Source organism: Eupeodes corollae, chromosome 1 (genome assembly GCF_945859685.1).
Source record: "Eupeodes corollae chromosome 1, idEupCoro1.1, whole genome shotgun sequence".
Classification (NCBI taxonomy): domain Eukaryota; kingdom Metazoa; phylum Arthropoda; class Insecta; order Diptera; family Syrphidae; genus Eupeodes; species Eupeodes corollae.
Genome location: NC_079147.1, coordinates 265,239,759 through 265,383,937, shown reverse-complemented (window position 1 = coordinate 265,383,937; position 144,179 = coordinate 265,239,759). Strand labels below are relative to the sequence as shown.

At 32.0% G+C, this 144,179-nt stretch overlaps 1 non-coding gene across 1 annotated transcript; it reads right to left on the bottom strand.

The window, feature by feature from the left end:
• Positions 1-80,359: 80,359 nt before the first annotated feature.
• Trnae-cuc (transfer RNA glutamic acid (anticodon CUC)) lies at positions 80,360-80,431 on the bottom strand. The gene has a single exon. It is a non-coding gene; the product is annotated as a tRNA-Glu (tRNA).
• Between the last annotated feature and the right edge of the window lie 63,748 nt (positions 80,432-144,179).

Sequence of the window (144,179 nt, the reverse complement as noted above, 5' to 3'; positions counted from 1 at the left end):
CTTAGTCGTTGGACCTTTACCCTTTTAGCTAAGTCTACGTCGCTGTACAGCCCGTACAGCTCGTCGTTCCATCTTCTCCTCCACTCTCCTTCGATGCATACGGGACCGTAGTTCACAAGAAGAACTTTTCTCTCGAAGCGACCCAAGGTGCTTTCATCCGCTTTTGTCATGGTCCATGCTTCTGCACCGTATAGCAGGACGGCGATGATAAGGGTCTTATATAGCAACACTTTGGTCCCTCGAGAGAGGACTTTACCACTCACTTGCTTTCTTAGTCAAAAGAAACACCGGTTAGCAAGAGTTATTCTGCGTTTGATCTCAGCGCTGGTGCTGTTTTCTGCGTTTACAGCGGAGCCTAGGTAGACGAAATCCTTGACTACCTCAAAGTTACGTCTGTCGATGCTGACGTTCTGACCACGACGTCGGTGTTGTATGTAATTTCTTGACGACAGCATGTAATTTTTTTTGCCCTCATTAACCGTTAAACTCATTTTTGCCGCCTCTGCCTCAATACTCACAAAAACCCCATTGATATCACGCTGAGTTCTTCCGATTATGTCAATGTCATCAGCATATGCCAGTAATTGGACAGACTTTTGAAAGATAGTGCCTCTAGTGTTGACGTGTGAGCTCTGCACTATTCTTTCAAGCACGATGTTAAAAAAATCACATGACAGCGCATCACCTTGTCTAAAACCTTTTTTGACATCGAAAGGTTCTGTTAAGTTGTTTCCAACCTTTATGGAGCACCATGAATTCTCCATGGTCATCCTGCACAAACCGACGGGTTTGGCAGGGATGCCAAAAGTAGACATGGCTCTATACAGCTCGTCCCTGTTGATGCTGTCATATACGGCCTAGAAATCGATGAAAAGATGGTAGGTGTCGATTTTGTGTTTTTGATTTTTTTCCAGGATCTGCCGTAATGTGAATATTTGATCAGCTTTTACTTTTACTTGTCTAAAACCACACTAATAAGGACCTATGAGGTTGTTGACGATGGGCTTTAGACGTTCAGATATTACGGCAGAGAAGATTTTGTAGGCGATGTTAAGTTGACTGATTCCTCTATAGTTGGTGCAGTTTAGAGGGTCTCCTTTATTCAGGATCGGACAAACAATACTGAGGTTCCATTCATCGGGCAATTTTTCTTCCGACCATATCTTACAGATAAGTTGGTGCATGCTCCTAACCAACCTATCTCCAGCTGCTTTAATGCCTATGGGAAATTAATAAATACATTATTTTATAATTGAACTCTACAATGGTGGCCAAAATAATAAGAGTGAAATTATGTATCTACAATTTTATCATAAAAGCCTTTAATTTTTTTGAGAAAAAAAAAATTATTAAAATGAAACACAAAAAATCCAATTTAACAACCCAAAATATAGATAAAACTATTTTAAATCATCTTTTTCTTGACCTAAAAAATAAAAGTGAATCAGAGTTTTGATAAGGATAAGGTAAGATTGAATTTTTTGTTTAAATTAAGTAATTTGTTATCCTCAAGACGTCAGTACTTGGTTAGTTGGCCTTTGTTCTAAAAGAGCCCGCTTCATAGTATCATTGTTCTTAGATTTCCTCCATTAAAAAAAAACACAAACAGAAGAACAAATCAATACTTTCACAGAAATATTTCAAACGCACAGTGCACTCTTATTTTTTTGTCTGTTAAAAACATAATTTTCTGAATTAAAATAACGGTGCTTTGGTAAATACTTACAGGCTTTTTTCAGTGACTGTTGACACTTCTGACAATAATTGTACATGTTTTAAAAATTTCAAGGTATATACGATATAATTTATAAAGTGAAGAAAATTGATTGATTATTTTATACCTACATACAATTCTATGCTTAATTTTAAAAAAAGCTTTATTGAAATTTCACAAAGTGAATTCATAGAAGTTTGTTTAAACTTTTTTTTCGTTTCATCTTAATTGCTTTTCTATATATGCAATATCCAGACCCACCGTCATTATAGAATTCTTTTATCTATGACTAAAATTTTTGAAAAAGGACTTAAGTCAACTAATTTCCATATTCAAAAAAAGCATAAGTAGAATTTTGTTAATTGTATAACTTGACTTTTGCTATAGTTAATGCCAATTTAACATTTTCCAAAACCTATAATAAATTCTTTTGAAAACAAAACCTGAATTCTGTTTCTTTCCAATCTAAAACGACTTTACTGTGTATTAATAATTAAACTTATTACCAACATATTTTAAAATTTTTCAAAATCAATAACTTTATTATTTCTGCATCATTATTTTTTTAATAAAATAGTTGATTTTTAAATACTCTTGTTGAAAACTAAATAAAGTGGTTTTGTTTTTAAGCCATAATAATTGTCTTCTTTATTGGTAGAATCTTGAGAGAAAGCGAATCTCTTTGATAGGCAGTTCGACGCCAATTCAATGAAGTACAGCTTTCAAAGTAATAGGTCTACTAGTAATCTCATGGTTAATTTCACCGAACAACGGAGCGAATCTTTACATCGTTTAAGAAAAAGTAAAATTATTGAACTTGATATTTTAAAAGCATTTAATAGTCAGCCTCTCTTATCTTTCGTTCAATAAATGAAGTATCGCTTGGGTTCAAGTTTGAATTTACAAAATAAATACCGATGGTCCCCAAGGCTCTGTCCTTTTTCCACCATTCTTCTTATTTTTAGTAATGACCTCCGGCAAGCAACTTCTTCTGCAATACATTGTTTTCCTAATGATAGTTCTCTAAGCTTTTCATATTCGCTTTTAGACTCACATCCCGCTTTTTAAGATGTGAAACTGTGAAACGACAAAATATGATAAGCTCACTTAATTCAACTTACCCAATACTGTCTTGTATCGTTAAATTGAAATATACCCCAATTACCATAACTCATGGGTGGCACTTGCATCAATGAGACTAAACATTTCAATATTCTCAGTATGTGCATCACCAACCACCTCTTGTGGAACGATCACTTACGCGATGTCTACAAAAATACCGCAACATGTTTAGGTTTTCTAAGTAGATGTAAACAATGTGTCTTCCCTTCTGATCTGGATGTTGTTTACAAGGCATAAATACTTCCAAAGCTTGACTTTAACTCCCATCGCACTAAACAGTTCTAGCACAATACTAGCGCTTCTAAAAATACTCATCAATATTTCCTCGAGCACAACTTCGGTCGTACTGTCAAATACAGAGATTCGTTATTTAGCCTAACAACGCGATTGTGGAGTGTCTTACCACACTTTCCCTTTCCCAGTTATTACAATATTCTGGAATTCAAAACCAATGTACACCGACACCTCCAACCCTTTCCTAATGCTAACATTGTGTGCCTGGAAAATAAAGGTATCCAATTGAGTGTGCTCTTATTACAATTAAAAAACGATCAAGTCTTAAGTCCGATTTATAAGTGGAGCAGAACCATAGAGGTTATGATAAACAACGTTTTTTTTTAATTATAACTTTAAACAATACTATAAAATTGCAACATTCACAAAAACCAAAACTTGCCCTAAAAATTTAAAAATGTCGCAACCAATGCCAAAAGAAAACTATAATGTTTAAGAAGAATTAGATAAAGCCGGAAGAAGCTATACACACTTTTCTAATTCCAATCTATAGGTACAGTTATAATTTTACAATAACATAAATCACCGAAATCCAAGAAGAGTTATTGTGTCTTCAAGAAATTCTAACGGCTATAAAATGCGTGTAAATCACCAATATTTTGAATAATTTAAGATGTTCGTAACGGATGTGTCACGATAAATCACTTTCCGTACAGAAAAATTGATTAAAAATAAAATCACTCATATCGCCCACATTTTTCTTTTAATGACAGATTTCTCAAAAAACAAAATCATCGATCAATGGAAAACAATGATAATGACCATTACAGAGTTTTGAAACAGCGAGAAAGCTAAAGAATGCCATTTAAGTAGATATTCTAGTGCAAAGTTTAATAGTTTCTTAATTTGTTTGCTGTAAACTGCATCTTACAAATATGCGCATGCACACAAACATCTGTAGATACTTTTAGCCTTTTAAGAAATCTTCAATGTTCTAAAGTCCATATAAAGTTCAAATAATGTTAAACCTAAACCAGATGTTTTAGTTATTTATGCTATATCTGATCTTCACTCTGAATATCATCAAAATTTAAAGGAGTGGTAACTAGATTTGTGTCACATTAAAGTTGAACCGCTTTGTTTAAAATAAAATTATATGAATAAATTATAAAAACAAAACAAAAATATCTAAATCAGATCGACTGCGACCAGCAGCAGCGGCCCTACCTTAAAAACACCATAATTTATAAATAAATTGAGGGCATTTATTCTCACTACATATGAATATGAATATATGTACATAAATTATCTAATATTATTGTTGTTTTGATGAGTCACCCGCACCGCACCGTACCGCACTAAAAAACAAGATCAACAAATTTAAATAAATTAATTAAATATACATAAAAATTCCTAGAAATATAAAATGTTGAGACTATTATAAAGCAAAGTTAAAACACCAATAATAACAATGTTATCATCATCATAAGACCCGAATTTGATAAATACACACATAAATATAGAATTATATCAAAATACAAAAATAACTGCAAGCAACTTTAAAATTAAGTCAGATTTGTATCTTTTTATTATACCAATAAATAATAAACTTGATATTTAACGAGCTATAATTACTGTTCGATGAAGGTAACTTAAATATTTTATTAAAGCTTCTTTTTTATTTTATTTTTAAATTATTATAACATCGAAGATAAACAAATTTAGGGTAGGTTTTGTTTTAAACCAGTGTTGTGTGTAGTTTATTTTTTGAATTTTTTGATATGATTTTTAAGAAGTATTTTTTAAAAATTCATAGAGATATAAATCGGAAGCTGGAAAGTTTTTAGCTGCAAAAAAGCCAAGGAAATAAATAAAAGTTAGTTTGTTTACTAAACTAGTCTGATGAGATAATTTAAAGTAAAACATATGATTCTAATGAATAACAGTAAATCTACTAAAAATTAATATAAATATCATTAGAGATGTGTTTTTTGAAACAAGTTTGGCAACTCAATTATAGTTCGAGAATTGTATCGCATTTAACCACATAACTCCATAACTCAGTTGGAATGCTCTAAAAATTTTAATAAAGATATCTTACTCTATTTTGAATTAACATTCAAATTGGTCCATTTATAACTTAAAAACATATTTTTTTTCCTAAAGAAAGCTTGCTTTTGAAGTCATCAGGGAATTTTTCAATATATTCTAAACTTGTCAGGGACAATTGACATTAGCGTGTTTAGTAAGTTGGTTGTCTCAACTTAATTCTTATTTTGTTTACTTTCGTTAACTTTTGATCTTATTTTTAAATTTTGTTCCAAAATTAATTAAATTAAATTGTACACAATACTCATTAAATTTATTTAAAAAAAAATGTTGGTTGATCGTGTAAAAACGTTTTGACAAGACCTACTCTAAATAGGGAGATTTCCAACAGGGTTGGGTTGATGTTGACTTTCTGTCTAAATATCTTCCCTTAATGAGTCACTAAAGACAAATCGGCATGGCAAGTTACAGCGCCGAGTAACACGTTCGAATGATAAAACTTTATTACCAAAATATTTGTACTCTAGTAGCAACGATGTTAGTTTGATTCCAATGACTGGTTAAACAATACAAGTCGACAAGGTTTTCTTACTGGCATTAAGATTAAACTCCAAATCCATAATAATTTTGATTCAATGTTCAGTTAAAATATTTATATTATTTCATATAATATTAAAAAAAACTTTAAAAGTTCCTGACTTCCAAAAATCTAAAAGATAAGATAAACCATTTTAGCTAAAATGTTTTTAAACAGAAAAAGCCACCAATTTTTGAAACAAGTTTTGTTCTTCTAGCGAATTTTTGTGTCTAATGAAGTTTTTGAAATATTTTAAAAAATGTAAACATTATTTTGAAAACGAGTTTTTTTAAGACTTGAGCAAATAGTTAAAATTAAAAATTAAGTCCAAAACATATTTTGCAAAACCATTAAAGTATTTCAATTTGTACTAATTTATTTCAAAAATCTCTTACAAGTTAGGACATGAGTCTTATAAAGTGTTGCAAGCCTTTACATTAATTTCAGAATTCGAATAGAAATTATATAGCTAAGACTTCTATTAACATATTTATATAAGGAAAAGGAAATTTAACATCAATTATTTGCGAAGTAGTTGAAAATTAAAAATTTAAATCTACTTATGCTCCATATTCTTCTTATAGCGATGGGCAGAGATTGTATCGAGGTAATATTAAAGCAAAGGACCTTGTTGAATGACGGAATTTCAGCTTACCGTGTAGATAATCAGGTTGTTGAGTTTGGATGATTTCTTGCGGGTAACTCAGAAAGTGAAAGTTTATCAAGCTGCCTAGGCTACAACCAGAAATATGTACCGCAATCATAACGACGTAGATCATTAAAATAGCGGGCAATATTGTTATAAGCAACATTCAATATGCGGCTAGTCACACAGTTTAGTTTGTAAAAGATTTCACACCCGGCAGCACAATTGGTAGTATAAGGGCCTTAGCAAGTAGCAGTTTAGTTTTATCGTGATGAAATTTCGAGTGACTTGAAGAAGGTGGAGACTTAAATAGACTTTACCAATGGCACTATTGAGGAGGTCATCCCAAGTGAGAGTGCGATTGAATGCTAGCCCTAGGTTTCTACAAGTTTCAACTAGTTTAAGCCCGATAGATCCTTTTTTTGCGATAAGGCCGGAATCGTAATTTTTTGACCACTGTAAAATGCGGAGCAGATCCTCGTTCATTAAAGCTACGGCATCATTTTTAGACCCAAACGGTCCATTTTCAGGAGCTGAACATTATCATCAGTAGTACCCGTAGCATGATGGTTAGTGCGTTGGACTTGGGACCGCAAGATCCGGTCAGTTAATTCGAGTGACCCTTGTATGTTCCCTAAAATCAACAAGATATTCAGGAAAAAGAACGACAATGACCTTCCGAGTCAGAAACTCCAAAGAACCGAAGAAAACAGAGACGTACTCATGACAGCGCAAATAGATCCAGAAGGAGCCATCTTTGACGATGACTTTTACATAATTGAAGATCAGAAGGAAAAAGTGGAGGCGGTGGGAGCTGCCTTCCAGCAAGTGTACAAGGTGAATGTAAGCATTCGCCCCAACCACGACCTGGAAAACAGAGCCCTACTCAATCACTTTTATCTTCGAAATGATATGACACAATGGCGATCTGAGAACCGCGGTTTCATGCGGTTCAATGACGATTTCTTGGCAAATGCCATAATCGCCGAGCAAACGGGACCAAGTCCCTTGTTTGTGACGAAGGTTGAGCTTCAGCTCATCTTCAATTCAATAAAAAATAAAAAGTCAGCAGGTGTCGATGGTATATCCAACGTTGTACTAAGACATTTACCGATGGAAGCAATTGACATTTACACCACGCTCTTCAATAATGCACTGAATAATTCATATTATCCAGTGCATTGGAAGACTGCTATGGTTCATCCTCTCCCGAAAAAGGGAAAGGACAACGCCAACCCGTCAAATCTTCGGTCGATAAGTCTTCTTCCGAGCATCAGCAAAGTTTTCGAAAAGATCATTAATAGGGTTCTGACTAAGTGGGCTGCGGACAACAAAATAATTCCGGATAAACAGTTCGGGTTCAAGGCGGGTCATGACACAATTCATGCTGCGTCTAAACTCGTTTCTGATATCCAATGGAATAAATCAAAACAACAACGCACAGGTGCTGTTCTGGTTGATTTGGAAAAGGCCTTTGACACCGTATGGTTAGAGGGTCTTTACCTAAAACTGAGCAGGCTTGGCATCAGCAAGCCATTGTTGTATATACTTTATGATATGCTTAACGGTAGAAAGTTTGTTGTCAAAAGTGGCAATGTAACTTCTACCACAACATTCTCAATTAAAAATGGTCTTCAACAGGGAGCGGTGAATTCGCCGATTCTCTTCAGCATTTACACCAGCGATCTGATAGGTAGTCTTACAAAGGCAATTGCGTACGCGGACGATCTAATTGCGTACAGAACGGCCCGAAAGGTTGAGGTTATTAGAATTCTCTTGCAGCGTGATTTCGACAAGATTCAGCGATATTGCGACGACTGGAAACTGAAAATAAATGTCCAGAAGTCAGAGACAATTCTGTTCCGAACTCCGTTGGCTAGGGCCACGAGGGATACGTGTAAGAATTGGCGCAAGATGGTCATCGTTGATCTTCACTTGCAGCCATTAGCGAGCAAAAGTGTAGTGAAGTACCTCGGTATCTGGTTAGATCAGTATTTATATTTCGACAGACATATAAATGCTGCTCTGACCAGGGCCAGAGGTGCCTTCGCTCTGACGAAACGGCTGTTTTTTAGCAGTCGGCTTGACCCCAGAGTGAAGGTTATTTGCTACATGGCCCTCATACGGCCAATGATCATGTATGGTTGTTCTGTGTGGTTCAACTTTGCCCCTTCCCAGATGGAGAAGTTTCGGGTGTTCGAGCGGCAGTGTTTACGACGATGTACCGGCTTATATCGAACAGCCGAATCTTCTTATGTGCATTCTTATTCCAACGAGGTCCTGTACAACGGGGCTCGAATCAACAGAATTGACAATTTCGTGATAAAACTCGTTCGAGGTCACATTGCAAGAGCTATGTCTTCGACCAACAATTTAATTTTCGGGGCGTTCTATCCGAACGACGAGTATTTTGAAAGTGCACGCTTGAGCGGCTTCATTCCACCAGAGGCATTCCTCTTTTTAGACAAATGCGGTCTGATACAGGATAGATTGGCAGTTCCGTTAATCTACCACGTCAGACGAAGAACCGTGGATAGGCGACTCCTGTACAATCGGGACGTCATGGCACAAGGCGGAGCAGAGCTCCTTCGGTTCAGTAGGGCTGTGTCCGAACGGGATCGAACTGATAGGGTGAAGCAGGAGAACCAGTTTTGGTGGCTTCAATCGGCACTTGATATTGGGTAGTCTGGATGGGGTTTTAAGCCTTGGCCGGCTTACATACTTGTTTTATAGTTTTAGGGTTTAGTTTTAAGTAGAATAGGCATGGTGCCACGAAAAAAAAAAAAATTAAAAAAAAAAACAAAAACAAAAAACAAAAAATAAAAAAAAAAAAAAAAAAAAACATTAAAAAAAAATAAATAAAAATAAAAATAAAAAAAAATAAAAAATAAAAAAAGACAACGAAATGTGAAAAACAAAAATGTTAGATAGTTAGATTTGCTGCTGTGGTAGTTCTAGTTTTAAGTAGTTTATAGGTAGAATAGGTAGTTTAAGTTAGTTTTTAAGTTTTATTTAAGGACCTTACTTAAACTACTTAGTTTGTAAGTAAAAATAAATAAAAAAAAAGGTTATTGATATTAGTTTTTTCAAAATTTTTAATAAAAACAAAACAAATAAAATTTAAATGAAGTAAAATAGATCTTAAGGCCGAAAGGCATTAGTAATTAGTGTTATAGTTTATCTTAGAGTGTCCGTATGGGACCATTAAGTTAGTTGTAAGTTATGGATAATTAGGCTAGTTTTATGAATTTTTGTCTAGCTTTAAGATAGGTTTAAGATTGAATAAATAAAAATGAATTTGAAAAAAAAAAGGGCGTTGGACTGTCATGCGAGGGGTCTTGGGTTCAATCCTTGCCTGTGCCACCTTAATTTAAAAAAAAAAAATAATTTTCGCGGGTACTGCCTCTTGCGAGGAATTGGAAATTCCTTCAAGAGTAATTCTTGTCATGACAAAGTGCTTTCTCAAATTAGCCGTTCGGATTCGGCCCAAAATTGTAGGTCCCTTCCATTCCTGACAACAGTACTCGTACACAGGAATGGTTGAGAGTTGTAAGTCACTAGGCCCTGGTTCACAACTGACTGTTGCGCCACCCCATTTGATTTTTTTGAACATTATCAGCATAAAGATAAATTAAACAATGTTTAGCAACTTGTGGTAACTCATTTATGCAAAGATTAGTCCAAGGATAGATCCTTGTGGCACTCCACTCAAAACATTAACAAATGTTAACGAGTATCCATTGGCCACTACGTATTGTTGCCTTCCGCTGAGATACGAAAGAAAAAGCTTACAGGACTTTAAAGAAACCCCAAAGTTAACTCGTAGCTTTCCACAAGGAATTAATTTGGTTTACAGTATCAAAAGCCTTTGAATAATCTAACAGTGTTAGCAATGTAACATGATCTCTGTCCATGCCATTCTTATTTCATCTGTTACAAAAAATAAGGCAGATTTGCAGCATGCGCTTAAGTCAAAAACCAGACTGACAGGTACTTAACAGGTTGTTGATTGTAAGATATTTTTGGATATGCCCCAGAATAGCTTTTTCATACACCTTCGAAAGAAACGGAAGAATGGCAATCAGCCGAAATTCTGCGGCGGTACCTGTTTGCTTTTTCGGTTTATATAGCGCAGTATAAACTTAGGGTCCATTTGGTCCAGGCTAGTAGCATTAGATTTAATCGATACCTATTATTGCCTCTAAAACTCAGAGAGGAATTGATAGCAGTTGGTTCCCCCTCAGTAAGGGAATGAACGGGTAAAGCAACGTTTAAGGGCATGGAAGTAAACTTTTTGTTGAGAGCATCACAATCGAAGTCACCAACATTAATTTTAGATATAAATAAAGTTGACTGTAAAGGATAATCTTACCATCATCACTGGCAAGATACTGATCTAGTAGCTAACTATACTCTTTGATGCAGTGGGTAGCAGTGGAACAGTTACAGGACTCAGATTCAGCGCCTTAAATACATTGGAAATTTTCAGCTAAACGCTTATCCAAAAGACTACAGTTGATAATATCAAATTCAAATTTTGTTCGAAACTTCATATACATAGTGTGAAATAAAGACCCATTACTAATGAGAACTCCCAGAAACAAAGTAAGATACTAAAATGCTTTAAATTGTATCTAAAAGAGAAAAATTTTTATTTTTTAAAATCATCAAATAATATTTATTGTTAAGAGATATTTTGAGTTTTAAATTAGGTTTAAAAAGTATGTTTTTGGTTGTTTCTAGCATTTTTTAAAACCTGATTTGATAAAAATTTAATGGCAAGATTCGAATTCAGCAGAAATTAATCCATTTATGTATGTATAATCAAAATTGCCGGATTTGGGATGACAACAATTCACGCGAGATTTACGAAATGCCAATGTATAAAAAAAAAGTTACTGTTTGTTGTACATTTTTGGCTGGAGGCGTCATTGGTCCGTAATTCTTTGAAAATGAAGCTGGCCAGAACATCACCGACAACGGCGATTGCTATAGTTCAATGATCACCAACATCTTGTGCCCTGAATTGGATGATATGGGCACTGAGGACATATTTGACCCCTTTAGTTTTTTTGTAATAGATCCCATCGGTCATTTTTTTAGTTCATGAAACAATCAAACTTCAAAAGCCGTAAGACCTTAGTTTTTATGCAAGGTACAGTTTAATGTCGTTTGTCGTCTATGAAATGCTTGAGTCCAAATTCGTCAACAAAAAGCTGAACATATGGTTTATTATTATCATTTTGTCGTAACAGTTCAAATTCCTGAACCAGTTTCACTTTTGATCGTCAAGATAGTGCTTCACGGCAACCCAAAAATGCTTTTTAACAATTTTAAGGCGTTTGTGTATCGTATCCTTCTTAATAGTAACGTATAGTTTTTACTAATCAAATGCAAAAATTTAGAGTTTCAAAGTTGATAGCTACCCAAATGGAGAATTTGTTAGAAAACCCTTGTATTTTTTTTATAATTTACTCGCACTCAAACGATTTTAATACCCTTTTAATGTTTAAAGTTTAAAAAACAGTTCGAGTTTTAGGAAAATTAGGGAAGTTTTTAAAGTTAGATCCAGATGCAAATTGGTCTTAAAGTTTTGAATATTAAAATTTGAGAGAAACACGGAGTAGGGTAGACCATTTCATATTCTCGATGGACGGCAAAAAAGGAATTTCTCTGCTAGACAGAAGGTTTGCCCAAAATTGAGCTCAAGTTTAAATTGATGAGCATTCCTGTAAGTGTAAAGGTTTTAAGAAATCCTGAGAACCTTGCAGCATTTTTAACAATATCGAATATGTGATCATTCTAAGAGGTAATCTATGATATACATACCAAGTACTAAAAGTTCATGGAAAGAGGCATCAGGGAGGTGGAAAAGCATATCATACGAAGCCATTAAAGTTTCACACCCGAAAGACAAGGATGTAAATCTAGAAACGAATATGAAAAACCGAGGGTAATGTCGTCAGTGAAACAGTAAAATTGATTAGAAATGGCAAATAAGAGAACCTTTATGAATTTAATCAAAAGGTTCAGAGACAATACATAGCCCTAATGAACACCAGCATTCATGTTATGGCTTGCTAACAGTGATTTGGATTTGTTTTTGTTTTTTCCATAAAAGTACATTTTGGAATTTAAGTAAGTTATTAATTTGGACTTAATAATTTTGGGCATTTGTTGGCGACCAGCTGAACTGGAAATCTTTTTGCCGTATGGTCGACAAAAGTTTTATTGCGAATTCAGCCGATCAAATATTCGCATTACGGCAGATCCTGGAAAACACCCACCATCTTTTCAACGATCTTAAAGCCACATATGACAACATTAAACGAGCTGTATAGAGCCATGTCTAGTTTTGGCATCCCCGCCAAACTCGACCCTTTGTGCAGGATGACCTGAGAGAATTCGCGCTGCTTCATAACGGTTGAAAACAACTTAACAGATCCTTTCGGTGTCAAAAAAAACCTTAGCCAAGGTGATGCGCTGGCATGCGTTTTTTTTAAAGTCGTGTTTGAAAGAATAGAACAGAATTCCCACGTTGACGCTAGAGGCACTAGCTTTCAAATATCTGTCCAATTACTAGCATAATGTGGACGACATTGAAATAATCGGAAGATTTCAGCGTGATGTCAATGGGGCTTTTGTGAGTACTGAGGCAGATGAGTCAACTATGGGTTCTTGTGAGTACTGAGGCAGATGAGTCAACAATGGGCTTAAAGGTTAATGAGGGCACTGACGTCTCGATAAAAACGTCACCATAGGCAGACCAAACTTTGAGGTAATTAAGGTCCAGGCTCCTAGGCTGAGATAAAACGAAGAATAACTTTTGTTAGCCGATGTTTCTTTGAGCTAAGAAAGCGATTGAGAAGAAAAGCCCTCTCTTTAGCGAACGAAGTGTCGCTACTCATTATATAGGACCTTCATCATCTCCGTCCTGCTATACGGTGCAAGAACATGGATGAAAACAACATGGGTTGTTTCGAGAGGAAAGTTCATAGCGTAAGCTATGGAACCGTATGCATGGAAGGGGGTGAAGGAGAAGATCGAACGACGAGTTTTAAGGGTTTTCAAACGAGGTAGATAGGTTAAAGTCCAACGACTAAGATGGTTGTATCACGAAAAGCTCATGTTAAGTGAGGCCCTTGTTCACTCAGGACTGGAGCGGCACCTTAAGTAAGCACCCAAAACCAATACAATAATTGAAGTCAGACGGAACAGCCAAACCCCTCGGTTTGATTATTGAACCCTAGAAGTTATGATCGAAGATCTATATTCTGATTAAAACTCTATCTTTTCTTTTTGACACAAATGGTTTCATTTTCCAATTTACATTCTTTCTAAAATACAATTTTTTCTTACAACCACTATTTTCAAATCTAAACCACTTTTCCTTAAGTTCTTTGATTCAAAACGAAGAAATCTACTTTAAGAACGTAATCGCAAAACCTAGAAATTAAGTTTTACAAGACTCGTCATACTACAAAATCTATTAATATGAATCAATTTGAAATGCAGGTTACGAAACATTTTAAAATTACCTTAAACAAATTTTATACTTTGGTGCTTCGTTTTGACCGCCACTTATAAAACCAAATTCTCAAAAATGCTAAAAGGCATAAGAGGTCTTTAGAAGTGTTCACACCCTCATCTACAACAAAGCTACGCGCATTAACAGACAAATAATCCCTTAATCGGATTTATAAAAACAAAAAAGTTGGTACCTTAGACCATCAAAGTAATGTTTTCCTTTTTTTATTCAATCATAATCAACTGTCAGATTGTAAGTGACCACAAAGGTATTAGGCCATTGTGGACTAATTCAAATAGCCATTCGATTACGAATCAATCAATAAAACCCTCTTAGTCTCTCAGGTCTCTTTTTGACCCGCAAGCAAGTCTATAATCTGCTCAATATGGCCATATTGGTCATGTCAAACCGCACTCGCTCTGTTGTTATAACCCAATCATTGCTCCACTTCTAAGAGCTGACATGACCAAAACTTCATCATCATAAGCTAGAGAAGATATCAAGTTATTGAGTCAATAAAGTTGTGTATAATTCTTGAGTCTTGACCAATTCCTAGCTTGGAAGTCTCATAACTCATTTTCAATCTTACAGGCATCTTATAGCTTTGTACATATGGAACCGAATAAATATGAACATAGAACGTACACCTCACTCCAGTCATAAATACCACCAACGATTGTTCATCCATATTCACCATAGCTTTAGACACAAAAATAGACCTATAAGCGACTTTTGACGGGGAAGGTAAACAAGCATAAGAAAAATAGGCTTATAGTAGCTAAATCGAATTCAATCGAGAGAGAGAGAGAGAGAGAGGAAGAGCTTTGTATCCCAATCGAATGGAATAGCCTGCCAGTGGCATCTCAGCTCGCCATCAATCTATCTATTTTTCCAGCCGTTGAGTCTCGACATTCGACGTTTGTCGTCGTCATCAGCTTCAATTTCAGCTTCAGCATCAGAATCATCTATCTATTGAATTCACAAGCCAGGTATGGTCCAGATCGAATGCCTTTATAAGGTGGGGGATCCATTATGTTTCGAAACTGTCATTCATTGTCGTCGATTGTTGTTCAAAACACAGTATTGCGTCTTCTTTCGAGATAAAACGGGTGGACTATCTGGAGCCACCGCTTATACTGTACATTGTCGATCAGCCGACCGTACCGCCTTCTCTCAAGATGATTGACATTTCGGAAGATAGCTATTGGTAATTCTTCATTCCGGACTCAGGCGACCGGTTGGACCGAACCGACTTCGACGTCGACGATGTCATTCGGTCAGCATTGTATTTTCCCGGGTATACTTAAATATGACAAATGGTAATTTATTTGTTATAGACGAATGTGTCTTGAGGTTTTTTTTGTGTTTTTTAATATGACTTTTTGATGTTTACTAATGCGTAAGTCTGAAAAGCATGACATTTTTTTGTCTGTTGGATTGTTTGATTTGTCGGAAAAGGCAACCAACAACTACTTGTCTTGAGCGATGAACAATGAACTTAAGTTTTCCTTTTGTGATATGATTATGATTGAAGAAGCTGTTAGAAGGAATAAAATATAGGAAATGAAAGTTGAAATGAAAATAAAGAAGAATATATTAACGGAAGGTTCTTCAACTTGAAGCACGACATTATTTCTATTTGTCAATCTGAGGTTTGTGTGATGAGTTTCACTGCGCTTTAAGTTAATTGTTCATTGGATATCAACCAATATTTTTTAAACGTTCTGTTTCCGAAACAAATTAAAGTTAAAGATCTTTTGTATGAAAAAAGTTGTAAAGTAATTTATTTAGCATAGAAATTGTTGTTTACTTAAAGCTTTGTTCAATAAAAGTTAAAGGAAAGTCTTCAACAGTAACTGAAGAAAAAACTAAAGTGAATCTAATAAAAGGATCTTTTCATCCACTTCCTTTGCAATTTTGTCAGCTGGTGTAAATTTAATGTCGATTTATTTTTAGAAATATTTTTGTTTAAAGTGAATATTTAATGGTTGTCATCAACTCAAAGCCTATAATTTAATGGACCACACTAAAAGCTTCCCATTGGTGCCCTTTAAAATAATATTTTTGTAGAAAGGATCATTGCCATTTAAGAATTTCGAAAAAATGCTGTTTATATTTTAAACTTAGGCTTATTATTATCTATAGAAACAGACCATTAAACTAATTAAGTATAGTTTTTTTACTCACGGTATTTAAGTCGAAGCCAATTTGTACCAATTTTTAGTCTTTTTTTTAATGTTTGTATTTTTGTAAGATCTTTGAATTAAATGTTTGTACATTTTTTTTATTAGATTTGATATAAACTATTTTTTTAGTTATACAATTTATTAGTCTTAAAATATTACAGGCGACAAATATGTTTTTTTGTTGCAGTGATCCTGGCCATATTATGCCTGGGTCTGCATAAAAGTTCGATAGAAAGGTTTTTGTTGTAGGTAGGCCATATACATTCCTGGATACGATATAGTTCTTTGAATGTTCCACTAGTGGTTGGATTCTGTCATACAAATTGGGAACATTTAGCCTTTCATAGCTCCAAGAGGAATATTTACTGTTTCCGCAAATGAGCTATGAAGGGACGATCCTTGCCGGTCAAACTTATTTTCATCAATGCCACTATGACCCGGAACCCAAATAAAAGTGACACGGAGGTTGATGTTGAGGTTGGATAGTTCCTAACATTGTTGGCCCAATACAGACAATGTTGTGCTAGAATTTAAGGCTATTACAGCCGCCTGACTGCCAGTGCAGATATCCGTGTTTCTATTTTGGTTTGAGTATTTAGTTTGCTTCTCTGATTGGTAGCAGTTCCGCTTGGAAAACACTGGCACTATCAGGTTGCCGAAAATACTAAGAGACATTTAAGGACTCAGAGAAGATTCTTAACCTAACACGACGCTCCATCTTTAAACCGACTTTACTGAGTTCCAAGGAGGAGCTGCAGTAATCGGTGTCTGTTGAAAAACAACAGTTTGATTCTTAAAGACTTAGCGCGCTGCACGATACTAAATATTTAACGTGTTAGTCTACCGGTAGGAAGTGCAGAATAGCATTTAAGCATTGGGCAGGATCAAAGGGCTTTTGGCATTTAAATTATTGGAGGTTTTGGCAAGTTAACACATCTTAACACATTTTAACAATTGAGATTTTATTTCTTCCAATATTTTCAAGGTTTTGACAGAGCTTTCGTAAAATATGTGTTTCTTGAGGGTCATTGTCTGTATCACTTAATGTTAAGGTATTGTCATTTAGATTTAAACTACTCGTACAAATTTCAAATAATTCATCATATAAGCTTAGTTTACAAGTTAGAAAATAAAAAATTCCAATACTACGTTACTACTTTTTATCGGTTGTTTTTTAATTGTGGCTTTCTTTTTTTTTTATAATAAACACGTACTCAAGGGGATATTACTACCCTTATTATGCAGAGGCACTAGGAACAGGAGATAGGGTTTCAAAGGAGCTGTCGGTGCACATTGGTTTTGAATTCCTCAATATTGCAATGACTAGGAAAGACAGAGTGTGGTAAGGCATTCCACATTCGCGTAGTACGGCTAAAGAACGAATCTCTGTATTTGACACTACGACCGAAGTTGGGCTCGAGGGTATACTGATGAGCATTCCTAGGAGCGCGAGTATTACGGTTGAACTGTTTAAGGGGAGGAATGCAACTGGTTATTTCACTAGAGCATAAGCCGTTAAATAACGGTAAAATAGGGTCAGACAAGAGACCTTACGGCGATGTTCAAGCGAAATAATTGAACTTATGATGATATTATCATCTATCAATTTAAATGCTCTACGTTCAATACTGTCCAAGAGGCTTAAGTAAGTTGCAGGAGCACCAGCTCAGAGATGGAATTTATACTCAAGCTTTGTACGTATGTAAGTCTTGTAGATAACAGCCAGATCAGAAGGGGTGAAATACTTCTTGCATCGCCTAAGAAAACCCAAACACCTTGCGGCATTTTTGGCGACATCGCGTATGTGATCATTCCATAAGAGGTGGTTGGTGACACACATAACGAGAATATCGAGGTGTTCAGTCTCATTGATGCAAGTGCCATCCATAGATAATGGCAATGGGGGTATATCTCGCTTTAACGATACAAGACAGCATTGCGTTTTCGAAGCATTAAATTCCACGCGGTTTTTTAATCCCTATTGAACAATGCTGTTTATGTCGGAATTTAATGAGCTTTTCATATTTTTTCGTTGCAGTTTCACATCCGAAGAAGAGGGATGTGAGTCTGAAAACGAAGATGAAAAGCTAAGAGTACTATCGTCAGCGAAACAATGTATTGGATTAGATGTTGCAGACAAGAGATCATTAATAAAAATGAGAAAGAGTGTTGGAGATAGTTTTTATGGTTTTCAGACTTGAATCCATCCAATACAACTTGTATTGAACGATCCGAAAGGTAATTACTAATCCAATGAAGCAGGGATTCATGAAAACCCAAAGCCATTTTCGATAAGAGAGCCTGATACTAAACCCTATCAAATGCTTTTGAAATATCAAGTGCAATAATCTTACTTTCTCCAAAACGATGTAAAGATTTGCTCCACTGTTCGGTGAGATGAACCATGAGATCACCAGTGGCCCTATTGCTACGAAAGCCGTATTGCCGGTCATTAAGAAGCTTTCGATCTTCAAGATATTTCTTGAGCTAATAATTAATCAGCGTTTCCATGACGTTGGAAAGAAGGGACGTAAGTGCAATCGGTTAGTAGTTAGAGGGTGAGGAAGATTCGCCTTTTTTGGGAATAGGCTGGACAAATGCCTTTTTCCATACGCTCGGAACGAGACCTGAGGAGTAGGATAGATAAAAAAGCTTACGTAGTGGTTTTGCCAGCATTGAAGAACACCTCTTCAGAACAATAGCGGGGATACCATCCGGACCAGCGGATTTATGTGTGTTTAGATCCCTTAGGACTCTTGCCACAGTTCGATTGCAAAAAAAGATTGGTCTTATAGAATCACTAACTCGCTCAAGTACAGACACTCACTGGCAGCGTAGAATTGGCGTCGAACTGCCTAGCAAAGAGATTAGCTTTCTCTAAAGAGCTAAAAAAAGGAGTGTCATTGACAACGAGCGTAGGAACCGAAGAAGAGGAAGAATTCCTCATATTTTTTACAAATGACCAAAAATTTGTACTGCCTTTGGGACATTGCAGTATTTTTTGCCGTACTTTTTTGGTCATGTACAAATTTGGTCCGTCGAATATGGGCGTTGCAGGCCTTCCTGGCTTGTTTGAACTTTTTTCGGCTTTCCTCAGTACGGTTGGCTTTATAGCAACGGAAACTAACCTCTTTGGCCCTAATAACCTCTTAACAGCTCGCATCAAACCAAGCGTTTTCCTTGGTACTTTTAACCCTGTTTGGTATAAAAGTTCTCATTCCCAGGAGAATTAAACTTGTGATCATATCAGCGCTGGCGTCAACGTCACTATCGAGGAAGCATAGTGACCAGTTAAAGATCCTGAAGTAATTATTGAGGCCGTCCCAGTTGGCTTTCTCGTATTGCCAAATGTTAGGAGCTCTTTCTTTAACTAAACAGTTTTGACACGAGAAATTTGCTGATATAAAACAATGGTCAGATGTGCCTAGAGGAGATAGAACACTAACAGTGTACTTATCAGGGTCAGAGGTAAGAAACAAGTCAAGAGTGTTTTCTGCTCGACCTTCAACGTCCGATATTCGGGTGGGCTCGTTGACAAGCTGAGTTAGGTTGTTCAACTCAGCGAAAATTTCTGCACACACTCCATCGGGTGTTGTCTGGCCCGAATGTTCTAAGTCAATATTTTTTTTGTTGTAAGATTTCTATAGTTTTTGTTCCTTTTTGTTTATCTTTTACGTTTTTATCCATAATTCGTCCGTTATTGCGAAAGTTTTTTTTGGAAGATTGTTACTCTGCCGTTTTGGAGTAATTTCCAATTTATGTGATTGTCAATAGTACCAATATTGATAAGACTTTTTGGCATTAGTTCGTTATTCTGAATTTAATTTAAAACCATCGTCGGCGGCTCCTCAGAAACCTTCTTTTTACAACCATTTTAAGTGGTTTAATTACCGAAACATCTGCTGGCTTTAAAATTCGTGTGACATAGGGACTCAGAGTTTTCTGACCGTTATAATGTAAGGTGTGTGGCATGGTTATCAAAGAAAAATGTAACGGAAAAAAGATTCCAACCTGACAATTTGTGGGTGAAATACTTTGATATGAATTCATTAAAGCCTTCTTTGGTCATACATCCATTGTCACTTATACCAAGGTTCTTCTATACGGAAGGACCGTTCAGTTGGATTGTGTAAGTCCCTGGTCCACTTTGTATTGTTACGTGCACCCTCAGCTGCCGATACGGTTTTGGGCACAAATAAAGATTGTTTTCATCCCCATTATAAATTCTGTGTAGCATATCTCTTAAAATGGTCAAGGTGTTTTGCTCGTCAAGATATTTGTCTATTACAATAAACCACGATTTGATATGTGATGATCCAATTGTTGCGCTGGTCGTTGTTACCATATCTAAGCCTCATTAAAGGGTGTTGACTCAAAACGCCATAAGCCAGTCATTTCCTGGAATTTTGTCTGGCCCACAGAATGCTCAATTTTATCTTCTTTACTTGGCAGCATCAAGCACATCCTCAATTCTGGGATGTGGTTATTCATTGTTCCGAACACTCTTCTTAAGAAGCGGACAGAATTGATTGTGGACATGGTCATGCTTTATGGAACTTAGAACTCATAAGAAATATAAGTACAGTTCGAGGAATATACTAAAAATTTGGATGCATCTTGTTTGGACACATTTTGTGTCCTCACAGCTTCAACACCATTTTGAGATTCTTTTTTGTATATTTTAAAGTACATTTATTCATTTATTTTTCTGAAGGATTACAAATGTGACATCTCAGTTTCTTGAGGAATAATTTTTTAAAATTGAACATGAAAATAAATGAAGTAGTTTTTTTTTAGTAAAATCAAACAACAATTGATGCAATCGTAACTTAATCAAATACTATGTTCAAAAACAAACATGTTCATGTAGTGATTCATTCGATTTTGGGAAGGAGATTTTTGACCCCAAGCTTTTCTCTTTGAAAATTTCGATTTGGAAAATGGGGATTAGGAACCAGAAAAAGGGTAAACTAAATTTTCTGCACACCTCGAGGTTAGTGTCTAACAAACAAAAGAAGTTTGAAGTCGAAAATGCCCAAAGAAATTCTTAAATTAGAAATTATTAACGTACAAGCACAAGCACACACACAAACATTTCTCTGATAATATAATAATGATTAAGATTTTACGGACGTTTAACTTCAAAGTTAATTAAGAACATTTTAAACTTCATGTATAAAATTTGAGGAGCGGAGCTTATTTTAGCAGTTAGATTATTTATCAATATTAATAATTAATGTTATTTATCTTTGTGTACTCTACAAAAAAATTATATAGTGTTATTACGATTTTTCTTGTCATTAATTCGTTCTTGTTTTCCATCACATTACTTTCTATGAATGAAGAAAGTAGAATTTATAATATAAATAACTTAAATATTTTTCCATAAAACGCTTCTGTAAAATATGGTATTTGAAAAGTATAAACATTCATGTAATTGGTTTCTCACAATATGAAAACTTATTCAAAGGTCATATGGTTCCGTGTTGTATAAACCAACATTAAGTCTACAGAGGGCAGAATTACGTTTTGTGTTTGTTTGTTTTGTTAATAGAAAATAAGAATGCTTATTGTTTGCAAACTAAGCTTACATAGATATACTAAGTTATTCAAAGACAATTCTTCTTGTTGTCATCATCAAAACGACCCGAATGGAAGGTAGATGCGTCTTCTTCTCCCAAAAGCCAATTCATCTATTTCGACGGGATGACTCGCGTTGCAACTGGACGTTCTAATGCCACTGCTTCTTCGACTTCTCTGATGCTATATACGAGCACGTATATACCATGCATCTTATTTCATCCACAATAAATGTATGAATATCTCTTTGATGGTGGCTTTGGCTGAATCCTCTATCTCTAGCTCTTATAGCTTCCAGCTCTAACTTCAACTCCAACTTCAATCACCAATTGAATGGAATGGGCGCTTTCGTGTAAGTTTTTCCATTTGCCGATTATTTATATGCACAAAGTTGAAAAATGACAAGCAATAGGAAAACAGTAAAGAACAGAGGCGCCGCCGTTTTCATTCGATTAAACTGAAACACGCTCAACACCGCTTCGCCGCCACCACCGTGCCGCTCAGCTACAACACAGCCTCACATATTATTATTATGACTCCACGAACAAATGTCGGACAAGTGAAGAATCTGCATTGATAAATGGTGTTGCAATTCATATGAAATCTATCTGTGAGATACACGCTAACAGAATTTCTGTCCGATGCTGTATATATCCTAGTAGATATCTGTAGGTTTTAATGTACCTATGTATTTCTATTGAATAGAATGGGAATATTGGTCTAAAGTCCATAGGTAAGTAGAGAGGTAGTGGTAAGCGGTCTTGACTTCAACAAACCACAACCAAGCTGATTTGTTGTACCTACTTATGTATCTTTTGTTTTTCTTTATCTCTTTTCATTTCTTTTTGCTGATGGTTAATGCATTATTTATTAGGAAGGGGAACTAGGGGCACTTGGGTTCGGGCTTGTTTTTATTACAAAAACACGCCCCTTGGGACTCGATTGCAAAGTGTGAGATACGTGTTCTGATAAAAACAAATGGAATCATTTAATGTTTACACTCGTGCCTCTCTCAATCTATAACTAAATATCTCTTTGATATCTTAAGAACTTATATCTCATATATGTTTATGTGTATATCTTACTAAGATTTATTTACTAAATGCACAAATGTAAGAATATGGCTTCAACTTGATAGAGGGGCATATACAATACACAGCTTATTAGATATTATTAATTTTCTGTGTAATTGTTCTTTATGTTTATATAAAAGGAGATATTATGTTTTATGTTTAAATTTTGTATTTCCTTGTTTTAGTTTGATTTAATGTTATCTTTGAGTCATTGATAAATGCACCATGTTTTTCGCAGGGTGTGTTGAAATGCTAATTTTTCAAATTCCTGTTTGCAGAAACTAAGCTATTGGAAAGGTCAAAAATGCACATGACAGATAGTTTTTACGACTGAAGAATTATTGTTCTGTAAATATATGAATTTGTAAGAAAAAGAATGCTGTGTAAAGAAAAATATAGTTACGATATTAAAGTCTAAAAAATATGTTTTAAACTAGAAACCCTTAAATGATGAATACTTTTTTTTTCTCAAACAAGTTCGGGAGGAACTGATGCCTTAACTTGTGTTTCCAAAAAAGGGGTTAGATTGGAAAACAGAACACACATAGTTTCGAGTGTTGGATTTAACAGTAGCAACAATCTTCATTTTTCAAAAAAAAAACTTCAAAAATATTAAAAATTGAAAAAAAAAAATTGATTTTTATTTTATGTCGAACTTGTCTTGACGAATGCCTTCTTTTAGAGAACTTTTTAACCTATTGTATATTTACCTTAAAATGTTATTCTATGCAGCGCGAGGAAAAAACAGACTACAGAAGTTCATATCATATTCATATTCATATTTACTAAGAGTTATTCCAAGCGATTTGAGATACCTCGTTCATATCTCAAGAAACCGCAGAGACATTGAATTAAAATGATATTTGTTATATTTCAAAACCTCGTAAGTCATTTTTGCAAAGTTTTTTCGAAGACAAAAAAATTCCTCAAACAATTATGTAAAATTAAAGAAACACAACATTTGTTGATTTGAATTATTAAACATTTACGACGATATATTTTATTGTATCCATATATTTAGGACACTTACGAGGTATTGCATTCAAATTTACAATATACAGTATTTTATTAATATTGGTGAAGAAGTCGTAGTTTATAATTTTATTTATCTTACATAAAGCAAGCTTCAGTAAAACCTAATAACTAAAAGGCTAACAAGATATTGCTTAGATGTTGATTTTTCTCATTCCTGACAACAATTTAAAAATATTTTTGTTAGCTGAAAATACCAAAAGATGGCTCTGAATTTGTTGATATTTTTGCATTAATAATATTTCATATTTAATGTATGTTAACAATCAAAAATGTACCTGCAAACAATTTGTTTTCAAAAACTTAAACGCCATTTGATTTGTTTTTTTTTTTTTTTAATTTGGTATAATTATATAACATTTTTAAATTTTATATTATTGGTATGTATATTAATTTTTATGTTTTGGATGAAGGGTATACCATTGAGAAATCGGGGTATTTTCCAGAAGCTCCAGAGAGTATTTGCTTTGTTTCCCCTTGCACGTGATTTTGAAGCCTTTTTGAAGTTCTTGGTTCATGCTTTTTGCAAGGTTAGAGTTTGTTGCTCGTAGCAGTTGTAGATATTATATATAAAAGATTTTTTCCTTGTAGCTTCGCATTTTCTACCAAAACATCTTTCCATTTCTGATTTTGAGCAAATTGGAATGGCTAAACTGCCTGGTTTATGCACGAAACCAAGATCTCTGTGTACCGGATTGAGTTAATCTTGTTGTTAAAGACGAAGGCCACCAAACTGTCTAGCTTATTTTTGTATCGATCCAAATGCGAATTTTTCCACTTAAGTTTTGGCAACAATTTCATGTCTCCATTATTGCTGGATGATTCGTCTGTACGCCATATACAAGTAACAAGAAGCGGTAAGTGTTCTAAATAAACTAGCTCATCTATTTTTAAATCTTCTACGACCTTAAGCCATTTTCCACGTACGAGGCAGTAATCTATTACGGAACAAGCCGTTCCCTTATGTATGTTAAATTTTCATCCGGATCATTACTTGTTCGCACATTCAACAATGTGAGCCCAATCGTTTCACACATTTCTGTGAACCTTCTTCCGTTGTCGTCATTTTTCGGATCTCTTGATGCCCTTGTATATCTAATCTTCTCGGGGATGAACTCAGCTTCCAGTTGTAAAAGCTAAGATTCCTACCCTTGCGTTGCAGACTGCAATAACCATAATGTTTTCTTGTTGTATTTTGAGTTGAAAGTTATGCAAGTTAGAGAAATCCTCCAACCATCTATTGTAATTTATATAAACTGGAACTACAGTACCGAGCAAAAAAAATGCAACCGAAAAAGTATGGTACAATCTTTAGCAAGAACTAAGTTATTTTAAATTATAATACTTTGAAATTTAGCATAAAATGTTCAAATTAATTTTTTTCTTTAAACAGATTTGAATTTTACCCAATCTTACTTCATGAAAATAGTTATTGTAAAAAATGTTCCTAAACTTGGATCTTAGGCCAAGCAAAATAAATGCAAATTCGTGGAAAATTTTAAAAATAACGTATTTATTCATCTTATTTGAAGAAATTTTGTACTTAAATATTTTAATATTTTGTTGCGAAACCTTTATTGGCAATAACGACGCGTAACCTTTTAGGCATTGAGTCAATCAACGACACCAAATAGCTCGCAGGTATTTGTTCCCATTCAGTCCTTATTTGTTCCATCAACTCGGTACAATTTGAATGATTTCGCTTTCTTATCTCCCGATCTACATGATCCCATAAATTCTCTATGGGATTGAGGTCGGGAAATTGTGCTGGCCAGTTCAAAACATGAACCCTCTTCTCTTCTAAGAAGTTTCTTACCAAACGGCTGGTGTGTTTTGGGTCGTTGTCGTGTTGAAATAAGCTGTTTTCAGGCATATTCGTCCGCAAATGTGGAAGCATATGGTCTTCAAAAATGCCCTTATACATTTGGGCATTCATCCGGCCGCTTACTTGACAAATCGGGCCCACGCCTTGACGAGAAAATGAGCCTTTGAAAAAGCCCAACTACAAATTTGATTTCATAAATATTTAAAATTGCTCACCCCACACCATTACTGACCCTCCCCCATGTTTAAGTGTCGGAACTTGATATCTAGGGCTGTACCTTTGTCCTGGGAGCCTTCGCACGTACCTAATGCCATCTGACGAGAACAAGTTGAACTTGCTCTCATCACTCCATAAAACTCTTGTCCATTGCTCACTTGGCCAATGCATATGGCGCTTTGCAAAATCTAGCCGTTTCTTCCTATTGATGGAACTGATGTATGGTTTTCTAGCTGGTCGTCTTGCATACAGTTTTGACTCCACTAATCGTCGCCTAACTGTGTGTACCCCTACGTTAACATTAAAATGTTCATTCATGTCCTGAGTAACTTCCACTGCAGTTTTAAAGGGATAAACTTTAACCTGCCTTATGATCTCACGATCTAATCTGGAAGTTGTTTTGCGTGGACGGCCACTTCCCACTTTGCGATTGATGTCCCCTTGTTCCCGATATCGGGATATAATACGCGATATTGTTGATGTTGCCACACAAAACTCCAAAGCGATATCCTGCATCAATCTTCCGTTGTTAGCAGCGTTAATTATTGCTTTTTTGCATTCAATCGATAGTTGCTTCTATTAATTGCATATTCTAATTAATTGAAACCAAAGAATACATTTTATGTACCTACCTTCCTAGTCATATTTGCCATTTGCATTTTGTTTGCTCTCAGTAAAATTATGTTTTTCTAACTAAATGTAAATTTGCAAACACTAGAGAGAGACCAATTACATATTACTATTATAAACAGAATGCCTACACAATGAGTACACATATCCGAAACGGAAAAACTAAATTTTACCGTTACGAAAGATAAAGCAATAATAATTGATTTTGGTGTGACTGTTTGCATTTTTTTTGCTCGCTACTGTATATATAATTTCTCCTTCATAAACGTCACTTTAATCACAGTTCTGTTAATTTCATTTATAAATCATTTTGTTGTTTAACTCAACAATTTTTTTTTAAACCAAATAAGCATCCTCCGCTTGCTCTCCCGTGTGTATGTGTTCTTGTTGCTGGTATCCATTTCATTTCAAATCTTGAAAGTATGTGTCATAATATGTCGTGTTTTCCTCAATAAAAGTTTCGAACAATACAAAAATATCATTATCTATAATGGTTTCAAAAAAATTTCTAAATATCAACTTGTTTCCTAGGCCTGTAATATTATATGAAAAAATTTTTAAAGATATATTATTATACAACTTAGCATTAGAAGAATGTCTAGTGTAAACGTGGCTGACGGCATTTTTATTAAAATAAGTTGGCATCACTGCCCTGCTAGAGGTTTGAGAACGTTTGTTGAAGCTGTGATCTGCTGTCACTTCGTTGCTGTCATCGATCAGTTGCTTTGCTGCAGAAATGATATTCCTCCTTCATCATTACATGTCTGGAGTTATAATAAAATATTTTTTCTTCAATTTTGAGTGTATCTCCTCGAATGAATGTTTTAATGTTTCTTTTTTTGCATTAATTTCAGCTTTAATTTCCATAAGCTTTCTTCTTCTTTTTCTTGCCACAGTAGGGTAGTCTCTGTGTATTGATATCCCAGTGCCTTTAAACTTCGATGTGTTTTGGAGGATTCGTCCTACGTCTTCTTTATTTTGAAGTTCCACGATTACTCGATGTTTGTGTTCAATTAATATGATAAATAAAATCACATTTTTACTACTACTACTCCTATTATTGGTATGCAGTTATTTAGAACCTATTAATATACGTTTTATATTTTAATTTTGTAAAAAATTATGAACTATTTTCAAGATATTGAAGCTCGAAATACAAATGATATTGCTTTTAAATCAAAAATAAAAACAATAACAAAAATATTATTGAAAGAGTATCAGATCTTGTGCATTAAAAAAAATATTGGAATCGGATAATTAGTTCTTGAGAAATATTGAAAACAAAATAAGGGATCTAGGAAGTAACCCTTTTGGAGCAATACAAATTTTTGTTATATTGAAAGAAGCCAAATTAAGATGAAATGCTTGCGAATTTCAAAAAAATACTTATCGGTTTGTTTTCAAAAAAACAAAAGAAAACCTTAAATTCCAATTTTGAAGTTAATAGGACCAATGTTTTGAGATGTAGGGGCCAGGACAGAACATGGACCACTTTTTTCGACTTGTCATGTTTGATTAAGATCTCGATTTCGAAATTTTTAACGATTGCAAAACTTGTCATTTAATTCTTAGATATGTACTCGTATATGTTGAAGGAAAAATAGGCTGGGAGACCTATACTGATAACTTCCGATCCGTGCCCGTCTGTCGTTTTTTCTAAAACTCCAACAAAATATTATTAACAATGTTAACAATATTTTGTGAACGGATAAATTTGAGGCCAAAATCTTTTATTGTTCACAAAATACTTGAGTCGAAAACCATTTCTTATCAGGTTTTCGCGTTTTGCATAAAAAAAAACGTTGAAAATTGAATTTTTCAAAAAAAAGTTAACTTAGAGTTCACAACAATTGATAAAGAATTCGAAAGATTGATTAAATCGTTATAAAGTTAAAATTTATTTGTATATGAAAATTCGTAATAATGTTTAAGTGTTAATTCTATAATAGAAAAATGGTATAAAGTTTATGTTTTAATTGCATAATGAAAAAAATGTTACTAATAAGGGCTTGCTTGGAAGATGTGTTCAATGAAATTAATTAATGATTTAAGTTTAAATTGATCTTTGATTAATCCTGAACATTAATAATATGTCATATGGTAAAATAAGTTTAATTCCAATGTCTGTTTTTTTGGTGACATTTGTATTCCAACCTGTTTTTATCAATTTTGACTGCATCTTTAAAATCTTTTATTCGTATTTTTTAATGAAAACATTCCTTAAACCATTATCTTTGGTTAACAAGATAGTTTTGCTAAGAATGAAATAACTTTGAATTCAATATCATCATCTATTCCTAAATATTCGAATCAAACATCAGATTTTACGAATTTTGCTTAGTATTTTGTATAGACTCTTGTATTTTTATAAAAAGAAAAAACTATCAACTCGATTTTTCTAAAAAATTTACCCAATAACAATACCTTTCTATAATATACAATTAGTTTGAAGACAATTTTTTTTATTTTTTACAAAAATACAAACGACCAATTAGAATAACTTCGTATGGAAAGTTAAAAATCTAGAAACTTGTTTTTTTACCAAACAAAAATAAATCAAAAAACACAAATTAGCTTAGGTTCAGAAATAAATTTGCCTAGAATCAAATTATGCACATAAAAATGGATCCCTCGATTCCGTCCGTCTGTCTGTCCGTACACGCCCCTACAGCTGAAACCATTAGGTGAATAAACTTCAAACTTGAGAGTTAAGTTTTTTTAGCAGATTTGCGTTACGCCTTTTTTAAGATAAAAATAACAGTAGTGAATTTAGTCAAAAATTCCAATTTTCTCAAAATATAAATATTTTTCTAAACATGAATTCTTTGAAGGGTAACGTCATACATAAAACCGTTATTTTGTTTTTAATTTTCTCAGGCACTCATAAGAGTCATTTTCAATCACATTTGCACCTGCTCTTATACTGTCTTAATAATATTTATGATTTTCAGACTGGTTTTAGATAAAATCATTCAAAAATTGTGCAATTGGCGTTTCAGGATCAACATAGGAAACTATATACTTTTTATGTAGACTCCAAACCCGCTTTTTATTCTATTAATAGAAGGCCACTATTATACAAACTTCCATTGCTGGGAGTGTCAGCGAAAATACTTAATGGTTTAAAGCTATTATTCTTCGACACAAATCAGCGGTATGGAATGACAAGCATGTGTCAGAATGGTTTGCAATAACAATGGGTGTGTGCTAAGTACTGTCTTGTTAAGCCTGTTTCTTGATGACGTATAAATGAAATGCTTTAAGGAGGGATTTTGTGGGCCGGAAGGAGGATTGAAGTACCCATGTTGGCTGACTTTATAGTCTTTTTATCGGATAGCCAAAAATGATGTGATTTGGAATCTCACAGAGAATTTTAGTAAGTCCAAAAAAATGATATTTCGAAAGGCTGGTGGAAGTTATGCCAGAAACGTTTCAAAAATTATATGCTGTTATTGGAAACGTGAATGTCTCCACTATTTATTTTAACTTTGAAGCTTCACTTCGATTATTTGATTAGGGCTGCATCTCATCCAGAGCAACAAAAAACTTATTGTAACACATACAATCTTTTCCAAACCTTTGTTCTATACAAAGTGGGACCTCATAGCAAGGAGATACAATTTACAACTTAATGTTTCGGTCGACTATATGGAGGATTGGAACAATAATTTGTATATCTTCATAAGGAAACTGGACAAAAACTAAAAGACGAGTTATAAACAAAGCACAATCATCACTCTGCAGACAATGAAAACTGTATTTTTGACATATCAACAATATTTAAAGCTGGAGGAGAGTTGCTGAATTTGAATTTTAAATCTTCCTTTGATCTTCCTTTATTTTGCACTTTATGCAATTTTAAAAATCGGTAGGACGTTTTCCATTTCGTAGCACTATGCCCTATCCTTATGGAGATCAGAAGGTCTTCTTTGACTGCACGACAATGATCTTAAATTAAAAGAAAAAAATAAGGCTGGGATGAACCCATACTGATAACTTTCCATGCCGTCTGTCAAATTTTCTTGCTTAAAAGTTTGTCTGTATGTACTCGTATCAATTTTTACCAAATTTGCGTACTATTTTTTGTAGATTTTATTTTTTATGAAAAAAACGGACTGTTGGATTTTTTTTTATAAAAATTACTGAATATCGAAAACAATATTTTTTGAGAAATAAAATAAATTTGAAGCCAATATTTTCAATTTTTGAAAATCTATTTGAGTCGAAAGTAAATTTTTACCAAGTTTTAGTATTGTTTTTTTTTAGAGTTTTAGTTTGTGTATATAAACTGTCAATTCAATTTTGCTCAAAATTTAATCGAATGTTGAAAACAATATTTCTTATAAGATAAAATTAGTTTCAAGCCAATATTTCAAATTTTTTAAGAGATATTTGAGTCGAAAATCAAGTTTTACCAAATTTTGTTATTTTTTTTTTTAGGTTTTAATTTTTTTGTACAAAAACTGTCAATTCGATTTTTTCCAAAATTTTACTAAATGTTAACAACAATATTTTTTGAAAATAAAAGTAGTTTAAAGTCAATATCTTCAATTTTTGAAAATATATTTGAGTTGAAAATTAATTTTTACCAACTTTTATTAATTTTTATTAATTTTTTTTAGGTTTTATTTTTTGTAAAAAAGCTGTCAATTAGATTTTTCTCAAAATTTGTCAGAATGTTGAAAACATTATTTCTTATAAGTAAAAATTAGTAAGAAGCTATTATCTCAAAGTTTTGAAAAGATATATGAGTCGAAAATCAATTGTTACCAACTTTTGTTAATCTTTTTTCGGTTTTTAATTTTTTGTACAAAAACTATCAATTCGATTTGTTTCAACATTTTTCAGAATGTTGAAAACAATATTTCTTATAAGATAAAATAATTTTGAAGCCTAAATTTAAAGTTTTTGAAAAGATATTTGAATCGATATTTAATTTTTACCAACTTTGAGTAGGTAATTTTTTTTAGATTTTTATTTTTTATAAAAAAAACTGTCAATTCGATTTTTTCAAAATTTTATCAGATATCAAAAACATTATTCTTCGTTGCGGAGAAGAAATCATATTTTATCCGTAAAATTTTGGAGGTGACAAATTTTTTTTCAGTTTTTTCGATTTATAAAAAAAAACGTTTATTGGATTTTTTTCAAAAAATATATTTCTTTGATATCACGTTGCAATATATTATATAAAATTTAATTCAAATTTCTAGCGCTTTTGGTAAGATATTTAGGCTTAACGAAAATGTTCACCTTTTTTATAAACTGGTATGGTTAAAAAGCACCCACCCAATTTTCTTGAGAGCCCTTTCTGCATCTTACTATCTGTATAACAACATTTATTTGAAATCGATATCTCTTGGTTGGTACGGACGTACGAACGTACGTACACACGCACGCACAGACATCTTTCTAAAACTCTTTTATTTCGACTCTTGGGACCTTGAAACGTCGAGAAATGTCAAAATTTTCAATTTGACAAATCGGACCGATTGCAATAACTTCCTATGGGAAGTTAATAAGTATTTTAAACGGTATGGAAGAATTTAAGATTTTGACCGCTTTTTGCAAGGAAGCTTCTAGCTGCAGAGCTAAAATAATAGCTGATAATACTAGTTCAAGTTATTCTGTTTTATTTTTTTGCACACTAAACCTAATCCATGATCTTTATTTTTATTGTCATCATTATTATTTATTGATATTATTGATAAATTAGTTTTCTTTTCTTTGAAATTTGTAAATTTAAATAAAGTTTTAAAATAGGTAATTATTTATTTGCCATCTGAGGTAACGGCCTAGGCCATGACTTAATAAGATTGAGTTGAGCAATATTGTAAACGCTGTAATTATTATTACTTTAAAATCGAATAAAGCAATCTATATAATCTTAACAATATAAAATATAGTCTTGATCAGTATGTCAGTTTTTTTTTGTTGAAAAAAATCAAAATTCTATATCTCAAAAACGTGAAAACGGTTCAGTATTTGTTTAAGAAAATCAAATATAAAATGTTTATTAAAGCGTTATACATAAATACCTGTAAACCAAAATTGAAAAAAAGTACATAATGTAAAAAAAATTATTTTAAAAAGGTTTAAGGTTATTTTGGAAAATAAAATGGATTTTTGGATCGATATCTCTTGGTTGGTACGGACGTACGGACGTACGTACACACGCACGCACAGACATCTTTCTTAAACTCTTTTATTTCGACTCTTGGAACCTTGAAACGTCGAGAAATGTCAAAATTTTCAGTTTGACAAATCAGACCGATTGCAATAACTTCCTATGGGAAGTTAATAAGTATTTTAAACGGTATGGAAGAATTTAAGATTTTGACCGCTTTTTGCAAGGAAGCTTCTAGCTGCAGAGCCAAAATAATAGCTGATAATACTAGTTCAAGTTATTCTGTTTTATTTTTTTGCACACTAAACCTAATCCATGATCTTTATTTTTATTGTCATCATTATTATTTATTGATATTATTGATAAATTAGTTTTCTTTTCTTTGAAATTTGTAAATTTAAATAAAGTTTTAAAATAGGTAATTATTTATTTGCCATCTGAGGTAACGGCCTAGGCCATGTCTTAATAAGATTGAGTTGAGCAATATTGTAAACGCTGTAATTATTATTACTTTAAAATCGAATAAAGCAATCTATATAATCTTAACAATATAAAATATAGTCTTGATCAGTATGTCAGTTTTTTTTTGTTGAAAAAAATCAAAATTCTATATCTCAAAAACGTGAAAACGGTTCAGTATTTGTTTAAGAAAATCAAATATAAAATGTTTATTAAAGTGTTATACATAAATACCTGTAAACCAAAATTGAAAAAAAGTACATAATGTAAAAAAAATTATTTTAAAAAGGTTTAAGGTTATTTTGGAAAATAAAATGGATTTTTAATTTGTCAATACAAATTTATTTCACCGTTTTATTTTTAATCTGAAATGTAAGTATTAATTTTCAACCGACTTTAGAAACAATAGCAAGTTCGTGCGAGCCAGTGCCTTTTTTTCTCATTACTATGAAATGTGTAGCACCTGTGGAGAAATGGAAAGGGCGTAGGACTATCATGCCAGAGGTCTTTGGTTCAAAATCTGCCCGTGCCATCTAAACTGTCTCTTTCGAGGAATTGAAAAATCATCCAAGAGTCATTCTTGACATGAAAAGTGCTTTCTCAAATTAACCGTTTGGATTTGGCGTAAGACTGGAGGTCTTTTCCATTCCTGTAAATATTACTTGCACACAGAAATAGTTGAGACTTGTAAGTCACCAGGCCCTAGTTCTCATAGGACTGTTGAGTCACGTAATTTATGTCAAAACTCTAGAGGGCATTTTTTGGTTTCTAGAGCTTTTAGTTCGAAATAAGTCCCTGGTAAGTGTTTCACTAAAACATACAAACATTTAAACGGGCAGTGGGTACCATCCGATGTTGTAAAAGTAACAAATTTTCCGTTTTATTTTCAAAAAAGTCACATAATACCAGAAACATCAAATCTAAACGAAAGCATTTTTGGCAGAAGTTATGCAATTATCTACACGTACAGTACGTAATAAAAGTTCAACTTTGCACTCTTTAAGCTTTATAAAATATGCAATGTACCTAAGTCTATACCAGCATCCAATATTGAATTACAAATTGTCAAATATGGTCAACAACACGAAATCCCGTTTGTATATTCGTACATCTAAGACAGAATGAAGAATGAAAAAAAAGAAATACAAATTCGCATCGCAATTTACAGTGTCACAAGAAATCAACATGCTTATATTTGCTACCACTTAGTCGATCGATCGTCCCAATGTCCCAATCCCAATACCAACTTTACAAACCGATGCAGTGCATCTTTTTACAATATAAAGATATATACTGAAGATATGCGATTTACAATTCGACCAACAATAAAAATGTCCAACTCTAAATACATGTTTGAGAAATTGTCCACATATTGAATGCAACTCAATAGGCCAATAGATGGCAGCTAGACAGATTGAATTTTAAGTCATACTATAGGAACTGCAAACCGCCACAACTGCCACAAGATGCAGAAATAACAACAACAACAAATAAAATATAAAAAAGCCGTCCTCTCACTTGTTTTATGGTAATGCGAACAAATTGCATGTCTGCATTGGTCCGCTCCACTCTTTTGCCGGAGAGTCACTTAAAATTCATGACGTTCAATTGGACGCGTTTTTGTTCGCAAGTTTAGTGCGTGCATTGATTTTTTTTCGAACTTAACTTAAACATTATTTAGCTAGACCAACAAGTACCAAGCTATAGGTTTTGAGATATACTCGTACTTATACTAAACATAACACAGAAGAAGAAGAAGTTAAAAAAATTGTTTTGAATTCAATTCTGTTTTGTTTTTTGATTAGTTTTGTGTTAAGAGTTTACTTTTTTCAACTTGGATGATGATGGCGGTTGGTCTTGAGTTGTTCTTACGGTTGCAGAAAAAGTTTTACAAACTAATTTTCTTTGGAATATGTTTACTTTGTATTCACTTTTTTATTTTAACGGAAACAATATTGAAGTCACTGCTGTTGTTGCCATATCAACTATCTGTCATCAGTGAGCGCCTTTACCTACTTTACTTATTTTGACGCTTCCATTCTGAAGTTCCAAGTCAATTTTCAAGAGCAGCCATCGAATTATTCATGAGAATGTTTCGATTCAAGTTTTTATTTTGTATGTTTCATCATGAAGATCGAGTAATCGGTTTGAAAATAACTGACTTCGTCTTTCAGTTTATCGCTACAATTAATAAGGAAGAAGGTTTACTCATTAACTGGAGAATTTTAAGACTTTTTTTTTAATATAGAGAGGGTTTATTCATAAGTACTCAGGAACTAGATTATAGGGGAAGATAATGCTCTAACTTTTATGCTGGAACTATTATATTAATGTTAATGGATGTAAAAAGATGGAGACAGTAAACTTTCATAAACAACCCCTAGAATAGACAAATAATTTTAAGTCAAGATCCTCGTATGTCATCGGAAACATGTAATTTTTTTTAACTTTGGGGCCTAGATCAGATATTAGATCAGGCTTAATTTGAGAAACTTCATAGTTTTTGTTGGCTATGCTTTTTGTAACTAGAGCTTAGAGACTTATAACTCTTGACCATTCCTGTGTGCGTAATGCTTTCAAAGATGAAGGGGATCTACAGTTTTAAACCGCATCCAAAAGGCTTATTTGAGGAAACCCTTTTCATGAAAAGAATTGCTCTTGTCGATAATTGTGAACATACATTTTAGATGGCCAAGCAAAGATTGTACCCAAGACCTCTGGCATGACAGTCCTACGCACTAAAAGCGATTGCACACACTTGTTAAAAATAAACGTTGTTAAAAGAAAATGAAGGAATAAGATGGACTCTGGACAGCACATCTGAAACATCAAGATTACTCAAGCTTGCTATATCTGATAGGAAAATGGATCTCCATCAAATAACAACAAAATTGGAGAGAAGCAGAAACAATGTTTCTGAAAATCAAGACGGTACAAAACTATGGTATTCAGCTCCACTCGCACTCATCCTCACTGATGACTTGACAATCAGTAGAAAAAGTAAAGAGTGTTTAGCGTCTTGATAGTATTGTCTCTTATGAAGACAGAACCGAACAAGATATCGCTAGCCGTATCGGGAAATTCAAAGCTTTATTTTCTCAAATTCAAGACAAATATACAACTTTTCCGCTCAAACGTTGTAGGTATAAGTACTGTCATACGGAGGCAGCACCTGGGCAATATCAGCAATTATTACCAAGAAACTGCAGACATGCATTAACATTTGTTAACGAAAGATATTACAAGTTTTCTGGCCCAATTGTATATAAAGACCTTCATAAGATAACGAGTCAGGAACAAATTGGCACTATTATAAGAAGGTGCAATTGTCAGTGAATTCGATAAACGCTTCCTGCAGGACAAGAAGGCAGAATGGTTGGTGGACCAAGAAGAATAGTCGAAGAAGAATTGTCCAAATCGGAAAAAAGCTAGAGAGAACTGCTTTAAATTACACACGATGGCGGGTAAAGGACTAATTGAACCCAATCTTCCCAAATGTCATATGTCTTAGGATATAAGTAAGGAAAGTAGCATCAATATCTTCCAAACTCAGCTATAAGAAATCATTGATCATACCTTGTTAGCTTTCTTCTTAACAGTTGCACCAACCGAAAAAGTAAAGTCCAATCAGAACATTGATTTTCTAAACCTAGCCTCACCACTTAAAAGGATTTCCATATGTTTATCCGAATAATTTGTATGAATTTGTAGAATCAAACATTTTTGGCGGACGGCCAGCTTGAGCTCTTGGTTTAAAGAAACAAGACCTAAGTGCTTATGAGAAATACGGTAGAATTTCGATTGTAAAAAACCTCAATAGTTCCGGCTACAGCAGCAATATTCTCAGTCATCGTTCATTTCTGCAGTGACCATTTGCAATGGATTGTTGAATCGTGACGTAGCTGTTTCTTAGCAAATGTCATCAGAAAGTTTAAAAGTCTAAAAACCTATAGCTGCCCTTTAAATGTTTCACTCCTCCTGAACTGTTTTGGCAAATTATTGCTTTATATACCTTTGCTTTGCCATGGCTCAAATTCTTTGCAATTTCTTTTCCAATAAATTTACTTCGGAAGACAAAGCCACCAAAATGTAAGTTGAACGGCAATAAATAAGAAATTCAATTTTAACAAAAAAGATCATATAATAATTATAAGTTACCTCCTTTTGTATGATTTTCCAATGACGAATGAGGTGTAGCAATAAAATCATAAGACCGACCAATTTACAAAATGGAAATCAAAGAAAACAAAAACCTCAATTCTCATGAATCACTCACTAAACATGGCCCTCTTGGCTCAGAGAATACGTATAGAAGAATCGACCTAGATCTTCATCCTTAAACAATCTGTAATTATTTCACCTCCCTGTGATTACCTGAAATTCACTTACGAACTCGGTCGCGTACACTCTTTTAAAATTTATTGTGTTGTCCAAAATATAGGTGATCGCTTTTCATTTAAAATTAACGACTTTCTTTGTCTTTTTTTTAAAGCTCGTGAAGACAAAACAGGCCTGGGAGAAGGAGCCTACAAAAATACACAACAACAATATGGGAACAACCTCTCTGCTATAAAATTAATCTCGGATATTAATCGATTTGGTTCATCATCATGATATTATTTGATATCAAATGAGTGGTGTGTGGCCATCAGAGGTAGGCTGACGGTCATCAACGTCATAAAAGACTTCGTCGTCGTTTTGTCCAAAGCTCCCCCCATGGGACCTCATATACGAGTCGAGTACGCACGTACAACTACTCTGCCACGGAATTCTCACCTCCTAAGGTCGTCATTATTGTTTGCACCGCGTTGTTTTCAAGAGGCATGAGGCAGCACCAAAAATCTCTCTGATACCATTTTTGATTTTCAAGTCCAAAGCGACGCGACGAAGCGACGAGATGCGCTCAGAGCCTCAAAGATGCGAGATGCCAAAGAGTGATGCAATGCAATCAATTTTACACCGATTTGAGGTCTATAATTACTTTGACAGATTCACATTATATTAAATGCACCTGGGTTCGATATCTTCGATGGTTATTCGTCTTGTTCCTTCTGGCCGGCTGATGCCTTGATGGTGGCTGGAGATGGGGAGACTCGAGAACTGGACGGGTTGATTGAATTAATTTTCCGTTTTGGGGAATTGGGTCAGTGAGTTTGTGTCTTTTTTTGTTTTTATATTTTTGTTGTTTTAATTTTGTTTAGTATCTCCTTGCAGAACTTTTATCTGCGCGCAGATATTTGTTGCAATAATAATCCAAAGACCGTGCGGTAGTTAATGCCTTTTTCAGAAAGTGTGAACAATCCTTATTGAGTGATGCGTATAGATGTTCCACGGATGCCAGTGCTAATTGCGCGCAATGGTCAGTAGGTATAAGGAAAAAAAATAATCAAAGAATCAAGTAGATGAAGTGCCTGAAGTATGCTTGACCCCTAAGACCATAAATAGCAGCACAGTGATAAGTTTCGTATGGACGGATGGGGGATAGTTGGAATAACTACAACACATCGGTACATAGTGCAAACACTTCGAGTAACACATTGCTTTCGCCTTTTCTAAAATCTGCGCAACAAAAATATAAAAATGTCTAAGTTTTTCAAACGACCGACCGATGACGACGGCCGTCTATATACTGCTTAAAAAGATAACATAGGTACACCTTAAGTTAATATAACAATGTATATCTAATAGACTTGTTGGCACTTGGAACCTTTAACTTTAAATGGCTTGGAAACTGTAACATTTTTTTATTGTCACGTTTCTAAACTCTATTAAGGTAAACAATGTGTTAAAAATGAGAGCAGACACAATTCTGATGCGAAACTAAAAAAGAAGTAACACTTTTACTGAATATTCAAGGACTTATTTGGAAAGACTTAGACGCACGTAATATGGGTTACAGGTAAGGGAGTTTTTCCTGAAAGTATATGTACACTTCTTTTTTTCAGCAAAGAAGGACTTAAAGGAGACACTATTTGAAAATTATATGCTTAAATTAAAAAATTAACCTAGATTTGACAACAGATTTGGCTAAGTCTACGTGGCTTTAGGTACATCCTTTGTGTATGGTTCTCATATAAAAAGGTATATCTCGGCGTTCCATCTTCTCCTCCACTCATCTTCTATCCATACGAGACCGTAGATCACGCGAAGAACTTTTCTATCGAAACGTATTGCAGAACTGGGACGATAAGGGTCTTATATAAAGACACTTTAATTACTCGAGTGAGGGCTTTACCACTCAATTGCTTTCATGGACCAAAGAAACAGCGGTTAGCAAGAGTTATTCTTCGTTTGATCCAAGCGCTGGTGTTGTTTTCTTCGTTTACAGCGGAGCCTAGGTAGACGAAGTCCTTGAATACCTCAAAGTCACGTCTGTCAATCGTGACGTTTTGTTCAATACGTCGGCGCTGTAGGTCCTTTTTTGACGACAGCATATACTTTGTTTTGCATTCATTAACCGTTAAACCCGTTTTCGCCGCATTTGTCTCTCTCACAAAAGCCGCATTGACATCACGCTGAGTTATTCCGATTATGTCAATGTCATCAGCATATGCTAGTAATTGGACGGACTTTTGAAAGATAGTGCCTCTAGTATTAACGTATGAGCTCTGCACCATTCTTTCAATTACGATGTTAAAAAAATCGCATGACAGCGCATCACCTTTTCTAAAACCTTTTTTGACATTGAAAGGTTCTGATAAGTTGTATCCAGCCTTTATGGAGCAGCTTGAATTCTCCATGGTCATCCTGCATAAACGGACGAGTTTGACAGGGATGCCAAAACAAAACATGGCTCTATACAGCTCGTCCCTGTAGATGGTGTCAATCGATGAAAAGATCCAGGATCTGCCATAATGTAATGACTATTTGATTAACTGTGGACTTTCTTGGTCTAAAACCACACTATCAGGACCTACCAGGTTGTAAGCGATTTTAAGTAGGCTGATTCCTCTATAAATGGAGCGCTTTAGAGGCTCTCCTTCTTGAAGTAATGGGCAAACAGTAGCTCCAGCTGCTCTAAGGAGCTCGCCATTCGAGCAATCTGCTCCAGCGGCTTTATTAGTCTTCAGCTAAAATATGGCAATCTTTAATACGTCTAAGTCGGGAAGACAGTATTTTTCGCTGTTGTCGTCCATATTGAATGGATTATCCTACCTGACAGAGGAATTCGGGTTGTCCTCGCCTTTATTCATTTCTGCTTTAAACCTCTCAATATCTCCGACCGCACGGTTCTCATGCCCTCTCTTTTTTCTTCTGAGAATTAAATTAGCTATAGATTTTAATTTACTATTTTTTTAAAATTAATTTTTACTTTTTAATAGAATTTTAATTTTATTTATGTCAAAAAATTTTCTCTTTTCTTTTTTTAAATAAAAGTGCAACTACCCTAAAGTTATAAAATGGAGGATTACGACACTTTTTTATATCGAAAATGGTATAGTTTGATTTTTGTTAATTTTCAAACCGAACATGTTTTTTTTATTTGATTAATTTGGTTAAAGCTTTTGAAAAGATTCTTACACAATCGTAATTAATATCTTATTCTAGTTTTAAAAATTGTATGGAGATATTATAATTCATTATCACAAATAACATCTGTTATCATATACAAACAAAAACTATCAGATTTTATGTTTTCAAGAACTGAATTTATCTGAAAGCTGTTGTTATTGTAAATATTTATTGACATGCAAATTGGACTACAATTAATTTGTTCGAATTAAAACTCTATTTCTTGAATTAATACGACCGTCAGTAAAATTAAAGCAATTTAAGTCTGATGAAGATTATATCTCATATCAATAACATAGGAAAACTAGCAAATACTCTCTATAATTGGGCAATAGAGAGAGACCAATAAGTTTGAGTTTATTAGAGTAAAGTGGCGGCATTTCTACATTGGACCATGGAAATAAACGTAAGAAAAACCTTAGATATCCTTGTTTGGGCAAAATCAATATGTATCCAGTAAAATGAGAGACCCTAATAATGCAACCATATTAAAGTAGGCTTTAATAACATAAGCATCTTTAAATTTTGGATAAGTACTGACTGCTATGCTATAGAACGATAAGTATACATTAATTGCTTCAGACCCTTTTTGAGGGTTGCCTTGAGGGAAGCAATTTTCCATTAGATTGGAAATCGACAGCATTTAAAAGATTTCTTAAACAAAACAAACAACGGGTATAATCATGTTTTGTCACACTTTTTTATATTTCCTATTATTAAAGCATATACATACATACATTATTCATTCAGCATTATATGGCTCTTCAAATGTTTTTACAAGATTAAGCCATCATTTTTACATGGAATATTTGTACGCTTCGTGTATTATTGTGTATAATAAACTTACTTATTCCGATTATTCTTACTATCTTGTCTGTCTGTATTTAATATTAATTTATTAAAAAAAATTTCTTCATAAAATAATAGAAAGCCATCTTCAGGTATTATAAGAAAACTAAAAAATAACGACATATAAGCTAATGCACAAACCACTTCACTACATTATCGACTGGTGTTTGTATTTACTGATCAGGGACATGGTGCATGAATAGCTGTTTCTAACTTTGATACAAAGAGGTCCCTATAATCGATATCAATTTAAATACAACGAACTGTTAATCTTTCAAGGAAACGTTCATTTCGTTCATTGAATTTTTTCTCGCTTTGCGTGGTTTCTTATTCTTCTGCACTGTGTGGGTCTATGTGTGCATTATGATTTGATTTCAATGTGATTTATCTGACCGTTAAATTTGTACAATAAATCTTTTAACAATAAGTAATGTTTTTTTTTATAAGTTTTAGACATTTTTTAAAAGAAATGCACGAGAAAACAAATGAAATAATATTCAGTTCAAGTTTTTTTTTAAATGTGAGTATTCTAAGAAGATAGATAGTTGGATAGATATACATACATATAATTTTATTTTCAAAAATATTTTACAAAAAATGAGTATTGCTGGTTTAATATTAGTTTTGACAATAACTTAAAGTTGCCTGTCAGGTTAAAAAGGAAATTTAAAAAATATATAAGCTTAGTTAATTAAGATTGAGTTACATACATATGTTATGAAAATTCATTTATAATAAGATTGACGCTTTTAAAAAGTAATATAAGTTTGAGTAGCAGTAGCCATTAAGAATGTTGAAAAGTTGAGAATGAGAAATCATGCCGTTGCCAAGAAATTTTCTTCTGTACGATTTGAATACTGAGCAGGTTCCAATAAAGTGCATGGTATTTTCCGATTTCTCCATATTCCATCTGGATGTCCTTGGAAGGCTCTTCCATTGATATTAAGAAGCCCGGAGCAGGGTTTAAATTATTATGGAAATCATAAAGTAGTTCGGTATGTCAGAGTACATCAAGTTGCAATATACATCGGTGAAATTGAGACTGTGTCGCACTAACTGTAAATTCAGTCCAGTGTTTCTCTTCTTGCAGTAAGAGAATTTTATGTGAGCTTGGCCATTCAAGTAGATTCATGTCAAAAGAAAAATCCAACGAACATCCATCGAAAAGATCCAACCATTCCTAAGGCTTTCGATAAAATGTTGGAAAATCTATTATTAGGAAAATTTATATTTCGTCTTTTGAAAGAAAAATATAGCTGGAGGACGTTAGAAAACCATTCGGTAAACCTGTTATAATGTTAGCCGAATTATGGGGCAAAAAAAGCAATTTTTCGACTTGGTTGTATTCGTTGTAACCCCAAACTTGACCACATTACAAAATAATAGCTTTGACGGCATTGTATATTTTGAACTTTTTTGAGTGTTGGAGTGTTGTTGCTGTTGCAAATTTGAAGGATTGTCTGACAAAAGTACAATACGTCCGCATATATAAGAGTGCGTGAATTTGAAGATCGTCTAAAACAATACTCACTGAAAGTTCCGTATGAAGATAATTCTAAGTATAATAATTTGAATATTTTCGAACTTGTGTCGAAAGCACCCATACACACCATACCAATATTGAGCCATTTTTTCTTTCTCTATTGTTTGAGTTTTTATACAAATCAAAATATACACATTTGTATGTTTCCACAATTTAGAATATGTACTTTAGATAAGGGAAGTAAGCCCTTCTAGAGTGTAGTTAAAATCATAATGAAGAAAAACGCCCACATTCCTGCTTTTAAAGTAGGTAAAAATATTCTTATCACGAACAATGAAAAATCAGATCTTTTAGCAGAAACATTTTCTGCAGCCCATGTGGCCAATAACAACATGAACAATAACATTATTGAATCAATTGTCAACAACTCAATTGAGTCAGTTAACTAATCACCTATAAATGACCTCCAAAACGAGATTTCGCTGGATGATATGAAATTTATACTTCGAAATCTTAAAGCAAGGAAATCAGCTGGTTTTGATAACATTAAAAATATATATTTACAAAACTTACCAACATTATGTTTAAAATACTTGCGAGTGTTATTTAATAAATGTTTTAAAATTGGCTATTTTCCAAACAATTGCAAAACTGAAAAGATAATACCGATTTTTTTTTATATTTATATTCTATACATTGACCTTAAGCATGGTTTGAATATTTTTTTTTCACCCCCCACCTTTCTTCCTTTCCATTTTCTTATTGTTTTATATGAAGGTTTTTATGTAGCTTTTCCTCCAATATTATATATTTTTGTATTCTTGGTTGATTGATGTAATAATTATAATGGTGACAGTAGTATGCCTTATACAATGTTTATGTAAATTGTGCAATTTAGTTTTAGAAAAAATATTATAACATTGATGCTACAATAAAGATACTGTACATGTTTTCATGTATAGAAGAACAGCAAAAAAAAAAACTTTATATGAATGCGATTTTTTCAAGCCACCATTTACAGACGTTGCCAATGATATCTCAAAAACTAATCGACTGATCTTAAAAAAGTTAATATCTTGCTAAACATATAATTTAATTTCTAAGAAATATAATATATTAAAATGTGTTGTTTGTCATGACTAGAAAAACCAGAGTTTTAAAACTAAATTGTTTTTGCAAATTATTGACTATAAAAAAATAGAACAATAAATTTTGTTTTCGAAATTTGTCACTGAAATTTAAATATTTGTCAGTTTTTAAAAATTGATAGTAAATTTTCTAGCTTACCGAATTCTGTTCACGATACATAGAAACTAAACGGTGATTTTTTAAGAGCTTGAGAACTTTAAAAAAAAAAACGCATAAAATTTGCAAAATCTCATCGATTCCTTATTTGAAACGTTAGATTGGTCCATGACATTTACTTTTTGAAGATAATTTCATTTAAATGTTGACCGCGGCTGCGTCTTAGGTGGTCCATTCGGAAAGTCCAATTTTGGGTAACTTTTTCGAGCATTTCGGCCGGAATAGCCCGAATTTCTTCGGAAATGTTGTCTTCCAAAGCTGGAATAGTTGCTGGCTTATTTGTGTAGACTTTAGACTTGACGTAGCCCCACAAAAAATAGTCTAAAAGCGTCAAATCGCATGATCTTGGTGGCCAACTTACCGGTCCATTCCTTCAGATGAATTGTTCTCCGAAGTTTTCCCTCAAAATGGCCATAGAATCGCGAGCTGTGTGGCATGTAGCGCCATCTTGTTGAAACCACATGTCAACCAAGTTCAGTTCTTCCATTTTTGGCAACAAAAAGTTTGTTAGCATTTCACCGTAACGTTGCGTCCAACAGCATCTTTTAAAAAATACGGTCCAATGATTCCACCAGCGTACAAACCACACCAAACAGTGCATTTTTCGGGATGCATGGGCAGTTCTTGAACGGCTTCTGGTTGCTCTTCACTCCAAATGCGGCAATTTTGCTTATTTACGTAGCCATTCAACCAGAAATGAGGCTCATCGCTGAACAAAATTTGTCGATAAAAAAGCGGATTTTCTGCCAACTTTCTAGGGCCCATTCACTAAAAACTCGACGTTGTGGCAGATCGTTCGGCTTCAGTTCTTGCACGTGCTGTATTTTATACGGTTTTACACCAAGATCTTTGCATAAAATCTTCCATGTGGTCGAATAACACAAACCCAATTGCTGCGAACGGCGACGAATCGACATTTCACGGTCTTCAGCAACACTCTCAGAAACAGACGCAATATTCTCTTCTGTACGCACTGTACGCATTCGTGTGGTTGGTTTAATGTCCAATAAAGTGAACTGAGTGCGAAACTTGGTCACAATCGCATTAATTGTTTGCTCAGTTGGTCGATTATGTAGACCATAAATCGGACGTAAAGCGCGAAACACATTTCGAACCGAACACTGATTTTGGTAATAAAATTCAATGATTTGCAAGCGTTGCTCGTTAGTAAGCCTATTCATGATGAAATGTCAAAGCATACTGAGCATCTTTCTCTTTGACACCATGTCTGAAATCCCGCGTGATCTGTCAAATACTAATGCATGAAAATCCTAACCTCAAAAAAATCACCCTTTATGTACTATATGGAAAGTATGTATTGCACTCGTAAGAAATTTCAAACTCGAGACTTTAATCAAACATGACATAACGATGGTAGAGAAGTCGAAAAAGGTGTGTCCTCGGTGATCCGTCGGTCTGTCTGTCTGTCTCCGCCCATACATCCCAAAACATTGGGTCGGTTGAGTTCAAACTTGGAAATAAAGAATGTAAGCCAATTCGCGTTAGGTATTTTTTCATAATTTTTCTAAGACGAAAAATAACAATTGTCCCAATTTTTTGGCCAAGAAATTTCTCAAAATTGAACCGCTAGATTTTTGTTAAATTGTTTCTAACATTTTATTTTTTGACTTGGATTCTTTTAGTCTATATTATATTAAAGTGAAATCAAACAAAAGAGGAAATCTTTGTAACGGTTTGGCTTTGAAACTTCTTATCCAATTTTCATGCAGTTTTTTTAATGAAAGAGGATATCACGGAGCAGGTTTAAGGCATAAATAAAGTCCTATAATGTTAGTCAATAATTTGTTATCTATACATATAAAATCCAAATGTCTCTGACTCACTGATCTGAAGTTTCGATAGAAAATATGAATACCAAGTGCAATTTCTGTCGTGCATTCAAATACCCTAAAGAACCACCAGGTCTCTGATGTTCAGGAAGAAAAGTTTTATTGGCAGTAATTGCTGATACACCGGAACCATTAATAAGTCTTTTAAATCATTCCCATCAAGATTCTAAACATTTTCTTGATATGATTCGTGATATACACCGGTCTTACGATGCACTGCAGTACCCTTTGATATTTAGTCATGGTGAAGACGGTTATTCAATTAAGGTACTACAAGTTCATCCAATAACAAGAGTTCCCAGAAAAAAACTGACAATTCAAATAATATTTTATTTCGTTGCGGGAAATTATTCAGTCTGTATATTGTCGATATTTACGCTAAAATTGAATCTGAACGGCTTCAGTTTTTAAGAGCAAGTCAAACTTAATTACGAGTAGAAAATTACAATATTCTTCACGATGCAACTCAAGCTGACGCTGATCCTACAGAAATAGGAAAAAAGAGTAATTTTAGCAGCTTCATTCACCGGTGGCCCTCTGCAAAGCCAAGAGTGTCTTTTTTGTAGCATCTCGAAACAAAGCTTAACTGCTAAAGTGCTTTAAGAAACGTTTATTGTGTGGGACGAATCGAATGGTAAATAAAAGTGGGCCTGAAGCTCTGCATCGTACACTTAGAGATTTTAGAGCTGATGAACGTCCGATGGAAGAAAATGAAAATATTTTAAATAATGATGATGAAGTACTAATAGAATCAACATTTGCAAGTAGCGTCACTGGACAAGAGGAATTAATAGCTAATTTTTACCCTCAAGTCGCCCAAATTTCAGAAAATTTTAAAAATAATTCTGTTACAAGCATAAATAATAAAATTCTTTCAATACTTCAGGCCCATCAACAAACTTATCCTTCTTTTGATAATCTGACTGATTAAAAAAATGCTATTGATATTCCAATTAAATTTTTGAATTCTTTGAATACATCAGAACTTCCTCCGCATAAACTGGACTTGAAAATTATGGCTCCAATATTACTTACGATGAATTTAAATGCACCGAAACTATGCAATGGTACTAAACTATGGATAATAACTACGCAGAGGAACGTGATTGAAGCTAAAATTCTTTCCGGCTCAGCCCAAGGTCAAGTCGATTTCATTCCCAAGGTACCGAAGATTACTAACGAATATCCGTTCGAGTTAAAACGATAAACAATTTCCTATAAAGCTTTGTTTTGCTATGTCTATCAATAAGGCACAAGGACAGACACTAAGGGCTGCAGGCCTTGACATCACAAATCCCCGTATCAACTCGGCAAAAAATCTATATGTGTATACTCCTCACCAAAAAACAAAAAATATTGTATACAAAGAAGTATTATAACCATAATAAAATATTTACAGAGATAATTACCCCTATCACAGAGTCCCTCGTAGCGAGTCCCCGAAAATTGTGTTACGCTACGAATACGAATACATTTACATCATAAGCCCCGAACGAATTCAAGAAAGCATAGCCACACAGAAATACTAATACTAATTTCAAAACGGCGCACTACAGCGCTAATTGGATCGCAGGCTATGTTGCCTTGAGATCGCCATTTCTACCTATCTTATCGTTGCAATCTTTGCAATAAATGAAGAAAATACACGAAGACTGGATGAATCATATGATTGACGCGAAGTGGTTGGAAGACGCCGTGGAACATTTCCCGCATCAACTACGTCTGATAACATGGAAACATCGGCAAATTGGTTCTTTTCACAAGGTTCATTTGATTCTAAAGGCTCGGAAGAATTTTCGAATATATAAGATTGTGGATCTTTTATTCCGCTGGTCAAAGTTCATTCATTCTTATGACACCTTCTTCGAGGCTGCTAAAAAAATGCATTCTATTTGCTCCGCCACCTGTAGCTTTGCATTCTTTTTTGTTCTCAACCATGTTCCTCTTGATTTATGCCTTCCAATCTAACTACACTTAAGAATTCAATTAAATTATAAAAAAGTTTGGACTAATTTATTCAATTTACTTTTTTCCAGCTAGAGGTGTCCTTAGAAGGTGGGCCTTTAACTATTTAACTCTATTTTTACTGCGTCCCAAAACGAATTCACTTACTCCTTAGGGATTTTTGAAAATCCTTGGGCAATTTCAAGTTTTTCTTGAAGACTTTTCATAAAGCTTTTCGAATTGAATTTTATTTGCGATAACTTTATTTGTCCTTCAAAAAAAAAAAAAAAAAAACATAGGTAAACACTTTCACATTAAAACAATAGTAAAACTTACATTATTCTTTTCATATATTTTATTTTTATTTAATTTATCTTCGCAAGCTTAATTTTTTGTTAGTTTGAAAAACTCCGATCAAAATAATTGTTCGTAGAAAAAACTGCCAAACTTCCTATTCATTCGGGGCTAGTGATACCAATTTTCACGAACTCCGAATTTCGTAGCAAATTTTTTTAGTACAATGGGACCAATGATACAATTATTCGGGGTTCGTACTACGAATCTATTACGACGGGGCCTGTGATAAGGCTGAATATATAAATCAATAACTAAAAAAGGTACAATATAAGAAAATATTAGTTTTTTCATCCCCAATTTTTGTCAAACAAAATAGTTGAACACCTCCCAAGTGAAGCCGGGTAAACCAGCTATTAAGTTATAAAACAACAAAAAACAAAAAAAAAAAATGAAAACATTTTGGGTTACAAATAGACCCATGACACAATTGTACCTATTTTTGACGTGATGTTAAGGAGGGTTAAAATATAGAAAAAAAAATTAAACAGGAACTTTGCATGCATATTATTTAATGCGAGAATTTAATAAAACAAAAATTTTAAATTAATATTATTTTGATGTATAATAATTATTACTTTGTTTTTATGTAAAAAGTTGTGTCCAAAAAAACATCACGTTATCGTAATTTTGACCATTGCACTTTCGCACTTTGTCTGCATTTTGTAGTATTGAAAACCAATAAAGTCAAATATATTTCAAACTCATTTGCAATTGAACTTGTTTTAAAAATGTTTGAATTAATCGACTGAAGTTTAAGAGTAAATGATAAATAAACTAATATCTGAAAAGTTGCAAAATTATTAAAAACACATTTGAAAATTTTTGTTTCGTTTTTTTTTATTTACAAATTTTATAATACAAAATTTTATAATCTTAAAATTAGAAGCAAAACAAACAAACCGGAAGACAATGATCCTTAAACCCTAAAATCCTTACCCAATAAATTTTCCTTAAATCACTAAATTTATATAATGGAAGACAATGATACTTAAATCTAAAAATTATACTATGAACATTTTCTCTATTATATGATTTTTTCTCTTTTGTTGCTATCACAGTTAAATTAACACAAATAAATTATTATTTTTTTGTTTTTAAAGCTTTTGATCCGTTGACATAGCAAAAAACGTTGGGTCGAACGCTGCTATTCATCGCTGGATTGGTTTTACAACGAAGTCACTTGTTAGTTCCTCCGGTCCGAAGATGTGCTCCGGTGATGGTCTTGTTGGTCATCATTGTGCTATAGGTGATTGAACAGCATCTTCTTCGATCGGAGACGTCAGTAGCTTCTTCCGTTGTGGCTGAACTGAGGTTGGTGGTAGACAGGAACAGTACAGCCGGTTGAAAGACAAGTCTTGGGCTCTTCAGTCTTTGAGTTTCGTATGGGCATTGTTATATTAGTCACTGAATAACAAGCCATCTCGATGAAAGATCCTTTTTAATCAAGCAGCAAGTTGACAAACGATGGCAGAGAGGAAGGGTCGTTCCATATATCGGCCAAAGCGGTCTATGCTGGATTTGTATATAGGTATTCTCTCCGAGAGTGGTTAGATATCTTTTCAGCTTCTAAGTCACTAGGATGGTGTCTCAATGCTCCTTTCCGATTGCGTATGCTTGGATATCTCCGCCAACAGAATTGAACGTAGGAGTAATATCGGCTTACTGTTGAGCAACCTGGTCCTGGGACCAGGATGTTCCTCGGATGAACGATGCACTTTGAGTGTACAATTTTCCAAAATATTCCCGAGTATTTATACTCAACGACGCGACGAGAACATCCCCACCACTCTGTGCAAGGTCCTTTTTCCAAAACTCACATTTTTTGTGTTCCTTTATTCTTCACAGCAAGATCCTTATCGGTTAGTTTTCCATTCTTCACCCTCTATTTCACTTTGCGTGAGCCGATCATAGGAATGTCAATAGGAAAACAGGAGAAAAAGGGACTGGGATGCTGGTTGCGTGAGCGCTTGGAATACTAATAGGGATGGAAAAAGGTCTTAGAGACAAACTGTTGCGCGATAGGTGGTAGCTATGTGGCATTGAAGGCAGGTATAGACATGAGTAAGGTACCTGTTTTCTAACTTAAATGGGAATTTTAAACAGTTTTTATTAGCATGCCACACCAAGCCAAGCCAAAGACGGTTGAGTAATAGATTATAGTATAATTTTATTGAAGGTGAGCTATAGTTTTTCTTCTTTCGGAATCTTGAATTTTATGGAACGTGCTCTGATGGTGGCTTCATTCGATACAAATCTTTATCACATACCTAAACATTGATGGCACTTGACACTATACGAGGCTCGTGTTAAGAATTTTTTTACAATCCTTCATTATTAATTTATGAGACGAGGAATTCATTTAAAAGAAGAAAATTGAAAATGTCCTCCTTTCATTGAATTGAATTTACCTTAGGTATCGACTTATAGGTTATGTTAATTTGTAAGGTTGAAATTTAAATAGAAAATTTTGTTTCTTATGTTAATATCGAAAAAATGAGGCATAGATATACATATACTCGTAATAGTTCGAAAAATAACAAACTCACACTTAAAGTGTCACCCATGCAACAGCTGATACCATTTAACTTTCAAAATTATAAGTTGACCATTGTACTATATTGTAAAATCTAAAACTCAATTTTGAATTATTATAGCCAATCGAGAAACAAACAATGTTTTGTAAATTTGATTGCTTTGATTGTTTAAAAGTATTTTTTAAATTAGAATTCCTTACGTTTACAGCTACATAAATTATAATCTCTTTTTATAAACTAGTCTTCACTTCATTTAGACTAAATCAATAGTGCCATGTAAAAGACCAATTCGGCGAATTTTTTTTTGAATTCTACCGTTTATTGGATAATAGCTTATTTTTGAACTCCATTATTATTGATGAGATGGTGTTTCGTTTTCATAAAATTTTGTAACGTTGTTTTTAAGAAACCATTCCGTTAAGTAAAATTAGACATTTAAATTAAACTCCACCGTTTTTTGATCAGCATATTATAAATAAATAAAACAAGGCTTAGGTGACGTTGAATTGATCCCGAAGTAGTGAAGATCAAATTAAATTGAATTTATTAACAGCTCTAATTTTCTTTATTCGAATTTTAAATCTAATACTCATACATGTAATTTCTGTAAATATGTTAACTGTACGAAATAATCTGATAGATACCCAACTAATATGAGTTACCAGAATTAAGAGAACATAGCAAATATGTTTGTAGAGTACTTACAGTATGCCTACAAAATACGGGTCTTAACGACAGACTTGAGTTTTGGATATCTTTATATCTTAAGGACAGGTTATATATATAAATGTTATTGTAAGGAGTGCAAATTTTAAATGTTTCACTGTCAACTCTGGTGTACCTCAGGGTAGTCAGCTTGGCCCGTTACTATTTTAACTATTTATTAACGACCTTACGTCTGTTCTAGTAAATTCTATGTTTCTTATTTATTACGATGATTTGAAAATGTTCTAACAATTAACTCTGTTGAAGTTTTTTCTCTTTTACTATACGACCTTTAAAGTTTCTGGAAATAGTGGTTTAGTTTTAAATATTGAAAAGTGTTAAACAATGTGTCTAACACGCAAGGATAATGCTCTAACTATTTGGTTAATTTATTATAACCACTATGTAATTTGTCAAGGTTAACTTGTAGTGTTGGAATCAAAACTATCCTGGGGTGGAATCGGCTAAGGTGATTTTTGATTGTCACCTTTGTGATTATAAAAAGTGATCAAAATAATTTTTGCGTCTGTGTAAGGTGATCACCAAATTTTGTTTAGAGTTTGGTATCACTTTAAAAGAAATTCACTGACGTTTGTTACAATTTCAGTGGTTGTATTCAAAAACCGATCTGAAGCTATCCGAATAAGTTTGTGTTGTTGTAATACTATGTAAAAATACAGCCTGGAACAACCCAAGCACCTGGGCCAACACAGGTGCCTGAAACAAGGCTCATAATAAACGCACCAAACAACTAAAGGCCCAACTATAATAGGCATAAGCAAACATAAGCTTATGTCATAAACTCAACGATAATTCACTTAAGTTAACGAAATTACTGCATAGCCATAATGCAATTTTGCTCACGTATCTAAATGTCAGATTTTACTTATGCGGCGAGCGACTGGGATCGCTCTTGCTTAAGTGTGCTTAAGTTAACGAAACTGAGAAAAATTGAACGAAACGGAGCTAGACTCCATTATGTTCACTCGTATTGAGATTCTTTGTATTCGCACGTTTACTTATGCGCGCATATGCTAGCTTATGCCTATTATAGTTGGGCCTTTAGAAACAAAGTCGATGAAAAAAGCCTTTTGCACAGCAACAAGTCGAACTGCAAGAGAAGTTTGTTGATTAGCAAACAAAAAAACTTGAAGATATCGATAGGACCTTGCAGGCAGTTAACAATTTATTATTGAATTAAAAGACTGTGTAAAACTCCTGTGCCAGGAAAAGGAAAAAGAGCACCAGAGTTCAAATGCTGTAAAAAAGAAGAGCTGCAATTTAAAGGATGGAGTTGGAACTGTCCAAAACAGTTAATGAGCTCAGAATAATAAAACTTAATAGGAAGTGACTATGAACATTTTATAACCATGTACAAAACAAAACTATATGCTGTGAATTTTTTAAGTTAATTTATTTTTTAATGAAGTTATTTTTTTGGTGAGTTTGTTTAGTTTAAGTTCATTTTATGTATTTAAAAAAATAATATTAATTGAATTTTGTTTTTATTAAATACTTGAGTTTGAACATAGGTCATCTCTTATTCTGTTTCTGATTCTAACGCCTTCATTGCTTGTATTTTCTACATACTGTATATTTTGATTTTCAGATGGAGGAACTCTGACCATTTCTTCTGGTAGTAGGGGGAATGTGTGTTGACCGCATTCCAGCTGACAAATCCTGAAGAAAAAAAAAACAAGTTATAATAAATAGGTATTTATGTGTGAACAAATACATAGCACATATGCGTTAATCCTCAAGAGCCGGACATTTCTATTATGATCAATATTTTCATTTTCAGCATTTTCAGAAGGTACAATCAAAGGCACAAACACGTTCATATTGTCTTAAAATTTCAGCAACTAAAAATAAACATCAATTTCCAGTGAACGTGACAACTAAAGAGCTGTCACCAGAAAAAGTCACCAAATCGTGATTGTCACCGGTGACTATCACCTTACACAGACCGAATTTGTTGATTGTGACTGTCACCTATCACAAATCACCTTACCCGATTCCACCCCTGTATTGACCACTTTTTCTATATTATTTAAAAGACGGCTTATATAAATAGATTGGAGTCCGTTTAAAGAAGATCTACGAGATTTTGCTTAGGATTTCTACCATGATCCAATAAAATTACCTTGCCAATTTATACTCAACGTATTCAATATCAGAGCATATTTATAATTTTGTTTTATTGTATAGGGATAATTAATAGGTCCATTTCGTCTCCACTGATCCTCTGTTCATTGAATTTTATTGCTTGTCCGTATGTAAATAAATGAGTAGTATTACTTCTGTAAGTTCTTAAGAGATTTTTAGTTTGATGTTTTCGCAAAAAAAAAACATTATCAACAAAAATTTCATTCAATTAATATCAATCTTAAACCTTTAAATCAAAAGAGGAAGACTTTTTTAGAAGGAAGAATATATTTATTTTATATTTAAATTAAAAATATGTTATATATTAGGAGTACATTATGTACATACGGATTTCTTTATTACTTATTATTTCAAAAAGTTCTTTCTGCGATTTGTTGAACGATGTACCCACAATTGTTTGCTTCAGAAACCAACAGAATTTATAATTCATACTCAATAATTGTCAACATAGAACTATGAGGTCAATATAAAAGTGTTAAGAGTGATTTCTAACTTAAGAAAATCTGTATTTCTAAGTATAAGTATGTATGTATATGCATTTTTTAATGATTTTTTTTTCTGATATCATACCTAAAGTAATGTGTCTGAACATGACTTAGTAATAAAAATCTGATGTAGAAAAACGACATGTGTCATTAAAATTTTATTTTTCTCTGGATGTGTTTATTTAAATACTTCTGACAGTATTTTCTTTTTTACCCGACCGTACGTGATGTTTCCAGTAAAGTTATAAATTTAATTTTCAATTTTTATCTTTAATTAAAGTAGATAAAACACAATAAGACTAAATTTATAATAACACAAAATTCTTAATGCGCTTTATTCGTACATACGTGACAGTGAAATGCACACAAATACTAGTTTTAAGACTAAAGACAATATTATGACTTTATAGGTATTATATGAATTTTATTTCTTTTTTGAAAAAAGCCAACTCAGGAGTGACTAAACATGTACTTCTCAAAACTTTCTATTACAGTTGTGAACAAAAATATCAGTAGATACAAATATTACAAATATTGAAATCTTCAAAACTTTTCTACAGAAAGATAATGTATGTACGTGGTGTGGCAATTAAGTTCCGGGAATTTGTCAATAAAAAAACAAGGAAACGAAGTCTTGGGAAAAAATGTACAATCGACCTTCACAATAATCTCTCTTTAACTCGACAACTTTTCTCCCATAATTGGAAGCACCCTTGGTAGTACACCGAAGTTAGCCCGTTTAGCACCACGATTAGAGCTTCGTGGACCTAGTGTACGCCGCTATGATGAGTTCCCTTGAGGTGCGACTTCATCTTGGGGAACAGAAAAAAGTCGCAGGGAGCAATATCGGGGCTATAGGGTGGTTGAGGAAACGTTGGGATGCGAGATAACAGATCCTCGAAAATCGATGTTCGCATTTGTTTTTATTCATGGGTGAGAACTTTAGGCACCATCTTTGCGCAGATCTTTCGCATGTTCAAATTCTCGTGTAACATCTTGCAAACCGTTTCTATGATGATGTTTAACTCGTAAGACAATGCACGAATGCTTAGGCGAAGGTCAGACGTGAACAACATGCGCAAACGATCAACATTCGCGTCGGTACGAGAGGTGACGGGAGCTCCATCACGTGGATCGTCTTTCACCGATTCACGCCCTTCCTTGAAAGGCTTCGCCCGTTCAAACACCCGAATTTTAGACAACCTGCAGTTTTCGAAATATTTCCGAGGGTTTTCCGCAAGATTTCACTAAAAATTAAATCACAGCACGTTGCTTGTAATGTACGTCACACATTTTCACTACGCCACTAAAAAAGTTACTTGCAATAAATACGCATAAAACGCAAACCAAACGTGCTATATACTTCAACTTTGAACTCTAACTAAAAGGTAGATCCCCCTTCTTAGACAGATGATAACAAATGGAAAAGTGTTGTCACTTTTTAAATTATAACTAAATTCCCGGATCTTAATTGCCACACCTCGTATGTATTTAATTAGGAAAAGTTATAAGGAACCTGATAATATATTTTTAAAACTTTGACTACAAAAAGATTTCCTGCGAACTATTAACTTAATTGACAGCATTTAAATTTTATATTATTTATTGTCACTTGATACCAAACTGATATAAATTCGAAAAACAAAACAAATTGATTTTCTTATAAATCAATAAATGGTGGAAATAAATAATTGTTCCATGAATATTTTGGAATAAGAATATTATTTAATCCAAAATATTCATGCTTAAAAATTAACGTTTTTTACATCCGGTAAAATTTTAAGAAAGAACAAATTGCCAATTTTTAATTCTTGTATAAGAAAGTCATACAAAAAACTGCTAAAACATCGTTCGACTTGAATGTCAAAAATTAAAGATTAGCTTCATACAATTTTGAGAAAAACTCAATTGTCAATTTAAAATAAAAATCTACAAACAAAAATCAAGAAATTGGTGAAAGCTGCTACATTATGTCGAGATTAAATGATAATATAATAATGTATTTAATGCATAAAGTATTGTTGTAAAAATAACTTTATTTTATTAGGAAAAAATACAAAAGACTTTTTTTATACGAAACAAAAACTATTTAAAATTGATAAAAAAATTTTTTCGAGTAAAATATTTCGGGAAGAAAAAGAGTTATTGGAATCAAACTTATTTAATCATATGCAACATATTTTAGTTAGTTTTTAAGACAAAAATGACAAAAAAAAACGGAAACAAAAACAATTAAAAACTGTTAGAAATAGTATACTTTTTGTTCTTAATAAAACGTTGATACGCATATTATCTTTTAAGACTTTAAGAAATGTAGGAATACGAGTGCGAATGAGTAGTTATCAATATTGTTCGCATCCCAGCCTATTTTTTAATTATTTTGATATCTCAAATAAAATTTCCTTTAACATTCTTTTAATATTATACTTTTCAACTTTTCAATAGGATTCTAGTCAAAGAGTTTAAAAAAAAACTGTAACTGACATTTTCCGTGAACTTTCCCATTTTCAAAAGATTAGCTTTGTAGAGTATAGAAAGAATTTTTGTTTTATAACTGAAAATGTCATGAGTAAAAATAAAGCATGTCATAAGTATAATACAAATCATTTAAATCAAGCAACTAAATCATTACTTCCTGCTAGCTTGATGTTATCTTTAGCTTAATATGTTATAAAATTAGGTAAATAATATGCGATCAATTCAATCAATTTTTGGTTACGAATAATTTAGAAATACCTTATTTCTTAAATGGCAAATTATTTCGGCTTTCAAAATGTGTGTTTCTTAACTGTAACTTGTTTTTATAAATCAAATCTTTTTACATTATATTTCTATTTTATTTTAACAACTTTTTTTAAAACTAAAGACATTATAAAAATGATTTGTTTTGGTAACAATTCTTCTCGGGAATTTAATATTCTAAATTTAGGAAACAAATCTGCAGCCTCAACAAAAATATAAGCTTCACATTATTTGTTTAATGACATTTTTAAGCTTTATGACATAAATAATTGTTTTTGAAGTTAATAATAAAAATCTTAAAAAAAATGCATTGAAAAATATAGAGGCAGATTGAATTTTGTTCAAATATCTAAGAGGTGGAATCGGCTAAGGTGATTGTTGATAAATGACAGTCAAAACAATCAAATTTCATGGATATAAGGTGAAAGTAAAATTGGTATCTCAAAAGCTGTCACAACAAAATTCCCATCAAGATCAAGCTCTATGAAATAAAATATATCCGAAGTTATTACAGCTATTCGTTCCTAAGATGGTTTAGATCTAGAGGTTTAGAAATCACAAATTAAAATGTACTGATTAAAGTCTCGACACAACCAAAGATTAGGTTTAGGTATGTTTTACTAATGGAGCACTTGCACTTGTTATCATAATGATTTGAAAATACATAGAGATTTGTTGAAACTCACCGAATGACTCAACTAAAGAGGAGAGAATACAAATTTCTTAAGCCATTTAACTTTAAAAGGTAAATTTAAATTTTAAAGATAATTTTACCTAACCAAGTAGCATAATTGTCCTTAGACCCAAGATACAAGGACCTCAAAACTGATAGTAGTGGAGTACCAGACAAAGTTCGAGCTTATGATAAGGACAAAATTCTGGGAATCTGCTCTGACAAAGTAACGGAAGAAAAACCTAGATGACCAAGATTTGGATTTCCTTCTTGTAACTGAAGGTTTATTACTAGACAACATTACTCTGATTGAACAGCAAACAATGTTGTTACTGCCAAAAGATCATGTCTTGCCCCAAAATATGTTTCTTTGTTGTATTCTTACACAAAATTCAAGACCTATTAATTTAATAACCTAGCACATTTTTTATTTCAAGAAGTTATGAAAGTTTAAAATTATGTTACTTATTATGTATTATTAGGTAAATAATAAAGATTTTAAACCATTGTTATTATTTGTGGACTACCTATACTGAATAAATGGTTTTGTTTTCTTTGAAATGTTGTCGCTTTACCATACATAACTTTTTCAAAGATATCTAAATGTTTTTGAAAAAGCGAAAAGATTGCACTTTTATTTTTGATGCCTGGTTAACCTAGTAATATCCACTATATCCGAATACACGGGCAGTTTACTACCTGGTTACAATAAACCCGGTTAACCGGGTACTGGGGTTTAATCATCAGCCCTAATTAAAACACAGAAAATTGGATACTTTAACTTAGATTTTTCATAGGAATAATTTAAAAATTCCAACAATGAATTGTGACAATTATTCTAATCCGAATTTGTTCAATCGAAATGAATTGAGTTCAATCATCTTAGACAATCGGAAACTTCGGTGATAGTCAATTTGACTATACAAAATCTGATAGTCACTTATCACCTTAGCTGATTCCACCACTAGGATTAAATTTACACATTTCAAACTTTAGAAGAAACATCTTTCAAAATAAATTGTATACAAAAATAGAATACGGCCGAATCGGTATAAACATATGCCCAAAAATTCTGAAGCAGCTAACAGTTGTTTTTTATTCAGTTTTCTGATATCTATTTGGGGATTAAAAAATGGTTTATGATGGACAATCCTATTGAACCATAAAGTATTCAGATTTCAAAAAAAAATCAAACATTCAAACACACATGAAAACACCCCCACATCATTTCGATTCGATATGCACGTCGTAAAAATCCACTAACGATCGATCCATTGTGTCCATTTAACTTAAGAGAAAAAAGAAGAAGATCGAAATGCATAAATGCATTCACCCATTCAACCGATAATAACTGGATGTTCCTTTTTATTTCGAATCCTCGAACCTTTATATCGTGATCCTGAATTGCAGTCAATTTGCTACGCTTTTCACTCCATGCAACATGGTTTCCAGTCGTTCCGTCGATTTATTATTTTGTTTGTTGTCGGGTATATAAAATTCAACTGCACCAGCACGTCGTCGTCGTCCTTTTTCTTTTGGATTTTCCTATTCAAAATGTTATTCTATAAGAAGAATCATCCGGTGACACGCTTTTGGATTTCTTATAGGATCTTCTTTTCAAGAAATTGATTCGTTCCAATTGGTTGCGATTCAATAATTTTGTTAGTTTTCCAGGTGTTAAGGCAAGAAATTTTGATTTGAACGCTGAATTTTGTTCGGCTGATTATTGAATTGAATTTAAAATATTTTTGTTAACATTATACTCGAACTCGTACAAATATTGTTTATATTTTTAGTGTTTAATAGAATTTAGCGATTAGTGTTGGTATAAGTATGAAATTTGGAAATTGTATAAGGCGAAAAGAAGTCTAGAAACATCAACAAATAAATATCATAATAATTGGATTTAATTTGGCGTAGAATGGAAGTTTTGTTTATTTAGGTAACGTGATTCTCTAAAATTATCGTGCTGGCGATGTCTCTTCATATGGTGACAGGTTTTGCCCTGTTGCTGTGACAGTGGCTGTCTATCTTTTTTCTAAAACCTCAAAAAATACTGTCAATGACGTTTCAGGTAATATTGGCACACAAAAATTAATTTGGATACAATTGTAAAATATTTGGCCTTACTAAGAAAATAATAAGATTTGACAATCTTCGGTGCTTACGTTCAGTACTACTACTACTTATAAGCATCTAACATATTTTGATCATTTTTTTTATATTTTTCGATTACTGATGTAAGATTTTCTAAAAATATTTTTGGGCAAAATCAATTTTTTTGATTGCCAAAAAGAAGTTTTAGCTTTTTTTCAAAAACGGCTTGTAAAAAAATAAGTAAAAAGAAAATAGTTTTTATTCCAAGCATTTAAAAAAGTCCTAAATAACTGCCTTGTAGTAAACACAAAAGTTGAAAAAATGCCTGTTGGAACTTTCAAATAACTATTTTAAAAGTTTTGTAAATTAGCCTAATCATTGTTTCCTACTAGTGTTGCACATAAATCGTTTTATAAGTTTAAATAAGCTATTTTTGAGAAAAAAAACTAGACAAATTAAAGCTGTTTTTCACATTTTTTAAATTTTAAAAAGATTTGTTTTCAATTCAACAATACATTTTTAAAAATTTTATTAATATTCTATAAAAACGAAACAATCGTTAGATCCAATATCTTTGGATTTTGGTCGAAATCCATTTTCAGCTTAAACTTTATATATATATATATAAATATTTCCTGTAATTTAAAATTTTACAATATACCAGAAAAAATTAAGTCAAAAAATTCAAACGCCATTTTCAACGCATTTCGACAGCAAAAATTTCAATATTAATATATAACATTATTGAATTCGTTTGAACGCTTGGTATTACTTAAAAACCAAATAGCAGTGATATTTTGTACACTTCCGAAGCAATACAAACATTTTCAACACGAAAATTCGGGCCGTTATTTCTAGTGTTTCCATGAATTAATAAGATCTTTAAAAGGAATTATTAGAACGACCTTCCTTTTCTTAAGCTTCAGAGGACGAAAGAAGACAGTGACGTACTTCTGACAGCAGGAATAGATCCAGGAAACGCCGATTTATTTGTTGTCAAAGATCCGCAGGAGTAAGCAGAAGCGGTGGGGGCTGCTTTTTAACATATGTCTAAGGTGAGTTCTAGCATTCGCCCTAATCACGACATAGAGAATAGAGCCCTGCAGCACCAGTTCTATCTGTGTAACGATATAACGCAGTGGCGACCCGAGAAGCTCGGTTTTACCATGTTCAATGACGAACACTTGGGAATGCCATCATCGCTGAACAAAACTGGGCAAATACCCTATTAGCCACAAAGATAGAGCTCCAGCTTATCTGCGATTTATTAAAGAAAATGAAGTCAGCAGGTGTCGATGGTAGATCCAACATTGTACTACGACATTTACCTCAGGAAGCTGTGGACATTTATATCACTCTGTTTAACAACGCTTTTAATAATACATATTATCCGATCCGTTGGAAGACAGCTGTGGTACATCCTCTCCCGAAAAAGGGAAAGGACAACTCTAACCCGCCGAATCTGCAGTCGATAAGTCTTCTGCTGAGTATCAGTAAGGTAGTTGAGAAGGTTATGAATAAAGCTCTGCCCAAGTGTGCAGATAATTAGTTTAATAATCGGCTTAAGGGCGAGACATGACCTTATTCATGCTGTATCCAAGCTTGTTTCTGATATCCATTGGAACAGAAACAAACATTGGTTGACTTGGAGAAGGCCTTCGACACCGTACGGTTAGAGGATCTGTATTTAAATTTAGCCAGACTTGGCTTAAGTAAACCACTGTTGTATATGCTTTATCTTAATGGTAGGCGGTTTATTGTCAAAATGGGAAATGTAACCTCTACCAAAATCTTTAATATTGAAAATGGTCTTCAACAGGGAGCGGTTAACTCGCCGATCTTGTTCAGCATTTACACCAGTGATCTGATAGCAAGTCTGAATCAGGCAATAGCGTACGCCGACGACCTAATTGCGTACAGAACGGCCCCAAAACCAAACCAAATCAAAAATAGAGGATATTAATACACTTTTTTAGGGTCACTTCGACAAGATTCAGCAATATTGCGATGACTGGAAGTTAAAAATCAACCTTAAAAATGCGGAACTATTCTTTTAAGGACTCCGCAGTATGGAGCCTTAAGCGATACAAGAAATAACTGGAAAAATCTAGTGATCGTTGGACCAAATCGACAGCCACAAGCTAATAAAAGTGTAGTAAAGTACCTTGGCATCTGGTTGGATCAGTACTTGTATTTCGACAGACATATGAGTGCTGCTCTGGCCAGGGCTAGGGGAGCCTTTGCCCTGACAAAACGGTTTTTTTAGCAACCGTTGGACAGCAGCGTGATTTGCTGTACATGGCCCTTTTCCGGCCGATGATTGCCTATGGGCGCCCGGTATGGTTCAACGTTGCCCCATCTCAAATGGAAAAGATTCGGGTGTTTGAGAGACAATGTCTGCGACGTTGCCTTAAACACAAGAGTCGGAGTACAAACATTTGCAACATAAACAGAATACATAATTTCTTGTTGAAGCTTGGTAGGAATCACATTGCGAGAGCGATGTCGTCGACTATCAGCTTAATTTTTGGGGGGTTACTACCCCAAAAATGAGTAGAGAATAGAGATATCAAGAACCAAACATTTTTACTAATTTTGCGTACTGTTTTTAGTAACGTTTTTTGTTAGGTTATTATTTTTTTTGAAAAAAAACTATCAATTCAACTGTCAATACTATAATATTAATAAGATAAAGCCTTAATTTCCAAGAAGATATTTAAGTCGAAAACCAATTTTTGCGAACTTTAAGTAGTTGTTTTTTAAGTTTTTATAAATTGTAAAAAACAGTTATTCGATTTTTGTCAAAACTTTACCTTTAAAAACGTTATTCTTCGTTCTATGAAATTATTTCGGATATAAAATCATTTTTCGTTCGTAAAATTTTCGAGGTGACAATTATTTTTTTCAGTGATTTATTAAGAAAAGCCGTTAATGATTTTTTTAAATTATGTTAGTTTGGTATCACGTCGCATTATATAATATGAAATTAAATTCAAGTCGGTAGCGTGATGGGTTTGTGACATATTTTGGGTTAACCAACTTTTTTTTAAGAGTAATTTCTCCACCTTTCTACATTATTATCTGTATGAACAAATTTATTTGAAGTCCATATCTCTACTGGTTCTTGAGATTTAGACGACAAAAAAAACTTTCTCTAAGAATATTTCATTTAGATTCTAGGGGCCTTGAAACGTCGAGAAATATCAACATTTTAAATTAGACAAATCGGACCGATTATAATAACTTCCGATATGAAGTTAATAATGTTCAATGAATGTAATGATTTCTATTACATTTTTGGGAACTCATCTAACTTGTCAAATAAGATTTGTATATATAATTTTCTATAAATAAGTTCCTTTTGAAATTCCAAAAATTGTACTAAATGTTCGTACACCATCATTCATATTTCTTATTTGAAACTTAATGCAAGACGCAACACGCAATCCTAAAACAAATTCGCTACGCCAGATTAAATTTCTTCTTTTTCCTAAAGTCCACGTAAACTGATCACAAAGCAACTGATCTTTAAAATATAAATCCTACTGACCGTTGAAAATTGCTAAACACTCCACAAAAATGTTTTCTTCTGAAAGAAACAAAAATCCAAGTCAATTCGTAACGCTCCGAGATGATGTGTCCTTTTTGTTAATTTTTCATTTAGGTACATTTCCTGCCAAAAATGAATATGACTTTGTTCAACTCGTATTTCAGCAGATAGACGTTACTTTTTGTATGTCCTTTTTTCTGTGATTTCAATTTTAAATCTTCCTCAAAGAAATGACAGATTGTTTCTTCTTCTTTAACTAGGTTTCGGTTTTGTTTGAATTCATTTTTATTTCAGGATAAATCAACTTTAGTAGTAAATCGATTGGTTCCAAGTCATTGATATTCAATTGGTAGCAATTTTTCCAGGTGTTAGAAGCAAGAAATTTCGATTTGAACGCTAGATTCGGCGCGCTTTTTTAACCAAAAAGCCACCAATTCTATGGAATAAAAGTATTTGCTTCAATGTTTCTTTAGTCGGTCTTAAGTTTGTTTGCCTTTGGCAAGATTGGGTGTGAAAATTGCAAATTTAAAGAGTGTTGGTACATAATTTTTGTCATTTAGGGAGATGATTTCATGGATATTCAAGATGTAATTATTGCATTTTTATTAATTTTGAACTAATTTTACAATTATAACTGGTCCCGTCTGCAAAAAGGACGGAGTTATTTAAGAAGGAGTAGGAATGAAATCAAAGCAAAACCTAGGATTGTTTCTTCAAATTGTACGATTTAAATTGAAAACTTTGAGAAGTAAGATAAATGAGTATTTAATACTGAAAATGCATCTTTTGATAACTAATACTTTTAATTTGAATAATCTAACTAAGTTGTGTGGACTTTCCAGCTGTTGCTGAGAAAATCCAAACAAACATTTATATTTGCACAGAAATTAAAAATGCTGAACCGTTTACGCCTTGCAGATGCTATTTTTCACCAAATTTAAACACATCTGATGCATTAAAGTGCATCTAAAGTGTCATTTCATATGGAAGTTAATAATGGAAAACCAAATAATCTTCAAAAACAATTCAATGTTGATATTGTGTTTATATTTGTCAAAATGTATTTAACTACGCATGTTATTATTTGCATTCGACATCAGTTTGCCTTTGCCCATTCTTTGTTGTCATTATGTTTTTTTAATTTTCTACAAAATAGTTTTATGTTTCCTGAGGGCAATACCAGCTTCCATATACAAACTTCAGGTTTCTATCATTTACTAAATAAACACAAGAAAGAAAAGGCTAATGTGTTCGATGTTTTTGACTTCGTTTGCACAAATCTTCAAAATCTTCAATTTAAATTCTTTGTCGGAAAATATTAATGTTTGATGTATGACCGCTTTTCAATTTTTAATCCTTTAAATAAGCATCCCTAAATGATGAAAATTTTAAAGTGTATCTGTAAATAAAAAAATCTTTTTTTTTTTAAATAGAAAATAAACAAACTATAAAGGATTTTAATTTTCTAAAAGGCAACTCAGAAATCTTAAAAGAAAACAAAGTTGTTTAAACAAACAATTTGCAATTTGCAATGGCCGATACTTTTTTAAAACGAGTTTTGAAATTAAGTATTTATTACAGTTTTAAATTCGTAAAATGTTCGAAAAGTAAATTAATTTTTTTGTTTCTGAACAGTTTTTATTTGATATTTGCCACATTTTGGTAAGAATAAGTTTATATAACTTCGCAATAGCAATTTTTAATAATGGTTTAGTTTGTGTAATTGAACATGTTAACGTTTCCAGCAGAGATATAAATTTTAAATAAATTTAGTTTTACAAAATAATACCACTTAGGTTTTCAAAAAAGAATTAAAATAAATTCAATGGGTGTTTGATCTTGAAAATCTTATGTTATCATCTTAAAATGTTATCATCTTAAAATGTATAACTGGTATGAATTACAAATTTTTTTTTACGAATGCAATATTTGAAATATACATAGTTCCTATAAGCTGCGAGTATAAAATTGGTGAGTGGGAGTGATTCTATAACATAAAGAAAGACGTTTTTGATATTTGATAATATTCTTGAAAAGATTCAATAAGCAGTCCTACTATCAAAAATCCTAATAATCCGATAAACGAAATATTGAAAAAACAAGGCGAGTTTTAATTCAGAAACAACTGCTTAAGAAAAAAATGTAGTACCCGTGGCATGATGGTTAGTGCGTTGGACTTTCAAGGTCAACTAACAGGACTGCAAAGTCAGATAAAGGAGCAAGGCGAAAGGGTAGATCCTCTCTACTCTTTGTTGTCTGGCCTGGCGCAATTTAGACAATAATGGACGCGCTGCCGGAGACGCGCCTAAAAGTCCTATAGCTGTGAATGTAAATTCACTGATTAGGATTGAACGAAGAGCCAATATGTTCAAATTGTTGACAGACTACAGTCCCGATGTGTTTATGGCTAGTGAAACTAAACTAAACCACAAACACAAATTGACTTATAAAAATTACAATATCGTAAGAAGAGACCGGCCTGACTCCACTCAAGGGGGCGGTGTCTCTCTCTTTATACGAAAAGGCATTTATTATAAAGTCATATATAACAATGAATTGCGAAAGTTCAAGACGCTAGAAGTTTGCGTTGGATGCATCTCTCTCACTCAAGGGAAGCGGATGTATATGATTGCGGCTTATGCGGCTGGAGCTCCGCAGGTCACTTACTTTGCATCAAAACTCGAGATTGTTTTTAGGGAACTTAAACTGAGCTTGAAAGAAAACTATTTCATCTTGGCAGGTGATTTGAACGCAAAACATGAAGATTGGGGAAATCAACATAATAATTCTAGAGGTAACCATCAATCTATACAGCGTTGAATATGGCTTCGACCTGCTAGCTACTGAAAAGCCATCGTATCCAAGAAGCGGCTCCTTTCTGGATCTTTTGCTCTACGACAGACTGACAGTAACAGACAAAGTGGGTAATAACCCTCAAAACTGCTTACAGATAGTCGAGTACTACAGTGATCACTGCGGACTGGCTGCTGTAATGCAGATTCCGAACGAACGCGTGGAATTGGAAGAATACGTTGCAACGCACTCTTACAATTACAGTAAGATGCGTTGGCCTCGTTTCACCAACGCCTTAGCGAGAGAACTTCGTTCGAGTGACATAACCCCACCAAACAGCAGAAACTTGACAAATACAGAATTTGACCAACATATTCAACAGATGGACGAAACAATAAAACGAACGATGGAACGGACAATTCCAAAGTACAAAGAACGGGACCAAATGGACGCTTACAGAAACGCACTACGTAGGCACAAGAGTGGCTTACTGACAAGAATTAAAAAAATTGTACAGACGACTTACAGACCCACACGACTTGGAGGTTAGGACACTGAAGTCGTCAATAAAAAATGTCAATCTGTTGATTAAGAAGAACTACAGGCTATCAATTAACAAGTACTGGGACCGCAAGATCCGGTCAGTTAATTCGAGTGACCCTAGTATATTCCCAAAAATCAACAAGATATTCAGGAAAAAGAACGACAATGACCTTCCGAGTCTGAAACTCCAAAGAACTGAAGAGAACAGAGACGTACTCATGACAAAGCAAATAGATCCAGAGGAAGCCATCTTTGACGATGATTTTTATATAATTGAAGATCCGAAGGAAAAAGTGGAGGCGGTGGGAGCTGCTTTTCAGCAATTGTACAAAGTGAATGTTAGCATTCGCCCCAACCACGACCTGGAAAATAGAGCCCTACTTAATCACTTTTACCTTCGAAATGATATCACACAATGGCGATCTGAGAACCGTGGTTTCATGCGGTTCAATGACGATTGCTTGGCAAATGCCATAATCGCCTAGCAAGCGAGACCAAGTCCCTTGTTAGTGACGAAGGTTGAGCTTCAACTCATCTTCAATTCAATAAAAAATAAAAGGTCAGCAGGTGTCGATGGTATATCCAACGTTGTACTAAGACATTTACCGACGGAAGCAATTGACATTTACACCACGCTCTTCAATAATGCACTGAATAATGCATATTATCCAGTGCATTGGAAGACTGCTGTGGTTCATCCTCTCCCGAAAAAGGGAAAGGACAACTCCAACCCGGCAAATCTTCGGTCGATAAGTCTTCTTCCAAGCATCAGCAAAGTTTTCGAAAAGATCATTAATAGGGCTCTGACTAAGTGGGCTGCGGACAACAAAATAATTCCGGATACACAGTTCGGGTTCAAGGCGGGTCATGACACAATTCATGCTGCGTCTAAACTCGTTTCTGATATCCAATGGAATAAATCAAAACAACAATGCACAGGTGCTGTTCTGGTTGATTTGGAAAAGGCCTTTGACACCGTATGGTTAGAGGGTCTTTACCTAAAACTGAGCAGGCTTGGCATAAGCAAGCCATTGTTGTATATACTTTATGATATGCTTAACGGTAGAAAGTTTGTTGTCAAAAGTGGCAATGTAACTTCTACCACAACATTCTCAATTAAAAATGGTCTTCAACAGGGGACGGTGAATTCGCCGATTCTCTTCAGCATTTACACCAGCGATCTGATAGGTAGTCTTACAAAGGCAATTGCGTACGCCGACGATCTAATTGCGTACAGAACGGCCTGAAAGGTTGAGGTTATTAGAATTCTCTTGCAGCGTGATTTCGACAAGATTCAGCGATATTGCGACGACTGGAAACTGAAAATAAATGTCCAGAAGTCGGAGACAATTCTGTTCCGGACTCAGTTGGCTAGGGCCACGAGGGATACTTGCAAGAATTGGCCCAAGATGGTCATCGTTGATCTTCACGGGCAGCCATTAGCGAGCAAAAGTGTAGTGAAGTACCTTGGTATCTTGTTAGATCAGTATTTATATTTCGACAGACATATAAATGCTGCTCTGACCAGGGCCAGAAGAGCCTTTGCTCTGACGAAACGGCTGTTTTTTAGCAGTCGACTTGACCCCAGAGTAAAGGTAATTTGCTACATGGCCCTCATACGGCCGATAATTGTTTATGGTTGTCCTGTGTGGTTCAACGTTGCCCCTTCCCAGATGGAAAAGTTTCGGGTGTTCGAGTGGCAGGTTTACGACGCTTTACCGGCTTATATCGAACAGCCGAGTCTTCTAATGTGCATTACTATTCTAACGAAATCCTATACAACAATTGACAACAACAACAATTGACAATTTCGCAATAAAACTCGTTCGAGGTCACATTGCAAGAGCTATGTCTTCGACCAACAATTTAATTTTCGGGGCGTTCTATCCGAACGACGAGTATTTTGAAAGTGCACACTTGAGCGGCTTCATTCCACCAGAACCATTCCTCTTTTTAGACAAATGCGTTCTGATACAGGATAGATTGGCAGTTCCGTTAATCTACCACGTCAGACGAAGAACCGTGGATAGGCGACTCCTGTACAATCGGGACGTCATGGCACAAGGCGGAGCAGAGCTCCTTCGGTTCAGTAGGGCTGTGTCCGAACGGGACCGAACTGATAGGGTGAAGCAGGAGAACCAGTTTTGGTGGCTTCAATCGGCACTTGATATTGGGTAGTCGGGATGGGGTTCTAAGCCTTGGCCGGCTTACATACTTGTTTATAGTTTTAGGGTTTAGTTTTAAGTAGAATAGGCATGGTGGCACGAAAAAAAAAATATATGAAAAACAAAAATGTTAGATAGTTAGATTTGCTGCTGTTGTTGTTCCAGTTTTAAGTAGTTTATGGGTAGTATAGGTAGTTTAAGTTAGTTTTAAGTTTTATTTTAGGACCTAATTTTAAGTAGTTTGTAAGTAAAAATAAATAAAAAAGGATATTGATATTAGTTTTTTGTTCAAATTTTCTAATAAATACAAAAATAAATAAAATTTAAATGAAGTAAAATAGATCTTAGGGCCGAAAAGCATTAGTTTTAAGAGTTATAGTGTAACTTACATTATTCGTATGGGACCATTAAGTTAGTTGTAAGTTATTGATAATTAGGCTAGTTTTATGAATTTTTGTCTAGCTTTAAGATAGGTTTAAGATTGAATAAATAAAATTGAATTTGAAAAAAAGGGCGTTGGACTGTTATGCAAGGGGTATTGGGTTCAATCCCTGCCTGTCCATCCTTAATTTAAAAAATTAATTTGTGCCGGTACTTCCTCTTGCGAGGATTTGACAAATCCTTCAAGAGTAAATCTTGTCATGCAAAAGTGCTTTCTCAAATTAGACGTTCGCATTCGGCCTAAAATTGTAGGTCCCTTCCATTCCTGACACCAGTAATCGCACACAGGAATGGTTGAGAGTTGTAAGTCACTATTCCCTGGTTCACGACGGACTGTTGCGCCACCCAATTTAATTTAATTTAATTTAATTGCTTTAGAAATAAGGTTCTTCATTAAAAACTAATAAAATTGACTTATTGTCTAACAAATCATTTTAAACACATCTCAAATAATCTACTAAAGAAGATTCAGTTACTTATAATTTAAAACTCAATTAAAATATTGTTTACTCTGAAATTTCATTTTTTAAATTAAATTGTTACATCTCTTATTTCAAGTATGCATTTTCCATTTACGGCCAACATTTTTAGTATTTTTATTTTACTTTTCACGTTATACTGACTAATTACTTGAAATTCATACCTAGTACAAAAATGTAGGTTGATTTTTTTCCGAACTTTATTCAGAACAGAATAATCAATAATTTTTGATTCAAAAGAACATCATTTAAAATAAAATGCACGATTCCGTCGCACGACTTGCTGCTGTAAAGATCCTGTTTAAAAACAGGACCATTTTTTTTTTAATTTTTTAAGATATTTTATATCTTGAGAGAGAGATGAGAGCTCTTGATTTCACTCGAGTACTACCTAAATAAACCGGGTACCCGGGTAGTCGGATTTGTAAAAGTATAACACAGGAAAATTAACATATTTTTTTAAATTAAATTACTGAATATAAGAAAAGTTATTGCCGACAAGAGAATGTCAAAAGAATAACGGTTAAAAGCCCAACGCAAACTGCCAAAATGATCTTCAGTTTATATTCGACAAAAAAAGAGTAAAAATGTTTTTACTCTTCTAAAAGAGTTTTCGCCCATTACAGAAATAACAATTCTGACACAAAATAGTTTATGCCATGAATGAAGTCCCGATAAAGATCTTAATATAGCTTAAAAAAGATACATTAGCAAAGCAGTTAAACAAATTATACTTTTATTTGAACAATTTTGTTCTTCTTGATTCTCATTAAAATCTCATATGTATTATTTGGTTAATCGTGTGTAAATCTCCTTTTCGCGCAAAAAAAAAATAATTTTCGGTAGACTATCCAATTTGTATTTGTTTAGTATTTATTTTTTAATTTAATGAAATACATAAATTTTCTTTATAATGAAAATATGAAATACTTAAAGAAATATTTTGTTTATTCTAATGATTACTATTTTATTATTTATTTAATACGTTAATTTTACGATATCCATTTCTATAAGAATCAACAAGAAAGAATAAAAGTAAATTGATTTACCTACAAACTATAAGCAGTGAAGGTAATTCTGTCGATAACCCGCATCCAGCGACTGTGAGGGTCTTCTTTTCCCCGATGACTCGCTTACATACACTTCATCGAAGTCCACCATTATTGCAGCCAGGAAGATAGAGTCCCATCTTAGCAGACTGTTGCATTTCTACAAGAAATCAAGAAATGGGGAATAAGAATCAACACCACGAAATTGGAACTAGTCAGTTTCCGAAGGTCCAGCAACGGTAGAAGTCGATCCGCGACAAGGTGCAAAAGAATTTCTATCTCACTCCCAGATAGATCAGTGATACCAGCAAAAAGAAACTCCAAATATCTGGGTATTCACTTCAACGAGTTGTTAAAACTCAACCCCCACTTGGCACTGCACGGCCTTAACCCGCTCCTCAAAAGAAGAACGGGACTCAGCCAGCTAACCAAATTGCTTATTTCCAAGCAGCCTGCAGCTTCCCGGTATGGTTCACAATCACAAAGACAGCCATGAAGGAACTTCTCGTCTTTGAAAGGAAAATCATACGGAGATGCACTGGAATCTGCTTCAACTACCAGAAGCAGAGAGACTTCAGCACCAAAAGAGTCTACGACGAAGCCAAAATACGGAAGGATTGAACAACCACCAAAACGACCTTATCAGAAGGATGAACTCCCAGCAACACCACCCTGAACCTAGATATCTGTGTGCTATGGATATACTGAATGAGGAACTTGACCCCACCATCGAAGAAGAAGATCATCAATTTTACGCTGACACGGAGGCAGCTTACCACCGCGGCTAACAACCCAACAAACAGACAACCGGGCCTGAACACCCCGAGGATTTAATAATTTTTCATTGATCTTTTAGTTTATTCTTTAATTTCTAAGAACACTCAATGTAAAGAGTTTGGCCCCCTAAGTGCCAACAAAATATTTTATCAGTATCATTTAATACGTAATTATAACTTTAATTTAAGACAATTGTAATATATGAAAAGTTCAATAAAGATAAATGTAAAAAAAAGTAATTCTGTCAATTATTTTTCGTTACATTCATTTTTGGAAGTATGTCCACTTCGTTTAAGTCACTAAAACTTAAAATTAAAAAGGGAAGGTTCCGAAAAGTGGATTAAAATATTTAAGGTGCTCTGCGTCTTTTATATATATTATTATATATAAAAGAGTTTGTCTATAATAAGTTTATCTATATTATTATTATTAAGAGTTTGTCTATAATAAGTTTTAATTCAAATAAAATGTCCAAATGTAACGCTTAAATCTTATGGACGTTCTTCTTTTTGTTTCATAATTATTCTTCAAACATTGAAATATTTTTTTTTCCGTTTTATATGGAAATGAGTGATTTATTTATACCATACTTATACAAATCAGGGTACATACCCAAAATTTGGGTACCCGGGTACGTATCAGGTACCCGGGTGTCGAGAGCTCTATTGAAAATAAACCTTCAAAATAAGTTTATCTTCAACAGTTGCAATGCCATTTAATTTCAAAAAATAAACCTTAATTTAATTTTTTTTTTCAAAACGCGATTTTTCCTCAAAATAATTTTGTATGTACAAAAAATTATCAAAATACATATTTCTGGTATGAAGTTATTAATTGCTTATAATTAACCCTTTAACTTTTGAATGTTGTTGAAAATGTTGACCCGTTCTTGCGATATCGAATTTTAATTAAAAGAATAAAGCATTTTTTTTAAATCTAAAAACAGATTAGAAGTACTTGAGCATCGATTGTTATTTTGACAATATAAGAACTTATTTATACAGATAAATATTTAAATTGGTTCTTTAGTTCATGAAAACCGTCAGAAACGGTACAGTACAGCCCATGCTACCACGTTTGGCAAGTACTGGCATACCAATCGCTACTTGTAAACTGCTACTAATGCAAGACGCTGTGAGGAGGGCAGGCACCAGGTGGAACAGCATCACAACGTGTCAAGTCACACAAAACATCTGGCCAACATTGGACTTAAAACGTTCAAGGTGCTTGCTCTCTCTAAGCAGATCGCATATAAGCTCGATAATAGGTGTCATAACCCACCACTGTCTAATAGGAAAGCACGCCACGAGTCTCGTATTCTCAAATGACTTTTGCAGAAGCTGTATACAAGGAAGAGGAAGAAACGGTTCTTCATCTTCTCTGCACATGTCCTGCTCTAGCTCGAAAACGCAAGAATCGATCTAAATCATATCGGTATAATCATCCTCTCACGTTTTGTAAGGGACTTAAGCTTGAGCTAAGGAGGAAGCCTCAAGATTCATGTGGTATCACAATGGGAAATTAAACTGGCCTAAGTGTGTCCGTTTCCATCTTGGACAGCCACTATAACCTTAGATAACCTCATGAGAACCGTTCTGGAGTTGTACAAAAATTTATTTTTTTTTTAAATAAAAAGAAGCCAGGTTAATACAAACAATTATTGACAAAATATCATAAACAATTTTCCAGGTGTTTTTGATTTTTTACCAACAAAATATGTATTATCGTTTTAAGCAAACCTGATTATAATCTTAAATATTAATTTCCAAGTTTGAACTCAATCTACGCAATCGCCTGGCCCACTGTTTTTGACATTTCGTTGATTTTTGCAAATACAAAACTTGTCATATACTTCATATAAGTTGAAAGTAAAATTTTGAGATTTATGTTTTCAGCAAGTAATGGATTTATCAAAACATTTTTTTAATTATTTTTATTTTCTTATATTTATTTTTAATTCGTAAGTTAAGTACTAAAATACAAGAACTGAAGAATTGGCATACAATAAATGTATTTATAGAAAAACATCTTCAAATTATTTAATAAACATATTATTATTATATTAAAATTAATATACAAATTTTCTGCTCGTATTTAAAAACTTCTATAAAACCTCATACTTGTATTCTACCTTTATTTTGAAAAACACTTTATGCTTATGCTTATTTAAATAGTTTTTTTTAAGATCGAAATAAAATATGTGCAGTTTTACAAGTATTAAAATTTTGTTTTTATGTTTATTTTTTTGGCTCTAATTGTCGCCTTCTGTACAATTAATTTTTAGTTTTGAAACCATATAAAATATTACATTAAAATTCTTACACGTCTTCATATAATTGTATGTTTTACAAATCTGAGAGTAGCCAATATCAACAACTGTAAGCGTCAATAAAAGTATTATTAAAATTAAAATGATTTTAAAAATTCAAGTGATTTTTAATGTGACTTATTATAATTTTAATAATAAGTCTTATCTTAATATCATTGGACCTAAAGAGACGGAGAAAATTGCGAAAAAAGTTGTTCATCTCCTCGACCTTTGAAATTCCGAAATTGTTATTCACAAACGACGTTTTTGATTCATTTCAAACCATTTTAAAACACCAATAGGTAAATGTATGTACAGGATATTACAACCTTCTATATTCAATACCTGGTTAAGCCCATTTATAGCCTTGTTTTACTGAGTTATATAGGCTACAAATTATACAAAGGTTGTGTAAGGCAAGTGTTCTCATTAAACGAAACTTTTATTTGGGTGGTCCTGTTTTCAAAGTCGGCTTCTATGTGAAATATTCATCAAATAGCGGATGTTCTCAAACAATATCCAAACCATCATTTTTCATACTTTGCAATAAAATTATTGTAGAAACGTGCTGAGAACAATTTCTCGTCGAACGTAATTGGAGGTCCAACATTCTACTCAACTTGGGTTCAGTATTTCTTCTTTGAAACAATACGTCCTGCAAAATTTATTGTCATCGCACACATTTTAACAAAACATCAAAGTATGAAATTGTACACCTCCGTATCTGTCGACAAAGGATCATTGGTGTCAAATCCCAAAGAGGTCCTTTTTCACCTGGTGTGTTTAACTGCATTTCTACTGTTCTGTCTGTATAGTGAAAGAAAATTTGCAGAACAGCGAAAGATCAAATGGGACAAAAGAGGCGCTCGTTACGGCAGCATCAAAGCGGAAAATGTTCTCTTTGCGGTGGTCCGTTCCACCTATTGACTGAGTTGTGAGGACTGCTGCACAGTGCACACACAATCATTTTAACTAACAGTGTTAGTTTTCGTCCCTTTTATCGCATCGTATCGTCCTGTGAGATCTAACATGCTATCATTTATTGTGTATGTAATAGCACACAATTCGGGTGTTTGATCTTTAGCCGTCTGCCGCACCGCCTTAGTTTGACGATCGTTGTGAGAATAAACTCAGAAATTCCCAAAATAAGGTGTATTTAAGATTTATTCCTGCATAGCGTCCCGTCCATCTATACCATGTGGTGTAGATTGAAACTCATTAGCACGTGTGGTGTCAGAATCCTAGTTCAAAGTCTGATACAAAAAACACACCACACCGATATCAAAAATAATTATTAGTAATGTCGGCAATGATCTGATGATGGCAGGAAATATGTGTCGAAGGAATCCGACTATACACAAGAAATGAATCCTTGGAATCATGTGGCTATTTAATAAATTAGTGGCGTTATTAGCGCTTGTTCTTTTGAAGGGATAAAAATCCTTTTGATGGACGCATCAAGTTCAATCATTTTCACGCGAAGGCGTTTCTAGAATTTCTTTGAAACAACACAGCTGACGCTTATGGAAGGGTATTGTGTACCTAATTATTATAAGGAGTCACTAAGTAAAATCTATGAAGTTGATCTTATACGACACACGGATGGTAATCAATTCAGGGTGTTTTGTGTCTTAATGAAGTTAAAATAACACGTTTTACTTTTAAAATGTACCTAAGCTTAAACATCTGCTTATTGCTTATTAAAAAATAAAATGTTTAGCTTTATCAAAATAATTTCTTTTTTTCAATACTACAAATGTTATTATAATTTTCTGATAACTAATCTAAAAAAATTATTGTCGTCAGAAAAAATTGTATTTAATGTAAAAAAGCTATTGTATACACATGTTGAAGTTCTTCAAAAACTCATAAGGATGATAGTCAAAAAGCCTTAAGTAAATTTTATTCTTTTATGGGTTCGTACATGCATAAATGTGTTAAGTTTAAGTTCATAAAGCTCAGAATATTCTTGTGGACTATTGTGCTAACGTCTTTGGATTTTTTAAAAAGACGTATGGTGACTTAAAAGTTCATAGTTTATTTTGTTTACTTAAATTAAAAACAGTATAAATATTTCGTGCATTCTTTTCATTACATTACTGAGTATAAAATAAAACTTTAAACATATGTAATATGTAAACATTTAAATAATTTTTATTTTATCAGGTAATTTTAAACATTTAAAATAAATATTTATGCACTTATTACCTAAACAAATGTGGTTGCGACAGAAAAAATTTAATTATAATTATAATTTTTTTTGTTCAAATATTCAATGCACATTTTTGTTTAAGATTATTTAACTTAAGGATTTAACATGCCTTTAACTGTTCTCTCAAAGCACACATATCAAAATGCTCAAACATTTTTTAACAGTTTTAAATATTTTTGATAGGTTTCTTACATTATTTCAAGATTCTTAAAAATTTGAGCTAATATTTAATTCATATCTTACCAAATATTCTTTTTAATGGGGGTAATGAAAATTTAAATTTCTTAATTTGTTTACAATTCAAAACGGTTTCAATTAATCAAGGCAAACTGTCAAACTAGCTGGCATACTAATAAAATAATTCTATCAATAGTATAGTAAGTTTACACAAATAACAAAAACAATAATATGTTTGGCGAGCTTCAAGCTCGCATCATCACTTGTTAATGTTGTTAATGTAGTAGTCTACAAACAATCCCCTACCCCCTTGAAGCAATTGTTAAATTAATTTTTTTTATAAAATCTCATAGAAAATTGTCCATTTTGTTAGTTTCAGCTAGTTTTTTTTTGATGAGTTAATTTTGTGTGTTTTTTTGTATTATTGTTCTTACAGATCTTCTTTCAGCTGTACCAGTTTTTAAACACAAAGATCTGGCTACTGCCGATGAAATTTCTACTATACTATTTATAGAATACAAAAAACCACGGATAATATTGTTTAATTTTGTTGTGTTTTGTGTAAAAAAAAGTTCAATACCCTTAAAAACTAACTCTAATTGAAAAAGTCAAGTTAACACGTTTTTTGTATCTCAGGTAATTTAAGTTTTATTTAAACCGATTTATTTAAATTATTGCTCACTTCAGTATTAAGACATTTAAAGGCAGTCAAATAAAAATTGAATTTAAAAATTTTGTATTATAAAGAAAATATTATGGCTAACAAATTAAATAACTAATTTCTTTTGAATTAACTTTAAACATTTCATAATCACTGAAATCTTTTATCAGAAATTTAAAAATTGTATCCACTATTTAAAATAGTTTTTGTTTAAATTTAAAGATCGAACGAACTAAACATTAGAAAGTATCATTATTAAGAAATAAAAATAAATTGATTTCATTTTTTCAGCATACGTATATAAAGTTTGATTAAAATTATAGTTTTAAATTTCGTTACAGGTCCAAATCTTACCCTTTACTCATAAACTAAAAAAATATAGGTAGATGTCCCGAGTTAAATAAATCATTAAGTGTTTAAATGTACTCAATAAGTCAATATATAAGCATTTTAAAACACCAAATTTCTGAATTCGAAAATATATTTAATTTATTTGCTTCTTTATTCGAAACAGTTATGTAGGTCAATACGATCTATAAAAATATTAACAATCTATAACATGACATAATCACTTTTACAGAAACATGGCTAAATAATTCCTTCATAGATACCGAACTCTTTGACTCAACTTACCAAGTTTTTAGACGAGATAGGCACCAATCAAGCGACTCGGAGACAGTCGGTGGTGGAATACTATTCGCGGTAAAAAACTACCTTATATGCACTTTGGTTGATTCTTTTGATCTTTCTGACGTCGAAATGCTATGTATTAAAATCAAATTGGAAACAGGTTATCTCTTTATCATCTCAGTATACATACCTCCAAGATCTACCAGTTTTGTCTATGAAAATTGCATCCATTTAACTGAGAAGATCCACGACCAAATGGAACCTAATGATGAACTGCTCATCGTAGGTGATTTCAATCTTCCGAACCTCAACTGGACAAAATCATCAGATTTCAACTATTTTACACCTATCAGTCCAACGAGCACCAATTAATTCACAATTATTGATGGTTTAGCTTCTTGTGGACTTGTTCAATTTAATGGAGTTGCCAATCAATATAACAAATATTTGGACCTAATATTTTTCTCCGACACGATAAATACTGACGTAGCTGTATCTCCAGCCGATGTTAAACTAGTAGAAGAAGACCGTCACCATCCAGCTTTAAATATATCACTGAATATAAATGTGTGCAATATCCCTAATACATCAAATGAAAAACTTGAATTCAATTTTAAAAAATGTAACTTTAATGAACTAACTAACTTATTGTGTAATGTTGACTGGAATCAACTGCTCCTAAATCGTAATATTGATGACATGTGTCTAAATTTTTATAGTATTATTTTTAACTGTTTTTATGAAACTACGCCATTACGGAAATCTCGCTATAAATCTAAAACTCCACCATGGTTTGACACTCAATTAAAAAACTTAAAAAATAAAAGAAATAAGGCATGGCTAAAATTTAGTAAAACTAGAGCAGAAGAAGACTTCAGGATTTACTCCGAACTTAAAAATATTTTCATTGACTACTCCAATATTCTATACTCTGACTATATTATAAAAATTGAAAATGAATTGAAACAGACCCCAAAAAACTTCTGGGATTTCGTGAAAAGTAAAAGAAAAACTGACGGTTACCCAATCTCTATGTCTTTCAATAACACAACAAGTCATGACTCCCAAATAATTTCAAATATGTTTGCTAATTTCTTCAAAGATGCTTTCGACGTACCTTCTTCTTTTCAGATTTCCGATTCGTTCTTTCCAGCCCAAAATTATCCTCACCTTAACTCACTTGACTTGACAATATGTGAGGATTCAATTGTTCGTTGTGTCTCAGAACTTGATGACTGTTTTCACCCTGGTCCTGATGGAGTACCATCATGTGTTTTAAAAAAATGTGTGTCTCATTTATCGTACCCTCTGTTTGTTTTGTTCAATGAATCTCTTAGAAGCTCAGTTTTCCCACTATTATGGAAAAGTGCATTTATAACTCCGATTCATAAAAAAGGGTCTAAGAATGAAATAACGAATTACCGGCCGATTGCCAAACTTTCCGTTATTCCCAAACTATTCGAGTCCATTATCTGTAAGATGTTATCCTTTAATTGTAATTCAATTGTATGTGAAAATCAACATGGTTTCGTCCAGAATAAATCAACAATTACAAACCTACTTCACTTCACTTCTTTCTGCCTTGACTCTTTCGAAGATCGTAAACAAGTAGATTGCGTATTCACAGATTTCAGCAAAGCCTTTGACAAATTGTGTCACAAGACTTTAGTCCATAAACTTAAGGCCTTAGGGTTTAACGACAAATTCTTGACGTGGATCGCGTCTTATCTCAAGAACCGAAGTTATAGCGTTATATTCAGAAATGAATTCTCCGACCAATTTTACGTCAACTCTGGTGTTCCACAGGGTAGCCATTTAAGTCCTCTATTATTTATCTTATATATAAATGACATAACATCCGTTATAAAAAACTCCTCCGTTTTAATATACGCTGATGACATTAAAATTTTCAAATCTATTAGTTCAATTAATGACTGCTCACAGCTTCAAGAAGATCTTCATAGTTTTAGGGAATGGTGCAATACAAACCGACTTTTATTGAATATTGACAAATGTAAAACTATGTGTTTTACACGCAAAAAAACAATTATAGATTATAACTATTTATTAGATTCTTCCTCCCTTTGTAAGCTTTCCGTTTTCTCTGATTTAGGTGTTATTCTTGACAGTAAATTAACGTTCTGTGACCATTATAACTTTATAGTTAAAAAAGCTAACAAAATTCTAGGTTTTATTAAACGTTTTTCTCGTGACTTTCGTGACCCATACGTCTTAAAACTTCTTTATGTATCATTTGTAAGACCAATACTTGAATACGGCTGTGTTATATGGGCACCATACTATTCAGTCCATATTGACAGACTTGAAAGTATCCAAAAAAGATTTATGCGTTTTTGTCTTCGTTTTCTTCCGTTTTCCCAAATATTTACACCACCTCCTTATTCTCAGAGACTTTTGCTAATAAAGCTCCCTACACTTTCACAACATAGACAATATCTCCAATTTTGTTTTATTTTAAAATTAATTAATGGTTCTATTATATCCGCAACAGCTCTGAATCGTCTAAATTTTAGCTATAGCCAAACTAGCATAAGAAGACAGATACCTTTATGTCCGATCTTTAGCAGAACTAACTATGGTATGAATAGCCCTTTAAATCAATTGATTTCAGTCTTCAATAAATTTTATAATTTAATTTCATCTGTTAATGACAATGTTAAAAGTAAACAATTTAAAGAAAGCTTTTTTAATTCGTTATAGTATTTATTTATTTCTATAATAATAAAAATTTTAAATTAAAAATTAAAAATTATGTAAATAGCTATAAGTTTATATTAACGTTAGATAATTAACGGATTAAATAAATAAATAGGTATTTGCATAAAAATGCACGATCATACTGGAAAAAAGACTTTCCCATACCGGGAATCGAACCCGGGCCTCCCGGGTGAGAGCCGGGTATCCTAACCACTAGACAATATGGGATAAAATTTCAAGATTTCTAACTTATTTTTGTCGTGTAAGATTTCTTTAAATAGACCACTTTAAATAACATTACTGACCTGACTTGAATAAATCATTCTCATGAATCTATTATTTACGCATTAAAACGACCCTCGATAAAATAAAATATCACATCAAATTTTAAAATAAACTATTTTTATTATTTTTTAGTTTAGTTTATTCATCAAACAAAGTGACAATAGGTACTTTAGTGATTGCTATATAATATATTACATACAATTTATAATTTTAAACATTACCACCAGCAAAGTTATTTAGAATTAACAATAAATTTGATTTAAATAAATATCTACTAACAATGAAATCAATCATGTTGCAAACAGTATTTAATTCACTTAAATACCTGGATATTGGTTCATTGGAAGCACACACAGTTCTATGACACGGAACATTAAAAAATGGTTGGTTTCGAAGCAATCTCGCAGGAACATTAATCCCAATTAGATATAAGTTTGTGAACAATCAATATGATTTGCACTATGTCACGAATAAACATAACCTCTGTATACTTTCTACGAATGTTAAGAGGCAAAATACCGAGTAGTTTAAACCTCGTTTCATAGGTAGGAAAATCTATGTCCCATTGAAGTCTTTTTACTACAACTCTCGTAAATCGTTTTTGGATCTTTTCTATTCTAAATGAATGAAGAAAATTTGAAGGATTCCAGATTACACTGCAGTATTCAAGATTAGACTTCACAAACGCGAAATATAAACACTTTGAGGTGTGAAAATGGTTCTATATGAAATATACCAATAAACCAGTTTTTTTAAATGTATGTGAAATAGGTTATCGTAGTCAACAATATACTTGTTTCGTATACAAATGGTAAAAACTTCTAACACTCAAAAATGAATGTTGTAAGAAAATTAAATAAATAAATTAGTTTAATTAGTTTGATTTCTTGATTTTTGATTTTTGCGCTTGAACTTTGTATATGAAAGCAATAAGCTACAAATATGTTTTTTTGGGAAATATAACTCAATGTAAAAGTGTATTAAATATAATGTTAAGACAAATGTAACCATGAGGGAACTCCCGTAGTCAAATCTTGTTTCCAAGAGTAGTTATTCAAAATTAATTTCATGCCTCAACCTATCTGTAGTTAATCCCAGTTTAAATTGCACTTCAAATGTTAGTAGATCATTTTTAAGTATTAGCTAAAATAATTTGCTTTTTATCCTGGTTCCTCTAAAATAAAAGTTTCCCATAAACGAATTCTAAAGGGAAAATTAAAAGAAACATGTTTCAAAATCATTTATCCACGTTGTCAAGACATTTAAAAATCATTAAAATCAACCTCAAACCCAAACTGGAATATGTATCCAATATACAAACCTTTTAAACATACAATTCTATCAATTTAATACTGGCCCAATTTATCATTATTGTCCTAATAGTTGAAGTGTATTGGAATTTGTAGAATAGGCTGCAATGCGACACACACTGATAACTTCCCATCCCGTTTGTCGATTTGTCTTGCTTAAAACTTTAACAAATTATTCATAACAATATTTTCGTGTGATAAATTATTTCAACACCTTTCTTTGTTCTCTTAATACTTGAGTCGAAAACCATTTCTTATTAATTTTTTGTTGTTTTTGTAGGTGTTCGTTTCTTGTTAAGAAAGTTGTCAGTAGAATTTTTCAAAAATAATTGACTTAAAACTAATAATTTTGATTTCAAAATCAAATTTTGTTAACCAGATTTTTAGCAAAAAAAAACAATTCTTATCAATTTTAATTAGTTTGAACGTTTTGGTTTCTTATAAAAAAATACGAATTTGATTTTGCTAAGAAAATTTATGAAACATTTTAAAGTCAATATCTCCATTTAATCACGAAGTATTGAGAATTGAAAATCAATTTTTAATAATTTAACTTTACTGAATGTTAAAAACCATATTTTCTATAAATTTTGCAATTATTTTGAAGCCAATATATACAATTTTTAGAAATATATTTTAGTCGAAAATAAAACTTTATCAGGTTTAAGTAATTTTTATTTTTCAATATTGTGTAAAAAGCTTATAACTCGATTTTATTCAAAATTTTACTAAATGTTGGAAGCAAATTGTTAGTTAAAATTGATTTGAACTCAATATTTTTAACTTCCCATAGGAAGTTATTGTAATGGGTCCAATTTGTCAAATTGAAAATTTTGACATTTCTCGACATTTTTCAAGGTCCCTAGAGTCGAAATAAAAGATTTTTAAAAAGGTGTCAGTGCGTGCGTGTGTACGTACGTTCGCGACGTTTTTTCGTCCTCCATAGCTCAAGAACCAGAAGAGATATCAACTTCAAATAAATTTTGTTATACAAATAATAAGGCAGAAAGATGCAGAAAGGGTTTTTAAGACAATTGCTTGGGTGTTTTTTTTTTACCATAGCAGTTTGAAAAAAAGTGAAAATTTAAGTTAACCCTAAATATCTTACGAACCAAAAACGCTAGAGACTTGAATTAAATTTTATATATGATTAAACGAAATGTTTTTTTTTACAAAAAATAAAAACCTAAAAAAAAATTAATAAAAGTTGGTAAAAATTTACTTTCGACTCAAATAGCTTTTCAAAAATAAAAAATATTGGCTTCAAACTTACTTTATTTCACAGAAAATATTGTTTTCGATATTCAGTAATTTTTTTATAAAAACTCCAACAGTCCGTTTTTTCATAAAAAATAAAATCTACAAAAAAAGTACGAAAATTTGGTAAAAATTGATACGAGTACATATAGACAAACATTTAAGCAAGACAAATCGACAGACGGGATGGGAAGTTATCAGTATACATCTTTTATGGACCTTGAAAAGTCTTGAAATGTCAAAATTTTCAATTCGAAAAATCAGAACCATTAAAATAACTTTTTGTATGAAGTTAAAAAACACGTATACGCACAGGTGAGCTCATTTGTTATCGCTCTTTTAAAAATACATTAACCATAAATTGACGGAATATTTTTGCAAAGCACCAGAATTAATTTTGACTTGCCATTGGAATTCGGTCCTATTGGTCTAATTGAAAGTAAGGTCCCTAGAACTTTTTGGATACTTCTTTTCGTTGGTCATATCTCAAGAACCCACATCCACTCAAAACAAATTAAGTTTTACTAATAATAATGCCAAGATATGCAGAAAGGACTCTGTGTATTTTTTACTATTACAATTAAAACAAATTAAAGTTTAGTTGATGCCAAAAAACGCACAAACCAATGTCGTGACTGAATTTAACTACATTTTATATAGCTCATTTTGTTTTAACGTCAAATAGGTATCAGCTTTATACTCGTTAAGGTGAAAAAGTTCATTAACCATCCAAAAAACGTAGATACGTACCTTTCTGCGAATTTGACGTTAATATCTATGATCTAAACACAATTCATGGACATTCAAAATCATCTTTAAAAACATCTTTAAAAGAATTCAAGGTTGCTTGTTCTCCAAGTAATTTTTCGTTTTATTATCAAAATTTAGGATGTATTAGAACAATCTTTATTATCTTTTGCATTTTGTTCATACAATATTATATTATTAACTGAAACTTGGTTAACAGAAAATCAAGTAACATCCTAATTATTTAACTCAGATTATACTGTAATCAGAAAAGACAGATCATATTTAATTACTGAGAAGGACAGAGGGGGTGGTGTTCTTATTGCCATTCGTTCGTCATTGTTATGTAAGGAGGTACAGCTGAATTCAAATATAATCAATTGATTGCTACTTTAAATTTATATGGAAATGGTGACTTTAATTTAAGAAATATTAAGTGGTTATTGGACTCAGATGATAATTTGTTAGTTCCATTCGAAGTTCCTTCTGAAATTGAGATTAATTTAGCAGTCTTTTTTAGTCAGTTTGACTTGATACAAATAATTTATATTTCTAATAGTGTAGGTCGGATACTTGATCTTATCTTTGTAGATAAAGAATTTAATATATATGTTGAAAAATCTCATACTCCAATTGTGAATAATTCTGTCCATCACATTGCACTTAAAGGTACCTTGTGTTTTTATACTTTTATGAAAAACGTTTTGATGCAATTAATGAGTATTATTTATCTATTCCTTGGGAATCACTTTTATCTAAAAGTGAATTAAATAACGCTAATGATACTCTAGTTTCTATTGTCAATGAATTTGTACGTAGATTTGTTCCAAATAAAAAAAAACAAATCTAGGAATAATCCTGCATGGTTTAACAAGAGACTTATAAATCTTAAAAATAGAAAAAAAATCTTTTTAGTTACTTAAAACTAATCGAAATGATACAAATTTGAGGTATAAGCATATGTCTATTCAAAAAGAATCGATACGCTTAGTAAATTTTTATATCGGGCTTATTTGTTCTCTTTGAGTCAAATATTAAATATAAAAGTGAACATTTTTGGAAGTACATTAACGCTATATCAACGAGTGATGTTGAAGAAATTTGTGAATTATTTGCTGTTTATTTTCAGTATGTTTACTCCACAAGAACTCCAACAAATGTTTGTATACCAAGAGTTTCTTCCATTCTGTAACATAAGGTCTATAGTTTTGACAGTTTCTGAAATAGAATCAGCCTTACAACTTTTAGATACCAACATAAATGCAGGCTCTGATGGGATCCCACAAATTGTATTGCTTAAATGTCCCTCATTTTTAGCTATTCCATTGACAGCCATTTTCAACCTATGGCTCACAAATGGTAAATTTTTAGAATGTTGGAAACTGTTTTATACTACGCCAATTTTTAAATCTGGATCTAAACAAGAAATTACAAATTATAAAGCAATCAGCAAAATATCTGCTCTTCCTAAGTTATTTGAGAAATTAGTCTGTGACAAGCTCACTTTTCAATTAAAAGATTTTTTACCGATTTCCATCTTTATATCTGGAAGATCTACAACAACTAATCTTACATTAATGACTACCTATATTTAAATAATAATTTTTAATCTTATAGTCATCAGCATATTCTATTACACAAACTTTTGAAAATTTCCTTCTAAGTTTCTGGATTTTTTGAAATCTTATTTAACATCGGAAGTTCAAGTCGTTAAGATTGACGAATATCACTCTAATTAAATATTGGTTCCATCTGGTGTCCCTCAGGGAAGCCACTTAGGCCCTTTAATGTTCCTCCTTTTTGTATCGATATTCCCAACATTTTTAAAAATTCTCAATTTCGTTTTTTTGCGGACGACCTTAGACTATATCGTTGTATTAAATGTTGTGATAATTTTTGCGGACGACCTTAGACTATATCGTTGTATTAAATGTTGTGATAATTATGTTTTATCAAATGATGACTTACATAAATTGGCAGATTGGTGTAATATAAACTCCTTACATCTTAATATTTCAAAATGCCAAGTTATGTCTTGCTTTCGTACGATTTCCCCAATTTTGTACGAGTATCAAATTGATAGTTCTATATAGGATCGTGTACCACAAAAGAAAGATTCAGGTGTTATCATTGATACTAAGCTTTCTTTTCTTCCTCATGTTGACTATATCATAAATAAATCTAACCAAATGTCAGGGTTCATGAAAAGAAATAGTAAAGAATTCACAGATCCGTATACCATAAAAACTCTTTATATTTCTCTCGTTCATTTTTTGCTTGAGTACTGCAACACAGTTTGGAACCCTTGCTATAATATCTCAATTGTAGGAATTGAGAAAATCCAAAGAAAAATATTTCAAGGTTTTTGTTTTATAAACTTCATTGGGGTATTGTTATTCCATCGTATGAAACTAGATGTCTCTTATTTGGTTTTCAGGGTTTGGCAAATCGGCGTGTATACTTACTATAATAATCATTTAAAATGTGCTTAACTTCTTGCACTTAATGGTTTTAATTCCAGAGATAATGTTCTTTTTTACGAGCAATTTCATAGATCTAACTATGGTCGTAATAAACCGATTACCGAGATACCTTTAAAATGGATGTTTTAAATGTACTTAGATCTACTTGACGTTTGTATATATTTATATCTTATTGTTATTTTTATTTTGTATACATTATTGCAGTTATATTGAAATATTGCTATCTATTAGTCTAAAAGAGAACTTTGTTCTTTGATTTATGAATAAATAAATAAATATATTAAGCTTTAAGAAAAGCACCTGACATATGTTTTTTATAAATACATACATATGTGTACATATATATGAGTATAAAGTCAAAACTAAATGTTTGTCATTTTGCATATTTTGAAAACAAAAATGATATTACTGTAAAATAATTGTATGCAACGAAGAATAACATTTTTCAAATCTAAAAAATTAAATTGTAAATTCTTATACAGAAAATTAAACCTGAAAAAGCACTACGATAATTGGTAGAAACATATTTTTTACTCGAATATCTTGAGGACAAATACATTTGTTCTGTTTCATTATTTTGTAAAAAAGTGATTCAGTATTATCGTTGCCTTTCAAAATTCTTTCCACGAAAAAGAACTGCCCCTTTGAACGCACAACCTAAAGCACGGGTCAGAGAATCAGCTTCGAGTCAATAAATCTAAAAGAAAGGTAGCAATCATTTAACATCTGATTCTGGGCAATTCTTTTTAATGATCTGGAAAACTGCTCTAATACATCGTCTTTTGTCACCTTTTTATTGCCTCTAAAAAACTCCATTGAAATCAATTGCATGACAATTCGCAAGCGTCCTTATTAACAAAAGTGGTATTGTTCGGAAAACTCATCAATAATTTGGAATTAGTGGCAGATGTTTTTATTTTTTGTTTGTCCAATCACTGTGATCTATCAAATGCCGTAACTTTTTTTTTCGCTGTGAAAATGTTCGTCGTTTTCCTAAGAAGAAAAAGAAGAATGCATTTTAGTGCTAAGGTTAATTTTTAATCCGGGCTACACCATTGTATCCACTTTATTAACAAAACGGTCAGTTCACTTCATTTCATAATGATTCCCATAGAAATCCTTCAACAGACACTCGTTTAAAAAGAAAACACAACAGCCGTCTTAAAAAGTGGGTGTTTAACCATTTCAAATGACACTAACAACAGAAAATAATATTCACTTCCAATTGCAATCACAAGGATCAATATCGATAACAATAACAAAAATAAATTATTTAATTTTAAAAGGGCTTCAATTTCAAAAAAATAAGAAAAATATAATGCGACAACTGAACAATAATCAAAAATCAATTTCAAACTCAATAGACTACCATTCTTCGGCTATTAAGTGAAGTCCTTTGTGACACATAATACACCCGCACGGCATCGACATATCATCCCAGTGTATATGGCAATGACAAGTCCTTATGGCTGAGTGCATTTCTAAAAGTCAATGGCGAGAGAATTCCATTCACCATGGCTTTGCCCACCGAAGGAACACAAGGCTGACATTAAATTGCTCTTTATGGCCACTTTTAAAGGTGATTTGCTGTTAAATGATTTTCGAGTTCGATTTCAAAAGGACATTGTTATTATTTCTTTAACAAAATTAAAAACGTGTAGGTAATTTTGTGAAAGGATCAGCAGGACAAATTTAACTATCTTCTTTATTTTCAATTACCTCTCGTATGTTCTCATAAAGAAGAATGTGTGGTATCCTCAATGCTCTAGGTTCACTTAAACGCTTGAATGGATTCGATGTGCTGTTGGCTTTGATATCCTTGACACTTTTCGAAATCGATTTGTTTCTATAACAAAACGCGTAAATTTTATTCTTTTTTTTCTAAAAATGTTTCTATGAGTTTTTTATTTGAATGGAAAAATATAAGAATTGAAAAAGACAAATCTAATTTCTCTTTAAGTGGTATTGAAATTACACTTCTTTGTCATTAACCAATTTGAAGAGTAAATTGTTCACACCAATTGGATATTATTTTGAATAATTGAACAAAGAAAGGACATCTGTTAGATGTTTAGTTCATAAAATAGAATTGATTTTAATTGTATCGAAAGTGTCAGTTTAAGTCTTATTTGAAGAACCTTTGTGACCTATATAGTTAATCCACATTTGTAATGGTTTAAAATTATTCTTAATGAACTTCTTATAAACCAAATGGAATCATTTTCAGAAGGTTTTAGTTATTTAGTTAGCAGAATGTTTTGTAAATTAAGTTTACGAAATGCATGGCTTAATAGCACCTAGCTAGCAAGATAAGCTAAATTTACTGGACGGCTAAAAGATTCTCTTTTGCAAAATATAAATGACTACTATATTTCATTGAAAATTATTATATTCGGTCTTTCTTGTCCAATTGAATATTTTGATATCTCTCAAAGTTTTTAGAAACCAAAAATCTGAATCCATGGATTTTAAAGATGTCTATGTGTTAAGCGTACGTAGAAGAGATATCGATATTAAATATTTCAAAATATGTATAAAGTGCTTTAAAAATATAATTGATGTTTATTTTACCCACACTGATAACTTCCCAATCGTGTCCATCTGCCTAGTTTTCTAAAACTTTAACAAAATACTTTAAGTCAATATTTTTCTTCATTTTTATAAAACTTGAGTCGCAAAACATTTTTATCAATTTTTTGTAGGTTTTGAAGATTAAGTATATTGCAAAAAATAAGTTGTCAGTTGAAATAAAATAACTAAAAGTAAGCAACTTTGTTTTATTTCAATATCTGTTTCTGTTCTCGACAATTTAGCAGAATTTTTGAAAATTTGATTTTATTTTTTATGAAAAAACGGAATGTTGGATTTTCATAAAAAAATTACTGAATATCGAAAACAATATTTTCTGTGAAAAAAAATAAGTTTGAAGCCAATATTCTTACTTTTTGAAAAGCCATTTGAGTCGAAAGTAAATTTTTAACTGTTTTAGTATTATTTTTTTAGAGTTTTAATTTTTGTTAAAAAAGCTGTCAATTCGATTTTTTTCAAAATTTTATCGAGTGTTGAAAACAATATAATAATATATAATATAATATAATATAATATAATATAATATAATATATAAGACAATATTAGTTTGAAGCCAATATTTCAAATTTTTGAAAAGATATTTGAGTCGAAAATCAATTTTTATCAACTTTTGTTAATTTTTTTTAGGTTTTTATTTTTTTTGTAAAAAAGCCGTCAATTCGATTTTTTTCCAAAATTTTACTGAATGTTGACAACAATGTTTTTCAAAAGATAAAAGTAAATTAAAGCCAATATCTCAAAGCTTTGAAAAGATATTTCAGTCGAAAATCAATTTTTACTAACTTTTATTAATTTTTGTTTAGGTTTTTATTTTTTGTAAAAAACCGTTTTTTCGATTTTCTCAAAACTTTACCAAATGTCAAAAACGTTATAATTCATCGGACACAATTATTCTGGAGTCAATATAGTTTTTTTGTTAGTAAAACATTTAATGTGAAAAATATTTTGTTTCCAATTCTTTTGAGTTATAAAAAAATATACAAGTCATTTAAAATCACGTTATTGGTTCGTGTAATATTTGAGGTCAACCAAAATTTTCACTTTTTTAACTTTCTAGAGGAAGTTTTTGTAGTCGGTGATATTTGTCGAATTGAAAATTTTGACGTTTCTTGACGTTTCTCGACCTAATAAAAGATTTTAAAAGAGATATCTATATATATAGATATGCGTCCGTACCTTCGGGAACATTTGTTTGTCGTCCATATCTCAAGAACTAGTAGAAATATAGACGTCAAATAAATATTGCTACAGTTTTTCCCGCTTAATTCCATTCGCCATTTTGTCAGATTTGTCTGTCAATTATGTAGGTGGTTCAACAATCGGAATCCTGTTTAGTTGACCAACCTTTTCAATTAAAAAAGTTAAAAAAAAAATGAAATTGTGCAAATTCCAGATAAGAAATAACAGAACAGGGCTGTTGATTTCAGTACTTCTAAGTTACAAAAATTTGTTTCGATTATTAATATATTTATTGATTTTGGCTTGCTTCAGTTTTATAGTTGCATTTTCTTTTTAAGATGAAATGTTTGACAGTCGAAATGTTTTTTCCTGAACACCGTTTAATTTTATAAAAATATGATTTAAAATCATGAAAATGAATATAAAAATAAACCAGTATGCGGTGTTCATATATGCGTTTCGCCCCGATGTAATGGTTGGGCTCATCAGAAGATGACCATCACACCTTGTCTTGACGCATATTTTCTCGAATAAATCGAGAATCCATATAACATGAGCTACATAGAGCTACTGTGGTTGCTACAAGTCTTCAGAGAAGATAAATTGTAGCAATTTTTATTTCCTTGCTATGGGACATTTGAAGATGAAATGTTTGACTGTTAACACTGTTTAAATCAACTAAGGGGACAATTTAAATAACCGGGTTTAAAAAACCAAAAAAAGCTGTTTTATGTATGTGTATAAGAAATTTTCGAATTCGATTTTTTCGGTAAATTAAGTGGGAAAATCAATTAAACGATAATAATGCAGAGAGAACTCTGAACAAAATACTGGTCCACCCAAAATATTTTACGAACCAATAACGCTAGCAACTTGAATTAAATTTAATGTTGTGACATTATACTACATAACTTTGAAAAAAAAAAATCCAAATATTTCCGTCTTTATTAATTAAAAAAAGAATTAAACCATTGTTTCACCTCGAATATTTCACCTAGAAAAAATTATTTTATCCCCATATATATTATAATGGCCCATTGTGATACCACACGAATCTTGAGGCTCCCTCCTAAGCTCAATGGAACCAGCTTGAGTCCCTTACGAAACGTGAGAGGCTGATTATACCGATATGGTTTAGATCGTTTAGATCGTTAAAGAAGAACTCTCCTAGGTAATTCTTGCGTTTTCGTGCTAGAGCAGGGCATGTGCAGAGAAGATGAAGAACCGTTTCTTCCTCTTCCTCGTCCATACAGTTTTTGCAAAAGTCATTTGAGAATACGCCTAGTCTCGTGGCGTGCTTTTCTATTAGTGTCCGGTTATGACACCTATTATCGAGCTTATATGCGATCTGCTTAGAGCGAGCAAGCACTTTGAACGTTTTAAATCCAGTGTTGGCCAGATGTTTTTTGTGGCTTGACACGTGTTGATGTTTTTTCAACTTGTGGCTGCCCTCCTCACAGCGCGCGTCTTGCATTAGCAGCAGTTTACAAGTAGCGATTGGTATGCCAGTACTTGCCAAACGTGGTAGGATCGGCTGTACTGTACCGTTCCTGGCGAGTTCATCTGCCTTACAGTTACCTGGAATGTCTCTATGGCCCGGTACCCAGCAAAGGTGAATATTAAACTCCATTAGAGATGATCGACAGTTATGGACTGTTATAGAGTTTGTAGAGACAGAGTCCAGAGATTTGATAGCGTCTTGACTATCAGAGAAAATACGGATATTAGATGTTGATATCACGTTTTCTTTGAACCAAGACAAGACTTCTTTAATCGCCAAAAGTTCCGCCTGGAACTCGCTACAATGATTGGGAAGGCGGAATGAGAGACTTAATTTCAGTCGTTCAGAGTACACACCTCCACCAACCCCTTCTTTGGTTTTTGACCCATCTGTGTAAAAATGGATTGACTCATCCTCCAAGAATGTCCTATTCTCCCAAAAAGATCTGGTAGGTATAGAAATCTGGAAGTTTCTGTCGAATTGTAGTTGGGGGATGGTGTAGTCTGTGTGCTTTGGAATTGATTCTAAGTACCTTAGAATGACGTAGTGGCCAATAATGTTGTTGTTAGTCCACTGGGACGAAGCATTGAGGTGAATAGCAGAGCTTGCAGCTATTTGTTGGCTAAATATGTCAAGAGGTGTAAGGTAGAGCAAGGTGTCCAGTGCCGCAGACGGGGTCGTGCGAAGTGATCCGCTTATACATAGGCAGCCTGAACGTTGGACTTTATTTAACTTATCCCTGTTTATACCTTTCTCTAAAGCAGTCCACCATACTGCCACACCGTACGTTAAAATCGGTGTATCGATGTGTATAGCCAATGTGTGATTCTGGGTTGTAAACCCCTGACATCTGGTACAATTTTGAGAAAAATCAAAATGACAGTGTTTCTACAAAAAATAAAAACCAGCAAAAGAATAATTACTAAAAGTTGGTAAAAATTGATTTTTGACTTCAATATCTTTTCAAAATTTTAAAATATTGGCTTTAAATGAATTTTTTCTAAAAGAAAAAATTGTTTTCGACATTCAGTACATTTTGTTATAAAAATTCAACAGTTAGATTTTTCATACAAAATTAATTTCTACAAAAAATAGAAGGCAGTGCTATTAAAATTGTTAAAAATTGGTTTTCAACTAAAAACCTCGTGAACAAAAATAGACTTTGAAGTCAAATAAAATCAATTGAAAACTTTTTTTATAAAACAAAACAATTTTGTTTTATTTCAAATTTTAGAGATGACTTGGTCCTCAACCAACATGCGTATACAGCAAGCTGGGTGCCTAGCTATAGCTTTATCCAGTTTCGCACGTCAAGTTGGTTGAGGTCCTTTCCCACCTGTCTTCAACACCTGAGCCGCAGTCTTTCTCTGCTGCACTGTTCGTTATGATTCGATTCGAACACCTTCCAGGTTGGAGCGTTGATGTCCAATTGTTCTACATGCTCCAGCCATTAAAAGTCGTTGGAATTTTATTCTTTTAACTATGTCATTGTCGCTGTATATCCCGTACAATTTGCCGTTGTATCTTCTTCTCCACTCTCTATCTATGCAAACGGGACCAAAAATCACCCGAAGAATTTTTCTCCCAAAGGATCCTACTAAGATCTCTTTCTTTCTTTGACAGGGTCCAGTCCTCAGCCCTATTAATCAAAATCAGAATGACTTTAGATGCTTGAGAGAGAAATTTACTACTCAATTGCCTTCTAAGTCCAAATAAGCAGCGATTTATAGCGGTGCCTTGATAGAGAAAGTCCTTAACTACCTCCAAGTCGTTGTCGTTCAATGCACTTTTTTATGAGAGCATATACTTGGTGCTGCCCTCTATTAAGCGCTTAAGCCATCTTTTCCCCTCACAATACTCAAAAACGCAATACTGACATCAAGCTTTGATCTTCCCATTATGTCAAAGTCATTGGTGTTTTAAAATACCTACTTCTTTTGAAATATAGACATTTTTAAACTGCCTCAGTTCTCCTTGACGAAATGCCGACTAAGCTTATAATTTTTTTTTTTCAAAAGTGGTTTTAAATGTCTTTCAAAACTATTGATATACCTTATATGTAATTTCTTCATATTAATCGTCTTGTTGCTTCCGAATAGTAACGTAGTCATTTTCGCAATAGGCCATCCTCTCCCAATCAATTAAACCAATACAGTAGCAACAGAAAGTGAGGTTTCTGTTTCGTCTATTTTTTGGGCTGTTCCTTTGATATTACCCGAGACTGTGTCAATGAGTTCGAACTATCAATATCAAAACTATAATTAAAGGCCCGTATAATCAGGGAAGCTGTTTCCGGAAATAGTTAAATTATTTTAACAAATTACAGGATGTCATGAATTCTAGTGAAACTAGTGAATTTTCAATTAATCATAAAAAACGATTTTATTTTGGAAATTAAACAAAAACTAGAATATTTGCTCTAAACAACACGATTTGTAATAATCTCAAAAATTTATATTTTTAACGCAATGTATATGGCATTTATTAACTTCCCATAGGAATTTATTGTAATGGGTCCGATTTGTCAAATTGAAAATTTTGACATTTCACGACCCTGGGGCCCTAGAGTCGAAATAAAAGATTTTTAAAAAGATGTCTGGGCTTGCGCGTGTACGTACGTTCTTACGTTCGCGACGTTATTTTCGTCATCCATAGCTCAAAAACCAAAAGAGATATCGAATTCAAATGAATTTTTTTTATACAGATAATAAGGCAGAAAGATGCAGAAATTGCTTTGAAGAAAATTGCGCCGCTGTTTTTTTTTACCATAGCAGTTTAAAAAAAGGTGAACATTTGGTTAACACTTAATACCTGACGAACCAATGACGCAAGAGACTTCAATTAAATATTATATTATTTATTGTAACGTGATACCTAACCAGTATATTTTTGGAAAAAATCCAATTAACGGTCTTTTTCACAAATAAATAAAACTTAAAAAGAAATTGTCACCTTGAAAATTTTACGAATAAAAAATGATTTCAATTTTGTGCAAGAAAGAATAACGTTTTTGACATCTGGTAAAATTTTGAGAAAAATTTAAATTGACAGTTTTTCTCATAAAAAATAAAAACTTAAAAAACATTGCGCAAAGTTGGTGAAAATTGAATTTAGGCTCAAATATCTTTTCAAAAACTGGAGATAATGGCTTAAAACTTATTTTATCTTATAAAAAATATTGTTTTAAATATTCGGACAAATTTTGAGAAAAAAACAAATTTACAGTTCTTTTACAAAAATAAAAACGATTTTTGACTTAAAAATCTTTTCAAAAATCTGAGATTATGGCTTCCAATTAATTTTCACTTATAAGAAATATTATTTTCAACATTTAAATCGAAAGAACCGTTTTATTTCAAAAAATAAAAACTACAAAAAAATAAAAGAAGTTCGTAAAAATTAATTTTCGACTCAAATATCTTTTCAAAAATGTGAGATATTGGCTTTAAACTACTTTTATCTTTAAAATAACTTTGTTTTCAACATTCATTAACATTTTGAGAAAAATCTAATTGACAGTTTTCTAACAAAAAATAAAAACCTAAGAAAAAACAATAATAAAAAAAGTGGCTCGGATGCGACCCACACTGATAACTTCCCATCCCGTCTGTCGATTTGTCTTGCTTAAAGGTTTGTCTAAATGTACTCGTATCAATTTTTACCAAATTTGGGTACTATTTTTTCTAGGTTTCATTTTTTATGAAAAAACGGACTGTTGGATTTTTATATAAAAATTACTAAATATCGAAAACAATATTTTCTGTGAAATAAAATAAGTTTGAACCCAATATTTTTAATTTTTGAAAAGCTTTTTGAGTCGAAAGTAAATTTTTACCAAGTTTTAGTATTGGTTTTTTTTTAGAGCTTTATTTGTTGTAAAAAAAAACTGTCAATTCGATTTTTTTTTTGATTTTACCGAATGTTGAAAACAATATTTCTTATAAGATAAAATTAGTTTGAAGCCAATATTTAAAATTTTTGAAAAGATATTTGAGTCGAAAATCAATTTTTACCATCTTTTGTTAATTTTTTTATGTTTTTAATCTTTTGTACAAAAACTGTCAATTCGATTTTTTTCAAAATTTTACTGAATATTAAAAACAATATGTTTTAAAAGATAAAATAAGACTGAAGCCCAGATTTAAAGTTTTAAAAAAGATAGTTGAATCAATATTCAATTCTTACCACTTTTGAGTAATGTTTTTTTTTATTTTTATTTTTTATAAAAAAAACTGTCAAAAACATTATTCTTCGTTGCACAAAATTGTTTTGGAGATGAAATCATATTTCAGTCGTAAAATTTTGGAGGTGATAAATTTTTTTTTCAGTTTTTTCGATTTATAAAAAAAAACGTTAAATGGATTTATTCCAAAAAATATACTTGTTTGGTATCACGTCTAATTTATTATATAAAATTTAATTCAAGTCTCTGCGTTTTTGGTTCGTTTGATATTTAGGGTTAACCAAAATGTTCACCATTTTTTCAAATTGCTATGGTAAAAAAAAACACCCATGCAATTGTCTTGAGAGCCCTTTCTGCATTTTTCGGCCTTGTTATCTGTATAACAAAATTTATTTGAAATCGATATCTCTTCTGGTTCTTGAGCTATGGAGGACGAAACGTCGCGAACGTACGAACTTACGTACACACGCACGCACACACATCTTTCTAAAAATCTTTTATTTCGACTGTAGGGACCTTGAAACGTCGAGAAATGTCAAAATTTTCAATTTGACAAATCGGACCCATTACAATAACTTACTATGTTAAGTTAAAAATTAGGAAAATTGCTTTTCAGAAATATTGTCTTCAAACTTTTTTTATTTCACAGAAAATATTGTTTTCGATATTCAGCAGTTTTTTTGAATAAAAATTCATTAGTCCGTTTGTTCATACAAAAATTTAATCTTCAGAAAATAGTACGCAAAATTTAGTAAAAATTTATGTTCGGTTCTGGATATCTTTCAAATTAATTTCATTCATCCAATTTGTAAAAATTTAAAGAAATGCTACTAAAATTGGTAACCATTTTCTTTCGGTTCAAAATCTATTAAACAGAACTAGATTTTCAAACTTAACTATTTCTTTATATGAAAGATATTGTTGGTAATATAAAATTTTTAAGAATAATTCAACCAACAACTTTTTTAACAAAACACGAAAACCTACAAACTTTAAAGCAAGACAAATCGACAGACGAGATGAGAAGTTATTAGTTGGTCGCATCCCATCCTCTTTTTTTAAGCTACTTATTATTGTGTGTTTAATTTATTTAATGCGCTAGATAAACAGTATTAAGTAAATAAATTTTGTATTCTTTGCTAAAGTTTATTTTATAATTTTAAAAAACTGCATGCTAAAAACTTTTACTGGCTGTTGGAAAAATAGTTTTAGATAAAGCTATAACAATTGTCTTTTTCAGATAAATTAAACAATGGCTCCACATGATATACAAATTGCATATATGTATGTGAACACCTGAGAAATTTGTTCCTAGAACTTGAAGCACTTCCTTTTTAGAAATCTGTTAGAACATGAATAACATTTTAACGATGCTTGAACTCTTCTTGAATTAAAACGAAGAATCCTTGACAAATTGTTAAGGATGTTTGTCACAGTTGTGTTTTTTTTCTTCAAAGTTGGTGATTTTAAAATGCCACACGTACAACAATGACTGAAATTTCGAGAATTTGTCTTTCAAAATCCACCGACATAACTTTAACAATTATTTCCGAACAAAAACCTTCTACACTCGTAGAACACCACCGCTTTTCAATAAAACTATACGTTTGTGAAGATACTTATATTTCCTGTATCTCTTTGAATTTAGTGTTATTCTTTTTCAAAAACTATTGCGATTGTAAAATTACCTTTGAATGGTTCCTTATTGTATTTGTATCTCTGCTACAAGTATTGAATTAGTTTCTGAAGTACATTGAATGGGAATATCCTTGTCCGGCTGGATGTACTCGCATCTATAGGTTTTATGTGATGCCCAAGAAAATGACAATTCAGGAGATCCGCATGAATGCATTTTGTGAATCGAAAATTCTATAACTCACCATGAGAGTGCGTTTGTAATTGTTTGTATATTTTCTATTCATTGCATTCATTGAATGAAGGACCTCCAACGTGTGTTTCTCAATGAATATCCATTGAATTTTGAAGAACACACTCGTCTTGTTAAGTCTTTTCTCGAGAGCTCATCTTCAAATTGTGTGAATACAATTTCGAAAAGAAAGTAAAGTAAGCCAGAAAGACAATGGAAAAACAACTAAAACTATGGAAGTTGAGTTTTCTATAAACAATAAAGCAATTTAATGTAAAACAATAGTTTAGGTTTTTTTTTAAATTGAAAGAGATTAGGTCAGACACACAATTCTTTTAAAAGTCGAGATTTTTAGCATTTTCAACATTTTTGGCGCGAATATTTTATTTTCATTTAATTCGTTTTAAGAGACAGAGTCAAAACTTATTTTTGTTAAGTTGACTCTGTTTTTATAAATTCTGGAATAAAATTTGAATATACATATAAGAATCGTATGCAAGAAGTTTTTTATTCTTAAATTTTAATTTGAAATATATTCCCGCATTCAAAATTTTCTTAACACTATTATTCAAATACTATGTCAAATTATACAATAATAATTAATGATGTTATGTATCATCATTATATTTATTGGTAGTCCATTTTAACGGTATAGGTGAAATGGGCCTGAAATTATTGTTCTTATTAAATTTGAAAATGTTGACATTTCTCGACGTTTCAAGGTCCCTAGAGTCGAAATAAAAGATTTTTAGAAAGATATCTGTGCGTACGTGTGTACGTACGTTTGTACGTCCGTACGTTCGCGACGTTTATTTCGTCGTCCATAGCTGAAGAACCAGAATCGATATCGACTTCAAATATATTTTGTTATACAGATAATAAGGCAGAAAGATACAGAAAGTGCTCTCAAGAAAATTGCGTGGGTGGTTAACCCTAAATATCTTACCAACCAAAAACGCTAAAGACTTGAATTAAATTTTAATAATATGTTATAACGCGATATCAAAAAAGCATATTTTTTGAAAAAAATCCATTTAACCGTTTTTTTTTATAAATCAAAAAAACTGAAGAAAAAAAAATGTGTGACCTCCAAAATTTTACGACTAAAATATGATTTCATCTCCAAAACAATTGCGTGCAACGAAGAATAATGTTTTTTGACATCTGATAAAATTTTGAGAAAAATCGAATCGACAGTTTTTCTTATAAAAAATAAAAATCTAAAAAAACACATTACTCAAAGTTGGTAAAAATTGAATATCGATTCAAATAATATTAGGCTTCAAACTTATTTAATCTTATAAAAAATATTGTTTTCAACATTCTGAAAAATTTTGGGAAAAATCGAATTACAAAAAATAAAAACTTAAAAAAAAAATTTATAAAAGTTGGTAAAATTGATTTTCGACTCAAATATCTTTTTCAAAACTTTGAGTTATTGGCTTTAATTTACTTTTATCTTTCAAAAAATATTGTTTTCAACATTCGATAAAATTTAAAAAAAAATCAAATTGACAGTTTTTTTTTTTAATTTACTTTCGACTCAAATAGCTTTTCAAAAATTAAAAATATTGGCTTCAAACTTATTTTATTTCACAGAAAATATTGTTATCGATATTCAGTAATTTTTGTATAAAAATCCAACAGTCCGTTTTTTCATTAAAAAAATCTACAAAAAAAGTTCGCAAATTTGGTATAAATTGATACCAGTACATATAGACAAACATTTAAGCAAGACAGGGAAGGGAAGTTATTAGTGTGAGTCGCATCCCAGCCTCTTTTTTATTTAATTTCTTGGAAAATTAAAAAAAAAACGTCCAACCTTTTTAAGTCGCTAGGAATGTTATTGATTTATGTATATTTTAAAAGTTGAACACTTAAACTGCACTAGCATTGAAAAGTAAAGTAAACACTTATATTTAGGAAGAATAGAAATATAGAGGAATCCATTGAAAGTTATCAGCTTGGTTTCCTTAAGAATTATTCTCTTATGTTTCCATAATTTGCTTCTACTCTGAACGTCGAACTTGTCGAGTTGTAGAAGCTGAGTAAGGTCAATGATTCTCGAGAATTTTCTCCAGATGAGTCCTGAAACTAAAGGACGTTCTTATCCCTCTACCTTCCCAAAATCATCATCCATTCCCACATAAACAAGGCATACCGGCCTACGCTTATGTCACCAACTCCCATCCCACCTCCCACGTTTGTAATGGCGAAAAAGCTAGCAACGATCCTATCTCCTATACTCCTTCTCACTCTAGGTAACCTAGCTGAATTGCTGTTACCGAATCCCAATCTTTCCTTACAAGTCAGAATGATGAATTAACGTCAACTGACTCCTCACCCTTTCTCTTCCTCCCCACCACCTCTCATCATTATTGGGCTGGATCTAAGGTGTTAAACGACCCGTGCCGATGATCAGCCTGGCTGGGGGCCCAATTCAAAAATAGCCCAGTCTCTAACGGAGTATCCGGATACCTGGCGACCTCCGGATTAACTAGCCTTATCTGTACATGCGAATCTCTGTGCCGATGGACCTCTTTTCTTCGCATCTCGTGGGACCAAAATGAACAAAACCAACAACAAAAACAAAAACACATGTGAGACCGGTATCACTTCAGGACCGGGCGGCAGCTTGGTGTCAAAGCCTGCTGTCGTATCTCTTGCGGCCAACACAGAGAAGGGAGTAGTGGCTAACCATGGACCCTCCTCTGCTGTTGGTAGCAACGAGAATAAAAAGGTAGCGATACCTAATTTCAGTAGTGGCAGGGTTGTGAAAAATGGCCCTACCACTACTACTGAGAACACTTCCAGAAATGGAAAAATCTCTAAAGGTCTTTATAGACAAAGGCGGCATGCGGCGAGAATCTTGAAGGCCTCTGGTGCATCATCGGGGGCTGAAAAGACACCGCAGCAAACCGCTAGCGTCGAATGGGCCAAAAGCATAATTGCTACAAATAGATCCAATAAGGACTCTACGTCCAAAAGAGAAAGATCTCTTGAGGGGGCCGCACCGACACCAAAACGGCCTCGGGTGCATAACACGAGCACCCCCCTCAATCCCATCAGGAAACAATCTAGTTTCAGTGACGTCGCGAAGGGCAAAGTCGTGGTTGCGGTCATTGACAGGAGCGATGATGATGGCACAATATCGGCTGATCGTTGGCAGTTGGTCAAGGTTAAGCTCTCGGGTGGCTTTTTGAGCATTTTGAGAGAGCTTCCAGGACCACTTCCTTCCATAAGCGATGGGGGTTGGCATCAAGGCCATGTCAAACTCATGGTTTGTGGCGACCAGAGATCTTGTGACCTTTACAAGCTTGCTGTCAGCCGGTTAGGTGAAGTTTGGCCAGGTGCGAAGCTCGAGGTTGTCGCTGTGGAAGACATTCCCAGCAGACCTAGAGCCCGTATCTGGATACCGATTGAACCTGCTGGTATCGAGGACATTCTCGAGATGGTCAAAGTGTGTAACCCGTCCCTTCCGACGCATAACTGGAAAATAGCCAAGCTAGAGGAGGTGAAGGGTCTTTATAGGAGCGCCATTGTGGTACTCAATAAAGAATCCTTGGCTCCTCTAGCCCTAAACGAGGGCTCCATAAACTATGGTTTCGAAACCATTAAAATTCGAATATATAAAAAAGATGAGGTTAACGCGGAAAGCGGGCCTCCAAAAACTACCGAAGGTGAACTAGCGGTTGGTGAACCTGGGACGTCGTCTTCTCTCCTAACAGAGGGTGACGATGCACTCTTGTCCTCTCCAATCGCGAATGCACCCTCTACAAAAGTCGTGGACAGTCCATCCTTAATGGAGACTGAGGACGACCTTAACATGATCCTTCTGAGCGAGGACGAACTCTTGGGTTCATCCTCAGACACAGAGGATCAAAACAAAACCGTGGTGGAGGTTGATCTGCCTAATTGTAGCCAAAATGCTGCAGTTAGTACAGATTAATCTCCAACACTCCATAAAGGCCTCGGCCTCACTTCTTCTCCGTCTGGCGACTAACGGGGAAGATATTGTCCTGATCCAAAAGCCATGGGTTGCAGAATCCGTTGTTCGAGGACTCAGGACTCCTGGATACTACACACTTTGTGTGACAAATAAAGGTGAACCTAGATCTTGCATACTAGTGAAACGTAGCATTAATGTATTTTTACTCCATCGTTTCAGTGACAAAGATACCACCGTAGCTAGGCTAGAAACAACCAAAGGAAGTTTCTGGCTGGTATCGGCGTATCTTGGGCATGACCACCTTGGCCCTCTCCCTGGAAAAACCCTGGAGAAAGTCGTCGCTGAAGCGGAAAGGCAAAGGATCCGCCTAATTATTGGGAGCGATGCTAACGCTCATCATACTGTATGGGGCAGTACGAATATCAACGACAGAGGTGAGTCTCTTTTTGATTATATTCTTGGTACTAACCTCTTAGTAAGTAATGTTGGTAATGAACCAACCTTCATAACTAAAACTCGACAAGAAGTCTTAGACATAACTCTTGTCTCAGATAGTATACACCATATGATCCAAAGAACACTCGTTCTCTGATCATAGATATATCCAGTTCAATATAAATGTGGATGATAACCCGAGTCCATTGACTTTTCGAAACTATCGGAAAACTGACTGGGCTTTATACAGGAACTTATTACAGAGTTTACTAGAACCTGGACTATCTAGTCCTTCCTCTAACGCTAACGAACTTGACAACAAAGTCAATGACCTTACCTCAGCTATGAACAGATCGCTAGAAATTTCTTGTCCACTTATACACATAAGAGGAAAGAGGAAACCACAATGGTGGGCGTCAGAGCTTGACTCGCTCAGGAAGGAATGCAGGAAACTTTTCAACCGAGCCAAAGCTGCAAGACTAGCCTCTTATTGGGACTCCTACAAAGAATCCCTAAGAATCTACAAGAAGGCACTAAGGAAATCCAAGCGATCTTCTTGGCGATCCTTCTGTGGCATGATAGAAGAAACTTCTGAAGCCTCTAGGTTACGGAAAATTCTTTCAACTAATCCAGCTATGCCAAGCTGCTTGAAAAATGCAGACGGCTCCTGGACTAATTCAAGTAATGAATCACTGAACCTACTATTGGACACTCACTTTCCTGGTAGTTCTCTTACCGAAACTTGCAACAGCTTTGCACGTTCAAGTTCAAATACAACATATCCACAAGGTCTGATCACAAAGGATAAGTTACAATGGGCTCTCAACAGCTTCAAACCATTTAAAGCTGCAGGACCAGATGGAATAATACCAGCAGAATTACAAAAAGCCTCTGATATAATTGCACCAATCCTTGAGGCAATTTTTACCAGCTGTCTTTACCTGGTCCATGTTCCCTCGGCATGGAGAGAAGTTAAAGTTGTCTTTATACCTAAAGCAGGTAAATGCTCCCAAGTTAATCCTAAAGATTTACGACCTATAAGTCTATCATCATTCCTTCTTAAGACCCTGGAAAGATTGATCGATATCCATTTAAGGGCACGTATCGATACAAGACTTCTGTCTTCGTCTCAACATGCCTACTGTAAGGGAAAATCGGTGGAAACAGCGTTACACACTTTAGTACGCACCATCGAATATTCCCTCCATCATAAAGAGTTCACTATGGTTGCTTTCCTTGACATCGAAGGTGCCTTTAACAACGTGGACACATCTGCAATCACTTCTGCACTGACATCTCTAAATGTAGAGAGTTCGCTTCGGGAGTTAATTCATTTAATGCTTACTAGCAGAATAATTAATTCAAAACTGGGCAACTCTTCTAGTAGACGATTCGTTAGTAGAGGGACACCGCAAGGTGGTGTTCTATCCCCTCTCCTCTGGAACCTAGTGGTGAATGAAATCCTAACTAGTCTGGATGCGGAGGGTTTCAGAGTGATAGCCTATGCGGACGACGTTGCTATAGCAGTTTCAGGAAAGCATCTTAATATCCTAAAAGAACTCTTACAAAATGCCTTGGACAGACTAATACTCTGGGCTGATCGGTGTGGACTGGGTGTTAACCCACACAAAACCGATCTGGTCTTATTTTCGAGGAGATACAAAATTCCATTTGTCAACCCTCCTTACATTAAAGGAATCCAATTAAAATTCTCAGACGAGGCCAAATACCTAGGTCTTGTCTTAGACAAAAAACTAAATTGGAAACGCAACATACAGGAAAGAGTCAAAAAAGCTACTGTAGCTCTCTTTTCTTGCAAAAAAGCTATTGGTAATAAATGGGGTTTACAACCCAGAATCACGCATTGGCTATACACATCGGTAATCAGACCGATTTTAACGTACGGTGTGGCAGTATGGTGGACTGCTTTAGAGAAAGGTATAAACAGGGATAAGTTGAATAAAGTTCAACGTTCAGCCTGCCTATGTATAAGCGGATCGCTTCGCACGACCCCGTCTGCGGCACTGGACACCTTGCTCTACCTTACACCTCTTGACATATTTAGTAAACAAATAGCTGCAAGCTCTGCTATCCGCCTCAATGCTTCGTCGCAGTGGACTAACAACAACATTGGCCACTCCGTAATTCTAAGGTACTTAGAATCAATTCCAAAGCACACAGACTACACCATCCCCCAACTACAATTCGATAGGAATTTCCAGATTTCTATACCTACCAGATCTTTTTGGGAGGATAGGACATTCTTAGAGGATGAGTCAATCCACTTTTACACAGATGGCTCAAAGACCAAAGAAGGGGTTGGTGGTGGTGTGTACTCTGAACGACTGAAATTAAGTCTCTCATTCCGCCTTCCCAATCATTGTAGCGTGTTCCAGGCGGAACTTTTGGCGATTAAGGAAGTCTTGTCTTGGCTCAAAGAAAACGTGATATCAACATCTGATATCCGTATTTTCTCCGACAGCCAGGCCGCTATCAAATCTCTGGACTCAGTCTCTACAAACTCTATAACAGTCCATAACTGTCGATCATCTCTAATGGAGATGGCACAACAGTTTAATATTCACCTTTGCTGGGTGCCGGGCCATAGAGACATTCCAGGTAACTGTAAGGCAGATGAACTCGCCAGGAACGGTACAGTACAACCCATCCTACCACGTTTGGCAAGTACTGGCATACCAATCGCTACTTGTAAACTGCTACTAATGCAAGACGCTGTGAGGAGGGCAGGCACCAGGTGGACCAACATCACCACGTGTCAAGCCACAAAAAACATCTGGCCAACACTGGATTTAAAACGTTCAAGGTGCTTGCTCTCTCTAAGCAGATCGCATATAAGCTCGATAATAGGTGTCATAACCGGACACTGTCTAATAGGAAAGCACGCCATGAGACTAGGCGTATTCTCAAATGACTTTTGCAGAAGCTGTATGGACGAGGAAGAGGAAGAAACGGTTCTTCATCTTCTCTGCACATGCCCTGCTCTAGCTCGAAAACGCAAGAATTACCTAGGAGAATTCTTCTTTAACGATCTAAACGATCTAAATCATATCGGGTTAATCAGCCTTTCACGTTTCGTAAGAGACTCTAACTGGTTCCATTGAGCTTAGGAGGAAGCCTCAAGATTCATGTGGTATCACAATGGGCCATTAAAGTGGCCTAAGTGTGTCCGTTCCATCTTGGACAGCCACTATAACCTAACCTAACCTAACCTTCCATAATTTGTTTAAAAAAATCAAAAATTAATATAGAAATCCAGTTTTAAAAAATAACCAACATTAATAGGCAAATTCTTTTGGAAAAACAATACATTCAAGGAAAGTTTTTATGCAAAATTGTTTTATTTCGAAAACAATTCTTCTAAGAAACTGATGATTCAGCAAACAAAATAATAAAAACGTTTCTTTGTTGTTGCTAACTGGGACTGGGATTCGCCTTTATATTTTTTAAATCAAAATCAAAAGAAACGTTTTTAGTAGAAATAAGTATTTTTTAAATCTATAACATTATTTTCTAAGTTTGCTTTGATGTCAAATCAAAAATCAAACGGTTAACAAAATTGCAGCGCCAACTAATTGTCTCTTATTATAAAAAAGTAAACATAATTGCTTAAAAATATTTCCATTGGCATTGCCTAAACATGTCAAAACTTAAAAAAAAAATAGTGTTTTGTATTTGATTAAAAAATGAACACTAAACAATAAAATATTTGTTTTATCAATAACTGCTGACCCGGCCACGCGTTGCTGTGGCTTAAGTTTTTTTTCTCATATTACATTGTTGAAATCTATTTAATAGGACAAAAAATATTCAAGTTTGTAACAAATGAGTATGTTACGAATTTTTAAGTAAACAAGAAGTGGCAGTTAAACCTATAAATGATGTAGGTAAGGCGGAAAGTTTAAAATCATTTAACAAATATACATATTTTTGTATTTGTAAACTAGCAAGCAAAGAAATTTCTACAAATTTCCTTTTGTAATCTACAAGTACAATTTTGTAACACAATTATCTCGAGAAACAGAAAAAATCAATTTTTCTACAAATTTGTTAAAAAAGCACTTGTAATTTACAATTTGAAGGTATCATTGGGATACGTGGCAATGGGAATACTTTTCCATTAAACTTTTACGTTAAAATAGTTGCTTCAAGAATTTTTCCAGTTATCCTTTTGATAACAAACGTGTACCGTTGGTTAATTCAGTTGGATATAAATTAGGAGAATAATAGGCGAACCAATCTTTAATCGAAGATTATCATTGTCAATAACAGCAGTATGGGACGATCGTCTGTTGTATCTGGAAGCTAATTTACGCCAACATCAATATATTTGGTTGCCAAAATAGCCCGAAGATTAAGCCAGTTATGATTTAAGTAATTACTCTGAATATCCGGAAAAATACTGTGAATTGAATCATTTTTTTCCTGAAGAACAGTGCAGAAATTGTCTGACAGTTTAATGCCTTGAGTATTTGGTTGTATTTTATTCACTTTAATATGAATTTAGTTTATAGCTCAGTCTAAGTATCACGTGGCCAGCTATGATAACACCACAAATTGAAACAATAAAATTCACTGTATTTTGTTAACTATAAATTAAATGTAACCTATACTTTAGCGTTGGCAACATGTGGTGGTTATGCTATTAAATTGAAGCTTATATGAAACATTTGGAAGTTTGACATATTGCCATTTATTGAATAGTTATTTAATCCTTTCAACAGATGTCACCATCTGTTAGAATCGTTTGGAGATAACAGATAGTTGTGACTGTCAAGTAATAGATAAATAATTATCAATTAAATAATATTGCGATCAAAAATTCAGATGTAAGCTATCCTAACTTTCAATTTAGATCAAACTGCTCACGATGAATTAAAATCGGTGAAGCAAATTAGGAGTCCATCGCGGACTAAGATCGTGAAAGTCTCTACACAAATTCCTCTTTCGACATATGTAAGCAAATATGAAATCGTGTATAAAACGACTTTGTTTACAAATAGTACTTATATTTAAGATAGATAGATAAATTATTTCATTGGCAAAGAGAAAGTTACAGAGTTTACAATATTTTTAAGTCATTGCACTGCGCAGAGATATGATATCAAATTGTATCTTACTACTGAAAAATAATAGTTAGTTTTTAAAAAGTACGTGTGTTTTTTAATATTATAAGTTTAAAGTAAAACATTGCAAAGAAAAAGCCTTTATTCGAATTTTGTTCATAATTATATCACAGATAGGTTATGCTTAAATTTAATAGAAACTAATTTCCGATGATTTATTTTATCAGTGGAAAAATAAATATATAAATAAATAAATAGGAAAACATACAAATAAATAAGTACACTAATGAATAAATTAATAAGCAAGTAAATAAATAAATAAATGCATAAATAAATAAATTAATACAAAATAAATAAATAAATATAAATTAGTAAACGAGAAAAAATGTATAAATAAATAAGTTGACTATAGAATTAATATATAATTAGATACATTAATTAAAAAATAAACAATAATACATAATTATGATGCAAGAATAAACAATATAAAAAAATAACAAAAATATAAATACAATATTGTACAAAACAAGATGTATGAAAAAGGCAAAAATTGTATTTGACAATTGTTAAATTAGGTTTCTAATTACAAAGTTTTCACTCGATACACATTTTCTATAAATTTTTTTATTGAGAATTCCAATTTTTTGTTGTCTCTGTGTGCAAGGGTTGGGTTGAGAAATGCCAGTGGAGCTTTAGCATCATTTTTAAAATTCTGTTTTTGAAGAATTTGCAATTTTTTAATATGCATAAGAGCACAATAACCTAATACGGGCGATCCATATAACAGTATTGCTTGAAAAAAAGACTTAAAAAATAATAAGTTTATTGTGTTTGCTAAGTAATGACCTTCGGTTAATAAGCAAATATAACATTTTTATACCATTTATTTTATTTGCAGTCATTTGTGTGAGTTCCTTGAAGCTCATCTTCTTATCTAAGTAAATACCTTAATATTTGACAGAGCTGACCTTAATATTTGACAGAGCAAGGTATATCGCAGTTACTAAAGTTGATATTACGTTTGGGTAATAAAGAATCTTTTCTTTTTCTGGTGAAAAAGATAGCTTGACTTTTGCCAGAACAAGTTTTAATTTTCCAGTGTTTATAATACTCGAAAATAATTTCTAAGTCAGTGTGCATATTGTAGGAATAATTTGCGAGACTGAGTTTTTTCCATTAAGTCAAACTATAAATTTTCTATCACTTAAGAAACTTTTTAAAAGTTTAATTCAAAAGATTGGCCATTCATTTATAATAAGTTTGTGAATGAGTGCATTGTGCCAAACAGTGTCAAAAGCTTTTTCAACATCTATAGCAAAACTAATCCTATTTATTTTTTTTCTTAATTTTTCTTTTATGTGTCCACAGATTCTTGGAATCTGGTATGACGTGTTATGTTTTTTCGAAAGCCAATTCTCGGTATTGGTATGATATTCTTTTTATTCAAAAAAGATTCTAGTTTGCACTGAATTAATTTTTCAGATATTTACTTAGGTATACTACTCTGTAGGCTTATTGGCCTTTAACTGAGTGTATCATTTCGGAGTTTTTCAGATTTCAATATTGGAACTACTTATATTTTAAAATTCAAAAATGCTTCAATAAAAATAATATTACTTTTTAGTTCGAAAATGGTTGGAGACGTTTTTATAATTAATTTTGTTAAAACATTTTTTCAATTTAAGCTTAAAATATTTTAAGAATGCAGTTACAAATGCAATACTTGCCATATAGTTCCGTTCAGTCGCAAGCAAAAAATGGAAGCTTGATAGAAGTCAAAACAGTTTCTTGTGAAATTTTTGAAGTCTTGAAGATTTACAAATACAATTCTTGTACTGTTAGTTTTTTTAATTTCATTTTGAATTGTACTTAGTTGGGAATTAAATTTATATTTTATCAAAACTAAATATGTGAACACTGAAACATATTTCCGGATGGTACTTTAAAATCTGTTTTTTAAAGACATTTATTTTGTTTATTTTTTACTTATTTCATTTGAAATTTTATCTTAAATTTTCCCTTCAAATTAAAACTTTATTCTTTTTACAATTGAAAATGCAAATATGTTAAATTTACTTAATCTGTTTTGAATAAACAAGATAACCCTAAGAATTAGTCTAAATCCATGGATAAAATAAAATGTATTATTGTAATTCTTAACAACAATTTATTAGAATATATTATAGGTATGATATACAAATTTTAACAAAACCATAATTCGAACAAAATTGACGAGTTAAAAATCATTTTCACTGCAAAAATTGTAACAAAAATACTTTGATTTTCTTGAGGTATTAAGTTTTAAGGTTTAAGAAAGAAAAATGTAAGATCTCTTAAAAATGTTAAACAAATAATTGCATTTGTTTTTGGATTGAAACAAATATTATTTATTTTTGTCTCGTTTTTGAATTGTATTGGAAGTTGGTATTTGTTTGATTGTATTAAAATGTTAATTTCTTCTTACGATGGTAAATTGATTGTGTCATCATTTATAAAAATCGAACACAAATCATTAAAATCAAGTACGAAAATATTATCAACACAATTTTGTTAAGGAAATGCAATTTGTAGAACAAAATGTACAAAAAAAAAGGTTCAGGTTTTATGATTAATCCAAATCTTTTTATTTAATTAAATCAATTTGCTATTCCTTTAAATATTCTTTTTTGTACAGCTTTGCAAATATTAATAGAGAAGATAGCTTAGAACATTCATACAATAATTATTAAAGAATATAGATAATCATATTTTAACAAAGTCAAAAATAAATTAGTAAATTAACGAAATAATAAATAAGTAAACAAAATATATAAATATATTTAAAGATTAAAACAAATTGATAAGTTAATTAAAAAATATAACAAACTGTTATATGAGTTTAAGAGCAAGTTTCCTAGAATGAGGATCTTCTTAGAGACTTTATGTAATAAATATTTGTTTTTAATTAAAAACTTTTTATCCGATTTATATATATAAAGAAAGTTTTAACTTCCAAATTAAAAATTTAAAACAATTTATTGTTTCTTCAATCTGTAAATGTAAGTGAAACATTTTACTGCAGACTATTGCCTGTTAGAAGCATTCAACTTTTTTTTTTATTAAAATTGATTTGTTGTTTTAAAATTAATTCTTAATTTCAAAAACTGTCTATCCATTACAAAATTTACTTATTCGTTTTAGTAAAACCAAATGCTTTACATTATTTTCTATTAATAATAATAACACATTTCTTTTTCTTTATAATCAGGCACATCTCTTTTGAAAATTGTTAAGGACCAATTTTTCTTCTGCAAATATGTGTCTGTATAATGTCAAAATAAAACCCAAGTAACGTGTTTAGTTGGTACAACAGAACCTAATCTTATCTAAAATCACTTAAAAGGATAAAATGTCTTTCTCAATTTTAAAGTACATAATTGCCCTGTAAATCCCAACATAACTACACTCATAACTAAAATGCAATATATTGATAAAATCAAGGATTCATGGAGGACGAAATAACCAATTGAAATTTTAACCAAGAAAAGGCTGGCTAATTTAAGATTCACGATAAATAATTATCTTTCATCACTTTCCTTGGGCCAGATTGTTAATCATTGCGAAAAAATTACCTCTTCAAATATTTTCTCAAGTATATCTCAAACTTTTAATCATCCTTATTTGCAAGTTCCTCATGATCTTCATCAGTGAGAAGAAAACATCTTAACTTCTTTCATATCGTCAAAAACATCTGTAATTTGAAACTTTATTAAGAAAAGAGCTCTTTAAGGATTTGCATCAATCTGTATCTAGATAGCAATCAGCAGGATTTAAAAACACATTCATCTATCCATCCAGCGCAGTGCAGCGATTGTAGGCGTATATTGACAAATCCCTTCTTCATCTGTCCTTAAAAATAGTGAAAAAGGATCCTCTTCTTCTGCTTGTGTATGCGCAAGGGTTATCTCATCGATCGATCTAAATATTTAGAAAATACTTTCTGCTTCAAGAGTGCAACAATTGTTTACTTTTTATACAGTTTTTCTCCTCAATGCACTCAATCCAAACCGAATTCCGAAGCCATCAAGGATCATGGATCACTGGTATCCTACTTATCCCTTCTTATAAAGTAGTCATCGTCGCCGGTTGTAAAAATAATAAAATGTCCTTTAGGGCATATTGCATTATATCCTTCTGTATGACCGAAGATGAATAAGTATGCGAATTACAATGGTTTAGTGAGTCTGAGTCTCTTTCTTTGAAAATCCTCAAGATAAGATCAATTTTCGGGATAATGGATGAGCGAGGCCGAAGAGATGCGTCTTAAGAATTTAAAATTGAGTCTTGCCAAAGGCTGGCTGCAGGGATTGTGTCAGTCTCAGTGTCTTTTTCGCTTTTTGTTCGAGTCGATGGAAAGAAAAATAATAAAAATCGTGTGATATTGTTATTATTACTGATAAATACGGAGAGAATAGAAATCAGGATACGGATTGATATATTGTCGAACAAGGACACTATAATATGTGGACACAATTGAGTTCTACTGATGCATGAATCCGAATGAAAGGATCTTCTTTTTGGGTTAGATTTGGTCAACCTCAGCACGGTTGGTTTATTTTTTGGGCTGCTTATAGGCGTATTGTGGGACAAAATACATTTCACCGAATGTGTATGTTTTTTGTTCCTATTTTTTGTTTTTGAAAAGGCAGTTTATTGAGGACGTGAGTTTTTGAATATAACTAGGATTTTATTATCAAATGTTTTTTCTATCTTTCCTTTGCTGACATTTTCGATTGGTATGTTTGTGTATAGAGAAATTCATATTTTAGTGAATAAGAAAACAATTAAATGAAAAATATTGGGTGTTTTTTGTTCGGTGAATGTTTGTTTAAGGAATACAACTTTATTTTTAAAAGTGTGGGAAGGTAAATAGAAATGTTGTGAATTTTATTATTATTTTATGAATATAAGAAGATTCCTTTTTTGAATACACAAAGAGTTCATATTTCATGTCATGTTTAAGAAATTTGATGCTTAAGAATTCTCATAAAATACAAAAATAATGTTAACTGGACTAAAATGATTTTAGAAAATAATAAAGGAAATGGTTCAATTATTAATTACAATGTAATAATTTTTAAAACATTTTTTGATTATTGGGAACGAATATAGTAAGTTTATGAAAACCATGTTTCCGGGACACATACTACACTGATTAGCGTGACAAAGATATCTATGCATTAAAAAAAAGAATGTCTTAGATTGGATTTGATACATTTAATAATTTACACCATTGCTTAGTTATAAGAAAAAACTGCGGAAACAGAAATTTTCAAATGCAAATGTAACTTACATAACAATTTTTATTAATTTATAAAAACATCATTGAAAAAAATGCAACGAATGAGTAGCACAAACTTGCTCATGTATCCAAAGGGTATGTTTAAAAAATATTAAATGTATTTTTAGGATTTAACAATGTAACTGCAATAAAAGATTGCTTTCAAAAATGTAAATGAAAAATTTCCAAAATTTTTTATTTGAAAATCATTAGACGGTTTTTTTTAATTAATATTCTATGTAGGTGTACAATTTTTTTAATTTGAGTTAAAACATATTTTTAACGTGCAGTTATTTATAAAATTTTAAATAAACGTTTTTTTGCATTTGACTTTCGTAAAAATGATGACCCGTTTATCGATATATCTAATCAAAAATCCAAAACAAAAACAAAGGTATTTTTAATCAGCAAATATTATAAAGACAGTAAAAATAAATCGGTTTATAAGTTCTTGAGAAAACTTAAAAACAAAATATCTATTCTTTTGGGGTATCCTTTTAGAGCAATACAAAATTATTTTTTTATTGAAAGGAGCCAAGTTAATAAAAAAACTTAAAAAAAAATAATTGGTTAACTTTTGATAATATTTGAATTTTCGATTTTCAACCAAAAAATTTGATATTTTTGATTTGAACCAAAAAAATGAAAAAGTCTTACTCGAACCGGCTCAAAACAAAAATGTCCAAGTTTGAACTCAATCGACAAAATGGTTTGTGTTGCGAGAACAGACAGGACGGAATTAATCTAAAACTGTCCATCTAATTCCTATATGTCTCAATTCCATTTTTTAACTTCCAATTTAAGAAGTTATTGTTATAGTCCGATTTTTTGAATTGAAAATATTGAAATTTCAAGGTCCCTAAAGTCCAAAAATAATCTGTTTAAAGAGATGTCTGTGTGCGTGGTGTATGTACTGTACAGTGTACATACATTCGGGAAGTTTTTTCGTCCTCCATAGCTCAAGAACCAGTAGAGATATCGACTTCAATTATATTTTTGCAGGGAATAATGTAGAAAGATGCAAGAAAATTGACTGGTTGGTTTTTTTACCATCACAATTTAAGGAAAGGTTAAAATTTTGGTAAAATCAAAATATCTCACGAAGCAAATACCTCACGAAAATAATTGTGCCCTCGAAAATTTAACGAACATAAAATGATTTTATCTCTAAATTGTATGCAACGAGGAATAACGTTTTTGACATCTGGTAAGATTTAAAAAAAAGCAAATTAACAATTTTTTTTTGTATAAAAAAAATAAAAACGTAAACAAAACATTACCAAAAGTTTGTAAAAAGTTTATTTGGACTTATACATCTTTTCAAAAATTAAAAATATTGGCTTTGAAAATGTTGTCAGTTTTTCTACAAGAAAATTAAGGATATGCTACTAAAATTGGCAAAAATTGGTCTCCGACTAAAAATATCGTTAAAAAAAATAATTTTAAAATCAAACTATTTCGGCATATGCAAAATATTGTTATTAATTTTTAATTAGGTATAATAATTTAACTGAAAACTTTTTAACAAAACACGAGAAGACGAGATGCCAAGTTATAAGTGTGGGTCGTACTCCAGCCTCTTTTCCCTTTTTTTCTGACCAAAAAAAAGAAAGGTTATACGAACACAATATTCTAGGTCAAAAATCCCTATTTTTAATTTTCTCAAAATCTGGAGTTCTCTGTAAAAACTATCATGTTTATTAGTAGCTGGCCTGGCCACGCGTTGCTGTGGTTAAGGTTTTTTGCCATATTACATTGTTCTAAACAATTAAAGGGGAATGGTAGGAGAATATCAAGCATGAACCACAATCCTTTTTTACAAAGATGCCTTTTGTAAAAAAAAATGGCGATAAATGATTTTCTACTACCGTTATCACTTTTTACAATGAAATTATTATTTACGAACGAAGACGGAAACATGGAAGGTGGGTATATATATATATACTTGTTTGGCATTTTAAAGATTGTGTTATTCTATTTTAACACAATTGATTCAAATTTTCGTACAATTGTTGTTACAAAAGAAATAAATTTAAAATTTATTATCCTTCAAGTCTGTTACAAATAAATAGTATATTACAAAGTTTTTAGTAATTACATAAAATAAAATAGAACGGATGGTTTTAAGTCTTCTAACAATAATATTCTAATCCACAATTGGATATTTTTTACTTAAGACTTATTTAAAACATGGTAAAAGCTAATCCCATTGAAATACTTATCAACAAGACAGTTAAAATGGTTGCTTCCAGAATATTTCGGGTGATCTTTTTGATGACCAAACGTGTACCGTTTCATAATTGAGGTCGATTCAAATTACACAGGAAATTAATAGGTTAACCAATCTTTAATCGAAGATTATGTTTTGGCATTTCAGGTATATTTATTGAATTTTAAAATTCAATTAGAAAATGTACACTATCATTTTCATTAACAACAGTATTGATTGATTTCAAAGACATCAGATCACCTGGTAACAACTGTACCATCTGGCAGTTACTTTTGTCAACATCACCATTTTTGGCTGCCAAAATAGCCAGGTCACTGAACCAGTTATGATTCAAGTAATTACTCTGTATATCGGGAAAAATACTCTGAATCAATTTATTTTTTTTTGTTAGCACTACTACTATACAAAATAAATTTGGCCTATACTTTACCCTCAGCAACATGTGGTGGTTTATGAAATTGTAACTCATATCAAACGTTTGGAAGTTTGACATAGCGTCATCTATTGAATACTTACTCAATCTTAAACAAGTCAACAGATGGCGCCATCTGTTAGGATTGTTTAGAGCTAACGGATAATTGTGACCATCAAAAAATAGACAAATAATTTGTAATAAAATAATGTTGCGATCATAAATTAAGATGTAAGCTATACCATCTTTCAAGTTGGATCAAACTGTACACGGATTACAAATTTGATTAAAATCGGTTTGGTAGTTTAGGAATCGATCGCAAACAAACAACGTGTGTTAAGGTAAAATAAGGTTAGATTTCATAAATAAGTCTTCCTTTTCTGGCTCTTACACTCGACCAATTTTATGCGAATTGCATTCAAATGAGATAAAATTAATATTTTGTTGTGAAATTATACATTTTTATTGAGTGGTATTATGCTTCCAAAGAGAAAATTAGGCCCTCAACTTTGATTTGTAAGAAAACTGAATGTGAGGTCTAGAGATTTCAAGAGTTATCTTGGAATAACAATGTTTTTCTGTAGATTTCAGGGAAAGAGAGTTTTGAAGAGCTCAGAGGTGGTTTTGAAATCAATAGAGGTCTTGAAAATTCAAGGGAGTTCTTGAAATATGAAGGGAGTTCTGAAAATTTCAAGGAAGACATTGAGATTTTGGAAGGGATGTAATGGTATAAGGAAGGGATTTTTCTGCGTATTGAATTTCTATTGACCTAAATAATTTTTGTTCAAAATAAATAATAAAATCTTGTCTAAGTTTTTACTTTCTAATAAACTTTACTTTATTTAAAACATACGAATATAATATGATTTCAAGAAAGTTAAAAGCACATAATTAATTTTGATTTACTATACTTGGAATCAAAATGATCTTCCCATAATTCCCTCATGTGTCTGCTTGAATTTTTATATCGCTGTAGGGTTTTTAAATTTGTTGAGGAAATAATAAGCAGATTCAAAAAAATGTTTTTAACTCTTATATTGTATAAATAATATTTGGCGTTATAAAACGTAATTTTAAAAATAAATGTTTTTATATAATTCAAACGGGTAATATGATTTCGTACAAAATGTAAATGTAAAACGCTTTTTTAAATAAACAATTTTCTGTTCAAAAAGGAGTTCAGATTTTTCAACGAAATTTAAATGTAAGCACTTCATGACTTTATACTAAAAAGATTGAGAGATTTTTTAAATATGTATACAAAAATAATCTTAAAAAAGAGGCTGGGATGCGACCCACGATAAATGCGATAACTTTCCATCCCGTCTGTCTATTTGTCTTGCTTAAAAGTTTGTAGGTTTTTGTGATGGGTTAAATTGTCAGCTGAATTATTCTTAAACATTTTAAAATTACCAACAATATTTTTCATATAAAGAAATAGTTTAGTTTGAAAATCTAGTATTGTGAAATAGATTTTTAGTCTAAAACAAATTTTTACCAAATTAAGTAGCATTTCTTAAATTTGTACAAATTGGATGAATTTAATTCATTTTAGAGATGTCAAGAGCCGAATATCAATTTTTACCAAATTTGCGTACTATTTATTGCAGATTTTATTTTTTTATAAAAAAACGGACCTTTGAATTTTTATAAAAAAAAAAATACTGAATATTGAAAATAAAAAAGTTTGAAGACAATATTTCAAATTTTTGAAAAGCTATATAAGTCGAAACTAAATTTTTACCAAGTTTAAATTTTGCTTTTTTTTTGTAAGAAACCCTATCAATATCTGTCTCAAAATTTTTCGAAGGTTCAAAACGATATTTCTTCTAAGTTAAAATTACTTGGAAGCCATAATCTCAAATTTTTGAAAAGGTATTTGAGTCAAAAATTAATTTTTAACAATTTTTATTAATTTTTTGTTTGGTTTTATTTTTTGTAAATAAACTGTCCATTCGATTTTTCTCTAAATTTAACTGAATGTTGAATACAATATTTTTTAAAAGATAAAAGTAGTTTAAAGCCAATATTTCAAAGTTTGGAAAGATATTTGAGTCGAAAATCAACTTTTATGAATTTTTTCGTTTAGCTTTTTATTTTTTTGTCAAAAAACTTTAATTAGAGTTTTCTCAAAATTTGTCCGAATGTTGAAAACAATATTTGTTATAAGATACAATTAATTTGGGGCTATAATCTCAATCTCAAAATAATCGAAAATCAATTTTTACCAACTTTGAGTACTGTTCTTTTTAGGTTTTTATTTTTTATAAGAAAAATCTATTTTTCTCAAAGATGTTTAAAACTTTATTTTTCGTTGCATAAAATTGTTTTCGAAGTGACAATTTTTTTTTCAGTTTTTTTGATTTATAAAAAAAACCTATTATTGGATTTTTTTTCAAATAATATACTTGTTTGGTATCATCATACATTCAAGTCTCTAGCGTCATTGGTTCATGAGATATTTAGGGTTTACCAAGAGCCTTTTCTGCATCTTTCTGCCTTATTATCTGTATAACAAAATTTATTTGAAGTCGATATCTCTTCTGGTTCTTGAGCTATGGACCTACAAATGTACACAGTTTTTGAAATATAATAAATCATTTTTTGTGATTTAAATGTGTTAAGAATGATTTTTAATTTTTCTTTTAATTTAGTTAATGTTTGTATTTATGTGATATGAAGATGTGTAAGAATATTTTGAATAATGTTTAAAATTTATTTTATTAATTTCATATATAACTTTTTTCCTGTTTTTGAACTTTTTCAGATGATGTTTTCATAGAAGTATATATTTTTCAACAATGACTTCTGGATTATTATTAATCCTTTCGCGATGCGCTTCCAATGCTTCAGACAAAATTACAATTAATTGTAGCATTAATTTTTTTAAAGAACCATTACAATAATTTTCCCAGCGGAAATGCAATGTTAGTCAAAGCAAAGAGACTTTAAGTGATGATGAAAAATAAAACCAATATCAAAACCAAAAACTGTATTTTTCCAATAAAAACACATTTGTTTCAAAAAATACTCACAATAACATTTACCTAACATAGCCAAGAAAATGCAGTTGTTTAAAAATAAATACTTATGGTTTTCATAATAAATCTAACAAAAAAGATTCGCGTGATTGAAATATTGTATTTCTTTCTTAAAATATTTGTTTAAAAACATTGATTGGCCTGTTACAGAAGGATGAATCAACATTACCTCCATTGGAACACCCACATTACCTTAGTTGACTCTTATTATTATCCTTTTCGAAAAACATAACAAAAATACTTGTCAGTACGTTTGATTGATCAATACACCAGTGCCATCAAGTAAGAAATAATATTTTGTTATTTTCAGAAAACACATATCCCACATCGACCTCAAAGCAAAACCAAACCGAACATTTGGCCACGACTGTAGCCAAAACAAAGAGTTTCCTCAAACAATATAAATATTCCTACAAAAACAGATCTAAAGAAAATCATATAAGACACACTGCAAGCACAGCAAATACATAACATTGAAGCGTTTTATACATTTAAAAGATTATTATTATATTATATCTTTTGTGTTTAATGTATTTCTATTTGTTTGCCTTCTTCAGGATTTTTGGACATCTTAAGCAGCAGTAGTCCTTTGGGAAGTTACTTGTACCATCACCAGGAAAAAAACTAATAATAATAGATTTCTAAATGAAATAAATTCCAAATAACAATAACATATAACGAAAAGGACCTTCTCTTTGCCTTTTTCGTCGTCCAAACTAGACGATTCATCTATTTGTTCAACTAATTCCTTCCCTCGATCTTTTTATCCTTTAAGCCAAAGAAATTCTATGAATAATGCTAAAAATAATGAAAAGACCATAGAAAGGATCAATCTATACAGTCATCAGTTACAGAGAGAAAAATTAACCAAGCGAAAATGAAGCAACGACATCAAGGATGAAGGATCATTTCAACACAAAAGCAATTTCCAATTTGAGATCCTTTTCAAAATTCATTATTCTTCATTATTGTTGAGTTGCTTCTCTTAATTTGTTACCTTTTTGCCAAGGATATTTTACCTGAGGTCGTGAATACTACATAGGTAAGGACTATAAGGTAGGTATTTACCTGTATTTAGCAGTTCTTTTGGATTTTCCCTTGTTGAACGGTTGATCAATGTTCTGGTTGTTGTACAGTGCACAGGACACGAGTGGAAGATTAGTGTGGTACTGAAAAGGATCTAAGTTTCTTTTTATCAAAATTGCCTCCGTAGTAGAAATTCTAGGGAAGCGAAGACTATTCATCCTGTTGCTAGGCTGTGTGTCGGCTTGGTGTGTCGATAGGTTATGCCTAACCTAATCAGCACCAGTATGTGGCGTGGCAATGCGTGAGCAGTTTTCCTAAACATCCTAGATTCTATCCAGAGGCAAAGGCAGAGACAGGGAGTAATGAAATTTTTAACACAGAATTGAAAACAATTATCCTTGTTCTCGATTTCATTGTGTATATTTACAAATCAAAAAAGGATATTGAATTGGCCATAGGTTTGGGTTGTAAGAAAAAAAGGAACAAGAGAGAATAAGGTCTTATGCTTGTTTACAAATGTTTTTGTGAAAATATTTCCAAAGCATTGGTACAATATTGATCCAAGGGATATCGACGGGTGATCGAACACAAATAATCCCTGTGTTGTCGAGGAGGAATAAAATTGTCATCCTGCCATAAAATAGAAATCTCGCTTTTTTGACAAAAGGAGTTTTAAGGTGTATATGTGACAATCCGATGTCACGTCTTTGGTTGGAATATTCGCTTAGTTTGACAAATAGTTTCTTCTCGCTTGTTTTTGGGTGAGATGTGAAATCAGAGGCTTATTAGGTATTCTTTAAGGGTGCTGAGATTGTCGGCTTTTAAATTATACACATTTGACAAGGTCAAATGCCCAAGGGAGTCAAAGGTTCATATAAATGTGCGCTTGGGCGTATTGAATCGATTTTTTTAATTTAATTAGTTTGTTTTTTAAAATGTTGTTATTTATAAATTGAGATGTTATGCATTTCGTTATACTTAATCAGATTTGAATATAAGACTAATAGATTTGTCAAGGAATTTTAAGCGTTCTTGAAAAAATAAGACAAAACTAAACAATTTACCTAAAAAGAAACGATTTTCAACATAAACGGAGTTGTCTTTGAAAAATTATCAAACATTGAGCTTAACACGTGGGTTTTGTATTTTAAACAGGCCGCACAGTGATCTTCTTTCGTTTTTAAATCGAAAAGTGTTCTTCATTTTTGAAATAAAACTTACTCACATACAATTTAGAGAATTCTTCAACTTCCGATTTATTGACTTTGTCAAGTTTTTTAAGCTTGTGTAGATTGATATTGAACTACCATGCATCTCTAAGTAAAAAAATTAACAATTACCGAAAATTATGCCGAATTTTTACACAGGCCGTTTCCGACTTCAAATTTAAATTTTAATAGTTAAGGAAACTTTTTAACTTTTTAAAAATATGACAGATTTTATCTCCAAAACAATTTTGTGCAGCGAAAAATAACGTTTTAACATCTGGTAAAATTTTGAGAAAAATCCAGTTGGCAGTTTTTTTTAATAAAAAATAAAATCCTAAGAAAAACATTACTCAAAAATTGAATTTCGACACAAAAATCTTTTCAAAAATTAAAGATTATGGCTTCCAACTAGTTTAAACTTATAAGAAATATTGTTTTTAACATTCGGAAAAATTTTGAGAAAAATTCGATCTGACATTTTTTACAAAAAAATAAAAGCTTAAAAGAAAATTTAACAAAAGTTGGTAAGAATTGTTTTTCGACTCAAATATCATTTCAAAAATTAAAAATATTGTCTTCGATATTCAGTAGTTTTTTATAAAAAATCAAAAGTCCGTTTTTTCATAAAAAAATAAAATCTCTCAGAAACAGTACGCGAATTAGGTAAAAATTGATGTTCGGTTATTGATATCTCTCAAATTAAGAAATGCTACTTAAATTGGTAAACATTTGTCTTTGACTAAAAATCTATTTAACAAAACTATATTTTGAAACCAAACTATTTCCTTATATGAAAAATATTTAAAATGTATACTTTCTTAACCCAACACGAAAACATTCAAACTTTTAAGCAAAACAACTTTACAGACGGGATAGGAAGTTATCAGTGCATCATGGCCTCTTTTTTAAAAAAAACTTATCATGTTCGATTCTTCTGACAATCAATGTTCGAGGCAAAAATCAATCACGATCGTGACTAGCTTTAGCCTTTGACTTGTTTCAGAAAAACATATTTGGAAGAGATGGATTTTGTACCAATATTTCTAAAAAGCCTCTCGAAGGATTCGCTCGCCTCGTGTTTCTCTTCCATCTTGTCGGTCCTTGGTTTAGTTGGTCTTTCTAATCATTATTGAGTTTTATCATTCACTGAAAATAAGATGTTACGTAAAACTACGAAATTCGTTTTGTTCTTCGTTTTTTTCGTTGACCCAACGAAAGTTTAATTAGTTAAACGAAAAATTTTGTAATTTTGTAATACGAAAGTTTTATACTATATTAAAAATGTTTCATACTTTTTTTTCTGTCTCAGGTAAGATTTTGGGAATTTGATGAACACTTCAATAATTAAATGAAAGATATTTCTGAATATTTTATGAACACTTAATGAAACATTTTCGTAAACGTACGTTAAACTCTCCTTTAATGTAAAGTTTTCATAAAAATATTATATTTTTTAGTATACGGATAATTTTATAAAATATGAAAACATGAAAATAATTCGTTGGTTTATGATTTTTTTTTTTGAGCAATGAAAAATGTCAGTCATTAAAATTCTTTCGTCAACAAATGATTTGTCATCTTTTCAAATGTTAAAATTTTGGTGACAAGTATATCTAAATAATTTATTGGCTTATGAAAAATTCTTTATAAAATATATTGATCAATTCAACCTCTGTTAGAGTCAAGTGAGTTGAAATTCGAAAAAAAAAAAATTTGGAATAGGTAAATTAGGGTTATATTAGGGCTTCTGTCATTTTGAATGAACCTTGTTGTTCTATGTTAATATAATTTAATTAAGTTTCGAATGAAGAATGTTATTAATTTTTTAAATAACGGAGATATTTCTACAGAAGGGAATAAATCTAAATAATATTGCTAAAACGCTAAAATTTAAACTTGTAATATTGTTCAAGGTCGCTTTTATTATGTTTCCCATTTCAAAGAACAAAATCTACGAATGGAAATATAATTTGGCAGCTTTCATTCCAAATTTTAAACTGCAACGAATAATTGTATATAGGTCTATTAAATATATTCATTGATTTGATGTAATCTTTTATAAATTCGTTGCTTAAATGTTAAATTTTATACGAAAATTTAAATTTTATACATCGTTCAATAAAATAAATTATTTGGTTCAATGTAAACTATCATATGGCAACGAATTATTTTACATCGGATTTATCAAATTAATTCATTATTTCAATGTTAACTTTTAAACTGCAACTAATAATTAAACACATCGTTCTTTCAAATACATTATTTGCTTCAATGTAAAATTTCATACGAAAACCAATTAATTTACATCGTTCTATGAGATATGTAAATTTATTGGTTGATGAAAGATTTATTAGGGAAGCGAATAATTTAACGTTGTTCTATGAAATAAATTAATTGAGTCATGTAAAATCTCATACGGAAACAAATATTTCTACATCGTTTTATTAAATAAATTTATTGGTTCAATGTAACGAAGATTTAAACGTTTTTCATCATTCTTACGTTAGAATTATAAGAAAAGTCCTATTGAATTGAATTTGAAATCAGTTACGTTAAGCATTTCATTGGCTAATATTAATTAATCTTCTTTAGTTAACAAAGTTTGTTGTTGTATTAACGTAAGGATTTTTGGTTCAGCGTTATTACCCCATTATTCTGACCAGTCTTAAAAGCCTTAGATCAGTCTCATCAAAGTCGTCGGCTCTTCGGCTACATCAATCTCATTGGACTCGTTGATTTCGTCATCAGTCTTATATACGACATATGTACATAAGCACATCAGACTCAGCAGATACATCAAGCTCATAATTTTCATAATCCTCGGTCTCATCAGTCTTATAATCAGGCACATCAGTCTCACTACTATTCTTGGTAAGACAGAAGAGTTCATTAGTCTCAAATTTGTCATCAATGAAGTCAGTTTCTTCGATTTAATAGGTTTTTATTTGTCTATGTCTCGTTCGACTTCTCGCTTTGGTTAACAGGCTAATGAATCTCTCAACTTCTTAGATCATCAGTATCATCAATCCTATGGGTCTCAGTCTTATGAGATTCATCAATATTAGCATGTTTCATGTTTTGTTAAGGCTCAATCTTCTCATCATGATCATCAAGGTATGAAAACTCTAAACAAGATCACAAAATTTCACGAAAAGTCACTGATGACGTCTTTAGCAGAGGCTTCAATAGCTCTTATCTCTGTTTCGGTTTACTCAGTATCTTTTCAAGTATCGTTTTCATGTTTTTTATCGTAAATTGTTAAGTTTGTAGTTTTTTTTACAACTTTCTAAAATTAAACTCAAGTCAAAAAACAATGTTTTAAAATCAAAAGACAATAGTTAATATTTAAGTACTCTATCACTTTTGTAAGTAAGCTATTTTTCAATTAAATGTGGCTGTTTATTTCTATGGCAAACAATATTTTGCCATTATTATAATTTTTCAATTCCAATATCATTCAGAAGAGATCTACTGTTACGGATTTCTATCAAATAAGGTGCCATTCAATAAATAAATTAAGAGGCCCACTACCTTCGCTGTTTAAAATTTTTTTTTTATGTTTCTAATGGATACATACATACATGCTCTGTGAAGGATTTGATTGAAAGCATGCTTGCTTACGAGATATCGAGCCTAAAACCCGACCCTTGCCAATCGTGTTTAATTGTAACATTTATCTTTAAACGCTTTTTCCAAAAAGCAGTGTTTTTTAAAAATGTAGACACAATTTCATCGAAACTATAGAAGATATCCTAAACCTGTAAAGCGTTACTTATTCACAAAACATCTCGCTATACGTCTAGATACAAGCTCTTATCGATAATTCACTTCCCATAGGAAGTTATTTTACTGGTACCGATTTGTCAATTTGAAAATGTTGACTGGAGTCGAAGTAAAAGATTTTTAGAAAGATGTATGTGCGTGCGTATGTACGTACGTTCGTACGTCCGTATTTCCATACGTTCGAACGTTCACGACGTTTTTTTCGTCGTCCATATAGCTCGAGCACCATAAGAGATATCGACTTCAAATAAATTTTGTTATTAATATGGCATCTGCATCTCCATCTTTCAGAAAGGGCTTTCAAGAAAATTGCGTGGGCGATTTTTTTACCATAAAAGTTTAAAAAATAGGTGGAAATTTTGGTTAAACTCAAATATCTTACGAACTAAATACGCTAGAGTCTTGAATTAAATTGTATATTATATATTGTAACGTGATATGAAACAAGTATATTTTAAAAAAAAAATAACGGTTTTTTTATAAATCAAAAAAACTGAAAAAAAATTTGTGACCTCGACGATTTTAGGAATACAAAATGATTTTATCTCGAAAAAAAATGAATTTACATTTTATTTTTATAAAAAATAAAAACCAAAAAAAACATAACTCAAAGTTGGTAAAAATTGAATTTCGACTTAAATATCTTTTGAAAATTTTGAGATTATGGCTTTTGAGTTATTTTAACTTACAAGATATGGTTTTCAACATTCAAAAAATTTTGGGAAAAATCTAATGGACAGTTTTTTACAAAAAAAAATCTGAACAAAAAATTAAAAAAAGAGGCTGGGATGCGACCCACACTGATAATTTCCCATTCCGTCTGTCGATTTGTCTTGCTTAAAAGTTTGTCTATATCTACTCGTATCAATTTTTACCAAATTTGCGTACTATTTTTTGTAGATTTTATTTTTTATGAAAAAACGGACTGTTCGATTTTTATATACAAATTACTGAATATCGAAAACAATATTTTCTGTGAAATAAAATAAGTTTCAAGCCAATATTTTTGAGTCGAAAGTAAATTTTTACGAAGTTTTAGTATTGTTTTTTTTTTAGAGTTTTATTTTTTGTCAAAAAAACTGTTAATTAGATTTTTCTTAACATTTTCAGTATGTTGAAAACAATATTTCTTATAAGAAAAAATAAGCTTGAAGCCTAAATTTCAAGTTTTTGAAAAGATATTTGAATCGATATTCAATTTTTACGAACTTTGAGTAATGTTTTTTTTTTAGATTTTTATTTTTTATAAAAAAACTGTCTATTAGATTTTTCTCAAATTTTTTTCAGATGTCAAAAACATTATTCTTCGTAGCACAAAATTGTTTTAGAGATGAAATCGTATTTCAGTCGTACAATTTTGGAGGTGACAAATTTTTTTTTCAGTTTTTTTGATTTAAAAAAAAAAACGTTAAATGGATTTTTTTCAAAAAATAGACCTCTTTGATATCACGTTACAATATATTATATAAAATTTAATATAAGTCTCTAGCGTTTTTGGTTCGTAAGATATTTAAAGTTAACCAAAATTTTCACCTTTTTTTCAAACTGCTATGGTAAAAAAACCACCTACGCAATTTTCTTGTGAGCCCTTTCTTCATCTTTCTGTCTTATTATCTGTATAACAAAATTTATTTGAAGTCGATATCTCTTCTGGTTCTTGATCTATGGACGACGAAAAAAGCGTCGCGAACGTACGGACGTACGGACGTACAAAATTTATCGTACGTACACACGCACGCACAGACATCTTTCTAAAAATCTTTTATTTCGACTCTAGGGACCTTGAAACGTCGAGAAATGTCAAAATTTTCAATTTGACAAATCGGACCCATTGCAATAACTTCCTATGGGAAGTTAAAAAAGTTGGTAAAAATTGATTTTCGACTACAATATCTTTTTAAAACGTGGAGGTAGTAGCTTTACTCTACTTTTATCTTTTAAAAAATATTGTTGTCAACACTCAGTCAAATTTTGACAAAAATGTATTTAAAAAAAAATAAAAACCTAACAAAAAACATTACTAATACAATTGTTAAAAATTTCCTTACGAATTAAAAAGCTTTTAAATTTAAAATATTGTTTTCACAGAAATTATTGTATTCGATATCGATATTCAGTAGTTTTTTATAAAAATGCAACAGTCCGTTTTCATAAAAAATTAAATCTACGCAAATTTGGTAAGAATTGATGTTCGGTTCTTGATATCTCTCAAATTAATTTCATTCACCCAATTCGTAGAAATTAAAGAATGGTAACAAAATTTGTTCGAATAAAAATCTATTTAACAAAAATATATATTTAAACTAAACAATTTCCTTATATGCAAAATATTGTTGGTAATTTTAAAATTTGTAAGAATAATTCAACCAACAACGTTTTTTAATCCAACTTGAAAACCCAGAAACTTTTAAGCAAGACAAATAGAAAGACAGGATAGGAAGATATCAGTGTGGGTCGCATCCCGGCCTCTTTTTTACAATTTCTTTTAGATTGAAAAACATAGTTCAAAAAAGCGAAATAATTAAATGTTCGGAACAGCTTGTGTCTAAACCTAATCAACGTTCCAAAAATTAATTTAAATTTGTTTTGTTGTTGTTTCAAGGTTCTGCAGCTAAGATATATGTTTCAAAATATTTTTGAATTAGTAGTTAAACAATGCAATAGAAGTAAAAGGTATTTTTGTGTGCTGAAAATATAAAATCCAAATCTTACGTGTTCCTTGTAATATTGAAATTTGGGATAAATGATTTTAAATGATAAAATATTATGTTTTGTATAATTATAATTAACTACAAATTCTAAAAAACTGTTCTATAAACCCAATGTTTTCCATTATAAGTCCTAAGCTGTCATATCAACGAGCTTAATAATTGTCTATTAAACATAATTTTTGTCATTTTCTAGCTCAAAATGTAATTAAGTAAACACATGTTCAAGTTTACTCAAACGAACAAATTTTGATTTGAAGTAATTTCTAAATAAATTGGCCCTCCACGAAGCGCACATTTCTTACTTCCTAATCATCAACACATGGTCTAGTTAATTATCACTTCTTAAAAAATTCAGCATCCACAATACTAAACATTTAATATACAGAAAAATTGTATGTCATTTCATCCATTACCTACATTTTTCATCTCTCAAAGTCTTTATGTACTTCAAAAGTATTTTTTATAGACGAAAATCCTTAGAAATTATCTCCTAAATGAGTATAGAAGAAAATAATATCAAATTACCCCCTAATCATCGCCCAAAAACTATCGACCATATCACCCAATGATATGAGGTCTCTAACGTTTTGGTTAGTCTACTCAAGTATCAAAAACGGTCAAAGTGGCATGTATTTAACGAAATATAAATACACAAAGATTTCAACTCAAAATATATATTTTTAAATCCTCTTTTATCATAATATATGTAGAAAACGTATTCATGTGGGCCGACATTTTTTCTGGAATATCGAGAGAGGATCTGAAATCGGAGACTTCTTCCACTTCATCATGTATGGTAAACATGGTGATATGAACAATCTAACAGGCGACTTAGATAGATCGGCAAGCGGCATTATATTCGGCACTTAGCAAATTGAAAAATTGAAGAGACAAAATTGGAAAAATTATCATCGTCCCTTTTTTCTTGAAATTCTTTCGGAAACGCCTTTTAGAATATCTTGTGTTGTGGCTGTATCCTTAAAAAGATTTGTCCTAGAAAATGAGATAACAAATTTTTCTCTATCACCAACATCCAACAGTAAGAAAAATCATTCGTTAAAAAAACATTTGAAAGATTAAAAGCAAACTGCTTATCATTTAAACGCAACGACGAAGCATCAACCAGCATCATTTGAAAAGAAAAAAATGAGGATATCGTCCTTTGGACGCCTTCAAGTGGCGTTTTGAGTTTCCTTTGAGTAGTTATTTTTATTTTTAAAGAGTAACCTAAATGGATTCTCATTAGGAACGATGTGTTTTGTTTTTTTCGTTCTTATACTCAGTTAGGCACCAGTGTCGATTACCTTTGGCCCTTTTCGACGAAGGAAAAAGGATATTTTTTAAATCAACTGTATCAAAATTAATTTCATCCTCGTAAAACAAATAAGATAAAATGATCTGCCGCTTTTATTTAATGTTGACTTAAATGGGTTATGCGTATCTCTCCGGGTGTGAGTTAAAATAAGAAAAAGGATATTTTGTCAAATGTATTAACAAGCGGCAAACTCTTTAAAAATTGAAAATACGGATTTCTTTGAAGATGCGACGCACGATCCTTTGTTTCGGTGAAGAAAAAAAAAACAAATCAATTAAACGCTAAGTTGAAACATTGAAGATTAGGTTTTTCAAGAACTTTAAAGACTCTAGACTTACGAGGGACTAATGAATAAACATAAGACACTTAAATTGTACCTTTTAAATTGTTAAGATATAATAAACTATGGTATTTCTATTTTAGGCTCATGACCATAACAATTTAAAAAATATTTGTGTTTTTTGTTGTATTGCTTATTTGTAAAAGATTTTATAAATTGAATTTTTTGGAAGATGAAGATTTTAAGTGACATTTGTATGAACAAAAAATAACAGAAATAACATCTTTATCTATATATATATACACGAAAAGATGGTTTAAACTGAAAATAGTGATAGGGCCAGATCAAAATCTTTTAGAATTTGGTTACTTGTTTATTCTGAATCCTTACGGTTTTTGAGTAACGAATGTTGAAATGAAATTTTTGAAAAAAAAACTTGCTATAAGTCGATTTTTCAACCGACCTGTCCACAAGTACTTTTTATATTTGTATGTTTTTGGCATTATAAAATAATCAAATTTCTGGACAATGAAGGTCGAGGACAAAAAATTTGATGGGCATTGCCATCCTGCTAGAAATTAATGAATACTTTCAGATCCAAACAAGTATTTTTACGACTTAATGTGGGTTCTTCATCTGTAACTTTCGTTGTTAAACTTTTAAAAAAGGTATAAACTTACTACTACTCCAATCGAAAAAATATAAATATTTGAACACGCTAAGAGCTATTGTAAACCATGTATAACAAAACAAAAATTTAAAACATTTATTGTATTTTAAGATTTAAAAATGTACCTGCAAAAACGTTTGTTTTCAAAAATGTGCTATTTGAGAACTAAAATTTTTCAAAATTTGTATTTGAAAAAAGTTATAGTGTTCTTTTTTTAAATTAATTTGTATATAGGTATACACTTTTGAAGTTGAGATTAGAAATATTTTAATGTTCTGTAAAGTAGGCTTTCAAAATTAAAATAACATTTCAAGGGCTAAAGTGACAACTTTGATTATAAAACTCTTTTTAGTTTGTGTTGGGTAAGAATGTGGTAACACCGTTATCCACATAATATCGCAAACGCTTTTATAATGAGACATGATAATAATTTGTAAAATTGTTTATGTTTCTAGAAAGATTTAAACGTAAAACTCATTTCAGTTATTTGTTTACACGTTTCCAGAAAAGCAATAAGCACTAGTTTAGATTGTACCAACAATTTCTATCAAACAGACGGGCAGACGGCAATGTCACAACTATAACTTTTTAACTTCCCATAGGAAGTTATTGCAATGGGTCCGATTTGTCAAATTGAAAATTTTTGACTTTTCTCTACGTTTCAAGGAACGTGTGTACGTACGTTTGTACGTCCGTACGTCCGTACGTTCGCGACGTTTTTTTCGTCGTCCATAGCTCAAGAACCAGGAGAGCTATCGATTTCAAATTTTATTTATACAGATAATAAGGCAGAAAGATGCAAAAAGGGCTCTCAAGAAAAATGCGTGGTGGTTTTTTACCATAGCACTTTGAAAAAAAGGTGAAAATTTTGGTTAACCCTAAATATCTTACGAACCAAAAACGATAGAGACTTGAATTAAATTTTATATAATATATTGTAACGTGATACCAAACAGGTATATTTTTTGAAAAGAAAATTAATATAACGGTTTTTTTATAAATCAATAAAACTGAAAAAAAAAATTTGTCACCTCCAAAATTTTACGACTGAAATATGGTTTCATCTCTAAAACAATTGTGTGCAACGAAGAATAATGTTTTTGACATCTGATAAAATTTTGAGAAAAATTGAATTGACAGTTTTTATTACAAAAAATAAAAACCTAAAAACATGTATAATAGTTGGTAAAAATTGATTTTCGACTCAAATATCTTTTCAAAACTTTGAGATTTTGGTTTTAATTTACTTTTATCTTTCAAAAAATCTTGTTGTCAACATTCAGTTAAAGTTTGAAAAAAAATCGACTTGACAGTTTTTGTACAAAAATTTAAAAACCTAAAAAAAAATTAACAAAAGTTCGTAAAAAATGATTTTCGACTCAAATATCTTTTAAAAACTTTGAAATAATAGGTTCTTACTAATTTGTTCATATAAAAAATATTATTTTCAACATAAGGACACATTTTGAGAAAAATCGAATTGACAGTTTTTTTTACAAAAAATAAAAACCTAAAAAAAAATGTATAAAAGTTGGTAAAAATTGATTTTCGACTCAAATATCTCTTCAAAAATTTGAAAAATTTTCTTCAAACTAATTTTATCTTATAAGAAATATTGTTTTCAAAAATTCGAATTGACAGTTTTTCACAAAAAATAAAACTATAAAAAAAACAATACTAAAACTTGGTAAAAATTTACTTTCGGCTCAAATAGCTTTTCAAAAATTAAAAATATTGGCTTCAAACTTATTTTACAGAAGTATATTCACAGAAAATATTGTTTTCAATATTCAGGAATAAAAAAATAAAATCTACAAAAAATAGTGCGCAAATTTGGTAAAAAAAACATATAGACAAACTTTTAAGCAAGACAAATCGACAGACGGGATGGGAAGTTATCAGTGTGGGTCGCATACCACCCTCTTATTAAAATTTGAATTGTAAATTTTGTAAACTTTATTATTGAAAAAATAAAAATCTAATCTAATCAAATCAAATCAACCAGTTTTCAACTAACAACTAAAACAGAATAGATTTATTTTCATTTAGCATTTCACGGAGAAATGTAAGGAATTGTTTTGAAATTTGGCTTTTTTTTTTAATTATGTTTTTTTTTGCCATTTCTATTAATGCAAAAAAACGGTAGAAAAATGAGAAAGAATCTGATAGAAAGAATTTTCTGGCTTATTGAACGTAGTTTTTTTCGAACTCATTTTCCGGGAGTATATTGTTACTATCATTATCAGTCAGCTTACTCGTAGATTGGAGATGATGCTAGAAAATATTTTGATCTAAAGAAGTCAACAAACCTTAAAAATTGTGGAGAAAAAATGTTTGGTTCTTCAATTTAAGACTAAAGGTGCATTTAAGTACACAATTTCTCTAAATATTAAAATTAAATAATACGGGAAACAAATAAGTTGGGAAGAAACTTTCATTCACAACTTACGTGTTTCAAAATCTATTTTTTCACTTCAATTCTCAAGAGATTTGAAGCCTTTATATCAATAGATATGAAACGGTTATTATGTTTTTCAATCAGCCCCAAGTTTAAAAAAATAGGTCCTTGTTCTTTTTTTGGGACATTTTATTGATATTCCTGTTTAAATCTCAGTTTTAAAGTACCAAAGCAAATTCACTTCAAAAAGTTCCTTAAGATCTTGAAAGTTTTTGTATTAAATAAAAAATCAATTTTGCACGAAGTCTGTTTCAATTTTTTTTTATATTTTAAGATTTAAAAATGCATCTGCAAAATAAGTTTTTTCTCAAAAATTTAAATGCCATTTTATTTCTCAAAAAAGCTAAATTAACTTATTTTTTTAAAGCGGGTTTTTTAATAGATTTTTGCATATGCAAATTTTAAACTTTGTGCTTATAATATATATTTTACATGATGACCTTTTTCTGATTTATCGAGTTTTGTTAACAAAAATATATTTTTAAGAAAGAAACACAAAAAAAAAATGGTATTCTTGGGAAAACTTAAAAAAATAACGGTTTTATGAAGGTTACGTTTCTGAATTAATATCGAAATATATTTTTCTTGTAAAAAGAAGACAAATTACGAAAAAATGTAGAAAATAAAAAAAAATGGAAAAAAACGAATTTTCGTATAAACAAAAATATAAAAAGAAGCTTGGATGCGACCCACACTGATAACTTCCCATCCTGTCTGTCGATTTGTCTTGCTTAAAAGTTTGTAGGTTCGTGGTGGGTTAAAAAAGTTTTGAGTTGAATTATTCTTAATAATTTTAAAATTACCAACAATATTTTTCATATAAGGAAGTAGTTTAGTTTGAAAATCTAGTTTTGTTAAATAGATTTTTAGTCGAAACAAAGTTTTCACCAATTTTAGTAGCATTTCTTACATTTTTACAAAACGAAATTAATTTGAGAGATATCAAAAACCCAACATCGATTTTTACCAAATTTGCATACCATTTTTTGTGCGGACTCTTGGATTTTTACAAAAAAATAACAACTGAATATCGAAACAATATTTTTGTGAAACAAAAAAAGTTTGAAGACAGTGTTTTTAATTTTTGAAAAGCTATTTGAGTATTTGAGAATATTTCTTTTAAGATTAACTAAGTTTTGAAGAGATAATCTCAAGTTTTTGAAAAGATATTTGAGTCGAAAATCAATTTTTAACAACTTTGAGTAATTTTTTTTTTAAGTTTTCAGTTTTTTTGTAAAGAAATTATTAATTCGATTTTTTCCAAAATTTTACTAAATGTTTACAACAATATTTTTTAAAAGATAAAAGAAGTTTGAAGTCAATATCCTAAATTTTTAAAAAGATATTTAAGTCCAAAATCAATTTTTACCAACTTTTCTTAATTTCTTCGTTTGGGTTTTTATGTATGTTTTTATGAATGTTGAAAAGAATATTTCTTTGACGAATTTTTTGTTCAGTTTTTTTGATTTATAAAAAAAGCGTTAATTGGATTTTTTCCAAAAATATACTTGTTTGGTATCACGTTATAATACATAGTACAAAATTTAACTCAAGTCTCTATCGTCATTATTTATGGTTTTTTATAAAAAAAAAATAAAAACCTAAAAAAAAACATTACTCAATTATAAATTTTCTACTCAATACTCAAATATTTTTCAAAACTTATAGACATCGGCTTTGAACTAATTTAATTTTATGAGAAATATTTTTTTTTCAACATTCAGTAAAATTTTCAGAAAAATTGTATTGATAGTTAAAAAAAAATAAAAACCTAAACAAAATTAAAAAAAAAAATCGAATTGACAATTTTTTTTATTACAAAAATTAAAAACTTAAAAAAATGAATAAAAGTTGGTAAAAATTTACTTTCGACTCAAAAATCTTTTCAAAAATTGAAAATATTGCCTCAAAACTGATTTTATTTCATAAAATTTAAACAGTCCATTTTTTCATTTAAAAAAAGTAAAATCTACAAAAAATAGTACACTAAAGTACACTACTAAAATTGGTAAAAACTGGGTTTGATTGATTTTGAAATCAAACTATTTCATCGTATGCAAAATATTGTGGGTAATTTAAAAATTTCTTAGAATAATTCAACTGACAACTTTTTTAACAAAACACGAAAATCTACAAACCTTTTTTTGCAAGACAAATCGACAGACGGGAAGGGAAGTTATCAGTGTGGGTCGCATCCAAACCTCTTTTTTTTAATTAAAATTAGCCAAGGAAGGAAACAAAATTTTGGAGAAATTTCAATAAAAATTTATCGGTTTGGTTTTGAGTGAGATAAATAATTTGAAGTCAATTTCTCTGTTCTCCTAATACTTGAATCTAAAACTATTTTTAATTAGTTTTTGCTGTTTTTCGTGTTTTTTTTAAAGGTTGTCAGATGAATTTTTCTATAAAATTACCAACAATACGTTACATATGATAAAATAGTTTGATTTCAAAATCTATTTTTGTAAATGAGATTTTTAGTCGAAAACCAATTTTTACCAATTTAAGTAGAGTTCTAGAGGTATGGATGACAAAAAACGGTTCTCGAAAATACGGACATACATTTCTCTAACAATTGTTTATTTAGACTCTAGGGACCTTGAAACGTGGGGAAATGTCAACATCTTCAATTCGACAAACCGTACCCATTACAATAACGTCCTTTGGGAAGTTAAAAATAAGAATTTCTACCTTTATCCTATTTTGACCAAATATATAAAGAAGTAGAATATGGACGCTGAAATTGTTAAAATTGAAACGCTAGACATTTTTAAAACAAAAACACTACAAGTTTAATTCGGTACGATTTTATAATATTTTATAAGACTCTAAATAATTACGATTTAATCAAGTAGTTTGTATTATGACCTTAATTATGTGTATCAATAAAGTTGAAGTATTGATCCGTAAGATAAATGAAGGGTTATTAAAACTCTGTTCTAGAAATAAAAAACCTGACTGATTTAAAGAAAAATTATAGACTCCTCGTCAAAATCTGAGTTTTTAATGTACTCGTAGTTGAATAATAATTCAACAATCCTTTAATATGCCTTAACAGATGCTGGATATAATTTTGTCTTCAATTTATTATTGAAACCACACAAACCACTGGTTTTCTATATAACACTCACTGTCCTCCCCTTTTCCTGTCTCCTAATAAACCAACATGTCAATATCATCTACTATAATCATTGGCAGCAGTTTTTGTTGTTGTTCAAAATGTTGTTGGTTTATTACGTAAGCGTTTGAATTCGCGCCAAAATTGTATAACAAAATCCGCATTATGTCGCCTCGTTTGATGCACTTTCAACCTTAAATTATTTTTTTTTCAAATATTTTAAAGCCTGTTGTTCACTTGCGTTTAACCTCGAAGAACGACAGGATGGATAAAATACTCAACTGGTGGCACAACTAAGACATGAAAGATGATTAGGTATCGTCTCCTAGCAATTATTTCATTTACTACAGATCAGTTTACGGTTCCTTTGCCATCATCATCGTCCTGGATAGAAAGTAAGTAATCTCATCCTAGAATTCACATTGTTTGAGTAAAATGAGATCCTTAGGACTCATTTTTGACATTGCTTGGCATTTCGTGTTAACTCACATCTCAAGGCATACAATTATTATCTCCTGTACATTCAGGATATTAAAAGAAAGCAGCAAAATACCTTACTAACAATCATGATGTTCCTGCTGATATAATAGTTATCCTGTTGTGTAATTATTTTGTCGAATAGATTGATCCCTCGTCCGTCACCGTTTTGTCGGTTGGGATTCTTAGGTTTTTGTGTGTAACCCCTCAATTGTCCTTTAGAATCGGATCGATGGTGTTTGTTTCGCTCAAAACTTACCAAATATGGCTTGGCTTGTTGTACAAACAATGCCTCCCAAGGCCTTTGTTTGCCCAAAACATTTGATAGCAACAAGCTACAATATTCAAGGTAGGTATAAGGTTAGGTAAAGGTATAAACTATTATCCTGTTGCGCATGTCTCGGCATATAGGTACAGAGACAGACATTACAATCTTAGATGAGTAAGTAGTAAGGTTAAGTGATTATCCTTTTATTTTGGGCTGTCTTCAATCGAAATTGACATTGTCGATCCCTATCTATGCGGAAAAGTAATCCAAGGAATTAGTCTTATTGTCTCGTAATATACGTCTCAAAGGGAGGATTTCAATTTCGGTTGAGTTTCCTTTTTATTTCCAAATAATAATTATTGTTCCGTTTCTTTTTCCATTAAAGTATTTTTACTTGCATGTCCTTTTGGTGGTGACTCATCAGATCAAATCTGAAGGATAAGTTGTTTTTATGACAGGAAGTTAAAACAATATTATAATGATAAACATAGCTCAAATTAATTTTGATCATTTCTAATATGGCTCGAATTTTTTCAAGGCAAATATTTTATTAAGTTCAAAATTTATTTCATTCATTATATTAATCGTTACGTATGGTATGAGTAAAAACGTCTTCTCATGAACATGGATTGTTAGAAGTTATGGTTTTACAATGCTCCAAACTCAATAGAATCTAAGTAAATTATTTTTTGAATAATGTTTGTTTGTGCCTATAACTTCAGAGGTGGGATTAAAGACTACTTATTACTGCAATTTTTGTTTAACAAATATAAAATAAAAATGAATAAAACAGATATACAAAATTGGTTATCCGAAAACGAACTTTCTTTTCGAGTTCTAGTTCCTTAATACAATTAAGGAAATTATGTAATGAAAAAAGGAATGACAATTTTAATGACGCCAAAAGTGAACCGCTCAACCCGCAACAAGAAGAAATTAATCTTGATGGAGAGATAAGAATCTTAGAAAAACGACAACGTATACAACAATTGCAGCGAGAGTTAACCATAAATTCTGTAGTCAGCTGTCCAAATTTTGAAGATGTTCAACACTTAATGAATCCGTTTAACGAAACTTATGATGGCTATAAGTGGCTTAAAGATTTTGAACGTATTTCTTATTCATTAAGTGCGGATGATTTTTTTCGCTTGAGGTCAGTCCAACCTTTAATGAAAATGAACTTTGCTGCTGAATTGTTTTTGCGAGTAGATAATTCCACCAATTTTCTACAAACTTTTTCACCAATTTTGGTCGAAAGCACACCATATCTGAAGTAATCAATGAACTCCGAAAAACAACATATTGCTCATCCAAACTTTTAAGTATGGATATATCCTGCAAATGCAAGAACTTGCTGGTCAAGCGAACATGGATGAAAAAGAAGTTATGCAATTTATAATTGCCGGCTTTGAGATGATTCAGTGGACATTGCTGTTTTGTATCTAGCTCATGACCTTCAACAACTCAAGGAATTTTCACATCGTTATGGTCAATTACAAAATCAACTGAATTTTAAAAATCAGAAAAGAAATCCATCTTCTTCGTTTTCATTAAATAAGAATGACGACATCAAAAAACAAAAGTGTTTTAATTGTTCACAAATAGGACACTTTTGAAGTTCGTGTCGAAATCCAAAGCGAGAATTAGGTTCCTGTTTTCGTTGTGGTTCAAAAGAACACATTTTGAATAATTGCACGAAGAAATTAAATCCTCAAATTGCATTTGTGGACCAATTTGAAAAAAAAAAAAAATACTTTTATTGCTTTATTTGATTCCGGTAGTCCGATTAGTTTGATACGAAAAATTTGCTGTTCGTTAATTTTTGATTAATCAATGGATTAAAGATTCTGGCTATAAGGGCGTAGGAGAACTTTTGGAAAAATTCAAATTTAAATTACATTTCGCAAATTAACTCATTTTTTTTTGTTTTGTTGTTCCTGATTTGATTATTCCATACACTGTTTTATTAGGTTGAGATTTTTTAAATGCATTTAATATAAAATGTATGATAATTAATGTAAATTCAAATGAAATTTGAAAAACCAAAGTAAGGATTTTGGGTGCAAATAAAATAAAAATATCAAATGAAGTGTTACATTGTGTATGTGGCTCTTTTAAAAATTTCGAGAATTCCAAATGTATTTCCACTTGTGATCGGTGTCTAAATCCTAAAACTGATACGAGAGACATAACTTCTTCTTTGTTATATATTGACCATTCGATACCAGATATTTTTCACATACATATAAATTCCGAGTCTGCTGAGGCATTTGATGTAAATTCTAAATTAGAAAAAGTTCGTCGCGAAGAAATTTTAAAAATCATTTAAACTTAATATCTAGATCTCACAAATATTCCAATTATTGAACAAAATTATGACATGAAAATTCACCTCACTTCCGATGTACCAATAAGTTTACCACCCTGAAAGCTATGGTGATCGCCAAATATTAAATGAAATGGTTGGAAACCTTTAAAAATTAATGCGACCCAGAAATTCCCCTTATGCACTCCCGATTTTCTTAGTTTCCAAAAAAACAGATGAAAAACGAATGTGTGTTGACTATAGACCTTTGAATAAAATCATGGTACGCGATTGTTATCCGCTTCCTCTTATAGATGACTCATTGGATCGATTAGAAGGTAAACCATTTTTTACAACATTAGATATAAAAAATGGATTTCATCGTGTGAAATTGTCTGAAAACTCCATTAAATGTACAACATTTGTTACTCCCGATGGGCACTAAGAATATTTGCGAATGCCCATTAGGGGACGTTGTTGTCTACATGGACGTCATAACAATCGCAACCCAAACTATTAATGAACACATGGACGTACAAAAAAAAGTTTTAAGAAAACTTGCCCAGTTTCGATTTGAACTTTAATTTACAATGAAATAGATTTGTTGGGATTTTCTATTAGTCAAAAAGGAATTCGTCACAATAACGGACGTATTGAAAATATAAAACTTCTTGAAATACCAAAAACTTTAGATGAAGTTCAAAAATGCTGGGATTATTTTCTTATTTCCGAAGATTTGTTCCATCTTTTCGAACATCGCTAAGCCACTTCAAAACCTTATTAAGCCAGGGACAAAATTTATTTTTGATGATGAATGTCGTTCAAAATTTGTAAACTTAAGAGAAAAAATAGCATCACCTTCAGTTTTGACATTATATAATCCGCTACAGAACTTCTATATACTTTTACAAAAGCAGAACGATAATAAATTTCATTCGATCGCTTATTTTTCCTACGACACGTTTTGATTAAATTATATAATATTGTTATTGATCGGGTCGATCAAAATGGTCAGGATGAGTTGTAGGAGTACTTTAAACTTATCATAATATTAAAATCCAGTTTTGAATTATTTTTGTTTTGACGAATAAAATTATTTAATAAACTCATTCTAAATAAAAGATTCAAAACAAAAACATCATAAATATTTTGTTAATAAGAAGTTTGGTTTTAAATTAAAGAGCCTATAACATACATATATTATGTTTTTTTTGTTAGTCTTAATGTTGTTGAGTCTTGTAGAAATCCAAAATTTTATTTTCAAAAAATGTATTATTATTGCACATTAAAAAAAATTGATTGCTTAAAATTCGTTAAAACAATATTACCTGATTATTAAATCGTTCAAAGAAAAAACATGTTGAATCGAATACTAATATCCCAATCCCAGAACCTAAAATTTAAGGTTCTAGTAAACAAGTTTTGTCACAGATTGAAATCTTAATAAGAACTTAACAAAGTTCTAATTTTTCAATAAAACCAAACCTAGCAACCTAGCCAGAGATCCAATTAGCGCTGTAGTGCACCGTTTTGATACCAAAAACTCGTTTGACCTTTGATTGAAAGGGATAGATTTATAGAGGAGGAGATTATGTCTCTAATCTTTGTCTCCGATAGCTCATCAAGTTCGTGAAAGAATGCTTTTCCAAAGTATTTAATTCTAGTGTTTTCCAAAGCAGGACGTTTGCAGGATTATCGTTTCACTTTCTCTTTGGTCACTACAGCTACGGCAAAAGGTGTTGTAAGAGATACCCAACTTTTCTGCATGAACTCCTATAGGCCAATGTCCGGTACAAACCGCAGCAATCCTGGCTATGACTTGTCTTAACCTGCATAGAAGATCGTTTGTACGGGTTTTATTATAGATATAATGCAGTTGGGTAAATAGCTCCACCTTCGGTTTGATTCAGTTTGGTAGATAGAAAAGATTTAACCCTTCATAGCACCAAGAGGAATGTTAACCGATCCTTGCCTGGCTAGCTCGTCAGCCCGTTCATTTCCCACGATACCACTATGGCCCGGAACCCAGATCAGGGAGCCAGCGAGTTTAATATTCAGGCTCGCAAGCTCAGCGCGACATTGGTGGACCAATTTAGATGAGGATATGGCCGAGTTAATGGCTTTGACAGCTGCCTGACTGTCTGTAAAGATAGCCGCATGTCGGTTTTGGTTTGGGTTTTGTTTAAGTATCGTTCATGCCTCCCTTATTGCCAGAAGTTCAACCTGAAAAACGCTAGCAAAGTCAGGAAGCCTAAAGGATTTGGCTACATTTAGGGACTCAGAAAAGATCCCAGAACCAACTCCGCACTCCATCTTTGAGCCGTCAGTAAAGATGGTTGTGTCGAAACCTATCGACACGATGTCATCCTCCCAATCTTCTCTGGATGGCAAAATAACCCTAAAACCCTTACAAAGGCTCAAAGTAGGAGTCCAGTAGTCAGTGTCTACCGAGATAATATCTGACGGAATGAATTTCGTTGTGTTGCTGTGATCATAAGGTTTTGACAACCAGCTGTTTGATAACTTCAGCCTAATAGCGCTGCAGGAAACTATGTATTTAATAAAAAGGTCGATTGGTAGAAGATCCAAAATAACGTTTAAGGCGTCCTTTGGGCAAGTACGCATGGCCCCTGTGGTGCCCACGCAAGCTGTTCTGTGAACCTTCTTAAGCTTATTAATATTATAGGCTTTGCTAAGAGCAGGCCACCACACAATCGAACCATATGTTAAGATTGGACGTACTACGGCTGTGTACGGCCATAAAATCATCTTCGACTGAAGTCCCCACTTTTTTCCGGAAGTTTTGCTGCAGGCGTAGAAGGCAACACAGGCTTTCTTAACCCGTACTTCAATATTTAGTTTCCAGTTTAATTTAGGGTCGAGTATAACTCCCAAATATTTTGCACTGGAAGACAATGATAGGTTTTGACCGTTGAGTCAAGGTAGCGTGAAAGGTGGTACTTTAGTTTTGGTGGTAAAGAGCAACAGTTCTGTTTTACTTTGGTCAACTCCTAGTTCAGCCCAGCTGTTAACTTTCATCAAAGCTGACTCCTTGATTTCACTAACAACAGAGGTGTACTTTCCTGACACCAATAGCACCAAATCATCCGCATAGGCTACCGCCTTCACTCCACATCTCTCTAATTTAACGAGAATTGTATCCATGACCAGAAGCCATAGAAGAGGCGAAAAAACACCACCCTGGGGTGTTCCCCTACTCACGTGTTTTGTTGCGATTGTATTGCCTAGAGAGGCTCGAATCTTCCTACCACTGAGCATGGAAATAATCCATTCTCGAATGAAGTCTTCTACACCAAACTTAACAGCGATTCTTCTATAGATTCGGTAAGGAAGTTGTTAAAAGCACCTTCTATGTCTAGGAAGATGGCAAGAGTAAATTCTTTATAATGGATAGTTTGTTCTACAGTACGCACTACCTCGTGGAGGGCAGTCTCCGTAGATTTGCCCTTAAGATAAGCATGCTGAGAGCTTTCGAGAGGTCGTCCAACTAGGATTTCTCTAATATGGTAATCAAGAATGCACTCCAAGGTTTTAAGCACAAAAGATGTTAAGCTTATTGGTCCGAAATCCTTCTCGGATTCGTGACCTCGCCTACCCACTTTCGGAATATAAACTACTTGGACCTCTCTCCACGAGGGATTCCTTCGATAAAACTTTGCTTAGCCTTGCGGAGTCCTTTATGTCTTCGATTGATTGACAGTATTCTCTCCAGCCTTGTCTGTTGGCTGATGACAGGGCTTGCTTGTAAATTTTAAGATAGTCTTTATACGGTTGGTAAAACTTATGTTTGTGGCATATATTGTCCTCGTCATTTTCCTAGACTGGACAGTTTTTCATTCCACCACGAAGGAAGGATTTAACGGCTATATTTAACTGGGCAAGAGACTCTAAAAGCTCTACTTGCAGAAGTTTCAAAAATTTTTACCTTTCATTCAAGGTCTTCTATCGATTCAGTGAGATTCGAATCTCAGCTTGTTGTTAAGTGCGAGCTTGTTTTGTCAGCAACAAATGAACATGGCGATATTCTCTAATTTTAGTTCGAGTTCATACATTTTTCAGTTGACAATTTTTATCGTGAACAAAAAACGCCCTTTTTTATTAACATTAAACTGTGCTACAAGAATACAAAATTATTATTACTTTTGAAGTGTCTTACTGAAGGTTGTTGTTATGACCGCGTAGATTATTTTATGAAACAAAAAGTTTTAAGTTTCTTTCACAATCTAAGATTTGTTTACACTTTGAAAAGTTAATAAGGCAATAAATATTTTTTAAATTTTAAGAAATTCTAAATCCTATCAGAAAAATACGTATACAAGGTATCTGATTTAGATTAACATATTCATAACTTGATTCTTTATTAGATCACTTTAAAACTGAACTTGCACTGTAGCACAATAATATTTAAACAAGCTTCTGAAATATAATTCCAAAATCAACAACTTTAAGTTAATTCTAACAAGAAAAGTTAACAATTACAAATCTAAACTTATTTCGAAGTTTTAAAGAAAATTTCGTTAGACTCAAAAATAAAAAACAAAGGTGATTATTGTCAATGTCAATAGCCTTAACTTACTACTAAACAACAATCGTGCATATCTAACCTAAAAATATTAAAATTAACACGAAATTCAATGCGGTAACCTTGAAAGTAGATAATTATTGTTTATTTTTATTTCCTCACGAACTTTTATAATCACTTTCTTTTGTTTAATTATTTTGAATAGTCAATTAAAGTTGCTATGAAATGATTTCCATATTTGCTTAACTGTTTTTATTACTTCCACCCTGTCAACTATTTCGAAACCAATCAGTGTACTGTAGTTAATCTAAGAGTCAGTGTTTACTTATTTTTAAAGTTGACTTTAAGTTCCCAATTCAATCTAAAATGACAAGTTTAAAATTATTTGACAAAATTAATAAATTTATTAAAAATAATCAGAAGTATTTTCATACCTTGGTTATTTTTGGAGTGATTTTTGTGATTGAATCGCAAAGAGTATTTTGCACGAGCACAGATCCTTCCTGTAATCCAAAGAGTCCAGTTTTGGATTCCTTAAATGATAATGAACTTGCTTGAGAAGCATCTTTTCTTATGATTTTGTTCGTGTTCTAATATCTTTTAAATAAAATAAATATTTGTTACAAAAATTGAATTGTGTCTTTTTTTAAAACGATGCATAATTTATACAAATTCAACTCTAAGTGGTAAACCATCCAACCCATAACATCTTCGGAACATCGTGTGTCCTGTAAGATAAATAGAATGTGTCAACATAAATTGAATATGCATGTTCTGGCCTTAAAAAAGCAGGTGCCAGTTCTGGAATCTCTAATCAGTTTGTGTCGTAACAACGAGTTCGATTTTATCAAAACAAGTGTTCAATTCGTCGCTGACATGTTCCATAAGCCATAAGCCACTTGATATTTGTTATTTTCGATTTTATGCATAATTCATGCTATGATTCCCTTTGTAGGGAATAAGGGAAACATTGAAACATGACTCCTTCAGACAAACCCCCAGCCAGACCTATAGACATAACAATTTTCTATGGAATAAAGCAATTATAAATATTACGTTCTGACATTCTGACATACAGAGGGATCGCACAGTTAACACAACAGATCATCCATAACCGACAATTTATGGATTTGAATTTTGAAGCCCAACCAAGACGTTATACTCAGAGAAATGTTAAGGGTCTGTATACGTCTACGTATAGTATTTCATGTGTTGCATTGTTTATTTCGTCAAAAAGGACCTGTCGAACATTTTTCTTTTTGGGGTGATGTTGAATTTTTTAAGTGTTAAACGAGACGGTTCGATTGTGATTCATGTGGTGCGACTATGGTGCCCCGACCATGTGTTTTTGATTTTTTCTTTTTTAAGTCATAAATGGTTCAAAGTAATTTGAATACATGTTTGACTTATGAGATCGAGAGAGTTTATAGGGATAAGGGACCCTGATGAGCTATAAACGATGATTGACAGGCTTATTTGGAAAATTAAAGGTTGTAAACATCATATAAGGGGAGGACTTGGGTAACATATAATTTTTATCACCACAGTTTTTTTTATGAAGATGATAAAATCTTGTTCCATAGTGAAATTGATTCTTAGCTCAAAATTTGAAATTACATGGAAATTGGTGAAGATTACGTCTTTTTGACTATGTTTTCCAATAAGATGTTAAATTTTTATATTAAAGAAAATGAGTATTTTTTTTTAAAGTAATCAACGGATGTTTATTTTATTGCAATCAAAATTAAAATAACGATGTAAAGTCAACAGTCTATGGTTTCAGCATCATAACCTTATCATGGAAATTTTATCTCAAATTTTCGACTCCATGTCGTAGATAAATTCACAAACTTTATCTTAAAAATCTTAAATCGATTGTGGATTGTTTGGGATATATGTCATCTAGAATTCTAAATGGATTAAACCCGAAGATGTCGCTAGC